The following is a 144,179-nucleotide window of genomic DNA, read 5'->3' on the forward strand; positions in this document are numbered from 1 at the left end:
CTTTGTCCAGAGATTGTGGCCACTCCGAGGTTTACCTATTTAACTAATGTATAAAGTCATTCCTTCAGCTCATTTAAGTCTGGATTGACATTTACAATGAACATTTGACTTGAACAGTTGCACCGCTGTTTTACACAACATCTCTGGTTTGTTTGTCAATGACTAAAGTGAAAAAAGTGAGGATAAACAGGAAGAGGGGAAGACGTGAGTGGTGACGGGCGACAGGTAGCCTAGTGGTTAAGTGTTGGACCAGCAACCTAAAAGTTGAGGATAAACAGGAAGAGGGGAAGACGTGAGTGGTGACGGGCAGCAGGTAGCCTAGCGGTTAAGTGTTGGACCAGCAACCTAAAAGTTGAGGATAAACAGGAAGAGGGGAAGACGTGAGTGGTGACGGGCAGCAGGTAGCCTAGTGGTTAAGTGTTGGACCAGCAACCTAAAAGTTGAGGATAAACAGGAAGAGGGGAAGACGTGAGTGGTGACGGGCAGCAGGTAGCCTAGTGGTTAAGTGTTGGACCAGCAACCTAAAAGTTGAGGATAAACAGGAAGAGGGGAAGACGTGAGTGGTGACGGGCGACAGGTAGCCTAGTGGTTAAGTGTTAGACCAGCAACCTAAAAGTTGAGGATAAACAGGAAGAGGGGAAGACGTGAGTGGTGACGGGCAGCAGGTAGCCTAGCGGTTAAGTGTTGGACCAGCAACCTAAAAGTTGAGGATAAACAGGAAGAGGGGAAGACGTGAGTGGTGACGGGCAGCAGGTAGCCTAGTGGTTAAGTGTTGGACCAGCAACCTAAAAGTTGAGGATAAACAGGAAGAGGGGAAGACGTGAGTGGTGACGGGCGACAGGTAGCCTAGTGGTTAAGTGTTGGACCAGCAACCTAAAAGTTGAGGATAAACAGGAAGAGGGGAAGACGTGAGTGGTGACGGGCAGCAGGTAGCCTAGTGGTTAAGTGTTGGACCAGCAACCTAAAAGTTGAGGATAAACAGGAAGAGGGGAAGACGTGAGTGGTGACGGGCAGCAGGTAGCCTAGTGGTTAAGTGTTGGACCAGCAACCTAAAAGTTGAGGATAAACAGGAAGAGGGGAAGACGTGAGTGGTGACGGGCGACAGGTAGCCTAGTGGTTAAGTGTTAGACCAGCAACCTAAAAGTTGAGGATAAACAGGAAGAGGGGAAGACGTGAGTGGTGACGGGCAGCAGGTAGCCTAGCGGTTAAGTGTTGGACCAGCAACCTAAAAGTTGAGGATAAACAGGAAGAGGGGAAGACGTGAGTGGTGACGGGCAGCAGGTAGCCTAGTGGTTAAGTGTTGGACCAGCAACCTAAAAGTTGAGGATAAACAGGAAGAGGGGAAGACGTGAGTGGTGACGGGCAGCAGGTAGCCTAGTGGTTAAGTGTTGGACCAGCAACCTAAAAGTTGAGGATAAACAGGAAGAGGGGAAGACGTGAGTGGTGACGGGCGACAGGTAGCCTAGCGGTTAAGTGTTGGACCAGCAACCTAAAAGTTGAGGATAAACAGGAAGAGGGGAAGACGTGAGTGGTGACGGGTGACAGGTAGCCTAGCGGTTAAGTGTTAGACCAGCAACCTAAAAGTTGAGGATAAACAGGAAGAGGGGAAGACGTGAGTGGTGACGGGCAGCAGGTAGCCTAGTGGTTAAGTGTTGGACCAGCAACCTAAAAGTTGAGGATAAACAGGAAGAGGGGAAGACGTGAGTGGTGACGGGCGACAGGTAGCCTAGTGGTTAAGTGTTAGACCAGCAACCTAAAAGTTGCTGGTTTGAGTCCCCGAGCCGACTAGGTGAAACATCTGTTGATGTGCCCTTGAGCAAGGCACTTAACCCTAATTGCTTCTGTAAGTAGCTCTGGATAAGAGCGTCTGCTAAACGATGTAAAAAACTAGACAAATGTGTGTTGATGTACAGTAAGTCTTTAGTAGGTGGATTTAATCCATGCCTGGTATACAGGGCATCTGTATATTGACCTCTGTATACAGGGCAGAGGGAATCTGGAACAGATCTTCGTGTTAACTACTGCAATAACACTAAAACGTTTCCTGTATCATTATGTAATACTGCTAATGGAAATACAGCCACTCAATGGCAGAACAAAACCCTACTGCTGGCCTAGTTAATTAGTAAACACCATAGACATGCCTAGTGGAGCAGCTGATGTAAACCACTTAATCCAACCGATTCATCAAAAAGAAGAGGAGATTAATTAGGGGGAAAGGGCAGGTGTGTAAAGAGAGAAATGTTTACTCCATAGCGGCTGCTTTCTTTTGACAATGCAATTCAACCAAACTTGGATCAGGTAATCATTCACCAACACAAAGCTATCTCTGACATTAAGTAGCAATATAAACAAAGCCATTTCAGATATCATGTCTCGAAATTGCTTGATTAAAAACATTCAGTTGGACTAATTTACTAAGTAAAGCGTTGTTTTCCGTCCGTTATTATTAATGCCCTGTCCACAGTGGCCATCTTTAAGAACGGTGGCCATCTTTAAGAACGGTGGCCATCTTTAAGAACGGTGGCCATCTTTAAGAACGGTGGCCATCTTTAAGAACGGTGGCCATCTTTAAGAACGGTGGCCATCTTTAAGAACGGTGGCCATCTAAGAACGGTGGCCATTGAAGCGTAATCAGAAACTAAAAGTTCTGGACAAGGGTCCATTAACTGTAACCTAATGATTTACTGAAAGGCGTTTTCACAGATCGGAAATAGTATCCACAGTTCAGCAATCTTACTGTATGCTGACAGGACTGGACGGCATGTCAGTGCAAACCTCCAACCGTTGAACCAGTATGCTGAGGAATGCTGGAGGAGGAATATTGTATGCTAAAAATTACACAAATGATTGTTTTGTATTTTCCCCCTGCAAAACATAGTTTAAACATTTAAACGGATGTGTGATAGATTATGTTTAGCTTTATTTATGCTATTTGTCTTGAATAAAATACAATGATTTCATGTATTAAGCTAATACTTAAATGAATGTTACACTATTCCCAAGACTGCATTGCATTCATTTAGAGACACAGCTATTTCAGTAGCAGAATCAAATCACAACATGTGCTGGCCAGCTGAGATGTATGCAGAAGATATCAGCCATGCTTTCCAGCACTCAAACCCTCCTCTGTGTGATCGATTCCATTACAGTACATTTAGTGCCCCCAAGTGGATGTATTTATATCAAAACAAGCCAGCACAAACGATGGGTCCTTCCTTAACATTAATCTATCAGTGCCCTAAAAATGACCCCAATTTCATTGGCATGTCAAGCACTTTTCTGAAAAGGAGATTTTATAGAAGAATGTGGTAGAAGCCCATTGTAACATATTGGAATGTATTGACAGAGACAGCAACCTTCCCCAGGGATTTTCCCAGAATTTATTCAATTAATTAAATTAAAAGAAAAAAAGTAAAATAAGCTTAACTTAAAAAAAAAATACATTTCCAACATGACTCAATCAATGTCCCAATGCATGTGTTATACTAACTTCATCCTACCACCATAGAAAGCCATGTTATTTCCAGTAGAAAAGCTGTCCCAGTGAACAGGAACCCTGTGTACTACTACAGTGTGTGTGGACTACTACAGTGTGTGTGTACTACTACAGTGTGTGTGAACTACTACAGTGTGTGTGGACTACTACAGTGTGTGTACTACTACAGTGTGTGTGAACTACTACAGTGTGTGTGGACTACTACAGTGTGTGTGAACTACTACAGTGTGTGTGGACTACTACAGTGTGTGTGAACTACTACAGTGTGTGTGGACTACTACAGTGTGTGTGGACTACTACAGTGTGTGTGACTACTACAGTGTGTGTGAACTACTACAGTGTGTGTGGACTACTACAGTGTGTGTGGACTACTACTACAGTGTGTGTGGACTACTACAGTGTGGACTACTACAGTGTGTGTGAACTACTACAGTGTGTGTGAACTACTACAGTGTGTGTGGACTACTACAGTGTGTGTGGACTACTACAGTGTGTGTGAACTACTACAGTGTGTGTGAACTACTACAGTGTGTGTGGACTACTACAGTGTGTGTGGACTACTACAGTGTGTGTGTGAACTACTACAGTGTGTGTGAACTACACAGTGTGTGTGGACTACTACAGTGTGTGTGGACTACTACAGTGTGTGGACTACTACAGTGTGTGTGACTACTACAGTGTGTGGACTACTACTACAGTGTGTGTGGACTACTACAGTGTGTGTGGACTACTACAGTACAGTGTGTGGACTACTACAGTGTGTGTGTGAACTACTACAGTGTGTGTGGACTACTACAGTGTGTGTGGACTACTACAGTGTGTGTGGACTACTACAGTGTGTGTGGACTACTACAGTGTGTGTGAACTACTTACTACAGTGTGTGTGGACTACTACAGTGTGTGTGGACTACTACAGTGTGTGTGAACTACTTACTACAGTGTGTGTGGACTACTACAGTGTGTGTGAACTACTACAGTGTGTGTGAACTACTACAGTGTGTGTGTGTGGACTCTGGACACACTGTAGTAGTGCTCCTGCGTGTTTTGTTGCCAACCTGACTTTGCTACCTGACATCGTTAAGGTTTTTAGTTATTAATTACCGTTTATATTTCTTGTTTTTCCCTCACTCAACTTTTTCACCCCGGACGTTTTATCTGGACATGGTTTGTCAGTACCTCCAACAGCCGAAGCTAAGTCGTAACATTAACATGATGCCTTCTAATTGCAGTCGCTGTACTCATAATATACAGGAGAACGATCACCTTACGGTGAGGATAGCTGTGCTGCAAGCCCACATTCAGACACAATCGTTAGGCAGGGGTAATTTAAGTGTAGGAAAGGATGAAACAGCGTCTGTGCCACCAATAAGTACAGATAGTAGTATAAATCCCCTCTCACAGTCCCCGCAGCCGGACAATTTTCTCATGGCTTCTGGAAGGAAATGCTGTAAGAATGCTCAACCGGTGTCGCTCATTCAGCAGACAGAAACTTTCCTGAGTCTGCACAACTCTGCCAGAACCTAGGATCAAGGGAGACACTCAAGTGTTTTAGTACTATATCTCTTGACACAATGATGAAAATAATCATGGCCTCTAAACCTTCAAGCTGCATACTGGACCCTATTCCAACTAAACTACTGAAAGAGCTGCTTTCTGTGCTTGGCCCTCCTATGTTGAACATAATAAATGTCTCTCTATCCACCAGATGTGTACCAAACTCACTAAAAGTGGCAGTAAGAAAGCCTCTCTTGAAAAAGCCAAACCTTGACCCAGAAAATATAAAAAACTATCGGCCTATATCGAATCTTCCATTCCTCTCTACAATTTTAGAAAAAGCTATTGCGCAGCAACTCACTGCCTTCCTGAAGACAAACAATGTACACAAATGCTTCAGTCTGGTTTTAGACCCCATCAGAGCACTGAGACTGCACTTGTGAAGGTGGTAAATTACCTTTTTATGGCGTCAGACCGAGGCTCTGCATCTGTCCTCGTGCTCCTAGACCTTAGTGCTGCTTTTGATACCATCGATCACCACATTCTTTTGGAGAGATTGGAAACCCAAATTGGTCTACATGAACAAGTTCTGCCCTGGTTTAGATCTTGTCTGTCGGAAAGATATCAATTTGTCTCTATGAATGATTTCTCCTCTGACAAATCAACTGTAAATTCGGTGTTCCTTAAGGTTACGTTTTAGGACCACTATTGTTTTCACTATATATTTTACCTCTTGGGGATGTCATTCGAAAACATAATGTTAACTTTCACTGCTATGCAGATGCCACACAGCTGTACATTTCAATTAAACATAGTGAAGCCCCAAAATTGCCCTCACTAGAAGCCTGTGTTTCAGACATAAGGAAGTGGATGGCTGCAAACTTTGTACTTTTAAACTCGGACAAAACAGAGATGCTTGTTCTAGGTCCCAAGAAACAAAGAGATCTTCTGTTGAATCTGACAATTAATCTTGATGGTTGTACAGTCGTCTCAAATAAAACTGTGAAGGACCTCTGTGTTACTCTGGACCCTGATCTCTCTTTTGACGAACATATCAAGACTATTTCAAGGACAGCTTTTTTCCATCTACGTAACATTGCAATAATCAGAAACTTTTCAGCCAAAAATGATGCCAAATTTTTTAGCCATGCTTTTGTTATTTCTAGGTTGGATTACTGCAATGCTCTACTTTCCAGCTACCCGGATAAAGCACTAAATAAACTTCAGTTAGTGCTAAATACAGCTGCTAGAATCCTGACTAAAACCCCCAAAATGTGTCATATTACTCCAGTGCTAGCCTCCCTACACTGGCTTCCTGTCAAGGCAAGGGCTGATTTCAAGGATTTACTGCTAACCTACAAAGCATTACATGGGCTTGCTCCTACCTATCTTTCCGATTTGGTCCTTCCGTACATACCTCCACGTACGCTACGGTCACAAGACGCAGGCCTCCTAATTGTCCCTAGAATTTCTAAGCAAACAGCTGGAGGCAGGGCTTTCTCCTATAGAGCTCCATTTTTATGGAATGGTCTGCCTACCCATGTGAGAGACGCAGACTCGGTCTCAACCGAAGACTCATCTCTTCAGTAGGTCATATGATTGAGTGTAGTCTGGCCCAGGAGTGTGAAGGTGAACTGAAAGGCTCTGGAGCAACGAACCGCCCTTGCTGTCTCTGCCTGGCCGGTTCCCCTCTTTCCACTGGGATTCTCTGCCTCTAACCCTATTACAGGGGCTGAGTCACTGGCTTACTGGTGCTCTTCCATGCCGTCCCTAGGATGGGTGCATCACTTGAGTGGGTTGAGTCGCTGACGTGGTCTACCTGTCTGGGTTGTGCCGCGGTGGAGATCTTTGTGGGCTATACTCGGCCTTGTCTCAGGATGGTAAGTTGGTGGTTGAAAATATCCCTCTAGTGGTGTGGGGGCTGTGCTTTGGAAAAGTGGGTTATATCCTGCCTGTTTGGCACTGCCCAGGGGTGTCATCGGATGGGGCCACAGTGTCTCCTGACTCCTCCTGTCTCAGCCTCCAGTATTTATGCTGCAGTAGTTTATGTGTCTAGGGGCTAAGGTCAGTCTGTTATATCTGGAGTATTTATCATATCTTATCCGGTGTCCTGTGTGAATTTAAGTATGCTCTCTCTAGTTCTCTCTCTTTCTTTCTCTCTCTCGGAGGACCTGAGCCCTAGGACCATGCCCCAGGACTACCTGGCATGATGACTCCTTGCTGTCCCCTGTCCACCTGGCAGTGCTGCTGCTCCAGTTTCAACTGATCTGCCTGCGGCTATGGAACCCTGACCTGTTCACCGGACGTGCTATCTGTCCCAGACCTGCTGTTTTCAACTCTCTAGAGACAGCAGGAGCGGTAGAGATACTCTCAATGATTGGCTATGAAAAGCCAACTGACATTTTCTCCTGAGGTGCTGACTTGTTGCACCCTCGACAACTACTGTGATTATTATTATTCGACCATGCTGGTCATTTATGAACATTTGAACATCTTGGCCATGTTCTGTTATAATCTCCACCCGGCACAGCCAGAAGAGGACTGGCCAACCCTCATAGCCTGGTTCATCTCTAGGTTTCTTCCTAGGTTTTGGCCTTTCTAGGGAGTTTTTCCTTGCCACCGTACTTCTATACCTGCATTGCTTGCTGTTTGGGGTTTTAGGCTGGGTTTCTGTACAGCACTTTGATATATCAGCTGATGTAAGAAGGGCTATATAAATACATTTGATTTGATTTGACCACATTACTCAAACAAACCTAGTGGACAGATTTCTTCATCCATGGCCTTCATTAAAAAGCAATGCCTCACTCTTGTGAGCCCCCGAATAGCAGCACTGTAGAAACTATTACACTCAACGGAACGACTTGATTAGTGTAGTGTCAACAACGCAGCCACTGCCAGCTAGCCTACAAAGTCAACAACGCAGCAACTGCCAGCTAGCCTACTTCAGCAGTACTGTATCATTTTAATCATTTTAGTCAATAAGATTCTTGCTACGTAAGCTTAACTTTCTGAACATTCTAGACATGTAGTCCACTTGTCATTCCAATCTCCTTGCATTAGCGTAGCCTCTTCTGTAGCCTGTCAACTATGTGTCTGTCTATCCCTGTTCTCTCCTCTCTGCACAGACCATACAAACGCTCCACACCGCGTGGCCGCGGCCACCCTAATCTGGTGGTCCCAGCGCGCACGACCCACGTGGAGTTCCAGGTCTCCGGTAGCCTCTGGAACTGCCGATCTGCGGCCAACAAGGCAGAGTTCATCTCAGCCTATGCCTCCCTCCAGTCCCTCGACTTCTTGGCACTGACGGAAACATGGATCACCACAGATAACACTGCTACTCCTACTGCTCTCTCTTCGTCCGCCCACGTGTTCTCGCACACCCCGAGAGCTTCTGGTCAGCGTGGTGGTGGCACCGGGATCCTCATCTCTCCCAAGTGGTCATTCTCTCTTTCTCCCCTTACCCATCTGTCTATCGCCTCCTTTGAATTCCATGCTGTCACAGTTACCAGCCCTTTCAAGCTTAACATCCTTATCATTTATCGCCCTCCAGGTTCCCTCGGAGAGTTCATCAATGAGCTTGATGCCTTGATAAGCTCCTTTCCTGAGGACGGCTCACCTCTCACAGTTCTGGGCGACTTTAACCTCCCCACGTCTACCTTTGACTCATTCCTCTCTGCCTCCTTCTTTCCACTCCTCTCCTCTTTTGACCTCACCCTCTCACCTTCCCCCTACTCACAAGGCAGGCAATACGCTCGACCTCATCTTTACTAGATGCTGTTCTTCCACTAACCTCATTGCAACTCCCCTCCAAGTCTCCGACCACTACCTTGTATCCTTTTCCCTCTCGCTCTCATCCAACACTTCCCACACTGCCCCTACTCGGATGGTATCGCGCCGTCCCAACCTTCGCTCTCTCTCCCCCGCTACTCTCTCCTCTTCCATGCTATTATCTCTTCCCTCTGCTCAAACCTTCTCCAACCTATCTCCTGATTCTGCCTCCTCAACCCTCCTCTCCTCCCTTTCTGCATCCTTTGACTCTCTATGTCCCCTATCCTCCAGGCCGGCTCGGTCCTCCCCTCCCGCTCCGTAGCTCGACGACTCATTGCGAGCTCACAGAACAGGGCTCCGGGCAGCCGAGCGGAAATGGAGGAAAACTCGCCTCCCTGCGGACCTGGCATCCTTTCACTCCCTCCTCTCTACATTTTCCTCCTCTGTCTCTGCTGCTAAAGCGACTTTCTACCACTCTAAATTCCAAGCATCTGCCTCTAACCCTAGGAAGCTCTTTGCCACCTTCTCCTCCCCCTCCCCCCCCTCCTCCCTCTCTGCAGATGACTTCGTAAACCATTTTGAAAAGAAGGTCGACGAAATCCGATCCTCGTTTGCTAAGTCAAACGACACCGCTGGTTCTGCTCACACTGCCCTACCCTGTGCTCTGACCTCTTTCTCCCCTCTCTCTCAAGATGAAATCTTGCGTCTTGTGACGGCCGGCCGCCCAACAACCTGCCCGCTTGACCCTATCCCCTCCTCTCTTCTCCAGACCATTTCCGGAGACCTTATAATATAATAATAATAATAATATAATAATATAATAATAATAATAATAATACCTTCTCCCTTACCTCACCTCGCTCATCAACTCATCCCTGACCGCTGGCTACGTCCCTTCCGTCTTCAAGAGAGCGAGAGTTGCACCCCTTCTGAAAAAACCTACACTCGATCCCTCCGATGTCAACAACTACAGACCAGTATCCCTTCTTTCTTTTCTCTCCAAAACTCTTGAACGTGCCGTCCTTGGCCATCTCTCCCGCTATCTCTCTCAGAATGACCTTCTTGATACAAATCAGTCAGGTTTCAAGACTAGTCATTCAACTGAGACTGCTCTTCTCTGTATCACGGAGGCGCTCCGCACTGCTAAAGCTAACTCTCTCTCCTCTGCTCTCATCCTTCTAGACCTATCGGCTGCCTTCGATACTGTGAACCATCAGATCCTCCTCTCCACCCTCTCCGAGTTGGGCATCTCCGGCGCGGCCCACGCTTGGATTGTGTCCTACCTGACAGGTCACTCCTACCAGGTGGCGTGGCGAGAATCTGTCTCCTCACCACGCGCTCTCACCACTGGTGTCCCCCAGGGCTCTGTTCTAGGCCCTCTCCTATTCTCGCTATACACCAAGTCACTTGGCTCTGTCATAACCTCACATGGTCTCTCCTATCATTGCAATGCAGACGACACACAATTAATCTTCTCCTTTCCCCCTTCTGATGACCAGGTGGCGAATCGCATCTCTGCATGTCTGGCAGACATATCAGTGTGGATGACGGATCACCACCTCAAGCTGAACCTCGGCAAGACGGAGCTGCTCTTCCTCCCGGGAAGGACTGCCCGTTCCATGATCTCGCCATCACGGTTGACAACTCCATTGTGTCCTCCTCCCAGAGCGCTAAGAACCTTGGCGTGATCCTGGACAACACCCTGTCGTTCTCAACTAACATCAAGGCGGTGGCCCGTTCCTGTAGGTTCATGCTCTACAACATCCGCAGAGTACGACCCTGTCTCACACAGGAAGCGGCGCAGGTCCTAATCCAGGCACTTGTCATCTCCCGTCTGGATTACTGCAACTCGCTGTTGGCTGGGCTCCCTGCCTGTGCCATTAAACCCCTACAACTCATCCAGAACGCCGCAGCCCGTCTGGTGTTCAACCTTCCCAAGTTCTCTCACGTCACCCCGCTCCTCCGCTCTCTCCACTGGCTTCCAGTTGAAGCTTGCATCCGCTACAAGACCATGGTGCTTGCCTACGGAGCTGTGAGGGGAACGGCACCTCAGTACCTCCAGGCTCTGATCAGGCCCTACACCCAAACAAGGGCACTGCGTTCATCCACCTCTGGCCTGCTCGCCTCCCTACCACTGAGGAAGTACAGTTCCCGCTCAGCCCAGTCAAAACTGTTCGCTGCTCTGGCCCCCCAATGGTGGAACAAACTCCCTCACGACGCCAGGACAGCGGAGTCAATCACCACCTTCCGGAGACACCTGAAACCCCACCTCTTTAAGGAATACCTAGGATAGGATAAGTAATCCTTATCACCCCCCTAAAAGATTTAGATGCACTATTGTAAAGTGGCTGTTCCACTGGATGTCATAAGGTGAATGCACCAATTTGTAAGTCGCTCTGGATAAGAGCGTCTGCTAAATGACTTAAATGTAATGTTAAATGTAATGTAAATCTGAGCACAAATGCACCATCACGATGAACACAAAGCCTCTGCAGTCAAGTCTGTTATATTATCTCACTGTTTAGACAAGTAAATAAGGTAGATGTTTATGGTTACAATTTTGTTTATTTATTTATTTGAGAAGCGAAGGTCGAGAGCCATGCGTCCTCCGAAACACCATCCACCGGCTTCAGGATTATTACATATTTGACTGCACTGGGCATATTTCAGCAAATTGTGGGAAAATATGACAGCTCTTTTTTTCTATGTCAGTAAATTTCTAAAATGAGGTAATGTAAATGAATACGTGAACTGTAATAGCCTACAGTAAGTTGTAAAATATTAATGACAATTGATCATCAATCGTTATTTAGGCTGAAAATCATTTTTATTCCCCCAAAAGTGTTTAGACATCCTTCTATTAAGAAGGCCAATATTCAGATTGAAGAACCACTTTGGGTGTTTCCATTATGTGTTTCATAACACGTACAATAGGGGTTCGTTCAAACACCAGTAAACAGCTTGCCTTCCTCAACCGTCTTGAGTGAGTGAGTTTAAACTACGTTCTTATTAACGCTTGTTACTCTTAGGTGTACTACTTTTCATGGTTTCATTAAATAATGTTGGTGTTTTGAATTGTTGTATTTTAACAGTGTAGGCTTCCTTTAGTGTTTCAGCAAATTCTATTTCTTTGATTAATTTTCATTGAACGAGGGGAGGGCATCGCACTGCGACAGCACAGGCAGACAGGTGAGGGCGGTACTTCGTGCTGTCAATTAAATGACAACTCTGACACAACCAGAAAGTGACACAGATGTCAATGTGCAATATAATTTTAATCAGTAGATGTCAGCATCTTCTAGATAATAGTGGTGGCCTCTGTTCACAGATTCTGAAATAGACTTGCACACAAAACAATACAACTGGTGCAGAATATGTGCATTATACTCTGGCCATGTGATTCAGTACATAAATCAAAATAAATGTATATGATCAATTTTCATGTATGAGGGCCTCTAACTAGTACAGAGGCAGGCGGGCGACCGCTGTCGTCCAGTTGAAAGAGCAGTACTTGGTATTGTCAATTAAATCAAACTATTTTTTACAATTTGACAAAACCAGTATGCGACCCAGGTTTGATTTAATCTCAGCCTATTGGTTATTTTAGACCGCCTACTTTATGAAAGAACATATTTTTTCACCAATCAGAATCCTATCCTTACTGCAAAGGGGCGTGACTTCAACGGGAAACAACGCACCAGCGCACTCTTCAGCCAACGTGAAGTCACCTCTCTCTGTATCCGCTAATCATGTTTCGCTTTGGGCGGGCTCGACACGCAACATACCATTAGAAAAATACATCCTGACTGGAAGTGTTTGACATGAGGATAGAGGCAACTGTCAGTCTGAGACGTCAATAGATTCACGAAGACGGAAACTGTACAAAAATGTCAACAAAGGACGTATTTGTCAGATGCCGAATCTGATTTTGGGTATTGTCGCGGCTGTCCATTTCCAAACGGAAACCACAGCTAGCTTCTGTACTGGACAGCAAGCACCCGCTAGCCAGTTAGCTTATTCTCGATTCCAGGACACGTCTCTTCATTTAAAATACAAAACTGAATGTTGTTTCAGTCATGAGTCCAGCCGGGTGCTCACATGTGAACGCTTATAAGGTGGACAATTGGAGGCAAAACCTACGAGTCATATATCAATGCTTTGTTTGGAGCGGGAGTGCTGAAGCGAGGAGACGAAAGGTAAAACAGGAATGCCATTGAGAAACTGAAGCACAAACGGCATATAACTACGCACAGACAGAAGGGCTAACGTTATGCATAAACGCCCCACACAGTTTCAAGCACACACATGTACACCCACGTAACGTTACACTGTTTGAGTGTGGTGGTTTAATGCAGATACATTGCGCCAGCTAACACACCACAGCTCGTTCGTTGTGACTGGAAACGCAGGGCATAAAGTTACCCCATCATGCTACCTGGGAATATTCAAGGCGCATCAATCTCATCATAGAGACGACATTGCATCAATCAGTCATTAGATCATGTCCAGCTGGCTAATTGACACAGCAGAACGAACGTTACCCTACAATAGCTAGCTAACACCAGTCTAGACTTGATCATCACTGCCAGTTAAATTAGCTTGATACGGTGTGCTACTGCAGGGAAATAAACGCCAACAATGATAACGCGAGAAACTCACTCTCCTGAGCAAAACGAATCGTGTTTAGATAACTAGTATATAGCTAGCGGAGATTGTGCGCTAGTTGACATCTAGCCTGGTGTTGCTGGTTGGTTAGCTAACGTTACCAAGAATCTAGCTCATCAGCAAATAACATTTATTGGAGGGTATCAACTGAGCTTTTACTGAAGCTTGCTATTGAATCCCTTTCTTAAAATGATGCAATATATTTGCATGCCAACGTGACTGTCATTACGTTACATAATTTATTTATGTGAATGTGGTTGGCTGTTTTGACCAGATCCACCTATTGTCACTAGCAAACACCACAGTTGTGCATTGTTCAGTGAGTCATGCTCCCTCCCACTCCTCATTCAGGCCAGCAAAGCGCAAGCCCCGCACACTGAACCATTTCGTTCGAACATCTGCTCTCAACCCCCCCACCCTCCCAAATTACTTGCCGTATTAGCATAAATTATGTCAACCTTTTGTTTTTGCTTTTTGGTCCTGTTTGTTTCTCAAAGCTTTGTTGTTAGTGTCCTGTACTGAATGAATGGTTTGATTGCTTTTGACTACAACCTATGTGTTTGTTTCTCAAAGCTTTGTTGTTAGTGTCCTGTACTGAATGAATGGTTTGATTGCTTTTGACTACAACCTATGTGTTTGTTTCTCAAAGCTTTGTTGTTAGTGTCCTGTACTGAATGAATGGTTTGATTGCTTTTGACTACAACCTATGTGTTTGTTTCTCAAAGCTTTGTTGTTAGTGTCCTGTACTGAATGAATGGTTTGATTGCTTTTGACTACAACCTATGTGTTTGTTTCTCAAAGCTTTGTTGTTAGTGTCCTGTACTGAATGAATGGTTTGATTGCTTTTGACTACAACCTATGTGTTTGTTTCTCAAAGCTTTGTTGTTAGTGTCCTGTACTGAATGAATGGTTTGATTGCTTTTGACTACAACCTATGTGTTTGTTTCTCAAAGCTTTGTTGTTAGTGTCCTGTACTGAATGAATGGTTTGATTGCTTTTGACTACAACCTATGTGTTTGTTTCTCAAAGCTTTGTTGTTAGTGTCCTGTACTGAATGAATGGTTTGATTGCTTTTGACTACAACCTATGTGTTTGTTTCTCAAAGCTTTGTTGTTAGTGTCCTGTACTGAATGAATGGTTTGATTGCTTTTGACTACAACCTATGTGTTTGTTTCTCAAAGCTTTGTTGTTAGTGTCCTGTACTGAATGAATGGTTTGATTACTGATGTGTTTGTTTCTCAAAGCTTTGTTGTTAGTGTCCTGTACTGAATGAATGGTTTGATTGCTTTTGACTACAACCTATGTGTTTGTTTCTCAAAGCTTTGTTGTTAGTGTCCTGTACTGAATGAATGGTTTGATTGCTTTTGACTACAACCTATGTGTTTGTTTCTCAAAGCTTTGTTGTTAGTGTCCTGTACTGAATGAATGGTTTGATTGCTTTTGACTACAACCTATGTGTTTGTTTTCAAAGCTTTGTTGTTAGTGTCCTGTACTGAATGAATGGTTTGATTGCTTTTGACTACAACCTATGTGTTTGTTTCTCAAAGCTTTGTTGTTAGTGTCCTGTACTGAATGAATGGTTTGATTGCTTTTGACTACAACCTATGTGTTTGTTTCTCAAAGCTTTGTTGTGTCCTGTACTGAATGAATGGTTTGTGCTTTTGACTACAACCTATGTGTTTGTTTCTCAAAGCTTTGTTGTTAGTGTCCTGTACTGAATGGCTGAATGGTTTGATTGCTTTTGACTACAACCTATGTGTTTGTTTCTCAAAGCTTTGTTGTTAGTGTCCTGTACTGAATGAATGGTTTGATTGCTTTTGACTACAACCTATGTGTTTTTGTTTCTCAAAGCTTTGTTGTTAGTGTCCTGTACTGAATGAATGGTTTGATTGCTTTTGACTACAACCTATGTGTTTGTTTCTCAAAGCTTTGTTGTTAGTGTCCTGTACTGAATGAATGGTTTGATTGCTTTTGACTACAACCTATGTGTTTGTTTCTCAAAGCTTTGTTGTTAGTGTCCTGTACTGAATGAATGGTTTGATTGCTTTTGACTACAACCTATGTGTTTGTTTCTCAAAGCTTTGTTGTTAGTGTCCTGTACTGAATGAATGGTTTGATTGCTTTTGACTACAACCTATGTGTTTGTTTCTCAAAGCTTTGTTGTTAGTGTCCTGTACTGAATGAATGGTTTGATTGCTTTTGACTACAACCTATGTGTTTGTTTCTCAAAGCTTTGTTGTTAGTGTCCTGTACTGAATGAATGGTTTGATTGCTTTTGACTACAACCTATGTGTTTGTTTCTCAAAGCTTTGTTGTTAGTGTCCTGTACTGAATGAATGGTTTGATTGCTTTTGACTACAACCTATGTGTTTGTTTCTCAAAGCTTTGTTGTTAGTGTCCTGTACTGAATGAATGGTTTGATTGCTTTTGACTACAACCTATGTGTTTGTTTCTCAAAGCTTTGTTGTTAGTGTCCTGTACTGAATGAATGGTTTGATTGCTTTTGACTACAACCTATGTGTTTGTTTTCCACTGGCAGTCACAACACACATGACATGTTTTATTCCGTTGTTGTTGAACTAGGTGCTTCAGAATGATGTGAGATGGACAGCATTGGTGAGTCGACACACTTCTCCTTCCTCCTTGCACTAACATTAGTAGAGTAGGTACTGTAAACCAAATGCTGGCTTGCTTTCTCCCCTTTTTTACTTTCCCACACACGTCCTTCATACTCGTGCTATCGCCATTCATTACCCAGGACTGAGTTAGGAAAACCCTGCTGCAGATGGATACCAGTGGAGGCTGGTGGGAAGAGCTCATTGTAATGGCTGGAATGGTACCAAACACATGGTAACATGTTTGACTCCAGTCCATTGATTCCATTCCAGCAAACACAATGAGCCCGTCCTTCTAAAGCCCCCCGCCAGCCTCCTCTGACGGAAATGCTATCTTCTATCTATCTGGATGGTTGATAGCCCAGCGCATTGTCCTGCATCAATTGATGTGTTTCTAACTGCTGAAGCTTTTGTTCAACTACTATATTTGATGAGACACGATGAGTACTGTACGATGACAGACAGGTCTGTCTCTAGAACAAACAGCTGTCGCCAGAGGGTTGATGACCCTTTGTTTGTACAGCGCTACAGCAGTTCACTAGAACTTGATGGTTGTTAACACACTCCGTTCAGGCTCTCCCTCCCTCTCTTGTCCAGGCTCTCTCTCCCCTCCCTCTTCCGTCCAGGCTCTCTCTCCCCTCCCTCTTCCGTCCAGGCTCTCTCTCCCCTCCCTCTTCCGTCCAGGCTCTCTCTCCCCTCCCTCTTCCGTCCAGGCTCTCTCTCCCCTCCCTCTTCCGTCCAGGCTCTCTCTCCCCTCCCTCTTCCGTCCAGGCTCTCTCTCCCCTCCCTCTTCCGTCCAGGCTCTCTCTCCCCTCCCTCTTCCGTCCAGGCTCTCTCTCCCCTCCCTCTTCCGTCCAGGCTCTCTCCCTCCCTCTCTTGTCCAGGCTCTCCCTCCCTCTCTTGTCCAGGCTCTCTCTCCCTCTCTCTCTTGTCCAGGCTCTCCCTCCCTCCCTCTCTTGTCCAGGCTCTCCCTCCCTTGCTCCCTCCCTCCCTCTCTTGTCCAGGCTCTCTCTCTCTCCCTCCCTCCCTCCCTCCCTCTCTTGTCCAGGCTCTCTCTCCCCTCCCTCTCTTGTCCAGGCTCTCTCTCCCCTCCCTCTCTTGTCCAGGCTCTCTCTCCCCTCCCTCTCTTGTCCAGGCTCTCTCTCCCCTCCCTCTCTTGTCCAGGCTCTCTCTCCCCTCCCTCTCTTGTCCAGGCTCTCTCTCCCCTCCCTCTCTTGTCCAGGCTCTCTCTCCCCTCCCTCTCTTGTCCAGGCTCTCTCTCCCCTCCCTCTCTTGTCCAGGCTCTCTCTCCCCTCCCTCTCTTGTCCAGGCTCTCTCTCCCCTCCCTCTCTTGTCCAGGCTCTCTCTCCCCTCCCTCTCTTGTCCAGGCTCTTTCTCTCTCCACTCACTCACTCACTCACTCACTCACTCACTCACTCACTCACTCACTCACTCACTCACTCACTCACTCTCTTGTCCAGGCCCTCCCTCCCTCTCTCTCTCTCTCTCTTGTCCAGGTTCTCCCTCCCTCCTTCCATCCCTCCTCTCCTGTATAGTAGTACATCATCATGATTAACTTTTATTTTTGCCCCTCAGTCTCAGAGCCCTCTCTTTTCAAATTAATTAACCGAGCGCATCCTCTGAAGCCTCACTGTGTGCACACTGCTCACAGCTACGATCGACACTCCCAGAGGTAACCACCAGTAACCACAACTCTGCAGCTAGCTCCCTAAAGCCCTAGGAGGAGCATGTTGAAATGGGATTGCTGCGCCTGGGCCGGATGGGTGTTTAGGGCCCCACTTGGTCTCAGATGCAGCATATTTGAATCTGTGTGTGTTCCAACCCCAAGAGCTCTGCTAAGTCAAAGCTCTCTCTATTCAAGGCAGGTAATCAGCATCATTAGATGTTTGAATGGAGACTATGGACGTTTACCTTATTTCTTTACCAGGGTCCTGTTCACTAGGGCACACCAAAGCAAAATGTTTTGGAACGGAAAATGGAAAAAAAGCTTTTCTTATTGGACAAGTTCTGATTGTACTTCTTTGTTTCACTCCGTTTTGTGCCTATTGAACACCACAGGAGGTTGGTGGCACCTTAATTGGGGAGGACAGGCTCATTGTAATGACTGGAGCAGAATAGGTGGAATGGTATCTAATACTTCAAACAGTTTTTGATGTGTTTGATGCCATTCCATTGGCTCCGTTCCAGCCATTATTATGAGCCGTCCTCCACTCAACCCTGATAGGTAGTTGTGGACTTTTTTATGTTGTCTAGATGTCCTTATTATTGAGCCCCAGTGTGGGTCTGCTGGCTTCTCTGTGGGTATGAAAGAGGCTATTAGCTTTTGGCACTCACTCCCAGTCGCTACGGAGTTTGCCCAGAGCATCAATCAGGTCAACTCAGTTATTGTGTTTTTGTGTGCAGACAGTTACAGGAATTCACATTCATTACCGGAATGAAGTCGCCTTTCTCCGCAGTCTTGGGTTCAAATACGATTTGAAATCTTTCAAATACTTTGAGCGTTTGCGCTAGCCTGCCTAGAGTGCCAAATAGACTGGGTTTAACTTGTTGGGACAATTCTATTGGTACGTTAAGCCAGACAAGCTCAATCAAATAGTATTTGAACCCAGGTTTGTTGAGTACACTGTTCCCCATTTGTCAGCACTGCTTTTCCCCAACCAAACACTAGTGACTGTTTCTGTTGTTTCATCATCATGATTCATGGAACTATGTAGCCGTCTGTTGTGCAAACAGGACAAAGCAACAAAGGTAGGCAAATGTGTCAGTGACCTGAGGGTTTAAAGGTCCCTCAGCTGCAGAGCTGGAACCTGAATGTGGGCTCTGGGTTTAAGGTCAAATCCACCACCTTTTTTACTCTTACCTCTGTCTGTAAAGGCTGAATATCTTCAAGGCAAAGTTATATTTAATGAAGTCATTCACAGGAACTTCCTTTTACCATATGGCTCGGCATACGTCATATTTTCCAGCTTTTTCGGCCTGGATAGTTGCCCAGTTATGTTCTTTCTTCTTTGTACTTTGTTGTGGATCCCTCAAGTATCTCTCTTACTCGTAGCCCAGCCCCAATCTCTTTGGTCTGCGTCCTGGTCTGTCTGCAGTAATGTTGCCTCCAGTATACAGGGAGGATATTTCCTGACCAGGTTGTAGGATAAAAACTCCTACAACGTCCCTCATACTGCGTGTAGGTAACATGCCACTCAGTCTAATGAGTAATAGGGTGGCTGTTATAACAGCGAGAAGGTCACTGACATTGTGTCCCTGGCCTTGGTATTGTGAATAGATACCTCCTGCCTTGAAACTCACATCAGCAGATGAGAAATCACACAATTGTAAACCATCTCAGTACCTACACAAACATCCATTGCTCTCCGTCTATCTGTGTAGAAGTTGAAGATGCAGTAGGCTACAGTATGTCAGGAGACGACCCTCAGTCTGTGCAACTGAAAAATAAAGCTACATTAACAAATATTAACCTCCAGTGAGAGTACTCTTATAAGCACCTCCTGCCTTAGTTCCCACCATATTTTATTTTTAAAGCACCTCCACAGTCACATCTATCTTCATAATTTATTTAATTTCTACCTCCCCAGTTCTATGGGCTGTCTCTTGTCCAAGATGGCTGTCTGTTTGGCATGGCTAGAGTTGGAGGGAATGGGTGCAGGCCTAGTTACCAGGCCTAGTTACCAGACCTAGTTACCAGACCTAGTTACCAGACCTAGTTACCAGACCTAGTTACCAGGCCTAGTTACCAGACCTAGTTACCAGGCCTAGTTACCAGGCCTAGTTACCAGGCCTAGTTACCAGACCTAGTCAATGGCTGTCATCTGTTTCTCAATGGAAGCTCTCCATCCAAGAGCCTGAAGGTAAAGTAGCGCTGCTCGTTGTGGGATCCAGAAGCTCTGTTTCTCAATGGAAGCTCTCCATCCAAGAGCCTGAAGGTAAAGTAGCGCTGCTCGTTGTGGGATCCAGAAGCTCTGTTTCTCAATGGGAGCTCTCCATCCAAGAGCCGTTGTGGGATCCAGAAGCTCTGTTTCTCAATGGAAGCTCTCCATCCAAGAGCCTGAAGGTAAAGTAGCGCTGCTCGTTGTGGGATCCAGAAGCTCTGTTTCTCAATGGAAGCTCTCCATCCAAGAGCCTGAAGGTAAAGTAGCGCTGCTCGTTGTGGGATCCAGAAGCTCTGTTTCTCAATGGAAGCTCTCCATCCAAGAGCCTGAAGGTAAAGTAGCGCTGCTCGTTGTGGGATCCAGAAGCTCTGTTTCTCAATGGAAGCTCTCCATCCAAGAGCCTGAAGGTAAAGTAGCGCTGCTCGTTGTGGGATCCAGAAGCTCTCCATCCAAGAGCCTGAAGGTAAAGTAGCGCTGCTCGTTGTGGGATCCAGAAGCTCTGTTTCTCAATGGAAGCTCTCCATCCAAGAGCCTGAAGGTAAAGTAGCGCTGCTCGTTGTGGGATCCAGAAGCTCTGTTTCTCAATGGAAGCTCTCCATCCAAGAGCCTGAAGGTAAAGTAGCGCTGCTCGTTGTGGGATCCAGAAGCTCTGTTTCTGCGTCACTGCTGTTAAAGTGTTTCCTCCACTGTGTGGATCCAGCAGCAGCAACGTTATGAGGCTGTTCATTCCTAGAACATTTCATCAATGTTTTACACTAATGGTTTTTACCAGTAATGTGGTTATCGGCAGATGGTTTGTCCTGTCACTCACTGTCCAGTCAGTCGGTGCCCTCAGCCTCTCTGCTCTGTTCACCCAGCTTCTAACAGCCTGCTGAGCACGACACCCCCCGAGGCGACAGCCTGAGGGCTGGTGGATTCTAAGCCATCTTCACTGCACACAGTCATGGGCATATGAATTGTGTAGCCTATTTCTGTAGTTTTGCTGCCCCTGTAGGAACCATGAAGCGTAGGCTACTTCCCTTGAAAAAAAGCTGTGCAGTGAACATGATTTTTCTAGGCTGAGATATTAGCCGGGCTGGCTGACAACGTCACAAAAGTGATGCATGCGCATCGATGGGTCTGAAGGCTGTGTGACGTTACGATTCTGAACGGTCACATGGCAACGATGACAAGAAGCTGCAATGTGGGGATTCATCAGTGACTCGTTTTCTCTTGTTCTTGATACCATGTCTTGTTTTGACTGTCACGTCTATGCTAGTATGGCAAAATTTGCTAGCTAGCTAACAACAATTGTGCCACAATGTATTTATGTTATCGATAAACATTGGAGACTAAATATAGTTTACACGTTGTCAACAATCTATGCCAAAGCATGTGTTCTAGTGGCCATCATCAGGGTTGGTCCCGGTCGCTCCCTGGATGGTAGTGGTGTTGGAGGGCCAGTAGGAGGCATGCTTTCCCCTGGTCTAATAATACAATTTATATTCCGATGTCCCTGGGTAGTGATTGGGGACATTGCCCTGTGTAGGGAGCTGTCTGTCGGATGGGACATTAAACAGGTGTCCTGACTCTCTGTGGTCACTAAAGATCCCATGGCACTTATTGTAAGAGTAGTGGTGTTAACCCCCGTGTCCTGGCTAAATTCACAATCTGGCCTTCATACCATCATGTCCACCTAATCATCCCCAGATTCCAATTGGCTCATTCATTCCCCCCTGTAACTATTCCCCAGGTCATTGCTGTAAATGAGAACGTGTTCTCAGTCAACTTACCTGGGAAAAACAAGAGTTATTCAGATAGTGGTATATTATATAGTGCCAATGTGTGTTATCTGATCAACCCGCCATAGCTTACAGCTATAGTTCTACAATCTCCACTGTCCAAACTCCACCATGACAAACGATAGCCCTAACAACAGGTGAAGGCTACTACTTATCTCCCCTATCTGTCTCGTGCAGCAGTTGTAGCTCGGGGGTGTGTGTCTGTCTGGGATTAGGACTGGGACAAGCCTTTTTTTCTGTTAAACAGCTGTCTAACACCTGTTTCAAGGTACATCTGGCTTGCTTGCTGAGCCTGACTGGCTGCTACACACACAAACACACACACACACACACACACACACACACACACACACACACACACACACACACACACACACACACACACACACACACACACACACACACACACAGGCTGGGATTACTGACAGAATGACAGATGGATGGAGGCAGTGAACAGATACAGATTATCTCCAGCTGCCCAGGTTAGGCTGGGATTACTGATGCAGAATGACTGGGAGATGGATGGAGGCAGTGAAGGCAGGAGAAACGATTATCTCCAGCTGCTCAGGTTAGGCTTGGGAAGTATACCGGGGTATTTTGGGCGGCAGGGTAGCCTAGCGGTTAGAGGCAGGGTAGCCTAGCGGTTAGCGCGTTGGACAAGTAACCGGAAGGTGGCTAGATCGAGTCCCCGAGCTGAAGGTAAAGGTAAAAATCTGTTCTGGCCCTGAAGCCACTTTTCCTAGGCCGCCATTGAAAATAAGAATAAGAAATAAATAAAATATTCGGAAATAGCTCAGGATGCTTTTTCATTACTGTCAATATTGTTAACTATTTCATTTGAAGTTTATTTATTACATTTGAATATGTAATAATTTTTTTAGGAATCTATGTTTCTACAGTCAATTCGTTAGGAGATAAAGATGGCCTTCATTTTACCGGTAACATTATTTTTCATTATGAAGTTTGTGTGTTTGTTTTGTGTCAATGTTAGCATAGGCAGGTGAAAGGAGAACCATCACTGAGGAAAGGAATCCGCTGTCTCTACCTCTGCACCAGAACCTTGTTTTCCTCCTTATGGTTGGCCTCGGCCGTGTTGACGCTAACACATAGTGGCCGTGTTTACTGCTTGCAGGGATGCTTAGCAGCACCAGGACATTGGGGGACGTTGTCATTCAGAGCAGGAAAGGGAACATATGTGCGCTCTTCAGTGATAGTGGCTTTGTATTCACTTGGTCTCTCTGTCGCCCTGTCTCTGTCTTGTCTGTCTGTTTCTGTCTGTGTGTCTGTCTCGTCTGTCTGTCTCTGTCTCGTCTGTCTGTTTCTGTCTCTGTGTCTTTCTCGTCTGTCTGTCTCTGTCTCGTCTGTCTGTTTCTGTCTGTGTGTCTGTCTCGTCTGTCTGTCTCTGTCTCTGTCTGTCTGTCTGTCTGTGTGTCTGTCTGCCTGTCTGTCTGTGTGTCTGTCTGTCTGTGTGTCTGTCTGCCTGTGTGTCTGTGTGTCTGTCTGCCTGTCTGTCTGTGTGTCTGTCTGTCTGTCTGTCTGTCTGTGTGTCTGTCTCGTCTGTCTGTCTGTGTGTCTGTCTGTCTGTGTGTCTGTCTGTCTGTCTGTGTGTCTGTCTGCCTGTCTGTCTGTGTGTCTGTCTGTCTGTCTGTCTGTGTGTCTGTCTCGTCTGTCTGTCTCTGTCTCGTCTGTCTGTTTCTGTCTGTGTGTCTGTCTCGTCTGTCTGTCTCTGTCTCGTCTGTCTGTTTCTGTCTGTGTGTCTTTCTCGTCTGTCTGTCTCTGTGTGTCTGTCTGCCTGTGTGTCTGTCTGCCTGTCTGTCTGTCTGTCTGTCTGTCTCTGTCTCTGTCTCTGTCTCTGTCTCTGTCTGTCTCTGTCTCTGTCTCTGTCTGTCTCTCTCTCTCTGTCTGTCTCTCTTTCTCTCTCTGTCTGTTTCTCTTTCTCTCTCTGTCTCTTTCTCTTTCTCTCTGTCTCTTTCTCTTTCTCTCTCTGTCTCTTTCTCTTTCTCTCTCTGTCTCTTTCTCTCTCTCTCTCTGTCTCTTTCTCTTCTCTCTCTTTCTCTTTCTCTCTCTGTCTCTTTCTCTCTCTTCTCTCTCTGTCTGTCTCTTTCTCTCTCTCTCTCTCTTTCTCTCTCTGTCTCTTTCTCTCTCTGTCTCTTTCTCTTTCTCTCTCTGTCTCTTTCTCTTTCTCTCTCTGTCTGTCTCTCTTTCTCTTTCTCTGTCTGTCTCTCTTTCTCTTCTCTCTGTCTGTCTCTCTTTCTCTCTCTGTCTCTTTCTCTTTCTCTGTCTGTCTCTCTTTCTCTCTCTGTCTCTTTCTCTTTCTCTCTTTCTCTCTGTCTGTCTCTCTTTCTCTCTCTGTCTCTTTCTCTCTCTGTCTCTTTCTCTCTGTCTGTCTCTTTCTCTTTCTCTGTCTGTCTGTCTTTCTCTTTCTCTCTGTCTGTCTCTTTCTCTTTCTCTCTGTCTCTCTTTCTCTCTGTCTGTCTCTTTCTCTCTGTCTGTCTTTCTCTCTGTCTGTCTCTTTCTCTCTGTCTGTCTCTTTCTCTCTGTCTGTCTCTTTCTCTCTGTCTGTCTCTTTCTCTCTGTCTGTCTCTCTTGCTCTCTTTCTGTCTCTTTCTCTCTGTCTGTCTCTCTGTCTCTCTTTCTCTGTGAGATCGGTCATCCTCAAGCTACCGCCAGCGAAAATCAATACATGACTGAATCTTTCACATAACCTCTGTCACCTGCCCTGCATACAGGCTCAACATCTGTGTCCCAAATGGCACCCTATGCCCTATGTTGGCACTGTTTTTCCAGGGATAATATGGCTCTGGTTAAACATTAGCACACTATGTAGTGTATATGGTGAATGAAACACAAATCTAACAATAGCGTATACTGGTGGTATGAATGGTGTCGTAAAAATATAATCACATCTTTTCAGGTGAATGTAAAACTTTTTAAATGAATAGATTTGGTGGACAGTTGAAGTATTTTGACCCCCACAGTTCATTGGAAGTGGAAGTGTAAACTGTACAAAGCTGTACAAGTATCTTGGTGGCATAGAGAAAATGTTGCTGTTGTAAAGCAACTTTTCTGCAATTGTACAAACTTTACCCTTGAGCTTAGAGAAAATGTCCTGCAGTTGTACAAACTTTACCCTTGAGCTTAGAGAAAATGTCCTGCAGTTGTACACACTTTACCCTTGAGCTTAGAGAAAATGTCCTGCAGTTGTACAAACTTTACCCTTGAGCTTAGAGAAAATGTCCTGCAGTTGTACAAACTTTACCCTTGAGCTTAGAGAAAATGTCCTGCAGTTGTACAAACTTTACCCTTGAGCTTAGAGAAAATGTCCTGCAGTTGTACAAACTTTACCCTTGAGCTTAGAGAAAATGTCCTGCAGTTGTACAAACTTTACCCTTGAGCTTAGAGAAAATGTCCTGCAGTTGTACACACTTTACCCTTGAGCTTAGAGAAAATGTCCTGCAGTTGTACAAACTTTACCCTTGAGCTTAGAGAAAATGTCCTGCAGTTGTACAAACTTTACCCTTGAGCTTAGAGAAAAACTCCTGCAGTTGTTCTATGCATGTTGCCATGGCTATTGTTCCTCTGCTCAAACATTATAACAACATTAATGGGCATCTGCCTTCGATTCTCCCTGACTTTCTAGCTTTTATTTGATTGTTTGTTCCCAAATATGGTGTTATTTAAAAAAAAAATATATATATAGATACGCTGAACAAAAATATAAATGCAACATGTAAAGTGTTGGACCCATGTTTCATGAGCTGAAATAAAAGATCCCAGAAATGTTCCATACAGTGGTTGCTCAACTAAAAGTTTGGAGGTTATGCTGCGAGACTTTGAGGTAATTTGTGGTTTAGTACGGTACCCTGCGTCACTGCTCCAGACCTGCGCACGGGGGAGTTAGAGCACTGATTATGCTTACTGGAAAATACTCTTTCAAAATTAATGGAAGAGGCAATGATATTTTTATTTTCTCTGTTTGGGTTTTGGTTAGACTACAAGTAGGCTGTGTTAATGTTAGGATTATTTTGTTCTTAATGCAGTACTGTAGCCTACTCCCGACCAGTCACGTTGTACAGCGCCAATATGGGCTATTAGCAGGACAATAGATACTTTGTGCAAGGCAGTTGATCAGCATTAAAAACTTTGTGGATGTGGCCTCCCGAGTGGCACAGCGATCTAAGACACTGCATCGCTATGCATACTGCATTGCTACAGATGCTGGTTCAATACCCATGCCGGCCGTGACTGGGAGACCCATGAGGTGACAGTGGGCTTTTGGTTTCTCTCCCTCTAAAAACAAAAATAAGTAATATGGCTTTAGTTATTAGTAAGAATGTCACCCCGTGTTCAAGAATAGCCTACCCGTGTGTGGTCAACCGTATCGCATTGCTCTTGAGACAAGCATGGGGACTGGTTTGGATAAATCAATGAGATTTTTTATATTCACTGGGTATTGGTTAGACTACATTTGGGGTGTGGAAATGTTATACTCTTAGTACTGTAGCCTACTCCTGACCGTCAGGTTGTACAGTGTCATATTTGCCTAACGGAAACCCAGAGTTTTTTTGGAATAGAAACACCATAATATTAATCAAATTAATTCTGCAAAATGTATTTTAAATCAATCCCATACACTATGTTCTTACACAAGAAGGTTTTAAATTCTCTAGTACAGCCAATATTGAAGACTATCAAATGCTTCTCAAAAATGCCCTCTGGTGGTCAAATTAGCACTATTTAACATTAATGGCAAGAATGGCTGACAATTAAATAGCGTGCCATATAAAATCTGCGGCAGCACACAAGGTGTGTGCAGTATGATGCAACTTTTACAGGAAGAACCACTGTACACACACACACTGCTTATTTCTCTCAAATTTGATGTACAAATTAGTTTACATCCCTGTTAGAGAGTATTTCTCCTTTGCCAAGATACTCCATCCACCTGACAGGTGTGGCATATCAAGAAGCTGATTAACTTCTTATGGCTGAAATCCCTTAACTGGAGCGATATGTCAACAGCCAGTCAAAGTGTAGGGCGCCATTTTCAAACCATCAAAAATATAATAATTAACATTCCTCAAACATACATGTATCTCATAACATTGTAAAAGCTATTCTTGTTGTTAATCTCACCACAGTGTCCGATTTTCAAATATGCTTTACAGCAAAAGCACCACAAACGATTGTTAGGTCACCACATATAGCCACAGAAAAACACAGCCATTTTTTCCCCCAGCCAAAGAGAGGAGTTTCAATAAGCTGAAATAGAGATAAAATTAATCACTAACCTTTGATGATCTTCATCAGATGGCGCAAATAGGACTTCATGTTAAACAATACATGTATGTTTTGTTTGATAAGGATCATATTTATCAAAATATGAGTTTACATTGGCGCGTTACATTCACTAGTTCCAAAAACATCTAGTGATTTTGCATAGCCACACCATTCAACAGAAATACTCATCATAAATGTAGATGATAATACAAGTTAACACATGGAATTATAGATATACCTCTCCTTAATGCAACCGCTGTGTCTGATTTCATTTTTTTTTAACGTAATAATCCAGCCATGCAATAATCTGAGATGGAGCTCAGAAACGTTTGTCACAATAGCCGCCATGTTGACGTCAACATAAACAAGAAATTACGATAAATATTCCCTTACGTTTGATGATCTACATCAGAAAGCACTCAGAAAAACTCAGTAAAGTCTTTGGAAATGGTTGCATTTATAGTGTAGTTCATTTTTTGTTGTTGCATGCTCTACCTGTTTTTTCCCCATCCCCCAAATTACCACTATACAGATAAAAACCCTGTAATTATCTCCATATTAAAGGAATAGTTCAAGATTTTGGCAATGAAGCCATTTATCTGCTTCCCCAGAGGCGGATGAACAGGAACGGCTATGGATACTGTGACCACTAGTGTCCTCTTGGTAAACAGACACTGTACCACTGTTCCCAGTCTGTTAGATCCCAGTGTCATCATATGGAGCCTCAGAAAGAATCAGGCACACTATATGGCTCGTGGACAGAACATTTTAAAGCCCGTTAACTTCTTGCGGATCAGTGGGACGCTAGCATCCCATTTCGACAACTTCCAGTGAAATTGCAGAGCGCCAAATTCAAATTAAATTACTATAAATATTAAACTTTCATGAAATCACAATTGCAATACATCAAAATAAAGCTTAACTTGTTAATCCAGCCACCGTGTCTGATTTCAAAAAGGCTTTACGGCGAAAGCAAACCATGCAATTATCTTAGGACAGCGCCCAGCACACACATGCATAAAAATCATTTTCAACCAGGGAGTTGCGACACTAAAGTCAGAAATAGCAATATAATATATGCCTTACCTTTGAAGATCTTCTGTTGGCACTCCAAAAGGTCCCAGTTACGTTAGAAATGGTCCTTTTGTTCGATAAACTCCTCCTTTATATCCATAACTCAGTTTAGCTGTTGCGCTGTTTCCTTCCCTCAAAATGCATACAAAATGAATCCCAAACGTTAATAAACTTATTCAAACAAGTCAGTCAACGTTTATAATCAAACATTAGGTACCCTAATACGCAAATAAATGATCAAATGATGTCTGTGAGTATAATGTATGTGATACTCACAGAGATTATTTTAACAGGTTTAGAAACTTTAGAGTGCTTTCTATCCAAATCTACCAATTATATGCATATCCTAGCTTCTGGGCCTGAGTAGCAGGCAGTTTACTTGGGGCGCGCTTTTCATCCGGACGTCAAAATACAGCCATCTATCCCAAAGAAGTTAAGCTATGCATAAAAGATTGGCCATTAGGGGAAGAAGAGTGGGAATAAACAAAAAGACGGAGCACTTCCATCCTTGGTTTTGCTAATGAGAGCTAAATGATAAGGCCTAGTGGTTAGAGCACTGGGCCAGTAACCGAAAGGTCTCTGGTTCCAATACCCGACCCAACAAGGTGAAACATTGTTTTGCACTTGAGCAAGACACTTAACCCTAATTGACCTACTATGGCCTACACTGTAAAATAACACTTCACTGTACCTATCCGGTGTATGTGACGATACATATATTTTTATATAAGTCTACCTGGTCGATCTTCTCTGTTTCTACCCATTCTCTCTCTGATTCTTCTGTGTCCTCTCTCGCACTCTTCTCTCTTTAGGCCTATTTCTCTCTCTACATCCCCATCTCTCTCTTGCTCATCCCCATCTCTCTTGCCCCGTCCCCATCTCTCCCCGTCTCTCCTTTCCTTCTTTAGCCGGGGCATTTGATTGGCAATTCTGTCAGTTAGTGGCCCGTTTTGGATTGGCCCATGCCATGGTGCCTTCTGGCAGAATTATACTGTGGTTGGATGGCTTTGTACCGTACTAACCCTACTGTATTTCCTTGTATTACTAAATTGTTAAAAGCTCTTCCACTTTTAGTTGGCTAAAGAAGGAACTAGGTGCTGGGTCCAGTTTTTCTAGTTTCTTCTGTCTTCTGTAGTTCCTTACTCATTCTGTTCACTCTCTGGGACTGTGTTTTTGGTTTTTAGTGTGTATACGCATCTGTGTGCCACAGTGTGTGTCTACGTGCATGTTTGTTTGCGTATATATGCCACAGCCCAAAGTGTGTGTTTTGCGTGTGTGCATCAGACTGTTAAGTAATGTTTTCTCTCTTAATTAATTGAAGGTTGTTTTCCAGAAGATTGCTGCATCTAACTGCATCAGTCTGGAAGTAATTCTACCACTTAAACAGTTACTGGTAAAGTAAATGAAGAGAGTGAAGGAGGAAAACTGTCAACTAGCATATTGTGGAAGCCTGCCCCTGCTTTCAGAGGTTGGCTGTCTGGCTCTTTGCTGTTCCTCACCCACCTATGGATGGATTTATAATTGATAGTTTATGAATGGCTAATGAAGGTCAGGAGGAGGCTGAGGTGGGACTGAATATTCACCCACCTATGGATGGATTTATAATTGATAGTTTATGAATGGCTAATGAAGGTCAGGAGGAGGCTGAGGTGGGACTGAATATTCATGAAGGTCGTGGATAGGGCTGGCACGATACTTAGGTGCCGATGCTATATGTATTGCGATTCTCACAATTGTCACGATTCTATATTTATTGATTTGATGTGCCGAAGATATTGCTCACTATGTCTGCTGCAGAGAGATGAGGCATGAGAAAATGAGTTCTGATCAGTCAGGGAAATAATAGCTCTGAAAGCATGTTGGTTTACCATTTTAAAATGAAGATGGAGAACAATCCCATAATTAAAATTCCTCAAACATACAAGTATTATCCACCATTTTAAAGAAGCTTCTTGTAAATCCAACCACAGTGTCCGATTTCAAAAAAGGCGTTACTGCGAATGCACACCATGCGATTATGTTAAGTCAGCACCTCGTCACAGAAAACCATACAGCCATTTTTCCAGCCAAAGAGAGGAGTCACAAAACACAGAAATAGAGAGAAAATGAATCACTAACCTTTGAATATGTGCCATCATCAGATGGCACTCATAGGACTTCATGTTACACAATACATGTATGTTTTGTTCGATAAAGTTCATATTTATATCCAAAAATCTCAGTTTACATTGGTGCGTTATATTCAGAAATGCATTGTCTCAAACAAACATCCGGTGAAAGTGCAGAGAGCCACATCAAATTACAGAAAAACTCATCATAAACATTGATAAACAATACAAGTGTTAAACATATGAATAAATAAACTTCTCCTTGATGCAACCGCTGTGTCAGATTTCAAAAAGGCTTTACGGAGAAAGCACACATTGCGATTGTTAGGTCTGCACCTAGCCACAGAAACCCATACAGCCATTTTCCAGCCAAGGAGAGTGTCACAAAAGTCAGAAATATAATTAAAATGAATCACTTACCTTTGATGATCTTCATCTGGTGGCACTCCCAAGTCTCCATGTTAGACAATAAATGTTCATTTTGTTCGATAATGTCCCTCTTTATGACCAAATACCTCCTTTTTGTTCACACGTTTTGTCCAGTAATCCGAATGCTTAAGGCGCATGCACTAAGTCCAAACTAAAAGTTTTTTAAAAGTACAATAAAAACATACCAGAGAAGAAGAAACATGTAGTAGAAACATGCCAAACGAAGTTTGAAATCAATCCTTTGGTTGTTTTTGTCATAAATAAGCAATATTTAAACCGGACAAAAGCTTTGTCAATAGGAAAGGAGAAACAAAGGCGCGTTCCCGATCAGGCGCATGGCTGATTAATGGAAATTTCCACTGGCCACTGATTGAAAGTGCTGTATCTCCCTCCATTTTTCAGAGTAAAAGCCTGAAACAATGCCTAAAGACTGGCCACATGTAGAGGAAGCCACAGAGCTCGTGAACTGGGTCCTAAGTCTTTGAATGTTGGATAGGCTTTCAATGGAAAAACAGCCTTTCAAAATAATAGTACTTCCTGGTTGGATTTTCCTCTGGTTTTCGCCTGCCATATCAGTTCTGTTATACTCACATACATTATTTGAACAGTTTTGGAAACTTTAGAGTGTTTTCTATCCAAATATACTAATTATATGCACATCCTATCTTCTGGGCCTGAGTAGCAGGCAGTTTAATTTTGGCACGCTTTTCATCCAAAATTCTGAATGCTACATATCAATACTTCATCAAAGTAATATAATAATATAATAATAATAATATATGCCATTTAGCAGACGCTTTTATCCAAAGCGACTTACAGTCATGTGTGCATACATTCTACGTATGGGTGGTCCCGGGAATCGAACCCACTACCCTGGCGTTACAAGCGCCATGCTCTACCAACTGAGCTACAGAAGGACCACAGTATCTGTATGATATTGTCTAAAATATATATCACAATAGTAACTTTATTGATTTGTGTTATTTCCCCATCACTGGTCATGATGATTTATGTTCCTATGTATCTTGATCTAAATAGAGTGTGAAAACAAGGCCCATTTCAATGATATTTATCGGGGGGGTCATGTTCATTGGACACCAAACGGAAGAAAACAGACAGGGCGGGACTACCTGGACGGAACCAATAAGAAATGCAAATGTTTGTTTCCTTTTGCAAAATGTTATCAAATGTTTTACGTTGTGTGCCGTAATGAACATGGCCCTGTTACAACGACTTAGCTATCAGCAGACAGGCCAGATAGGCCTAGAAACATTTCCACTTTAGGGAATCTTCCTGAAATGTTAACCCACAGCCAATAACCTGAGATGAGTGGAAATGACAGACGGCATGATGAAAGACAAGAAAGGGGGATAATGACAGTGTTTCAGTCTTTACAGCTTTCAAGAAGTCAGTGGTTCCTTTGATTTTAGGAGAAAGGGTTGCGACGACGAGCGAAAGGCGGCAGAGCCCGACTAACTGTTTTTGATTGAATAAATCCTCTTGCATGATCAGAGGAACAGTTTCCCCCCTCACCCACCCCATACTTGTCTTGCTCTTTGAAAAATAAAGTAAGAGAGGGAGAGAGAAAGCAGTTGTGGCCTGTGGAGAACAGGTTAAGGAGAACAGGATGAACAGGATGAAGGACTGAGTGAATGTATTTTTGTCAAGATGACACATTAATTTCCTCTCGTCTCCCATACTTTCTTCTCTCATTCGTTCCCTCTCTCCCTCTCAGATCCCTCCGTCTATGATGGGTCCCCACCACATCTCATTCACTCTTCTTCCACACCACCCCGCCCAAAAACGGAGTCCAGGCAGATTATCTGTGTGGGTTGTTGTGAACTGACAGGCTTAGTTTCTGGCCGCTACCCAAGCCTTCCCTCCCTCTCTCTCCCCTCACACCATACCTCCCAGACCCAGCCACCCTCCCCTCCTAGGCAAAGAGCTGTCTGATGGGGCATAGCTTTCTGTCAGCATGTCTGCGGCTGGCTGGCTGGCTGCTCTATCCAGCCCAAACAAAGGGACAACTAAGGCCATCCATCTTCACACAGATCAAGATCCCCTCCCACAGGCCCCTCTAACCATCCTCACCCAGCCTCTCTTCCAGGCTTGTCTTTAGCCTGTTCTAGATATGTACTGTCCTGTAGCCTGACATTCTGCTGCTTCTAGCTGTATCGTGCTGTCCTGTCAGATTTGTGTGCAGGACTACACCTTGCTCTGTAAATGTACTCTGTGTGAGTGTGCGTTTCTCTATCGCCTCTGGGCTGGTGCATCACCTCAGTGCTTTATAGGTGAGGGCATCACTGGTCAAGTGGATAAGACACTGCACACACACACACACACACACACACACACTAGACCCAGCTAGCAGCAGTCTCCTGTCCCGCGAACTTTGTCTTTCAAGAGGTACCAGGCTCCCTTTTGTTGATGCTCTACTGAAGCTACGTTTAAACTGTCCAATTAAACAGACTAGTTCCCCTGCCCATTCCTTTCCCTCTCACTTCGTCTGTGTCTGTCTGACTTGGAGTAGTGTGTGTCGAGGCATCCGTCTTTGCGTCTCTGTCTGGCCCATGTTCTCTCTTCTCTCTCGCTCTCTCTGCTGACCAGAGGCAGAGTCTTGAATCTGCCCACCATATCACAAAGCATCCTGGGATATTACCCAGCCAATCAGCTGGCTCTGAGCCAGCCAGTGCCTCCATCTGGCTAATGACCTGTCAAACACTGGGTGGGGACAGGCCCAAAACTCTCCCATCCATCACTTTTACTGTGGACACTTACTCCCCATTGTTCCATCACAAGACACGCAGGCAGGCAACCTTTTAGTTCCTGGTTTCATGAACTTTATTGCTTTAAAAGCAATTTGGTGTCATCATGTCACTCCTCTGATCTACTGAGCTACGGATGGTGGATTATTTTACATGTCCTCAGAGACCTCATCTGGGCTTCAGGCCTTCTGATTGGTGCCTTGGGGATTCTACGGAGGAGGTTCTGTTCTCTGATTGGCTTGGAGATTCTAATCCGAGGGACCACTCTCACACTCTGCTGGGCATCTGTTGGCTCAGAGGCATGACAGATGACCATGCAGTCCTTCCTTTGTTCGTCTAGGCAGGGCCATTCACCATCTGTAGTACACACACGCACACACAGGATTAATGTGCCCTCTGTGTTAGCTGGTAAAGAGTCGGGAATAGGCAGGGGAAAGCCCATCAAAGCAGACCAGAGCCCAAACCTACATTTATCCTGTGTGTGTGTGAGAGAGGAGAAAAACCCTCCAGTGCTCTGTGTACACGCCGAGAGAAACACGGCTGCACTAATAACAACCATCAACCATGACTAGAGACAGAGAGGCTAGATTGTGCAGGGGCAGTAGTAGACAGACCGTATAGGTGTGTGTATTATGGAGAGGCTAGTTAGCTAGACCATGGTAGACCTAATCTGTGTGTTCGCTTGTTAGGCCTATGTGTGTGGAGGGATTTAGTGCATGATCTAGGCCTATTCTAGTGAGTTTCTGCGCTCTTCTGTGTGAGAGAGAGTTAATGCCTGTACACCAGTAGTATGTGTGTCTGGGTAATCATCATGATGGTGCTGGCTGCCTCTCGGAGGCTTTGCCCTCTGATCTATGATCTGGGCTCTACACCACTGATCTGGTTCATAGAGAGCACAACATGATGTCTATCCTCCACAGCTCTCTAAGGCAGAGTTACACCAGTGTGTGAAGCATGGCAACAAAACATAAAGAACGAAGGACTGGGTTTCTAGCAACCAAACCATGAGAGAGTATACATGATACCGGTAAATGTGTGCTATCATATTGTTTTCTTTGGCAACTGTGGTATATGTGTGCTATCATATTGTTTTCTTTGGCAACTGTGGTATGTGTGCTATCATATTGTTTTCTTTGGCAACTGGTATATGTGTGCTATCATATTGTTTTCTTTGGCAACTGTGGTATATGTGTGCTATCATATTGTTTTCTTTGGCAACTGTGGTATATGTGTGCTATCATATTGTTTTCTTTGGCAACTGGTATATGTGTGCTATCATATTGTTTTCTTTGGCAACTGTGGTATATGTGCTATCATATTGTTTTCTTTGGCAACTGTGGTATATGTGTGCTATCATATTGTTTTCTTTGGCAACTGTGGTATATGTGTGCTATCATATTGTTTTCTTTGGCAACTGTGGTATGTGTGCTATCATATTGTTTTCTTTGGCAACTGTGGTATGTGTGCTATCATATTGTTTTCTTTGGCAACTGTGGTATATGTGTGCTATCATATTGTTTTCTTTGGCAACTGTGGTATGTGTGCTATCATATTGTTTTCTTTGGCAACTGTGGTATATGTGTGCTATCATATTGTTTTCTTTGGCAACTGTGGTATATGTGTGCTATCATATTGTCTTGCTATAGTATTTCAAGCAGATTGAAGTCAACTGTAAATTGGCCACTCAGGAACATTCACTGTTTTCTTGGTAATCAACTCCAGTGTATATGTGACCCTGTGTTTTAGGTTATTGCCCTGCTGAAAGGTGAATTCCTCTACCAGTGTCTAGTGTAAAGCAGACTGAGGCAGGTTTCCCTCTAGGATTTTGCTTGTGTTTATCCCTATCCCATTTCTTTTTATCCTGAAAAACGTCCCAGTATTTGTCGATGTCAAGCATACCTACAGTTGAAGTCGGAAGTTTACCTACACCTTAGCCAACTACATTTAAACTCAGTTTTTCACAATTCCTGACATTTAATCCGGGTGAAAATTTGCTGTTTTAGGTCAGTTAGGATCGCCACTTTATTTTAAGAATGTGAAATGTCAGAATAATCGTAGAGAGAATGATTTATTGCAGCTTTTATTTCTTTCATCACATTCCCAGTGGGTCAGAAGTTTACATACACTCAATTAGTATTTGGTAGCATTGCCTTTAAATTGTTTAACTTGGGTCAAACGTTTCAGGTAGCATTCCACAAGCTTCCCACAATAAGTTGGGTGAATTTCGGCCCATTCCTCCTGATAGCTGATGTAACTGAGTCAGGTTTGAAGGCCTCCTTGCTCGCACAGGCTTTTTCAGTTCTGCCCACAAATTTTCTATGGAATTGAGGTCAGGGCTTTGTGATGGCCACAGCAATACCTTGACTCTGGTGTCCTTAAGCCATTTTGCCACAACTTTGGCAGTATGCTTGGGGTCATTGTCCATTTGGAAGACCCATTTGCGACCAAGCTTTAACTTCCTGACTGATGTCTTGAGATGTTCCGTCAATATATCCACATCATTTTCCTGCCTCATGAAGCCATCTATTTTGAGAAGTGCACCAGTCCCTCCTGCAGCAAAGCACCCCCACAACATGATGCTGCCACCCCCGTGCTTCACGGTTGGAATGGTGCTCTTCGGCTTGCAAGCCTCCCCCTTCTTCCTCCAAACATAACAATGGTCATTATGGCCAAAACGTTATATTTTTGTTTCATGAGACCAGAGGACTTTTCTCCAAAAAGTACAATCGTTGTCCCCATGTGCAGTTGCAAACCATAGTCTGGCTTTTTTATGGCGGTTTTGGAGCAGTGGCTTCTTCCTTCTTCCTGCTGAGCGGCCTTTCAGGTTATGTCGATATAGGACTCGTTTTACTGTGGATATATAGATACTTTTCCACCTGTTTCCTCCAGCATCTTCACAAAGTCCTTTGCTGTTGTTCTGGGATTGATTTACACTTTTTGCACCAAATTACGTTCATCTCTAGGAGACAGAACGCGTCTCCTTCCTGAGCGGTATGACGGCTGCGTGGTCCCATGGTGTTTATACTTGCGTACTATTATTTGTACAGATGAACTTGGTAACTTCAGGTGTTTGGAAATTGCTCCCAAGGATGAACCAGACTTGTGGAGGTCTACAATTTTTTTTCTGATGTCTTTCTTTTGATTTTCCCATGATGTCAAGCAAAGAGGCACTGAGTTTGAAGGTAGGCCTTGAAATACATCCACAGGTACACCTCCAATTAACTCAAATGATGTCAATTATCCTATCAGAAGCTTCTAAAGCCATGACATCATTTTCTGGAGTTTTCCAAGCTGTTGAAAGGCACAGTCAACTTAGTGCATGTAAACTTCTGACCCACTGGAATTGTGATTAAGTGATTTAATCTGTCTGTAAACATTTGTTGGAAAAATGACTTATGTCATGCACAAAGTAGATGTCCTAACCGACTTGCCTAAACTATAGTTTGTTAACAAGACATTTGTGGAGTGTTTGAAACACTTAAGTTTGAGTCATTAAAACTTGTTTATGTAAAACCTGACTTCAACTGTATACCACGATGCAGCCACCCCCATGCTTGACAATAAGGAGGCAGATCATCTCCTCAGTGATGTCTTGTGTTGGCTTTGCATTTAGCCCAAAAATGATATTAATTTGCCATGTTTTTTGCAGTATTGCTTTATTGCATACAGTATGCATGTTTTGTTATTATTTAGTACATTTGTGTTCTTTTCGCTGTCATTTAGGTCATTATTGTGTTGTTGATCCATCCTCAGTTTTCTCCCATCACAGCCATTGAACGCTGTTTTAAAATCCCCAATGGCTTCACTTATTTCTATTTGACCTTTTAACTAGGCAAGTCAGTTAAAACTTGTTGATTTGGTTCCTCTGTCGGGACCAAATCAGCGGAAATGTCAAGAGCGCCACCTATAGTTTTTGATAAAACTCAAACTTTCATTAAAACACACATGCAAGGTACTGAATTAAAGCTACACTCGTTGTGAATCTAGCCACCGAGTCAGATTTGTAAAATGCTTTTCGGCGAAAGCATGAGAAGCTCAATCTGATAGCATGCACCCTCCAAAATACTGGAATGTCACCAAAAACAACAGATTTTGCGGTAGCCGGCGCTACCCAAAACGCAGAAATAAAATATAAAACATTCATTACCTTTGACGAGCTTCTTTCTTGGCACTCCTATATATCCCATAAACATCACAATTGGGTCTTTTTCCCGATTAAATCCGTCATTGTATAGCCAAAATGTTGTTTTCCTTAGACCGGTCTGATCCAGGAATAATCCATTTTACAAGACGCAACGTCACTTTTTAAAATTACAAAAGTTGCCTATAAACTTTTACAAATCACTTCAAACTACTTTTCTAAACCAACTTTAGGTATTACTAAACGTTAATAATCTATCAAATTGATCACGGGGCGATCTGTATTCGATAGCAGCACGTCTTGAAATCATCCTCCATTGTTTTCAATTTCACAACATCCTGTGGTGAGACTAAAACAGGAAAGGCCAAAACGTCATCCAACCAAGGATTAAGTAGACTCGAAATGCCAGCACTGGCGACATCGTGTGGAAGCTGTAGGCGTTTACAGGGCATCTTCATTTATTTGCGGTCGCCTTAGACAATACATTGACTGGCGGATTAATATATTTTTTGTGTTTTTGGAGAACAGTTTTTCGAGGGATTTTTACTCCTAAACACGTTATGTTATAGCCACAGACACGATTTAACCAGTTTTAGAGACTTCAGAGTGTTTTCTATACACACATACGTATCATTTGCATATACTATATTCCTGGCATGAGTAGCAGGACTTTGAAATGTTGCGCGATTTTTAACAAAAAGCTGCGAAAATTCGCATGAACCATAACACGTTTTAAGAGCAACATATTTTTACCCTGTCAGCTCGGGGATTTGATCTTGCAACCTTCCGGTTACTAGTCCAATGCTCTAACCACTAGGCTACCTGCCGCCCTAATGGTAACATCCCTGAGCGGTTTCATTCCTGTCCTGCAGCTCAGTTCAGAGGGACAAGTGTATCTTTGAGATGTCTGAGTGCTTTAATACATAATGTAGGGCATCATTCTTAACTAGACCAGGGATGGGACCCTTGTGTAGGAACTCAGTCAAGACCTCCAGTTACTGTTCAGAGTTAGAATAGAATCATACACAAGGTGACCTTTCTGAATGTGGTTGTGCATCAGTTTTCCTCTTGCTAAGTCGGTCACTGTCCGCTATGTTTTTCCCACTTTAACATCAGAGTATTGTGTGTGTTGTTGACAAAACATGACAAATCTATTTTAATCCCACTTTGTAACACAATAAAATGTGAAGAAATACATGGGGTCTTAATACTGAATACCCTTCATCACACACACACGTACACACATGCATACACACATCACGTCTGAACAGCAGCATAACATCACCAAACACCATTTGATCGTGGTAGCATCCAAGCAGCTTGTCTCCATGCTCAGCTCAGCTCTGTGATGCTGCTGCTGCTAAGAGAGAACACGCTGCATCGTGTGGGTACTCTCACCATTCTGTTTCATGTCTCTCCTGCTTCCACAGGGTGAGGCTGGCTGGAAGGTGTGTCTACATGGGGCCTGTTAAAGGTGTGTGGCAGGTTCAGACAGCAGAGGAACTGGACGGTAGTAGGGGTGTAGTACAGTGGAATGGTAGAGAGATGGTTAGTCTATGCCACACGTCTTCGGCGATGCTCCTCTGTCTCGTGCTGCTCAGTGAGCCTGGGGCCGACAGGCTAGGCGTTAGTCAGTCAAGGGGAAAGTAGAGCGAGGGAGGGGAGACGTCGCCTGACACAGCCCTGGCTTGAACCCTCAGGGGGTCAGTCAGAACAGCACTGGAGCATCAGCATCCACCCCCTCTTCCTCCTCAACCTCACCACTATTAAATATAGAAACCGAGAGGAGAGGACAAGAGAGTAAATGTCTGTAAGGGTGTTCGTGTCAGGGAGTCTATTTATGATGGTGTGTGTGTACGGGCACGCCCGTGTGGGTGTGTGTCCATCTCCGGCAGAGCGGCTTATTGCATGTGAAACAGTGTGTGGTGAGTCACTGCTCTCATGGTCTGCTTCTACCCCCCTGCTCACAAGCTGTGGGCCCTGCCGCTCTCCCACAGTCTCTCCCCTTGCCCCGCCTGTCTCCCCCACCCGTGCCCCGCCTGTCTCCCTCACCCTTGCCCCGCCTGTCTCCCCCACCCTTGCCCCGCCTGTCTCCCCCACCCTTGCCCCGCCTGTCTCCCCCACCCTTGCCCCGCCTGTCTCCCCCACCCTTGCCCCGCCTGTCTCCCTCACCCTTGCCCCGCCTGTCTCTCTCACCCTTGCCCCGCCTGTCTCCCTCACCCTTGCCCCGCCTGTCTCCCTCACCCTTGCCCCGCCTGTCTCCCTCACCCTTGCCCCGCCTGTCTCCCTCACCCTTGCCCCGCCTGTCTCCCTCACCCTTGCCCCGCCTGTCCCCCTTGCCCCGCCTGTCTCCCCTTGCCCCGCCTGTCTCCCTTGCCCCGCCTGTCTCCCTCACCCTTGCCCCGCCTGTCTTCCTCACCCTTGCCCCGCCTGTCTCCCTCAGCCTTGCCCCGCCTGTCTCCCTCAGCCTTGCCCCGCCTGTCTGCCTCAGCCTTGCCCCGCCTGTCTCCCTCACCCTTGCCCCGCCTGTCTCCCTCACCCTTGCCCCGCCTATCTCCCTCACCCTTGCCCCGCCTGTCTCTCTTGCCCCGCCTGTCTCTCTCACCCTTGCCCCGCCTGTCTCCCTCACCCTTGCCCCGCCTGTCTCCCTCACCCTTGCCCCGCCTGTCTCCCTCACCCTTGCCCCGCCTGTCTCTCTCACCCTTGCCCCGCCTGTCTCTCTCACCCTTGCCCCGCCTGTCTCTCTCCCTTGCCCCGCGTGTCTCTCTCACCCTTGCCCCGCCTGTCTCCCTTGCCCCGCCTGTCTCCCTCACCCTTGCCCCGCCTGTCTCCCTCACCCTTGCCCCGCCTGTCTCCCTCACCCTTGCCCCGCCTGTCTCCCTCACCCTTGCCCCGCCTGTCTCCTCAGCCTTGCCCCGCCTGTCTCCCTCAGCCTTGCCCCGCCTGTCTCCCTCAGCCTTGCCCCGCCTGTCTCCCTCAGCCTTGCCCCGCCTGTCTCCCTCACCCTTGCCCCGCCTGTCTCCCTCACCCTTGCCCCGCGTGTCTCCCTTGCCCCACGTGTCTCTCTCACCCTTGCCCCGCCTGTCTCCCTCACCCTTGCCCCGCCTGTCTCCCTCACCCTTGCCCCGCCTGTCTCCCCTTGCCCCGCCTGTCTCCCTCACCCTTGCCCCGCCTGTCTCCTCAGCCTTGCCCCGCCTGTCTCCCTCAGCCTTGCCCCGCCTGTCTCCCTCAGCCTTGCCCCGCCTGTCTCCCTCAGCCTTGCCCCGCCTGTCTCCCTCAGCCTTGCCCCGCCTGTCTCCCTCAGCCTTGCCCCGCCTGTCTCCTCAGCCTTGCCCCGCCTGTCTCCCTCAGCCTTGCCCCGCCTGTCTCTCTCACCCTTGCCCCGCGTGTCTCTCTCACCCTTGCCCCGCCTGTCTCCCTTGCCCCGCCTGTCTCCCTTGCCCCGCCTGTCTCCCTCACCCTTGCCCCGCCTGTCTCCCTCAGCCTTGCCCCGCCTGTCTCCCTCAGCCTTGCCCCGCCTGTCTCCCTCACCCTTGCCCCGCCTGTCTCCCTCACCCTTGCCCCGCCTGTCTCCTCACCCTTGCCCCCGTGTCTCCCTTGCCCCACGTGTCTCTCTCACCCTTGCCCCGCCTGTCTCCCTCACCCTTGCCCCGCTGTCTGTCTCCCTCACCCTTGCCCCGCCTGTCTCCCTCACCCTTGCCCCGCCTGTCTCCCTCACCCTTGCCCCGCCTGTCTCCCTCACCCTTGCCCCGCCTGTCTCTCTCACCCTTGCCCCGCCTGTCTCTCTCACCCTTGCCCCGCGTGTCTCTCTCACCCTTGCCCCGCCTGTCTCCCTTGCCCCGCCTGTCTCCCTTGCCCCGCCTGTCTCCCTCACCCTTGCCCCGCATGTCTCCCTCAGCCTTGCCCCGCCTGTCTCCCTCACCCTTGCCCCGCATGTCTCCCTCAGCCTTGCCCCGCCTGTCTCCCTCAGCCTTGCCCCGCCTGTCTCCCTCAGCCTTGCCCCGCCTGTCTCCCTCACCCTTGCCCCGCCTGTCTCCCTCACCCTTGCCCCGCGTGTCTCCCTTGCCCCACGTGTCTCTCTCACCCTTGCCCCGCCTGTCTCCCTCACCCTTGCCCCGCCTGTCTCCCTCACCCTTGCCCCGCCTGTCTCCCTCACCCTTGCCCCGCCTGTCTCCCTCACCCTTGCCCCGCCTGTCTCCCTCACCCTTGCCCCGCCTGTCTCCCTCACCCTTGCCCCGCCTGTCTCCTCACCCTTGCCCCGCCTGTCTCCCTCACCCTTGCCCCGCCTGTCTCCCTCACCCTTGCCCCGCCTGTCTCTCTCACCCTTGCCCCGCCTGTCTCTCTCACCCTTGCCCCGCGTGTCTCTCTCACCCTTGCCCCGCCTGTCTCTCTCACCCTTGCCCTGCCTGTCTCTCTCACCCTTGCCCCGCCTGTCTCCCTCACCCTTGCCCCGCCTGTCTCCCCCTCTCCCAACCCAACAGTCTCTCCCCCTGCCCCGCCTGTCTACCCCACTTCCAACAGTCTCTCTTCCTTTGCCGATCTAATAGGACATTAAAAGCCTCAGGAAGTTGGAGGGAGGGTTACTGCTGACACTGAGGAATAGTACAGGGTCTGGCTGGCAGGCTGCATGGGAACGAGTGTGTGTGAAATGGGGGGGTAGGAATGGATTTTTACCCAGGGAAGAGGGCCCGAGGGTTGGAGTGCAGGGGGGTGCGGTTGCAACGTTGACAGTGGTAGCTGTGTTTTGACTGGAGCTCTGGTGCAATGCAGAAAGTTAGGAGGGGTGCTGGAAGGCATCAACAGAAGCATCTCTCTTGAAGAGCTGAGGGGGAGGGTCTGGAGCAGAGAGCTAATGATAATGAGGTGTAGGAGGGACTGTCTTTAGAGCACTAGCCTGCCTTGTCTGTCTACTTATTATCACAATCACACTTCCTGCATCCTTCCTCTCTCTCTTTCTCCTTTCTTTTTCTCTCATCTTTCTGCTTCTTTCTCGCTCTCTCGTTCATATAAGCCTACATCTAACGTCTGCCTTTCAGCCTCATTCTACTCTCCATCTCTTGCTCTGAACCCTGTTCCTGGAGAGTTTACAGTCCAGTAGGTTTTAACTCCAACCCTGTTCCTGGAGAGTTACAGTCCAGTAGGTTTTAACTCCAGCCCTGTTCCTGGAGAGTTACAGTCCAGTAGGTTTTAACTCCAACCCTGTTCCTGGAGAGTTACCGTCCAGTAGGTTTTAACTCTAACCCTGTTCCTGGAGAGTTACCGTCCAGTAGGTTTTAACTCCAACCCTGTTCCTGGAGAGTTACAGTCCAGTAGGTTTTAACTCCAACCCTGTTCCTGGAGAGTTACCGTCCAGTAGGTTTTAACTCTAACCCTGTTCCTGGAGAGTTACCGTCCAGTAGGTTTTAACTCCAACCCTGTTCCTGGAGAGTTACAGTCCAGTAGGTTTTAACTCCAACCCTGTTCCTGGAGAGTTACAGTCCAGTAGGTTTTAACTCCAGCCCTGTTTCTGGAGAGTTGCAGTCCAGTAGGTTTTAACTCCAACCCTGTTCCTGGAGAGTTTACAGTCCAGTAGGTTTTAACTCCAACCCTGTTCCTGGAGAGTTTACAGTCCAGTAGGTTTTAACTCCAACCCTGTTCCTGGAGAGTTTACAGTCCAGTAGGTTTTAACTCCAACCCTGTTCCTGGAGAGTTGCAGTCCAGTAGGTTTTAACTCCAACCCTGTTCCTGGAGAGTTGCAGTCCAGTAGGTTTTAACTCCATTAACCTACAGGAGGATAGCTCTCCAGGAACAGGGTTGGCATTAACCTACAGGAGGATAGCTCTCCAGGAACAGGGTTGGCATTAACCTACAGGAGGATAGCTCTCCAGGAACAGGGTTGGAGGGCCCTGACTAGCCTGTCTGTGTTATCAGGCTCCAGTCTAAATGTGATTCTCCTTCGCCTGTCACTATTAGACCCCGCCCCCTCCAATTGATCCCATTCATCCCAGTGTGATAAGTCCCACCCACTCCAGACTGAATGAAAACAGAGCTTAGTGTATGTGGCCCTGAATGTCCAGTTTACTGCACCATCATCAATCCTCCTAAGGCCGTGCAACAACATAGATGTGTGTGTGTGTGTCCTATTTCAGTGATATGATGATAAAACTGCAATCTTATATCACCACCGTGGCAGTCATAACTGTGTAGGTGGACAATAGCCTCGTCTTCTCTCACAGTGTATCTGGTCCTTCTATGATGAATGTTTAGTGGCTGCAGCCTGCTGGCAGCATTACTCTGGGATCTGTGGAGATGACATGGTAGGAAAATCAGACATTTCCCTGACACTCCCCCTGCTGGCCAGAACTGCACGCTACAGCTCTTTCACCATGGTTAGGAGAGGGAACACAAGGAATCAGTCACTGTGAGAAACAGACTCATGACTCAGAGACAGGCCACAGTGTAATGTCAATGCATTTACTGCCTTTCTATCTGTCTGCCAATGTGGCATTGAGGAGGCAGCTTGTTTCCCTTGCTAGAACGTAGTCATTTAGCGGCTCCCCACCTCACACAAATTGGAGTAGTTGTTGGTTTTGCTTGAATGTTGTTTGCATCACTGGATCTTGCTTCACAATGCTTTGCTCCCTCACAAGTAAGAACATATATCTTTGGGAAACACTGACTCCAGTGACGGCAGATCACTGGGTGCCAGGGCTGGAGTTAAAACCTACTGGACTGTAACTCTCCAGGAACAGGGCTGGAGTTAAAACCTACTGGACTGTAACTCTCCAGGAACAGGGCTGGAGTTAAAACCTACTGGACTGTAACTCTCCAGGAACAAGGTTGGAGTTAACCTACTGGACTGTAACTCTCCAGGAACAGGGTTGGAGTTAAAACCTACTGGACTGTAACTCTCCAGGAACAGGGCTGGAGTTAAAACCTACTGGACTGTAACTCTCCAGGAACAGGGCTGGAGTTAAAACCTACTGGACTGTAACTCTCCAGGAACAGGGCTGGAGTTAAAACCTACTGGACTGTAACTCTCCAGGAACAGGGCTGGAGTTAAAACCTACTGGACTGTAACTCTCCAGGAACAGGGCTGGAGTTAAAACCTACTGGACTGTAACTCTCCAGGAACAGGGTTGGAGTTAAAACCTTCTGGACTGTAACTCTCCAGGAACAGGGTTGGAGTTAAAACCTACTGGACTGTAACTCTCCAGGAACAGGGTTGGAGATAAAACCTACAGGACTGCAACTCTCCAGGAACAGGGTTGGAGATAAAACCTACAGGACTTGTAACTCTCCAGGGACAGGGTTGGAGTTAAAACCTACTGGACTGTAACTCTCCAGGAACAGGGTTGGAGATGAAACCTACTGGACTGTAACTCTCCAGGAACAGGGTTGGAGATGAAACCTACTGGACTGTAACTCTCCAGGAACAGGGTTGGAGATAAAACCTACAGGACTGCAACTCTCCAGGAACAGGGTTGGAGATAAAACCTACAGGACTGTAACTCTCCAGGGACAGGGTTGGAGATGAAACCTACTGGACTGTAACTCTCCAGGAACAGGGTTGGAGATGAAACCTACTGGACTGTAACTCTCCAGGAACAGGGTTGGAGATAAAACCTACTGGACTGCAACTCTCCAGGAACAGGGCTGGAGTTAAAACCTACTGGACTGTAACTCTCCAGGAACAGGGTTGGAGTTAAAACCTACTGGACTGTAACTCTCCAGGAACAGGGTTGGAGTTAAAACCTACTGGACTGTAACTCTCCAGGAACAGGGTTGGAGTTAACCTACTGGACTGTAACTCTCCAGGAACAGGGTTGGAGTTAAAACCTACTGGACTGTAACTCTCCAGGAACAGGGTTGGAGTTAAAACCTACTGGACTGTAACTCTCCAGGAACAGGGTTGGAGTTAAAACCTACTGGACTGTAACTCTCCAGGAACAGGGCTGGAGTTAAAACCTACTGGACTGTAACTCTCCAGGAACAGGGTTGGAGTTAAAACCTACTGGACTGTAACTCTCCAGGAACAGGGTTGGAGTTAAAACCTACTGGACTGTAACTCTCCAGGAACAGGGCTGGAGTTAAAACCTACTGGACTGTAACTCTCCAGGAACAGGGTTGGAGTTAAAACCTACTGGACTGTAACTCTCCAGGAACAGGGTTGGAGTTAAAACCTACTGGACTGTAACTCTCCAGGAACAGGGTTGGAGTTAACCTACTGGACTGTAACTCTCCAGGAACAGGGTTGGAGTTAAAACCTACTGGACTGTAACTCTCCAGGAACAGGGTTGGAGTCTGTGTTTCATAGTGATATAATGTGGAGGAAGTGAAACTGAGAACGGGCTGGATCTTTTATGACCCCTTTACAATGGTTCTCCATGTTGTCGTAATGGTGTCGGGTTGTTTTATTGTGTTGCTGTTCGTCAGGTGACTGTAGCCTACCTTTTGTGTGGTGTTATTTGCTCTTGGCCTAATACCTTGGCGTGTGTGTGTGTGTGTGTCAGTGAGCGTCATGTCAGAGGTTACTGTGTCCTTACGATCTCTTATTCACATTTCTAGAAACATGGTTGAAATGGCCACTGAACTGCAGATTTTAGTCTTTTAATGTTTCTCCTGCTCTATTCCACCTTTCTTTCCTCCCCCTCTCCCTCCCTCTGCCCAGCAGGGGACGTAGTGACGCCTGTTTCCTGATGGCTTTTATTAGAGCTCTTTTTCTCACCTCTCCTTTCTGTCGCTCCGTCTTTGACTCTCTCCTCTCTCCTCTCTCCCCCTCATCTCGCCTCCGTCCATCTTTCCTCTCTCTCCATCTCTCCCACTCTCTCTGCTGTCTCTCTCATTTCTCCATCCCTCTCTCCTCTCTCCCCCTCATCTCGCCTCCGTCCATCTTTCCTCTCTCTCCATCTCTCCCACTCTCTCTGCTGTCTCTCATTTCTCCATCCCGCTCTCCTCTCTCCCCCTCATCTCGCCTCTGTCCATCTTTCCTCTCTCTCCATCTCTCCCACTCTCTCTGCTGTCTCTCTCATTTCTCCATCCCTCTCTCCTCTCTCCCCCTCATCTCGCCTCCGTCCATCTTTCCTCTCTCTCCATCTCTCCCACTCTCTCTGCTGTCTCTCATTTCTCCATCCCTCTCTCCTCTCTCCCCCTCATCTCGCCTCTGTCCATCTTTCCTCTCTCTCCATCTCTCCCACTCTCTCTGCTGTCTCTCTCATTTCTCCATCCCTCTCTCCCCCTCATCTCGCCTCTGTCCATCTTTCCTCTCTCTCCATCTCTGCCACTCTCTCTGCTGTCTCTCTCATTTCTCCATCCCTCTCTCCCCCTCATCTCGCCTCTGTCCATCTCTCCATCTCTCCCACTCTCTCTGCTGTCTCTCTCATTTCTCCATCCCTCTCTCCCCCTCATCTCGCCTCTGTCCATCTTTCCTCTCTCTCCATCTCTGCCACTCTCTCTGCTGTCTCTCTCATTTCTCCATCCCTCTCTCCCCCTCATCTCGCCTCTGTCCATCTTTCCTCTCTCTCCATCTCCCCCACTCTCTCTGCTGTCTCTCTCATTTCTCCATCCCTCTCTCCTCTCTCTCCCCCTCATCTCGCCTCTGTCCATCTTTCCTCTCTCTCCATCTCTCCCACTCTCTCTGCTGTCTCTCATTTCTCCATCCCTCTCTCCTCTCTCCCCCTCATCTCGCCTCTGTCCATCTTTCCTCTCTCCATCTCTGCCACTCTCTCTGCTGTCTCTCTCATTTCTCCATCCCTCTCTCCTCTCTCTCCCCCTCATCTCGCCTCTGTCCATCTTTCCTCTCTCTCCATCTCTGCCACTCTCTCTGCTGTCTCTCTCATTTCTCCATCCCTCTCTCCCCCTCATCTCGCCTCTGTCCATCTTTCCTCTCTCTCCATCTCTCCCACTCTCTCTGCTGTCTCTCTCATTTCTCCATCCCTCTCTCCTCTCTCTCCCCCTCATCTCGCCTCTGTCCATCTTTCCTCTCTCTCCATCTCTGCCACTCTCTCCGCTGTCTCTCTCATTTCTCCATCCCTCTCTCCTCTCTCCCCCTTATCTCGCCTCTGTCCATCTTTCCTCTCTCTCCATCTCTCCCACTCTCTCCGCTGTCTCTCTCATTTCTCCATCCCTCTCTCCTCTCTCCCCCTCATCTCGCCTCTGTCCATCTTTCCATCTCTGCCACTCTCTCCGCTGTCTCTCTCATTTCTCCATCCCTCTCTCCTCTCTCCCCCTCATCTCGCCTCTGTCCATCTTTCCTCTCTCTCCATCTCTGCCACTCTCTCTGCTGTCTCTCTCATTTCTCCATCCCTCTCTCCTCTCTCCCCCTCATCTCGCCTCTGTCCAGCTTTCCTCTCTCTCCATCTCTGCCACTCTCTCTGCTGTCTCTCTCTCATTTCTCTCCATCCTTCCTTTCTCTCCATCTCTCCTTTCTCTCCATCTCTCCTTTCTCTCCATCTCTCCTTTCTCTCCATCCCTCCTTTCTCTCATCCCTCCTTTCTCTCATCCCTCCTTTCTCTCATCCCTCCTTTCTCTCATCCCTCCTTTCTCTCCATCTCTCCTTTCTCCCCATCTCTCCTTTCTCTCCATCCCTCCTTTCTCTCATCCCTCCTTTCTCTCCATCTCTCCATCCCTCCTTTCTCTCCATCCCTCCTTTCTCTCCATCTCTCCCACTCTCTCTGCTGTCTCTCTCATTTCTCCATCCCTCTCTCCTCTCTCTCCCCCTCATCTCGCCTCTGTCCATCTTTCCTCTCTCTCCATCTCTGCCACTCTCTCTGCTGTCTCTCTCATTTCTCCATCCCTCTCTCCTCTCTCCCCCTCATCTCGCCTCTGTCCATCTTTCCTCTCTCTCCATCTCTCCCACTCTCTGTCATTTCTCCATCCCTCTCTCCTCTCTCCCCCTCATCTCGCCTCTGTCCATCTTTCCTCTCTCTCCATCTCTCCCACTCGCTCTGCTGTCTCTCATTTCTCCATCCCTCTCTCCTCTCTCCCCCTCATCTCGCCTCTGTCCATCTTTCCTCTCTCTCCATCTCTCCCACTCTCTCTGCTGTCTCTCTCTCATTTCTCCATCCCTCTCTCCTCTCTCTCCCCCTCATCTCGCCTCTGTCCATCTTTCCTCTCTCTCCATCTCTCCCACTCTCTCTGCTGTCTCTCTCTCATTTCTCCATCCCTCTCTCCTCTCTCCCCCTCATCTCGCCTCTGTCCATCTTTCCTCTCTCTCCATCTCTCCCACTCTCTGTCATTTCTCCATCCCTCTCTCCTCTCTCCCCCTCATCTCGCCTCTGTCCATCTTTCCTCTCTCTCCATCTCTCCCACTCTCTCTGCTGTCTCTCTCTCATTTCTCTCTATCCCTCCTTTCTCTCCATCCCTCCTTTCTCTCCATCTCTCCCACTCTCTCTGCTGTCTCTCTCATTTCTCCATCCCTCTCTCCTCTCTCCCCCTCATCTCGCCTCTGTCCATCTTTCCTCTCTCTCCATCTCTCTCTGCTGTCTCTCTCATTTCTCCATCCCTCTCTCCTCTCTCCCCCTCATCTCGCCTCTGTCCATCTTTCCTCTCTCTCCATCTCTGCCACTTTCAGTCCTATAGGACTGTCTTTGGTCATCAGAGCAGCATCAGGGCTATGGGACTGTCTTTGGTCATCAGAGCAGCATCAGGGCTATGGGACTGTCTTTGGTCATCAGAGCAGCATCAGGGCTATGGGACTGTCTTTGGTCATCAGAGCAGCATCAGGGCTATGGGACTGTCTTTGGTCATCAGAGCAGCATCAAGGATGTGTCTCGTATGTCTGGCTCCTCTCTCTGTCTTTCCTCAGTTGGTGCCTTTCTCTCCCCTTTTCTCTTTCCCTCCCATGTTTTCTCTCTCTGCTGCCAGAGAAAACTCTAGAATATGTATTCGTACATCTCTACTCTTAACACGTCTCCGTCGGTCTCTCTTGTCTCTGTCTGTGTCGCCCGTTGGCTCTCACTCACTCACTCACTCACTCACTCACTCACTCACTTCACCACGTCTCCATCCTCTCCCTGTGGCCTCAGGCCCTGCAGAGCTCAGTGTGGCAGGTCCACTAAAGACCAGGCATTCTAATGGTTCTATAAATCCCTCTCTCTGAGGCACTGCGTCACACTCACACACTCCAGCTGCTGTCAGTGTGTCAAAGATGCTTTCTCCCACCATGCATGAATCCAATCAGGAGCATGGAGCATGGTGTGCTGTGTGGACAAGCAGAATGTCTGCTTTTATATATTGGACCACATGGGGTTTCTCAAAGGGCCCAACCATCACTACTCTGTCTGCCTTCATCTTAGGGCTGTTACGGTGACTGTATTACCGTCATGACAACAGTCAAATTACACATAAACGTTTGGTACCTAGCATTCTGTTGTCCCTCTAATCAGTCTGACATAAATGTAATCCAGAATCAAATCAAACACATCATGAGAACCCATGAGCTCATGTTGCACAACGTTTCTATAGGCTATTCAAATGATGTGAGAACAGAGTTTTGATGGCCTGTTAAAAAGAGGATCCATTCAGCTTTCTAGAGGCCTACTTTTATTTATTCATCAACTGTCCTAATATGAAGCACAGTGCTTTACTACAGGAGCCACCTACCTGGCTGGCACAAAAACAACTGCTATTTAAGTGCGTACAGTGACATGTATCCCCCCTTTACAACTGGAGTAGCCTACCAGGCATATATAGGCACCACGTGAGTTTCAACTTTGGGGAAGCTAATTTTCACCATAAAAATGCACCCTTATAATAAAGCATTCCATGAATCATCACATGTGCAAATGTATGTACGATAATCTACTATTTGTAATGTGATGAGTAGATTGGATAGTAATTTAAGCTAATAAAATAACAAACTAGTGTATGCATAAAGAGTGTTCAGTGCATGACTGAGCCTGTATAGGGTAGAGTAGACCTAGACTATCAGATACGTATAGGGTAGAGTAGACCTAGACTATCAGATACGTATAGGGTAGAGTAGACCTAGACTATCAGATACGTATAGGGTAGAGTAGACCTAGACTATCAGATACGTATAGGGTAGAGTAGACCTAGACTATCAGATACGTATAGGGTAGAGTAGACCTAGACTATCAGATACGTATAGGGTAGAGTAGACCTAGACTATCAGATACGTATAGGGTAGACGTAGACTATCAGATACGTATAGGGTAGAGTAGACCTAGACTATCAGATACGTATAGGGTAGAGTAGACCTAGACTATCAGATACGTATAGGGTAGAGTAGACCTAGACTATCAGATACGTATAGGGTAGAGTAGACCTAGACTATCAGATACGTATAGGGTAGAGTAGACCTAGACTATCAGATACGTATAGGGTAGAGTAGACCTAGACTATCAGATACGTATAGGGTAGAGTAGACCTAGACTATCAGATACGACTATAGGGTAGAGTAGACCTAGACTATCAGATACGTATAGGGTAGAGTAGACCTAGACTATCAGATACGTATAGGGTAGAGTAGACCTAGACTATCAGATACGTATAGGGTAGAGTAGACCTAGACTATCAGATACGTATAGGGTAGAGTAGACCTAGACTATCAGATACGTATAGGGTAGAGTAGACCTAGACTATCAGATACGTATAGGGTAGAGTAGACCTAGACTATCAGATACGTATAGGGTAGAGTAGACCTAGACTATCAGATACGTATAGGGTAGAGTAGACCTAGACTATCAGATACGTATAGGGTAGAGTAGACCTAGACTATCAAGCCGCCAATGTTTGAATATGAAAAACCTAACCGCACGTAACATCCATTTTCTATTTGAGTGCAGGCTACGATGACAGCTTTTTTTTCAATGCTCAGATGTCAATGTATATTCCTTTTTAATTCTGACTCTCTCTCTCACCCCCTTCTCTCTCTCTCCATCCCCTCCCTTTCCTCCCCCCTCTCTCGTTCACCTTCCCTTCCATCCTTCTATCGCCCCTCTTTGTCTCTCTCGCCCCCTGCAGGCCAAATCATGTATATGTCACATGTGCGGCGCCCACCTGAACCGGCTCCACTCCTGTCTCTCCTGCGTCTTCTTCGGCTGCTTCACCAAGAAACACATCCACGAGCACGCCAAAAACAAACGACACAATCTAGGTAAAAATGTGCACGTGCTAGCTTATGTTGTCATGTCCATTATCCCCCCCACACACACACACACACAGGCAGATTCAGGCCTCTCTCTGTCCTCTTCAGAGACATTGAGCAGAGCCCGTCCTTCTCCGTAGCATTATCGTTCTACTGGGAGCCAGTACTTAGTCTCAGGCAGACAAATGTCATTCTCTAAGCCTGTCTGTTCCCCTGTCAGCTCTGTGGGAGTGCTAGACATGTTTAATCCTCAACCACATAGAGTATGAATGACCCTGTGATTCTTACATGGTAATTATCCAAGTCCAAGTCTCCTATTTAGTGCACTACATTTGACCGGGATCCACGGGGCTCTGGTAAGAAATAGTGCACTGTGAAGGGAACGGGGTGCCGTTTGGGACGCTGGCGTAGAAATATCACAGATCCAGTGGAATTTCCATTTGATTATATTTCTATGTAATTATGGGTCTATATACAGTACAGATAAGTAAAAGGATGTAATTGCTGTGGCTGTGATATTGTCTGAGGAGAATGGTGACAGATGAATGAGAGGGTGGTAATGCTCGGGTAATCTGTTAGGGTGTGATAGAGGTTAAAGGTTCTTCTGGGGGGGGATCACAGTAAGGTTTTGATCTATACACACACACACACACACACACACACACACACTGAGCCGTGTGTCGGTCGTTCAGTGGGGTGTCACAGTAAGGTTTTGATCTATACACACACACACACACTGAGCCGTGTCGGTCTTTCAGTGGGGTGTTACAGTAAGGTTTTGATCTATACACACACGCTGACACCCACCCACACACACACACAAATACACTGAGCCGTGTCGGTCGCTCCTGTCATCACGCCCTACCCCAGCCCCCCAGACTCCCACCACAGTGTTAATTAGGTCAGGGCTTTCCACAGTAGCACACTCTCACTCACTGTGCATTGTACCATTAATCAAATGAACCCCTGACTCCCAGCTGTTCCTCTGGATTCCTTCACTTCCTTCATCCTCCTCCTCCTCTGTGTCTCTGCCAGATTTATTTTTAACTTCCTCTGTGGTGTTGTACACAGAACTCTCTCTCCTTTTCTCTGGTTCCATGGTTACCACATCAGTCAAGGCCTTTCTCAGTGCATGCCTGTTGCCATTGGACACAGAGATGATGAGCTTCTTCTAGCTCGCTCCTCTCTCCTCTTATGGACACACACACACAGCGCCCCATTTACATGTTCTGTATACATGTTTAGGCCTATCCATCAATTGTCCCTTTTCCCTCTCCTGGATCCTCCTAGTTCCAAGACAAACCTTTTAGTATCCACATGTGCAGGGGTTCTATTTGGCTGTCCATGAGTTGCATGTTTCCTCACAACATGGTTTGAACGTTTGTTTTGGACTGATGCCCGGCTGAACATTCTTCTCAATGAGCCGATGAAGTGCATTACAGTGGCATGGAAATACTATGACATTTAATCTGAGGCAAATAATCAGTAAAATTACCTTTTTGTCATCATTTAGATGTTGCCAGAATGAATTTAGATGCAGTATAACGTTAGCTAGCTAAGATTGAGGGGAGGCCACCAGACTTTAGCTGGCTAATATTATCATTGCTAGTAATTTTTTACACGCTTTTCTAGCTTATTTATTTTTATTCAACCTTTATTTAACTTGGCAAGTCAGTTAAGAATATATTCTTATTTAAATGACGGCCTACCGGCGAACAGTGGGTTAACTGCCTTGTTCAGGGGCAGAACGACAGATGTTTACCTTGTCAGCTTGGGGATTCGATCCAGCAATCCAGTTACTGGCCCAACTCTCCAACCACTAGGCTACCTGCTGGTTACTGGCCCAACGCTCTAACCACTAGGCTACCTGCTGGTTACTGGCCCAATGCTCTAACCACTAGGCTACCTGCTGGTTACTGGCCCAACGCTCTAACCACTAGGCTACCTGCTGGTTACTGGCCCAACGCTCTAACCACTAGGCTACCTGCTGGTTACTGGCCCAACGCTCTAACCACTAGGCTACCTGCTGGTTACTGGCCCAACGCTCTAACCACTAGGCTACCTGCTGGTTACTGGCCCAACGCTCTAACCACTAGGCTACCTGCTGGTTACTGGCCCAACGCTCTAACCACAAGGCTACCTGCTGGTTACTGGCCCAACGCTCTAACCACTAGGCTACCTGCTGGTTACTGGCCCAACGCTCTAACCACTAGGCTACCTGCTGGTTACTGGCCCAACGCTCTAACCACTAGGCTACCTGCTGGTTACTGGCCCAACGCTCTAACCACTAGGCTACCTGCTGGTTACTGGCCCAACGCTCTAACCACTAGGCTACCTGCTGGTTACTGGCCCAACGCTCTAACCACTAGGCTACCTGCTGGTTACTGGCCCAACGCTCTAACCACTAGGCTACCTGCTGGTTACTGGCCCAACGCTCTAACCACTAGGCTACCTGTTGGTTACTGGCCCAACGCTCTAACCACTAGGCTACCTGCTGGTTACTGGCCCAACGCTCTAACCACTAGGCTACCTGCTGGTTACTGGCCCAACTCTCTAACCACTAGGCTACCTGCTGGTTACTGGCCCAACTCTCCAACCACTAGGCTACCTGCTGGTTACTGGCCCAACGCTCTAACCACTAGGCTACCTGCTGGTTACTGGCCCAACGCTCTAACCACTAGGCTACCTGCTGGTTACTGGCCCAACGCTCTAACCACTAGGCTACCTGCTGGTTACTGGCCCAACGCTCTATCCACTAGGCTACCTGCTGGTTACTGGCCCAACGCTCTAACCACTAGGCTACCTGCTGGTTACTGGCCCAACGCTCTAACCACTAGGCTACCTGCTGGTTACTGGCCCAACGCTCTAACCACTAGGCTACCTGCTGGTTACTGGCCCAACGCTCTAACCACTAGGCTACCTGCTGGTTACTGGCCCAACGCTCTAACCACTAGGCTACCTGCTGGTTACTGGCCCAACTCTCTATCCACTAGGCTACCTGCTGGTTACTGGCCCAACGCTCTATCCACTAGGCTACCTGCTGGTTACTGGCCCAACGCTCTAACCACTAGGCTACCTGCTGGTTACTGGCCCAACTCTCTAACCACTAGGCTACCTGCTGGTTACTGGCCCAACTCTCTAACCACTAGGCTACCTGCTGGTTACTGGCCCAACTCTCTAACCACTAGGCTACCTGTTGGTTACTGGCCCAACTCTCTAACCACTAGGCTACCTGCTGGTTACTGGCCCAACTCTCTATCCACTAGGCTACCTGCCGCCCCTAATGACAACGTTGCCATCTGGCTAAAGTAAATTTGACGACATGATAATGCTGGCAAAGTAGTTTCCTACTAAATATTTGACTACTTTAGCAATGTCATCGTATTTCCAGGCACTATAGTGTAATTTAGATGAAATAGTAGTTAACCCCAGTCTTTCTGAACGGATGCTATCACCACTTTATGGCACCACTATGGCGCCCGTCGGCAGAGGGCTTGAGAACGTTCATAACAGTGGCATGATGCTTAGTGACAGAGGTGCAACCTATGAATAAATAGGTTGTCACGGCAACAGAAGAACCCAGGTATTGTTACCATGGTGTTGGAGAACATAGGCTAGTGGAAGGAGCAGGGGAGATAGATGTGATGGACATGCACGCACACACAGTCTCACAAAAAAAACATACTCTGTGACACACACACACACACACACACCTTCCCTACGTGATAGTTCTCTAATTCTCCAATGCAAGCAGCAATGACATGGAACGACACAAGGCTCAAGTCAATAGAGGAGTGGAACAAACAGAAAGTGCTTGTCTTCACGCTGGCCACATCAATGATGAGGTTAGACGTGCAATCAACACAAGCTGTTGTTCTGTAGGAAATATCTAGTTGTAATGGTTTTGTAATCCTTCTTTCTCTCTCCCTTCCAGCAATAGACTTATTATATGGTGGAATATATTGTTTTGTGTGTCAAGACTACATATACGACAAAGAGATGGAACAGATTGCCAAAGAAGAACAGAGGAAAGCCTGGAAATTGCAAGGTACAGTGTTGCTGGTCTCCAGCAGCTCAGGCAACGCTACTTTTCTGTCTGTTTTATCTCCCCCCCCAGTCAATAATTGATTTATTCCTTCATGTATTTTAACCTTTATTTATTTAACCACTTTCTGATCCAGATCACAATGTGTGGAGCTATGATAAACTGCATCCAGTGATTTTAAAGTAGTGGCAGCTGCATTCACATACACTATATATACAATACAAAGTATCTGGACACCCCTTCAAATTAGTGCAATCGGCTATTTCAGCCACACCCGTTGCTGACAGGTGTTTAAAATCGAGCACACAGCCATGCAATCTCCATAGACAAACATTGGCAGTAGAATGGCCTTACTTAAGAGCTCAGTGACTTTCACCATAATAGGATGCCACCTTTCCAATAATTAGTTTGTCACATTTCTGCCCTGCTAGAGTTGCCCTGGTCAACTGTAAGTGCTGTTATTGTGAAGTGGAAACGTCTAGGAGCAACAATGGTTCAGCCGCAAAGTGGTAGGCCACACAAGCTCTCGGAACGGGACAGGCGAGTGCAAAAGCGTGTAGTGCGTAAAAATCGTCTGGTTGCAACACTCACTACCGAGTTCCAAACTGCCTCTGGAAGCAACGTTAGGACAACTGTCCGTCGGGAGTTTCATGAAATGGGTTTCCATGGCTGAGCAGCCTCACACAAGCCTAAGATCACCATACGCAATGCCAATCAATCAATCAAATTTTATTTATATAGCCCTTCGTACATCAGCTGATATCTCAAAGTGCTGTACAGAAACCCAGCCTAAAACCCCAAACAGCAAGCAATACAGGTGTAGAAGCACGGTTGCTAGGAAAAACTCCCTAGAAAGGCCAAAACCTAGGAGGAAACCTAGAGAGGAACCAGGCTATGTGGGGTGGCCAGTCCTCTTCTGGCTGTGCCGGGTGGAGATTATAACAGAACATGGCCAAGATGTTCAAATGTTCATAAATGACCAGCATGGTCAAATAATAGTAAGGCAGAACAGTTGAAACTGGAGCAGCAGCATGGCCAGGTGGACTGGGGACAGCAAGGAGCCATCATGTCAGGTAGTCCTGGGGCATGGTCCTAGGGCTCAGGTCCTCCGAGAGAGAGAAAGAAAGAAGGAGAGAATTAGAGAACGCACACTTAGATTCACACAGGACACCGAATAGGACAGGAGAATTACTCCAGATATAACAAACTGACCCTAGCCCCCCGACACAAACTACTGCAGCATAAATACTGGAGGCTGAGACAGGAGGGGTCAGGAGACACTGTGGCCCCATCCGAGGACACCCCCGGACAGGGCCAAACAGGAAGGATATAACCCCACCCACTTTGCCAAAGCACAGCCCCCACACCACAAGCATTGGCTTCACCATCTGGAAGTCTGACGGACAAATCTGGGTTTGGTGGATGCAAGGAGAATGCTGCCTACCCAAATGCGTAATGCCAACTATAACGTTTGGTGGAGGAGAAATGATGGTCTGGGGCTGTTTTTCCTGGTTCGGGCTAGGCCCCTTAGTTCCAGTGAAGGGAAATCTTAATGCTACGGCATTCTTGACTATTCTGTGCTTCCAACTTTATGTCAACAGTTTGGGGAAGTCCTTTTCCTGATTTAGCATGACAGTGCCCCCGTGCACAAAGCGAAGTCCATACAGAAATGGTTTGTTGAGATCAGTGTGGAAGAACTTGACTGGCCTGCACAGAGCCCTGACCTCAAGGCCATCGAACACCTTTGGGATAAATTGAAACGGCGACTGCGAGCCAAGCCTTAATCGCCCAACATCAGTACGTGACCTCACTAATGCTCTTGTGGCTGAATGGAAGCAAGTCCCAGCAGAAAGCCTTCCCAGAATAGTGGAGGCTGTTATAGCAGCAAAAGGGTGACCAACTCCATATTAATGCCCATGATTTTGGAATGAGATGTTCAAGGTGTCCGTATACTTTTGGTCATGTATTGGTACAATTATTTGTTTAAATGATTTTAACATATTGGACCATGGCAGGCATATAGCCTTTACATGGTCCATATTAACAGGTATGCTATCAGCGATCAGCATTATCACCTGTAGCCCAACTGATGCAGCGTAGTGACTATAAATACATAGGCTGAAGCATGGGGTTGGCCATCTGCGTTTACCCTATTGGGCTAATCGTTAGCTAGGTTCCAAATGTAATCAGCGTAGTGACTATAAATACATAGGCTGAAGCATGGGGTTGGCCATCTGCGTTTACCCTATTGGGCTAATCGTTAGCTAGATCCCAAATGTAATCAGCGTAGTGACTATAAATACATAGGCTGAAGCATGGGGTTGGCCATCTGCGTTTACCCTATTGGGCTGATCGTTAGCTAGATCCCAAATGTAATCAGCGTAGTGACTATAAATACATAGGCTGAAGCATGGGGTTGGCCATCTGCGTTTACCCTATTGGGCTGATCGTTAGCTAGATCCCAAATGTAATCAGCGTAGTGACTATAAATACATAGGCTGAAGCATGGGGTTGGCGATCTGCGTTTACCCTATTGGGCTGATCGTTAGCTAGATCCCAAATGTAATCAGCGTAGTGACTATAAATACATAGGCTGAAGCATGGGGTTGGCCATCTGCGTTTATAGCCTACCTGTTAGGGTAACTTGGGGTGTTTTACCCCAAGTGAGATGATCCGTGTTACATTTAACCCCACTCTCCTCTATGCACTCACAGCAAATTGCGGAGCGTTAACATTCTTATTCATGGTATTGCTAAAAACTCTGGGTTTAAAAAGATAAATTTCGCACATTTAAGAGTTGAGAAATAAATAAAGTTAGGAATGGAAAGCTGGGATCCTCTGGGGCGGCAGGTAGTGGTTAGGCCGTTGACTAGTAACCGAAAAGTTGCTGGATCAAATCCCGAGCTGACAATGTAAAAGTCTGTCGTTCTGCCCCTGAACAGGCAGTTAACCCACTGTTCCTAGGCCGTCATTGAAAATAATAATTTGTTCTTAACTGACTTGCCTATTTAAATAAATAAAATAAACAAAGCCATCAACTGCTGTTTTCCCTGCGAATGCAAGACTTGTGCATTGACTGCATGTCAGACGGCAGGTTTCCCTCAATGTCACTCAACTTGAATGTGCCTCGAGAGTAATATTTCTCTGGCATAGAGCATGCAACAACAAGCCGACTAGGTAACTAGATAAATCTGACTATCCCAGAGTAGAATATGTTTTCTATTCATTACTAGTTTTATTTGCAGAGGAAAAGTCAAAGTAGGCTGTTCTAGCATCTTCAAGGTCTCCCTTAGCAGAAATATTGTTTTTTCATGATCCATATTTTTGGGCCGTGGCATCAATGATTTTGTCGTGGCACAGCAACCACCTATAAATGACTGCAGTGGAAATACTGGCACAGTGTCATCAGCATAAAAGTGTAACTTCCAGTTGTTCACTCAGGAATCATTATGGTTAATATACAATGTGAGTAGTACTTCTGGACCTGGAATGAAGCCCTGAGGTACAGCTGAGGCCACTGGACTTCGGTTCAGGTTGGAAAAGAACTCTTCGTGCTCCACAGATTTAATTTATCTTTGTACCAATGTTTTGGTCTCAATAGACCATTGTTTCCCCACTGGTGGCCCTTGGGTAGTAAAAACAATTACTGTAAAAACACCAGCAAATCAGCTTCATCTGATTTTAATTTTTTAAAATCTGTTTCCAAATATTCCAACTCATAATAGACACATGATCGTATACAAATGTTCAAGGTTTGAAATGATTGTTTTAGTCAAATATTCTATCTGTTTGGGCGGTTTGGGGGGTCAGTCTGCAGTCTCCATTATTTTTGTCATTATGTTCTGGCCCCAACCATTCGCTCAAGAAAAAATCTAGTCAATAATCCCTGCAATAGATCTCCATCATAGCCTGGTCCCAGATCTATTTGCCAACTCTTATGGTCACCGGTGTGACAATTACCATAGAAGTTGGCAGGACAGCACAAACAGATCTGAGACCAGGCTACCTTTATCAAGGGTCAGGATGAAAATATGGATGGTTTCGTCAATGTCTCAACGATGTCTCTGTCTTTGTGACCAGGTGTAGGGGAGAAATACTCGACGTGGGAGCCTACGAAGCGAGAGTTGGAGTTATTACGGCACAATCCAAAGCGAAGGAAAATCACTACAAACTGCACCATCGGTGAGATATAGGCTGGTCCGCTCTCCGCACAACCTTATGAAGTGCTAGTAGCAGGGTCTATTTCATCACCCAGGCGTGTGTGTGTCTGTGGTGTTGTCTGTGGAGTCCAGGTGTCTGTGGTGTCTGTGGTGTTGTCTGTATAGTCCAGGTGTCTGTGGCGTTGTCTGTATAGTCCATGTGTCTGGCGTTGTCTGTATAGTCCAGGTGTCTGTGGTGTTGTCTGTATAGTCCAGGTGTCTGTGGTGTTGTCTGTATAGTCCAGGTGTCTGTGGCGTTGTCTGTATAGTCCAGGTGTCTGTGGCGTTGTCTGTATAGTCCAGGTGTCTGTGGTGTTGTCTGTATAGTCCAGGTGTCTGTGGTGTTGTCTGTATAGTCCAGGTGTCTGTGGTGTTGTCTGTATAGTCCAGGTGTCTGTGGTGTTGTCTGTATAGTCCAGGTGTCTGTGGTGTTGTCTGTATAGTCCAGGTGTCTGTGGTGTTGTCTGTATAGTCCAGGTGTCTGTGGTGTTGTCTGTATAGTCCAGGTGTTGTCTGTGTAGTCCAGGTGTGTGTGTCGTCCAGGTGTCTGTGGTGTTGTCTGTATAGTCCAGGTGTCTGTGGTGTTGTCTGTATAGTCCAGGTGTCTGTGGTGTTGTCTGTATAGTCCAGGTATCTCTGGTGGTGTCTGTATAGTCCAGGGTTACTTATGTGTTTATGTTGGGCTAGAGAGGAGTAATGAACACCACAGGGCAGCAGGCAGAAGCCCAGAGAGGGAGAGAGAGAGAGAGAATGCACTGTTCCTTCTTCAATGACAAGTTCACACAACAAGGATGGTCTCTTCTGTCTTTCTCTCAGACGCTCTCTGTTTCTCAAACTCTTTGTAGATTCAAATTTACTCACGCCTCTCTGTTTCATTCTTCCTCTTCTCTCTCAATCTCTTTTCCTCTCTGCAGTTATCTCGCTTGATTGTGTAGAGTTCATTCAGTCTTCCTACTTTTGTTCTCTTCCTCCCTCTCACTGTAATGAAAAACTCGTAGAGAGGCCAGCCCAGCTGTCTCTGGGTGTGTGGAGTGGGTCGAGTCTGGAGAGTTTAACCCCCAGCCAAGAGCTCTATTCCTGGGCCGGCTGGACCAGTCCCAGGCTCCACACTACTCCACCTGATCTGTTCACACAGGCCTTTGTGGTGGACCACAGCTTTTATCTGCACTAGCCCAAACCATGGCTGATTACGCTAGCCCAAACCATGGCTGATTACGCTAGCCCAAACCATGGCTGATTACGCTAGCCCAAACCATGGCTGATTACGCTAGCCCAAACCATGGCTGATTACGCTAGCCCAAACCATGGCTGATTACGCTAGCCCAAACCATGGCTGATTACGCCAGCCCAAACCATGGCTGGATTACGCCAGCCCAAACCATGGCTGGATTACGCTAGCCCAAACCATGGCTGGATTACGCTAGCCCAAACCATGGCTGGATTATGCTAGCCCAAACCATGGCTGGATTGCGCCAGCCCAAACCATGGCTGGATTACGCTAGCCCAAACCATGGCTGGATTACGCTAGCCCAAACCATGGCTGGATTACGCTAGCCCAAACCATGGCCAAATTTAGCACATTTACAGAACTGTTTATTACTTGTCTTTATCCCTGTCAAATAAAGTAAATGAAAGCTTCCTGTAACAGAGAGATGTGAATGTCAGAGCGCAATGTCCTCCTCTCTGGTACAGGAGATGTGAATGTCAGAGCGCAATGTCCTCCTCTCTGTTACAGGAGATGTGAATGTCAGAGCGTAATGTCCTCCTCTCTGTTACAGGAGATGTGAATGTCAGAGCGTAATGTCCTCCTCTCTGTTACAGGAGATGTGAATGTCAGAGCGTAATGTCCTCCTCTGTTACAGGAGATGTGAATGTCAGAGCGCAATGTCCTCCTCTCTGTTACAGGAGATGTGAATGTTAGAGCTGTTCTTCTCTTGATTATTTGTCCTGAAGATGGGCCTACTTTTTCACATTCCCCCTCTCTCTCTAACCCCCCCCGTCTCCCGTCAGGTTTACGAGGGTTGATCAACCTGGGCAACACGTGCTTCATGAACTGCATCGTCCAGGCCCTCACCCACACCCCGCTGCTGCGTGACTTCTTCCTGTCCGACAGGCACAAGTGTGAGATGCAGTCCAACTCCTGTCTGGTGTGTGAGATGTCACAGCTCTTTCAGGAGGTAACCAGAATGCCCTGCCGTATTATACAGCTACAGTATTTGGCATTTTGTTTAAACTCAACTCACCAGTCTGTGTGAAGGTGGGGGGATTGTCTGTCTCCATACTTATCTCTAAATGCTAGGCTCCTTACCAATCGTTCACAGTTCTAAATGTCTTTAGTACAGTCAGTTGGTTAGATTACATCTACTAAACTCAATGCTCCCTGATCATTATAGAACTGGTGCTCAGGTGTCTCCTCACACCCCCCACTCTCTGATGTGTATATACACTGAGTGTACAGAATGTTAGACCTGCTCTTTCCATGACATAGTCAAGGCTTAAACATCCTTCTTTACACTGTCTCCTCCCCTTCAGCTACATTGATTGAAGTGGATTTAACAAGTGACATCAGTAAGGGCTCATAGACTGACCAGGTGAATCCAGGGTAAAGCTATGTCAGTGGTTCCCAACTCCAGTCCTCCACCACCCCGACAGCACACACTTCTGGTGTAGCCCCAGATAAACAAACACCTGATTCAACTCATTGAGGGCCTGATGATGAGTTGACAAGTTGAATCAGGTGTTCAGATGTGACAGTGAATGGTGAATGAACTGGTGTCTAGAGTAGACCAAGGAGAAAAGTGAAAAGCATACCCTTGGAGAGTATTTGTCATGTTACAATGGGAACTAGAATAAAAGTTTCAGAACAAACTTTGTGCTTGCTGAGAACTATTCAGCTAGAGAGCATATCTCTGTTCTTGTCCCTAAGAGCCAGACGCTCACACACACACTTCTCTTCCCTCTCTCCCAATCACATTGCTCATTCCTGCTCCACGCGTTCCTCTTTCCCTTTGAACCTGGAGCATGCAGCACCATCATCAGTACCAGGAAAGAGGGGCTGTTCCTCTGACTTTGTACCCACACATAGCTCCTCTCAGCCAGGGAGGAGTTGGTATTTGATCAGCCCCTCCCTGTCTTTCTTTTTATAGACTCTTTGGTTTGTCAGCCTGCTTCAAGCTGCAGCGGAGGACCAAAGAGCCTGTAAGATACAAGATATAAGCTTGTTAGTGCGTGCGTTTCCTCAACTCTCAATCAGGCCTCAGAGGGAGAGTCAGGAGATGGTGTGTGTGTGTGTGTGTGTGTGTGTGTGTGTGTGTGTGTGTGTGTGTGTGTGTGTGTGTGTGTGTGTGTGTGTGTGTGTGTGTGTGTGTGTGTGTGTGTGTGTGTGTGTGTGTGTGTGTGTGTGTGTGTGTGTACCGTAATAGGCAGGGCTTGGTTGTGCATTCAAGCAGAGCACTCCTTTCATTATGGTGTTCTCTCCATCTCACACCCTGACCTAGACTGTCAGTCATCCCACCCTCTCTGCAAGTTCAGTAACTAGCATTCACTAACAAATAATAGCATTTGATGTTCTTTTCTACATAGAAGATCAAACAAAATGATTGCCTGAGCATCTTCTGAACTTCCCAATACCTTTCTGATGCATTTCAGTCACTTCAAACCATACTTCCTTCAGATAGAAATACTGTCATAGTACTGTAAACTGATTTGTAATAGACTCTCATAGTACTGTAAACTGATTTGTAATAGACTCATAGTACTGTAAACAGATTTGTAATAGACTGTCATAGTACTGTAAACTGATTTGTAATAGACTGTCATAGTACTTACTGTAAACTGATTTGTAATAGACTCATAGTACTGTAAACGGATTTGTAATAGACTGTCATAGTACTTACTGTAAACTGATTTGTAATAGACTGTCATAGTACTGTAAACGGATTTGTAATACTGTCATAGTACTGTAAACTGATTTGTAATAGACTGTCATAGTACTGTAAACTGATTTGTAATAGACTGTCATAGTACTTACTGTAAACTAATTTGTAATAGACTGTCATAGTACTTACTGTAAACTGATTTGTAATAGACTGTCATAGTACTGTAAACGGATTTGTAATAGACTGTCATAGTACTTACTGTAAACTGATTTGTAATAGACTGTCATAGTACTGTAAACGGATTTGTAATAGACTGTCATAGTACTGTAAACTGATTTGTAATAGACTGTCATAGTACTGTAAACTGATTTGTAATAGACTGTCATAGTACTTACTGTAAACTGATTTGTAATAGACTGTCATAGTACTGTAAACGGATTTGTAATAGACTGTCATAGTACTGTAAACTGATTTGTAATAGACTGTCATAGTACTGTAAACTGATTTGTAATAGACTGTCATAGTACTTACTGTAAACTGATTTGTAAACTGATTTGTAATAGACTGTCATAGTACTGTAAACGGATTTGTAATAGACTGTCATAGTACTGTAAACTGATTTGTAATAGACTGTCATAGTACTGTAAACTGATTTGTAATAGACTGTCATAGTACTGTAAACTGATTTGTAATAGACTGTAAACTGATTTGTAATAGACTGTCATAGTACTGTAAACGGATTTGTAATAGACTGTCAAAACTCCAAATAAAAAAGTAAACATTGTCCATTGACTACAACACTTGAAATGTTTTAATTATCAAAATGGGGTCACGGGCCCAGAAAGGTTTGGAACCCTGTGCTATAAGGTCTCAGCTGTACAAAGAAGATACAAGTTGAGTCTAGGTACATTTAACAACATGGCTGCCAGATGTTAAATCCCTGTCCTCCCCATTTCCTACTTTCTCTCCACAGTTCTACTCGGGCCACCGTTGGCCCCACATTCCCTTCCGGCTGCTGCACCTGGTGTGGACTCACGCACGTCACTTAGCGGGCTACGAGCAACAGGATGCCCACGAGTTCCTCATCGCAGCGCTGGACGTGCTGCACCGCCACTGTAAAGGAGACACCGCCCGTAAGTATCGTTGTCCTGACTTATTACTTAAATACTGTGGGAAAGTTTCACTTAACTTACTGATAAATACACTATAGTACTGTGTTATGGTTAAAGGGAAGTGACACTGAGGTTGAGCTATATTCTATTTCTTCAGTGTAACTGAACAGATGTTCTGATTCTTCTAGCGGAATAGAGACCAAAGTGGGTTTCATCAAGACAAAATGGATGATAAATGTATGAGTCTACACTGTAATCGTCTGGTTAAAAAGGGAATCATCTGTTCTCCTACAGTTCAAATAGGTTAGAAGAGAGAACCGATTTGTCACGTCTGTCTGCCTGCATAAATTCTGCATGCGCTGAATCCTCAGTCGTTTCAATTGAAACTCCACTTTAGCCGAGGAGACACGTCTGTGTCAAATCTACCCATAATGCAGTGTGTTGTCCGCACTCAGCACCAGTGGAAATGTACTGAAGGGGAAGATTGAAGGGAAGTGACAATGCCACGCACCGAAGGGACCGAGAGGATTGTGGGGTGGAATGATAATGTGCCCCACTGCACCGCCATGACACAGGGGAGGGACCTGGGAGTAAGGAGGCCTCTGATTCGCCAGAATTGTAGAGGGAGTTCAGAGGTGCTAGACAGGCTTCACTGCAGTGGGGAGAGAGCGAGGGGTGGGGGGTGTGACAGAGAGTGGGGGGACAAGGGGGGTTGCGACGGAGGGGGTGACAGACAGTGAGGGGGGCGAGAGAGAGTGAAAGAGTCCTTTAAAAGTGCAAAGGTGTCCACTGTGTTGATGTGTGCTCGCTCTCCATCTGTCTCTGTGTTCTGTTACCTAGGAGACGACAACGGGAAGAAGGCCAACAATCCAAACCACTGTAGCTGCATCATTGACCAAATTTTCACTGGCGGCCTCCAATCAGACGTCACCTGTCAAGTCTGCCAGTAAGTGTGTGCCTCATTCCGTGTTCTTTCCACTAGCCAACATCCCCCATGTTTAAAATCTGGGTGTGGGGGGGGGGAGAGTGTGGAAGAAAGTGAAGGTTGTATGTGTCAAGACTGCTAAAATACTCACGTTTGACATTTTGACATCCTCTCAAAGGACTTCCTACATTGCCAAGAGGCAAGAACTCCCTTCCTCTGCTTTCACCTCCCATCCTCCTTCTCCCTCTTCTCCTCTGCATCCTCCTCTATCTTACCCCCTCCTCCCTCACCCTTCTTCCTCTGATCTCAGCTACCTCCCTCCATCCTTTTCCCCCTGATCTCAGCTACCTCCCTCCATCCTTTTTCCCCAACACTATCCTGATGTATTAGTCTGGAGTGACCCTTTTCTAACCTGCTCTCATCTTTACCAGTCTCCCAACACTGCCCCTTTACTGCACTCCTCTCATATTTAAGTCATGTCCTCCCCTCCTGGTGAAGCTGCTGTTGGGAGGAGGTTCTCTAGATGCTGGGCTGTCCTGTCACATTTACACAGAGCTCACTGTACTCTAGGGCACTCAACTGCACTCTACACAGTGCAACACAGCGAGCCGGGCTCAGCCACACCTGGCCACACACAACACAGAAGCTAGCTCCAGAATACCTGGCTGTAGGGCTAGCTCCAGAATACCTGGCTGTAGGGCTAGCTCCAGAATACCTGGCCGTAGGGCTAGCTCCAGAATACCTGGCCGTAGGGCTAGCTCCAGAATACCTGGCCGTAGGGCTAGCTCCAGAATACCTGGCCGTAGGGTAATATCCCCCTAACTGGAAGGAGACGGTGGTAATATCCCCCTAACTGGAAGGAGACGGTGGTAGTAGCCCCCTACTGGAAGGAGACGGTGGTAGTAGCCCCCTAACTGGAAGGAGACGGTGGTAATATCCCCTAACTGGAAGGAGACGGTGGTAATATCCCCTAGCTGGAAGGAGACGGTGGTAATATCCCTCTAACTGGAAGGAGACGGTGGTAATATCCCCCTAACTGGAAGGAGACGGTGGTAATAATAGCCCCCTAACTGGAAGGAGACGGTGGTAATAATAGCCCCCTAACTGGAAGGAGACGGTGGTAATATCACCCTAACTGGAAGGAGACGGTGGTAGTAGCCCCCTACTGGAAGGAGACGGTGGTAGTAGCCCCCTAACTGGAAGGAGACGGTGGTAATATCCCCCTAACTGGAAGGAGACGGTGGTAATATCCCCCTAACTGGAAGGAGACGGTGGTAATATCCCCTAACTGGAAGGAGACGGTGGTAATATCCCCTAACTGGAAGGAGACGGTGGTAATATCCCCCTAACTGGAAGGAGACGGTGGTAATATCCCCCTAACTGGAAGGAGACGGTGGTAATAGCCCCCTAACTGGAAGGAGACGGTGGTAATATCCCCCTAACTGGAAGGAGACGGTGGTAATATCCCCCTAGCTGGAAGGAGACGGTGGTAATATCCCCCTAGCTGGAAGGAGACGGTGGTAATATCCCCTAACTGGAAGGAGACGGTGGTAATATCCCCCTAACTGGAAGGAGACGGTGGTAATATCCCCTAACTGGAAGGAGACGGTGGTAATATCCCCCTAACTGGAAGGAGACGGTGGTAATAGCCCCTACTGGATGGAGACGGTGGTAATAGCCCCTAACTGGAAGGAGACGGTGGTAATATCCCCTAACTGGAAGGAGACGGTGGTAGTGGCCCCTAACTGGAAGGAGACGGTGGTAATGGCCCCTAACTGGAAGGAGACGGTGGTAATATCCCCCTAACTGGAAGGAGACGGTGGTAATATCCCCCTAACTGGAAGGAGACGGTGGTAATATCCCCCTAACTGGAAGGAGACGGTGGTAATATCCCCCTAACTGGAAGGAGACGGTGGTAATATCCCCTAACTGGAAGGAGACGGTGGTAATATCCCCTAACTGGAAGGAGACGGTGGTAATATCCCCCTAACTGGAAGGAGACGGTGGTAATATCCCCCTAGCTGGAAGGAGACGGTGGTAATATCCCCCTAACTGGAAGGAGACGGTGGTAATATCCCCCTAACTGGAAGGAGACGGTGGTAATATCCCCCTAACTGGAAGGAGACGGTGGTAATATCCCCCTAACTGGAAGGAGACGGTGGTAATATCCCCCTAGCTGGAAGGAGACGGTGGTAATATCCCCCTAGCTGGAAGGAGACGGTGGTAATATCCCCCTAACTGGAAGGAGACGGTGGTAATATCCCCCTAACTGGAAGGAGACGGTGGTAATATCCCCCTAGCTGGAAGGAGACGGTGGTAATAGCCCCCTAACTGGAAGGAGACGGTGGTAATATCCCCCTAGCTGGAAGGAGACGGTGGTAATATCCCCCTAGCTGGAAGGAGACGGTGGTAATAGCCCCCTAACTGGAAGGAGACGGTGGTAATAATAGCCCCCTAACTGGAAGGAGACGGTGGTAATAATAGCCCCCTAACTGGAAGGAGACGGTGGTAATAGCCCCTAACTGGAAGGAGACGGTGGTAATATCCCCTAACTGGAAGGAGACGGTGGTAATATCCCCTAACTGGAAGGAGACGGTGGTAATATCCCCTAACTGGAAGGAGACGGTGGTAATAATAGCCCCCTAACTGGAAGGAGACGGTGGTAATATCCCCCTAACTGGAAGGAGACGGTGGTAATATCCCCCCGGTGGTAACTGGAAGGAGACGGTGGTAATATCCCCTGGAAGCTGGAAGGAGGAGACGGTGGTAATATCCCCTAACTGGAAGGAGACGGTGGTAATATCCCCTAACTGGAAGGAGACGGTGGTAATAGCCCCTAACTGGAAGGAGACGGTGGTAATATCCCCTAACTGGAAGGAGACGGTGGTAATATCCCCTAACTGGAAGGAGACGGTGGTAATAGCCCCTAACTGGAAGGAGACGGTGGTAATATCCCCTAACTGGAAGGAGACGGTGGTAATATCCCCTAACTGGAAGGAGACGGTGGTAATAGCCCCTACTGGAAGGAGACGGTGGTAATATCCCCTAACTGGAAGGAGACGGTGGTAATATCCCCTAACTGGAAGGAGACGGTGGTAATAGCCCCTAACTGGAAGGAGACGGTGGTAATATCCCCTAGCTGGAAGGAGACGGTGGTAATATCCCCTAACTGGAAGGAGACGGTGGTAATATCCCCTAACTGGAAGGAGACGGTGGTAATAATAGCCTCCTAACTGGAAGGAGACGGTGGTAATATCCCCTACTGGAAGGAGACGGTGGTAATATCCCCTAACTGGAAGGAGACGGTGGTAATATCCCCTAACTGGAAGGAGACGGTGGTAATATCCCCTAACTGGAAGGAGACGGTGGTAATATCCCCTAACTGGAAGGAGACGGTGGTAATAGCCCCTAACTGGAAGGAGACGGTGGTAATATCCCCTGGAAGGAGACTGGAAGGAAGGAGACGGTGGTAATATCCCCTAACTGGAAGGAGACGGTGGTAATAGCCCCTAACTGGAAGGAGACGGTGGTAATATCCCCTAACTGGAAGGAGACGGTGGTAATATCCCTAACTGGAAGGAGACGGTGGTAATATCCCCTAACTGGAAGGAGACGGTGGTAATATCCCCTAACTGGAAGGAGACGGTGGTAATATCCCCTAACTGGAAGGAGACGGTGGTAATATCCCCTAACTGGAAGGAGACGGTGGTAATAGCCCCTACTGGAAGGAGACGGTGGTAATATCCCCTACTGGAAGGAGACGGTGGTAATAGCCCCTAACTGGAAGGAGACGGTGGTAATATCCCCTAACTGGAAGGAGACGGTGGTAATATCCCCTAACTGGAACTGGAAGGAGACGGTGGTAATATCCCCCTAACTGGAAGGAGACGGTGGTAATATCCCCCTAACTGGAAGGAGACGGTGGTAATATCCCCCTAACTGGAAGGAGACGGTGGTAATAATAGTCCCCTAACTGGAAGGAGACGGTGGTAATATCCCCCTAACTGGAAGGAGACGGTGGTAATATCCCCTACTGGAAGGAGACGGTGGTAATATCCCCCTACTGGAAGGAGACGGTGGTAATAGCCCCAGAATAACTAATCAACACTGGTACTTTGTGAGCCCTAATCTTTTTTTGCCCTTTCTTCTCTCTCTGTGTGTGTGTGTGTGTGTGTGTGCGCGCCACCTCTATATTCTCTGAACTTCAGCTAAAACTACATTCATTCTCAAAGCATAGCGTTACAAATACCTAATATGTAAAACCACCTGTCTTTGTATCACTCGATTGAATTGCAAACTGGTGCGCTTGGCTGAACCGAATGTGTGCACACACACACACACACACACACACACACACACACACACACACACACACACACACACACACACACACACACACACACACACACACACACACACACACACACACACACACACACACACACACACACACACACACAGTGGATAAAAGCTTATGCACCATGACCATCTATCACCCTTCCCCATGACTACTAACAACACACACCAGTCTTTATTACCTCCATAACTCACCCATACACACATGATGTATCTCCCCTCTAGCGGTGTGTCCACCACGATAGACCCATTCTGGGACATCAGTCTGGACCTGCCGGGCTCGTCCACTCCCTTCTGGCCCCTTAGCCCCGGGGGAGACGGCTCAACAGTCAACGGAGAGAGCCACCTTTCAGGGGCCACCACGCTCACAGACTGTCTACGCAGGTAGAGCACACGAAACGACTGTCCGTCCCAAGGTCTTTCAGCAAATCATTTACTGTAAACATTACACTTACAAAAGTTTCAAAAGATTTAAGACATTTCAAATGATGTCTGTATACAATGGTGTTTGTTTGTCACTGGTTTTCCTTTTCTTGTGGCAACAGGTCACACATCTTGCTGCTGTGATGCACACTGGTATTTCACCCAGTAGATATGAGAGTTTATCAAAATTGGATTTGTTTTTTGAATTGTCTCTGTAATTTAATGAATGTCAATTTGCTCTTTATCTTCCATCTTCTCTGTTACCTGTCCTCACTTCCTCTCTCTCTCTTTCCCTCTTCCTCCCTCTTCCTCTTTCTCTTGTACTTCATCACCAGTCACAGCCTGGTTGCTGCAGCATGACTCTTAAAGGCACAGACAGGGCTGATTCTGAGGGGTGAACACATTGTTACAGTATACACACTTAGCATAGCACTGGGAATGAAGCAATGTGTTGGGTACGCATTCTTAGTGGTGTGCTAGTGTGGAGGTTGGATTGTTTTTGTTTATTCAGGTCCCCGTTTAGCGTTTGCCAAGTAGCAGCTCTTCTTCCTGGGGTCCTTGTCTTGTGCTGCAGTGTGTGAAGTCTTTCTCTCTGGCTGATGACCAGTATCAGTCCTCAGTCACATCGTTGACCATCAGTGTTGGCCTCCCACCTACAGAAAACGGTTGGCTTCACTGTTCCATCCAGGCGTGGTGGTCTGGTCGCTGCTTAGCATTATAGTGCAGCCTCTGGCAGTGTAACCATGGAAACTGACATGTTATGTATCACTACAAACACATTCTGTTGTCTTTATATCTGTCTTTTTATACGCTCTGAGTGGACAAAACATTAGGAACACCTGCTCTCTCCATGACTTAGACTGACCAGGTGAATCCGGGGTAGTAGGTTGTAGGTGCCAGGCGTACCGGTTTGTGTCAAGAACTGCAACGCTGCTGGGTTTTTCACTTTCAACAGTTTCCTGTGTGGATGAAGAATGGTCCTCCACCCAAAGGACATCTAGCCAACTTGACACAACTATGGGAAGCATTGGAGTCAGCATCCCTTTTGACACCTTGTAGTCCATGCCCTGCGGAATTGAGGCTGTTCTGTGGGGGTGCAGCTTAATATTAGGAAGGTGTTCCTAACGTTATGTACACTCAGTGTGTTTCTACTTCATCTGTCTCTCTACCCTCTGTATGTATTATCTTCCCTCTTTCTCTCTTCCTCCACCCCTTTCTCACCCTTCCTTCACTCTCTCCTCATACTCTCTCCTCATATTCTCTCTCTCTCCTCATATTCTCTCTCTCTCCTCATATTCTCTCTCTCTCCTCATATTCTCTCTCTCTCCTCATATTCTCTCTCTCTCCTCATATTCTCTCTCTCTCCTCATATTCTCTCTCTCTCCTCATATTCTCTCTCTCTCCTCATGCTCTCTCTCTCTCTCCTCATGCTCTCTCTCTGCTCATACTCTCTTCTCATATTCTCTCTCTCCTCATATTCTCTCTCTCCTCATTCTCTCTCTCTCCTCATATTCTCTCTCTCTCCTCATATTCTCTCTCTCTCCTCATATTCTCTCTCTCTCCTCATATTCTCTCTCTCTCCTCATGCTCTCTCTCTCTCCTCATGCTCTCTCTCTCTCTCCTCATGCTCTCTCTCTGCTCATACTCTCTTCTCATATTCTCTCTCTCCTCATATTCTCTCTCTCTCCTCGTGCTCTCTCTCTCTCCTCGTGCTCTCTCTCCTCGTGCTCTCTCTCCTCGTGCTCTCTCTCCTCGTGCTCTCTCTCCTCGTGCTCTCTCTCCTCGTGCTCTCTCTCCTCGTGCTCTCTCTCCTCGCGCTCTCTCTCCTCGCGCTCTCTCTCCTCGCGCTCTCTCTCCTCGCGCTCTCTCTCCCCATGCTCTCTCTCCCCATGCTCTCCTCATGCTCTCTCGCTCTCATGCTCTCTCGCTCTCATGCTCTCTCGCTCGCTCTCCTCATGCTCTCTCGCTCGCTCTCCTCATGCTCTCGCGCTCGCTCTCCTCATGCACTCGCGCTCGCTCTCCTCATGCACTCGCGCTCGCTCTCCTCATGCTCTCGCGCTCGCTCTCCTCATGCTCTCGCGCTCGCTCTCCTCATGCTCTCGCGCTCGCTCTCCTCATGCTCTCGCGCTCGCTCTCCTCATGCTCTCGCGCTCGCTCTCCTCATGCTCTCGCGCTCGCTCTCCTCATGCTCTCGCGCTCGCTCTCCTCATGCGCTCGCTCTCCTCAAGCTCTCTCGTTCGCTCGCTCTCATCAAGCTCTCTCGTTCTCTCTCTCTCATCAAGCTCTCTCGTTCTCTCTCTCCTAAAGCTCTCTCGTTCTCTCTCTCCTAAAGCTCTCTCGTTCTCTCTCTCCTCAAGCTCTCTCGTTCTCTCTCTCTCCTCAAGCTCTCTCGTTCTCTCTCTCCTCAAGCTCTCTCGTTCTCTCTCTCCTCAAGCTCTCTCGTTCTCTCTCTCTCTCTCTCTCAAGCTCTCTCAAGCTCTCTCGTTCTCTCTCTCTCCTCAAGCTCTCTCGTTCTCAAGCTCTCTCGTTCTCCTCAAGTTCTCGCTCTCAAGCTTCTCGCTCTCTCCTCAAGCTCTCTCGTTCTCTCTCTCTCCTCAAGCTCTCTCGTTCTCTCTCTCTCCTCAAGCTCTCTCGTTCTCTCTCTCTCCTCAAGCTCTCTCGTTCTCTCTCTCCTCAAGCTCTCTCGTTCTCTCTCTCTCCTCAAGCTCTCTCGTTCTCTCTCTCTCTCAAGCTCTCTCGTTCTCTCTCTCTCCTCAAGCTCTCTCGTTCTCTCTCTCTCCTCAAGCTCTCTCGTTCTCTCTCTCTCTCCTCAAGCTCTCTCGTTCTCTCTCTCTCTCCAAGCTCTCTCGTTTCTCTCTCTCTCTCCAAGCTCTCTCGTTCTCTCTCTCTCTCTCCAAGCTCTCTCTCTCTCTCTCCAAGCTCTCTCGTTCTCTCTCTCTCTCAAGCTCTCTCGTTCTCTCTCTCTCTCCAAGCTCTCTCGTTCTCTCTCTCTCTCTCCAAGCTCTCTCGTTCTCTCTCTCTCTCTCCAAGCTCTCTCGTTCTCTCTCTCTCTCCAAGCTCTCTCGTTCTCTCTCTCTCTCCAAGCTCTCTCGTTCTCTCTCTCTCTCCTCAAGCTCTCTCGTTCTCTCTCTCTCTCCTCAAGCTCTCTCGTTCTCTCTCCCCTCAGTCTTTCTCTTAATATTCCACTCCCTCTTTCTGCAGGTTCACTCGGCCTGAGCATCTAGGAAGCAGTGCCAAAATCAAATGTGGCGGTTGCCATAGTTACCAGGAGTCCACCAAACAGCTGACGATGAAGAAGCTCCCCATCGTGGCGTGTTTCCACCTCAAAGTGAGTCTCTCTCTGCTCCTCTCTGCTCCTAGCCAATCACAAGAGGACCACTAAGGACCAGCCATGACCACTAAGGACAATCTATTGAAATACAATATAAGAACTTATCATATTATAATGAAGTATAATAATATATAATACATATATTGAAATATACGAATATAAGAAAATATCATGTTACACAATGCATTCTCACTGTATACTTCCCTATTATAACTACTGGTAGAAGGATTTGTGTGTGGAAAGATTTGCCTTCCATTACTGTCACTACACACACACACACACACACACACACACACAGAGTCACACACACACAGTCTTCTACACGTTTTATTTATGGAGTATGGGGAGCCACACACAAGCTTTTTAAAATATTCCTAGGACTATGCTGAACGTGGGAATCTCTCTTCTCTTCAGACTGATCCATCTATTACCATCAGGGCTCTAGTCTGACAGAGCTCTCTACTTCTCACATGTAATCCCTCCCTTCAGAATGACAAGAAGATCAGGGAGGAGTCTAAATAATGTCTCTCTCTTCCCTCCCCCTCTGCTCTCCTTCTACCCCACCCCCTCTCCCTTTTCCCCCTCTCTCCTATCTGCCCCCTCTTCTCTCTCTTTTCCCCCTTGTCTCTCTTTTCCCCCTTCTCTCTCCTTTCTGCCCCCTTGTCTCTCTTTTCCCCCTTGTCTCTCTTTTCCCCCTTGTCTCTCCCTCCCCCCTTCTCTCCTTTCTGCCCCCTCTTCTCTCTCCCCCTTCTCTCCTTTCTGCCCCCTCTTCTCCCTCCCCCTTCTCTCCTTTCTGCCCCCTCTTCTCCCTCCCCCTTCTCTCCTTTCTGCCCCCTCTTCTCCCTCCCCCTTCTCTCCTTTCTGCCCCCTCTTCTCCTCCCCCTTCTCTCCTTTCTGCCCCCTCTCTCTCCCTCCCCTTCTCTCCTTTCTGCCCCCTCTTCTCTCTCCCCTTCTCTCCTTTCTGCCCCCTCTCTCTCTCCCCTTCTCTCCTTTCTGCCCCCTCTTCTTTCTCCCCTTCTCTCCTTTCTGCCCCCTCTTCTCTCTCCCCCTTCTCTCCTTTCTGCCCCCTCTTCTCTCTCTTTTCTCTTTCCCTCCTCCCCTCTCCCTCTCTCTTTCCTCTCTTCTCTTCTTTCTCTCCTCCTCTCCCCCTTGTCTTTCCTCTCTTCTCTTCTTTCTCTCCTCCTCTCCCCCTTGTCTTTCCTCTCTTCTCTTCTTTCTCTCCTCCTCTCCCCCTTGTCTTTCCTCTCTTCTCTTCTTTCTCTCCCTCTTCTTTCTCTCCCTCCTCTCCCCCTCTTCTCTCCCTTCTCTCCCCCTCTTCTCTCCCTCCTCTCTTCTCTCCCTTCTCTCCCCCTCTTCTCTCCCTCCTCTCCCCTTCTCTTCTCTCCCCCTCTCTTCTCTCCCTTCTCTCCCCCTCTTCTCTCCCTCCTCTCCCCTTCTCTTATCTCCCCCTCTCTTCTCTTCTCTCCCCCATACCTCCTGGGGTGTAGCGGTTTGAACACTCTGCCAAACTGAGGAGGAAGATCACCACCTACGTCTCCTTCCCTCTAGAGCTGGACATGACACCTTTCATAGCTTCCAGGTGAGATCTCTCCACATACACACACACACACACACACACACACACACACACACACACTGTAGATCTAAGCTCTGGTTTGGAAATAGAAAGCCCTCACTCCTCGTGCTCCCGCACTATAAAATAATGATGAGTGTATGAACGCTGTGTGTTCTCCATCCTCCACCTTCCTACTGTCTATCGTATACCCTGCCTTCCTACTGTCTATCGTATACCCTGCCTTCCTACTGTCTATCGTATACCCTGCCTTCCTACTGTCTATCGTATACCCTGCCTTCCTACTGTCTATCGTATACCCTGCCTTCCTACTGTCTATCGTATACCCTGCCTTCCTACTGTCTATCGTATACCCTGCCTTCCTACTGTCTATCGTATACCCTGCCTTCCTACTGTCTATCGTATACCCTGCCTTCCTACTGTCTATCGTATACCCTGCCTTCCTACTGTCTATCGTATACCCTGCCTTCCTACTGTCTATCGTATACCCTGCCTTCCTACTGTCTATCGTATACCCTGCCTTCCTACTGTCTATCGTATACCCTGCCTTCCTACTGTCTATCGTATACCCTGCCTTCCTACTGTCTATCGTATACCCTGCCTTCCTACTGTCTATCTATCTATACCCTGCCTTCCTACTGTCTATCGTATACCCTGCCTTCCTACTGTCTTCCTACTGTCTATACCCTGCCTTCCTACTGTCCTTCCTTCCTACTGTCTATCGTATACCCTGCCTTCCTACTGTCTATCGTATACCCTGCCTTCCTACTGTCTATCGTATACCCTGCCTTCCTACTGTCTATCGTATACCCTGCCTTCCTACTGTCTATCGTATACCCTGCCTTCCTACTGTCTATCGTATACCCTGCCTTCCTACTGTCTATCGTATACCCTGCCTTCCTACTGTCTATCGTATACCCTGCCTTCCTACTGTCTATCCTATACCCTGCCTTCCTACTGTCTATCGTATACCCTGCCTTCCTACTGTCTATCGTATACCCTGCCTTCCTACTGTCTATCGTATACCCCGCCTTCCTACTGTCTATCGTATACCCTACCTTCCTACTGTCTATCGTATACCCTGCCTTCCTACTGTCTATCGTATACCCTGCCTTCCTACTGTCTATCGTATACCCTGCCTTCCTACTGTCTATCGTATACCCTACCTTCCTACTGTCTATCGTATACCCTACCTTCCCTGTCCTATCTATACCCTGCCTTCCTACTGTCTATCGTATACCCTGCCTTCCTACTGTCTATCGTATACCCTGCCTTCCTACTGTCTATCGTATACCCTGCCTTCCTACTGTCTATCGTATACCCTGCCTTCCTACTGTCTATCGTCTATCGTATACCCTGCCTTCCTACTGTCTATCGTATACCCTACCTGTCTATCTACCCTACCTGTCTATCGTATACCCTGCCTTCCTACTGTCTATCGTATACCCTGCCTTCCTACTGTCTATCGTATACCCTGCCTTCCTACTGTCTATCGTATACCCTGCCTTCCTACTGTCTATCGTATACCCTGCCTTCCTACTGTCTATCGTATACCCTGCCTTCCTACTGTCTATCGTATACCCTACCTTCCTACTGTCTATCGTATACCCTGCCTTCCTACTGTCTATCGTATACCCTGCCTTCCTACTGTCTATCGTATACCCTGCCTTCCTACTGTCTATCGTATACCCTACCTTCCTACTGTCTATCGTATACCCTGCCTTCCTACTGTCTATCGTATACCCTGCCTTCCTACTGTCTATCGTATACTGTCTATCTACCTGTCCTTCCTACTGTCTATCGTATACCCTGCCTTCCTACTGTCTATCGTATACCCTGCCTTCCTTCCTATCGTATACCCTGCCTTCCTACTGTCTATCGTATACCCTGCCTTCCTACTGTCTATCGTATACCCTCTTCCTACTGTCTATCGTATACCCTGCCTTCCTACTGTCTATCGTATACCCTGCCTTCCTACTGTCTATCGTATACCCTGCCTTCCTACTGTCTATCGTATACCCTGCCTTCCTACTGTCTATCGTATACCCTGCCTTCCTACTGTCTATCGTATACCCTGCCTTCCTACTGTCTATCGTATACCCTGCCTTCCTACTGTCTATCGTATACCCTGCCTTCCTACTGTCTATCGTATACCCTGCCTTCCTACTGTCTATCGTATACCCTGCCTTCCTACTGTCTATCGTATACCCTGCCTTCCTACTGTCTATCGTATACCCTGCCTTCCTACTGTCTATCGTATACCCTGCCTTCCTACTGTCTATCGTATACCCTGCCTTCCTACTGTCTATCGTATACCCTGCCTTCCTACTGTCTATCGTATACCCTGCCTTCCTACTGTCTATCGTATACCCTGCCTTCCTACTGTCTATCGTATACCCTGCCTTCCTACTGTCTATCGTATACCCTACCTTCCTACTGTCTATCGTATACCCTGCCTTCCTACTGCCTATCGTATACCCTGCCTTCCTACTGTCTATCGTATACCCTGCCTTCCTACTGTCTATCGTATACCCTGCCTTCCTACTGTCTATCGTATACCCTGCCTTCCTACTGTCTATCGTATACCCTGCCTTCCTACTGTCTATCGTATACCCTGCCTTCCTACTGTCTATCGTATACCCTACCTGTCTATCGTATACCCTGCCTTCCTACTGTCTATCGTATACCCTGCCTTCCTACTGTCTATCGTATACCCTGCCTTCCTACTGTCTATCGTATACCCTGCCTTCCTACTGTCTATCGTATACCCTGCCTTCCTACTGTCTATCGTATACCCTGCCTTCCTACTGTCTATCGTATACCCTGCCTTCCTACTGTCTATCGTATACCCTGCCTTCCTACTGTCTATCGTATACCCTGCCTTCCTACTGTCTATCGTATACCCTGCCTTCCTACTGTCTATCGTATACCCTGCCTTCCTACTGCCTGTCGTATACCCTGCCTTCCTACTGCCTGTCGTATACCCTGCCTTCCTACTGTCTATCGTATACCCTGCCTTCCTACTGTCTATCGTATACCCTGCCTTCCTACTGTCTATCGTATACCCTGCCTTCCTACTGTCTATCGTATACCCTGCCTTCCTACTGCCTATCGTACCCTGCCTTCCCTGCCTATCGTATACCCTGCCTTCCTACTGTCTATCGTATACCCTGCCTTCCTACTGTCTATCGTATACCCTGCCTTCCTACTGTCTATCGTATACCCTGCCTTGCCTTCCTACTGTCTATCGTATACCCTGCCTTCCTACTGTCTATCGTATACCCTGCCTTCCTACTGTCTATCGTATACCCTGCCTTCCTACTGTCTATCGTATACCCTGCCTTCCTACTGTCTATCGTATACCCTGCCTTCCTACCGTCTATCGTATACCCTGCCTTCCTACTGTCTATCGTATACCCTGCATTCTACTGTCTATCGTATACCCTGCCTTCCTACTGTCTATCGTATACCCTGCCTTCCTACTGTCTATCGTATACCCTGCCTTCCTACTGTCTATCGTATACCCTGCCTTCCTACTGTCTATCGTATACCCTGCCTTCCTACTGTCTATCGTATACCCTGCCTTCCTACTGTCTATCGTATACCCTTCCTTCCTACTGTCTATCGTATACCCTGCCTTCCTACTGTCTATCGTATACCCTGCCTTCCTACTGTCTATCGTATACCCTGCCTTCCTACTGTCTATCGTATACCCTGCCTTCCTACTGTCTATCGTATACCCTGCCTTCCTACTGTCTATCGTATACCCTGCCTTCCTACTGTCTATCGTATACCCTGCCTTCCTACTGTCTATCGTATACCCTGCCTTCCTACTGCCTATCGTATACCCTGCCTTCCTACTGTCTATCGTATACCCTGCCTTCCTACTGTCTATCGTATACCCTGCCTTCCTACTGTCTATCGTATACCCTGCCTTCCTACTGTCTATCGTATACCCTGCCTTCCTACTGTCTATCTATACCCGCCTTCCTACCTATCGTATACCCTGCCTTCCTACTGTCTATCGTATACCCTGCCTTCCTACTGTCTATCGTATACCCTGCCTTCCTATATCGTATACCCTGCCTTCCTACTGTCTATCGTATACCCTGCCTTCCTACTGTCTATCGTATACCCTGCCTTCCTACTGTCTATCGTATACCCTGCCTTCCTACTGTCTATCGCGCCTGCCTTCCTACTGTCTATCGTATACCCTGCCTTCCTACTGTCTATCGTATACCCTATACCCTGCCTCCCTGTCTATCGTATACCCTGCCTTCCTACTGTCTATCGTATACCCTGCCTTCCTACTGTCTATCGTATACCCTGCCTTCCTACTGTCTATCGTATACCCTACCTTCCTACTGTCTATCGTATACCCTGCCTTCCAACTGCCTGTCGTATACCCTGCCTTCCTACTGTCTATCGTATACCCTGCCTTCCTACTGTCTATCGTATACCCTGCCTTCCTACTGTCTATCGTATACCCTGCATCCTACTGTCTATCGTATACCCTGCCTTCCTACTGCCTATCGTATACCCTGCCTTCCTACTGCCTATCGTATACCCCTGCCTTCCTACTGCCTATCGTATACCCCGCCTTCCTACTGCCTATCGTATACCCCGCCTTCCTACTGTCTACCGTATACCCCGCCTTCCTACTGCCTATCGTATACCCCGCCTTCCTACTGTCTATCGTATACCCTGCCTTCCTACTGTCTATCGTATACCCTACCTTCCTACTGTCTATCGTATACCCTGCCTTCCTACTGTCTATCCAATACCCTGCCTTCCTACTGTCTATCGTATACCCTGCATCCTACTGTCTATCGTATACCCTACCTTCCTACTGTCTATCGTATACCCTACCTTCCAACTGCCTGTCGTATACCCTGCCTTCCTACTGCCTGTCGTATACCCTGCCTTCCTACTGTCTATCGTATACCCTGCCTTCCTACTGCCTGTCGTATACCCTACCTTCCTACTGTCTATCGTATACCCTGCCTTCCTACTGCCTGTCGTATACCCCGCCTTCCTACTGCCTGTCGTATACCCCGCCTTCCTACTGCCTGTCGTATACCCTGCCTTCCTACTGCCTGTCGTATACCCTGCCTTCCTACTGCCTATCGTATACCTGCCTTCCTACTGCCTGTCGTATACTCTGCCTTCCTACTGCCTGTCTGTTCGGCATTGAACCATGCTTTGATCATGCGGCTCTGGCTGTAGTGTTCGGGAGTCATGCGGCTCTGGCTGTAGTGTTCGGGAGTCATGCGGCTCTGGCTGTAGTGTTCGGGAGTCATGCGGCTCTGGCTGTAGTGTTCGGGAGTCATGAGGCTCTGGCTGTAGTGAACGGGAGTCATGAGGCTCTGGCTGTAGTGTTCGGGAGTCATGCGGCTCTGGCTGTAGTGTTCGGGAGTCATGCGGCTCTGGCTGTAGTGTTCGGGAGTCATGCGGCTCTGGCTGTAGTGTTCGGGAGTCATGCGGCTCTGGCTGTAGTGTTCGGGAGTCATGCGGCTCTGGCTGTAGTGTTCGGGAGTCATGCGGCTCTGGCTGTAGTGTTCGGGAGTCATGCGGCTCTGGCTGTAGTGTTCGGGAGTCATGCGGCTCTGGCTGTAGTGAGCGGGAGTCATGCGGCTCTGGCTGTAGTGAGCGGGAGTCATGCGGCTCTGGCTGTAGTGAGCGGGAGTCATGCGGCTCTGGCTGTAGTGAGCGGGAGTCATGCGGCTCTGGCTGGAGTGAGCGGGAGTCATGCGGCTCTGGCTGTAGTGAGCGGGAGTCATGCGGCTCTGGCTGTAGTGTTCGGGAGTCATGCGGCTCTGGCTGTAGTGTTCGGGAGTCATGCGGCTCTGGCTGTAGTGTTCGGGAGTCATGCGGCTCTGGCTGTAGTGTTCGGGAGTCATGCGGCTCTGGCTGTAGTGTTCGGGAGTCATGCGGCTCTGGCTGTAGTGAGCGGGAGTCATGCGGCTCTGGCTGTAGTGAGTCATGCGGCTCTGGCTGCGGGAGTCATGCGGCTCTGGCTGTAGTGAGCGGGAGTCATGCGGCTCTGGCTGTAGTGTTCGGGAGTCATGCGGCTCTGGCTGTAGTGTTCGGGAGTCATGCGGCTCTGGCTGTAGTGAGCGGGAGTCATGCGGCTCTGGCTGTAGTGTTCGGGAGTCATGCGGCTCTGGCTGTAGTGAGCGGGAGTCATGCGGCTCTGGCTGTAGTGTTCGGGAGTCATGCGGCTCTGGCTGTAGTGTTCGGGAGTCATGCGGCTCTGGCTGTAGTGTTCGGGAGTCATGCGGCTCTGGCTGTAGTGTTCGGGAGTCATGCGGCTCTGGCTGTAGTGTTCGGGAGTCATGCGGCTCTGGCTGTAGTGTGAGCGGGAGTCATGCGGCTCTGGCTGTAGTGTTCGGGAGTCATGCGGCTCTGGCTGTAGTGTTCGGGAGTCATGCGGCTCTGGCTGTAGTGAACGGGAGTCATGCGGCTCTGGCTGTAGTGAGCGGCAGAGAAATAGGAGAGTGTAGGAGGCTCTCCTGTCTGTCTGCTTATTATGCAGGACACCCCTGCCACCTAGTGGATGTTTGGGACACTTTCATGTCATCCTCTGGGGTTCTTTGTACTTTAGATAGTTTATAACTGGAGAAATGTATTGACCCCAAATCAATCAATCCAAGACACAGTATTATGTCTGAATACTCATGACAGAATTCTAGTATGTGGTAACACTTTCCTTCATAACACTGTCAAACGTGACATAACAGATTGTAGTAACAGTCACTCTTGAACTAACACTCCTACTACCACTGACTATGTTGAGGAAACAGGAGCTCACTATGACTGACTGATAGGTGGGTTTCTCACCCAGCTACCTGAAGATGAACACACTTCACGTCACAGGGGATAAGAGCATCAGCTTCATGACTAATATAGACATGTAGCCTTCACTGTGAGACTGTCATTTGAATGACTGTTATGTAACCTGGATGTTTCAAGTCAACTGTAACCATGTATGTTGGATGATGTCCTTCTCACTGTCCCGTGTCAATATAGTGGGTGTCATTTGATATGAGCATGTGACGGTGTCTCTGTCCTCTACAGTAAGGAGAGCAGGATGAATGGCCAGTATCAACAGACAGTAGAAGTATTAAACAACGACAATAAGTAAGTATGTTGATGTTTATTCTGTTATGGTAAACAACGTATCACCAGTAAACAGCACCAGATCTGGCTTCAAGTAAGGTTGAAATGCTGTTTAAACCTTTGATCTGTCTGGGCTTGATTGAGCTTTGCCTTGCACAATGGAACCAAGAAAATAGTTGAAAAGTGCAAACATGTCCCACCTAGCACTCCAGACGAGCTAAAACAAACGCTGAAACATGGCCCACCTAGCACTCCAGACGAGCTAAAACAAACGCTGAAACATGTCCCACCTAGCACTCCAGACGAGCTAAAACAAACGCTGAAACATGGCCCACCTAGCACTCCAGACGAGCTAAAACAAACGCTGAAACATGGCCCACCTAGCACTCCAGACGAGCTAAAACAAACGCTGAAACATGTCCCACCTAGCACTCCAGACGAGCTAAAACAAACGCTGAAACATGGCCCACCTAGCACTCCAGACGAGCTAAAACAAACGCTGAAACATGGCCCACCTAGCACTCCAGACGAGCTAAAACAAACGCTGAAACATGGCCCACCTAGCACTCCAGACGAGCTAAAACAAACGCTGAAACATGTCCCACCTAGCACTCCAGACGAGCTAAAACAACCGCTGAAACACGGCCCACCTAGCACTCCAGACGAGCTAAAACAACCGCTGAAACATGGCCCACCTAGCACTCCAGACGAGCTAAAACAACCGCTGAAACATGGCCCACCTAGCACTCCAGACGAGCTAAAACAAACGCTGAAACATGGCCCACCTAGCACTCCAGACGAGCTAAAACAAACGCTGAAACATGGCCCACCTAGCACTCCAGACGAGCTAAAACAAACGCTGAAACATGGCCCACCTAGCACTCCAGACGAGCTAAAACAAACACTGAAACATGTCCCACCTAGCACTCCAGACGAGCTAAAACAACCGCTGAAACATGTCCCACCTAGCACTCCAGACGAGCTAAAACAACCGCTGAAAGGATTTCACATTTCCACTAGTATTTGAAGCCTGGTCTGAATAACACCTTATTCTAATGTTGATGGGTTTCCATGTCTGCCGTTTGTCATTTATTTGAGAACGAAAGCACAGAAAAAATGCTAGATTCATCTCATTGTTTCCATTCTAGCGCAACAGCGAATGCTAACGGCGTGGAGCTTCCTAGTCCGACTCCCAAATGAAATCAATTTAAACACTATTAAATGTAGCTCCATTATTCTCCTCCATGGCGGTTACACTGGCATTCATTATCCCAGACATTTACCAGGGTTAAATGGATCCGTGTTATACAGGACCATGTCTAGTTGGTACTTTGACTGGAGTACTAAGGACAAGAGTGTTCATCACCATGGTCCCTGTGACTGTTTTGATGGATTGGATATAGGCCATTGACTGTCCCTCTGACTCGTTGACATGGTCAGAGAAATGGATGTGTAAACTAAGAGGAATAGGTGAAGCCAGAATAATCAGGTGAAGTTAATATATACCACCAGCTGTGATATAAAGTACTTTAAGTCAGCCTCACTTCCTTCTCCACTGTCTCTCTGTGTGTGTGTTGTGGTGGACCAGGTATTCTCTGTGTGTGTGTTGTGGTGGACCAGGTATTCTCTGTGTGTGTGTTGTGGTGGACCAGGTATTCTCTGTGTGTGTGTTGTGGTGGACCAGGTATTCTCTGTTTAACTGTCCACTGTCGCTGTGTGTATGTGTTGTGGTGGACCAGGTATTCTCTGTTTAACTGTCCACTGTCTCTGTGTGTGTGTTGTGGTGGACCAGGTATTCTCTGTATAACTGTCCACTGTGTGTGTGTGTTGTAGAGGTCGACCCATTATGATTTTTCAACGCCGATGCCGATTATTGGAGGACCAAAAAAAGCTGATGCCGATTAATCGGCCAATTTAAATAATTAATTAAAAAAATATATATATATATATATATATATATAAGAATTTTTTTATTTGTAATAATGACAATTACAACAATACTGAATGAACACTTATTTTAACTTAATACAATACATCAATAAAATCAATTTAGCCTCAAATAAATAATGAAACATGTTCAATTTGGTTTAAATAATGTAAAAACACAGTGTTGTAAGTAAAAGTGCAATATGTTCCTTGCTCAGAACATGAGAACATATGAAAGCTGGTCGTTCCTTTTAACATGAGTCTGAAATATTCCCAGGTAAGAAGGTTTAGGTTGTAGTTATTATAGGAATTATAGGACTATTTCTCTTTATACGATTTGTATTTCATATACCTTTGACTATTGGATGTTCTTATAGGCACTTTAGTATTGCCAGTGTAACAGTATAGATTCTGTCCCTCTCCTCGCTCCTCCCTGGGCTCGAACCAGGAACACATCGACAACAGCCACCCTCGAAGCAGCGTTACCCATGCAGAGCAAGGGGAACAACTACTCCAAGTCTCAGAGCGAGTGAAGTTTGAAACGCTATTAGCGCACATCGGTTACACCAGCCTAATCTCGGTAGTTGATAGGCTTGAAGTCATCAACAGTGCTTGAAGTACAGCGACGATCTGCTGGTAAAACGCTCAAAAGTGCCGTTTGAATTAATGTTTACGAGCCTGCTGCTTTCTACCACCGCTCAGTCAGACTGCTCTATCAAATCATAGACTTAATTATAACATAATAACACACACAAATACGAGCCTTGGGTCATTAACATGGTCGAATCCGGAAACTATCATCATACAGAACCGTTCTGTATTTTATCTAATGGGTGGCATCCCTAAGTCTAAATATTGCTGTTACATTGCACAACCTTCAATGTTATGTCATAATTACGTAACATTCTGGCAAATTAGTTCGCAACGAGCCAGGCGGCCCAAACTGTTGCATATACCCTGACTCTGTTGCAAGAGAAGTGACAACATTTTTCCAAGGTAAATTAAATTAATGTTAGCAGGCAATATTAACTAAATATGCAGGTTTAAAAATATATACTTGTGTATTGATTTTAAGAAAGGCATTGATGTTTATGGTTAGGTACACGTTGGAACAACAACAGTCCTTTTTGTGAATGCCACCGCATCAATTATATGCAACGCAGGACGCAGGACACACTAGATAAACTAGTAATATCAACCATGTGTAGTTATAACTAGTGATTAGTATTGATTGATTCATTGTTTTTTATAAGATAAGTTTAATGCTAGCTCGCAACTTACCTTGGTTTGCTGCATTCGCGTAACAGGCAGGTTCCTCGTGGAGTGCAATGTAATCAGGTTAGAGCGTCAGGTTGCAAGATTGAATCCCCGGGCTGACAAGGTAAAAATCTGTTGTTCTGCCCCTGAACAAGGCAGTTAACCCACTGTTCCTAGGCCGTCATTGAAAATAAGAATGTGTTCTTAACTGACTTGCCTAGTTAAATAAAGATTCAATAAAGGTGTAAATAAAAAGGAAAATCGGTGTCCAAAAATACAGATTTCCGAATGTTAATTAATCGGTCGACCTCTAGTGTGTTGTGGTGGAGCAGGTATTCTCTGTTCAACTGTCTGTGTGTTGTGGTGGACCAGGTATTCTCTGTTTAACTGTCTGTGTTGTGGTGGAGCAGGTATTCTCTGTTTAACTGTCTGTGTGTTGTGGTGGAGCAGGTATTCTCTGTTTAACTGTCTGTGTGTTGTGGTGGAGCAGGTATTCTCTGTTTAACTGTCTGTGTGTTGTGGTGGAGCAGGTATTCTCTGTTCAACTGTCTGTGTGTTGTGGTGGAGCAGGTATTCTCTGTTTAACTGTCTGTGTGTTGTGGTGGAGCAGGTATTCTCTGTTTAACTGTCTGTGTGTTGTGGTGGAGCAGGTATTCTCTGTTTAACTGTCTGTGTGTTGTGGTGGAGCAGGTATTCTCTGTTTAACTGTCTGTGTGTTGTGGTGGAGCAGGCATTCTCTGTTTAACTGTCTGTGTGTTGTGGTGGACCAGGCATTCTCTGTTTAACTGTCTGTGTGTTGTGGTGGACCAGGTATTCTCTGTTTAACTGTCTGTGTGTTGTGGTGGACCAGGTATTCTCTGTTTAACTGTCTGTGTGTTGTGGTGGACCAGGTATTCTCTGTTTAACTGTCTGTGTGTTGTGGTGGACCAGGTATTCTCTGTTTAACTGTCTGTGTGTTGTGGTGGACCAGGTATTCTCTGTTTAACTGTCTGTGTGTTGTGGTGGAGCAGGTATTCTCTGTTTAACTGTCTGTGTGTTGTGGTGGAGCAGGTATTCTCTGTTTGCGGTGGTGAACCACCAGGGCACCCTGGAGAGTGGTCACTACACCAGCTTCATCCGCCAACACAAGGACCAGTGGTTCAAGTGTGACGACGCCATCATCACAAAGGCCAGCATCAAGGACGTGTTGGACAGTGAAGGGTGGGTCGTCAGACTCCACGGTCATTTCCTTTACAAAACAGACTGAAAGGAACGACTGGAGCAGGGAGGGACTACCAATAGAAAAACACTACTATTTGTTTTCTGTTGTAAAATATTTTGACTGTGTTCAGTGGGGTACACTGTAGCAAAACGTTTTTTCAGAGGAAAACAAAAGGTTGTGTTATTGAACAAGTTCAGGTAGTACCTCCAGGTTTCAATCCATTTCCAAATGTTTTCTCCCCACTGAACATAACCCTGAGGATCCATTTCAGTCAAGTTACTCTCAGTTGATTTAGATGTGGAATTTCTGTGTGATTGCAGTTCAACACCCGCATCATATTCAGAACTACCTGTACAACTACTGCTACTACCTGAACGTGTCCAATATGAACACAGATGTCCATTTGTTGTTGCAAAATGTTTTGGGTGCCCGACTGAACACAATGTTAGATTGCAGTCAATTTAGATTTAATTGACCCCAACTCTAGAGGTCGATTCCATCCATACACATTCTTAGTGTTAACAACCCTGAACAACCCCACACAAACTAACCACATTTAAGTTAACTATTTTCCTGTACCATTACTACTAATCACATTTATATCAAATAGTGCTTTCCCTATTCTGCTACTAATACTGCTAATGCTACTAATACTACTACTGCTAATGCTACTAATACTGCTACTAATACTACTGCTACTAATACTGATACTACTGCTTCTAATACTACTGCTGCTGCTATTGCTACTACTACTGCTGCTACTTCTATTACTGCTACTGCTGCTACTACTAACTAATACTGCTATTAATACTACTGCTACTATTACTAAAACTGCTGCTGCTAGTACTACTTACTACTACTACAGCTGTTACTACTACAGCTACTACTACTACTAATCTAATTTAATCGAACTATTTCCCTTTACTACTAATACTATTACTACTACTGCTGCTGCTAGTACTACTTACTAATACTGCTACTACTAGTACTACTTACTAATACTGCTACTACTACTACTACTCCTACTAATCACATTTAAGTCTAATAGCACTTTCCCTGTACTACTACTGCTAATAATCACGTTTAATCTAACTATTTCCCTTTACTACTGCTACTACTAATACTACTAGTACTGCTTGCTAATACTACTCCTGCTACTAATACTACTACTACTGCTGCTACTACTAATCACATTTAAGTCTAATAGCTATTTCCCTCTACTACTACTAATAATAATAATAATCACATTTAATCAAACTATTTCCCTTTACTGCTGCTGCTACTACTACTACTAATAATAATAATAATCACATTTAATCTAACTATTTCCCTTTACTGCTGCTGCTACTACTACTACTAATAATAATCACATTTAATCGAACTATTTCCCTTTACTGCTGCTGCTACTACTACTAATAATAATAATAATAATAATATTCACATTTAATCTAACTATTTCCCTTTACTACTGCTGCTGCTGCTACTACTACTAATAATAATATTCACATTTAATCTAACTATTTCCCTTTACTACTGCTGCTGCTACTACTACTACTAATAATAATAATAATAATAATATTCACATTTAATCTAACTATTTCCCTTTACTACTGCTGCTGCTACTACTACTACTACTACTACTACTACTAATAATAATAATAATAATAATATTCACATTTAATCTAACTATTTCCCTTTACTACTGCTGCTACTACTACTACTAATAATAATAATAATCACATTTAATCTAACTATTTCCCTTTACTACTGCTGCTGCTACTACTACTACTAATAATAATCACATTTAATCGAACTATTTCCCTTTACTGCTGCTGCTACTACTACTACTAATAATAATCACATTTAATCAAACTATTTCCCTTTACTGCTGCTGCTACTACTACTACTACTACTACTACTAATAATAATAATAATAATAATAATAATAATATTCACATTTAATCTAACTATTTCCCTTACTACTGCTGCTGCTACTACTACTAATAATAATATTACATTTAACTAACTATTTCCCTTTACTAACTAATACTAATAATAATAATATTCACATTTAATCTAACTATTTCCCTTTACTACTGCTGCTACTACTACTACTACTACTACTAATAATAATAATAATAATATTCACATTTAATCTAACTATTTCCCTTTACTACTGCTGCTGCTACTACTACTACTACTACTAATAATAATAATAATAATATTCACATTTAATCTAACTATTTCCCTTTACTACTGCTGCTACTACTACTAATAATAATAATAATAATATTCACATTTAATCTAACTATTTCCCTTTACTACTGCTGCTACTACTAATTAAAATAATAATAATAATAATATTCACATTTAATCTAACTATTTCCTTTTACTACTACTACTAATAATAATAATAATAATAATAATAATAATAATATTCACATTTAATCTAACTATTTCCCTTTACTACTGCTGCTGCTACTACTACCTACTACTACTACTACGTCTACTACTAATCACATGTAAGTCTAATAGCTCTTTTCCTTTCCCCTCAGGTATCTGCTGTTCTATCACAAGCAGTTCCTGGAGTATGAGTAGCCTTACCTTGTAGACCGCTGACTCTGTGGAGAACCAACCAACCCAACGCTCAAAGAGATGAGGAACCAACCAATGACTGTGGAACAGAGGACGATAAAACACGAACACACAAACCTACCTGAAACTCTGACTATACCAGTTACTACTACCCCCCCCTGACAGGGGTGACAGTCTAACATAAACAATGACTAATAGTGAAAAATCATGCAAAACTTGTTCAAAAACAGCACTGAGCTCCCGGCATCTACTTGACACAACTGAATGGAGAAAGAGAATGAGGAAAAATGGAGTGGAGTGGGTGGGAAGGAGCCCTCCCTCTCTCTCCCTCACTCCGCCCCTTTTCTGACGTTGGGGCGGAGCCTTGTCGAGAGTGATTGACAGTTCTGTGGAGAGGAAGTAGGAGGGAAGAGGGCACAGTGGGACTCAAACCCCCAAAACTACAGTATTGATTTGTGAATTCTTGTTTCTTTCCTCATGGTGCTCTCGTTTCCACTGAAAAGCATTTACCATACAGAGACGATGGGAGGAGACTGTCCAACGTCTTCATATGCATACACAACTGAATGCAAAAAAGATATATACTTCAACAACAGAACAAAGTATGGTATTATTTAAAATAAAATAGCAAACAAGATTTAGTTATGATTCTTATCATTTGAATTTAGTTTTGGAATATGCTGTATGATCCTCTAGTACATCTATTTTTTTAAAGAGGAAAAGTGAGAGAACTGAGAGCACGAGACGCCATCCTTGCTAGTTTCCTGGTAAGCGTAGCCAAACATGAAAAATGGACTTGGAGCAAACTGAACGTACCCATGTTCAAACTATTTTTTTTGTTGATTATTTTCTTGTTTCATTTTGGTTGAGGGAATATCTATTTTTTTATTTAGCGACTCGTTCATTGAAATTCTTTGTACCATTTCTTTCCAGTGTCCACGTTAATCTCATCGTTCTGTTTTGTTGCGGTGCAGTAATGTCCCTTCCTTGCTGTCATGGTACCTTCAGAAGACATTATTTCGATGTAGTATTCTTGATCGTGGAAAGTGTTGTTGGGTATATAATGATGGTGGTGATTTAAATTGGCTCACTTTTGGCTGTTGACATTTTTCAGCTACAGGTTTCTTGTGGCATTATGAAGTAGAGGCAATGTATTCTCTGTAGCTTGGTCCCAGATCTGTTTGTGCTGTCTTGCTAAAACTCTTATAGTAGCTGGCAAGCCATCACAAACAGATCTGGGACCAGGCCATGGCTATCAGACTGCTGTGGGTCTTTTTAAAAGACCTCTGCAACACAGTAGGGTGGATACCTGGGGCAAATCGCTTGCTATTCCCCATATACTGCAGGGACAAATGTAGTTCTCTAGGGAATAGTGGGCCATTTCACACATACCTCTAGAGTCTGTCAACTAAAGCGATGTGCTAACGTAAGCCTACTGCAACACAGCTGTGCAGGTCTAGGGCAAAACTGAAATGGCTCACTATTCCCTATATAGTGCACTACTTTTTAATTCTGTCCAATAGTTGTGCACTACATAGGGAATAGTGTGCCATTTTGGACGTCTCTGTCTTAATGTCGCCTTGGGCAATAATACCTCGACGCCTACACCTCTTCTGTTACAAGACTCTGTTGACTGATTTGTGTACTGTTGTTGGGGGGGATAAATGGCGATGATGAAGGATTGCACGTACATGGTGGCGCTGTCTGTTTGCTGCACACTCTCCAGCTTTGAATCCATCAGTGTTCTCTTAATATCCACAACAACAACCACATGTGGCTTGTTTAGACCAAGGTTGTGTTCATTAGGCAACAAATAGAGAACTCTCAAACGGGGAGGGACTGCTTGGGCTTGTCCAATGAGAAACGCTCATTTAAATGTTCCGTGGCAAAACGTTTTAAAACGTTATCCATTGCGTTTCCTGATGTGCACGACCCAATGTGTCTTGTGGTAGGTTGCCTCTGCAGTGCAGTAACACAGTGCTCTATCCTATCAGTATGCTGTCTGAATTCTGAGTCTAAAAAGAAAGAACATAAATGTGTTGTTGGGTATTTTATGTTTGAATATCACTGTGTATGTAAAGTTTTAAAAAAGAAATGTGGGAACATGTATACCACATTGATACCGCAACACTTTGGGTCTGGTCCAGCTGCTCGGGAAACAAACAAACAATACAAATAAATAAAACATATCTATCCTCTGGTCTGGAACAGATAGTCCATTATTGAACCCTGAGCCAGAACAGAGAAATCACACGTTTAAATGGTTGCACCACCAAGGCTTCCGATGAGAAGAGCGCCACCCAGAGGTCATTCAGGAACGCAGCCCTAAAGTGTAAGAAGGTGAGAGGAGAGACATTGTCCGTTTCAGTGATTAAACTCAACAAAACTCATGCGGTCCTTTTTTTCTCTTTAATTAGAACATACTCTGTCTCCATTGTCTGATTTCTACTGTTTCAAATCTATTCCATCTGTTCTCTAGTGTAGTGTGCAGTTTCGTGGTGTTGAATGACAACGTTTGGATAGAAATGCATTTAGTAGAAATGAATGTCCGATAGAATAGGAAATGATATCTGCTATTCATTCTATCTTTAAAGCTCAGTGTTTCCTGTCACTGAATACATCCCTGTAGGTAAACCACCAACACAGAGACAGAAGATGGAGAACTGCCTGCCTCAGATGTGGATACTAGTTTCCCTGAAGCCCTCTGTAGTGTAGTTTGGGGAGGCAGGGAGCCCAGTGGTTTGAGATCCTCCGTGAGCACAGTTGTGTACGTCATCCATTTCGTATGTTACGTTACGAATGTGTATATGCTTAAGATCCCGTTCAAGCTCTTTTGATGCATGATGCTTACTAATTTGTTTCTCTTGCTGTGTCATTCTGTTTCCCTGAAGCCCTCCATAGTAGTTAGACTCGTTCCAATAGATCCTAGTGGAGTCCATAACCTCATGGTAGTTTTAGGAAATGTCAGTTTAGATGGCATATTATGCCTTACCTCATTCTCAGGTCCTGCAGCCTAAGAATTGACCACTCCCGCTGTTTGGGTCTACAGTCGTAGCCCAAGGTTTTGAGAATAACACGTATTAATTTTCACAAAGTCTGCTGCCTCAGTGTCTTTGGATATGTTTGTCAGATGTTACATTTCATAAGTGTCAAAGGCATATATTGACAATTACATGAAGTTGTCATTATTTTTCAAGACCTCTGCAATCCGCCCTGGCATGCTGTCAATTGACTTCTGGGCCACATCCTGACTGATGGCAGCCCATTCTTGCATAATCAATGCTTGGAGTATGTCAGCATTTGTGGGTTTTTGTTTGTCCACCCACCTCTTTGAGGATTGACCACAAATTCTCAATGAGATTAAGGTCTGGGGAGTTTCCTGGCTATGGACCCAAAATATTGATGTTTTGTTCCCCGAGCCACTTAGTTATAACTTTTGCCTTATGGCAAGATACTGGAAAAGGAATTGTTCGTCACCAAACTGTTCCTGGATGGTTGGGAGAAGTTGCTCTCGGAGGATGTGTTGGTACCATTCTTTATTCATGGCTGTGTTCTTAGGCAAAATTGTGAGTGAGCCCACTCCCTTGGCTGAGAAGCAACCCTACACATGAATGGTCTGAATGGTTTATTGTTGGCATGACACAGGACTGATGGTAGCGCTCACCTTGTCTTCTCCGGACAAGCTTTTTTCCGGATGCCCCAAACAACCAGAAAGGGGATTCATCAGAGAAAATGACTTTACCCCAGTCCTCAGCAGTCCAATCCCTGTACCTTTTGCAGAATATCAGTTTGTCCCTGATGTTTTTCCTGGAGAGAAGTGGCTTCTTTGCTGCCCTTCTTGACACCAAGCCATCCTCCAAAAGTCTTTGCCTCACTGTGCGTGCAGATGCACTCACACCTGCCTGCTGCCACTCCTGAGCAAGCTCTGTACTGGTGGTGCCCCGATCCCGCAGCTGAATCAACTTTAGGAGACGCTCCTGACATTTGCTGGACTTTCTTGGGCACCCTGAAGCCTTCGTCACAACAATTGAACCGCTCTCCTTGAAGTTCTTGATGATCCGATAAATGGTTGATTTAGGTGCAATCTTACTGGCAGCAATATCGGCAATATCCTTGCCTGTGAAGCCCTTTTTGTGCAAAGCAATGACGACGGCACGTGTTTCCTTGCAGGAAACCATGGTTGACAGAGGAAGAACAATGATTCCAAGCACCACCCTCCTTTTGAAGCTTCCATTCTGTTATTTGAACTCAATCAGCAGAGTGATCTCCAGCCTTGTCCTCATCAATTCTCACACCTGTGTTAACAAGAGAATCACTGACATGATGTCAGCTGGTCCTTTTGTGGCAGGGCTGAAATGCAGTGGAAATGTTTTTGGGGGATTCAGTTAATTTGCACGGCAAAGAGGGACTTTGCAATTCATCTGATCACTCTTCATAACATTCTGGAGTATATGCAAATTGCCATCATACAAGCTGAGGCAGCAGACTTTGTGAAAATTAATATTTGTGTCATTCTCAAACTTTTGGCCATGACTGTATGTTTCCACTGTTAAGGTGAGGTTTTCACTGTTTGGGTGGTGATTGGCTGAGTCTGCTCTGTGGTCTCACAGGTATAGTACAACATGACTACAATAGTTCTATATTAATAAATGGGACACCATTCACCTTTCCCGGAAATCCTTTTAATGTATGTCTATAGACTGCATATTGCAAGAGTAGAGATTTGACTGCACTTCTACTGCAGTAGCTAGCTATACTGTCAGTGCTACTGGGGCAATTTTAGTTTGGAGGAAGGCTGTTGCTAACCTACAATCTTTGGTTCAGGACTTCAGGATGCCATGTGGTGATGAGAGAGATGGTTGTTTACTGTGCTCCTGCATGGATACTGGATGGACTGGTGTGGAACTAAAGTCACTTGATGGAATACTTTTGTGTACATTGAGTTGTTTTTTTAGTCCAAGACAAGTGTGTGAAGGAAACCGCCCCTAGACTTTCCAGTAGTTACTGTTTCCCTATCATTATTAGATGATGGAAGACAGGAGTACAGGCCTTGGTAAGGTATGGAATTATCTGGTTATGTCTGCTGGGGGGAGGACCGGCTGGTGGTAATGACGGGCGGAATCAGTGGAATGGTGTCACATCAAACACATGTTTTCAATATGTATGATGCCATTCCATTTGCTCCGTTCCGGCCATTTATTATGAGCCGTCCTCCCCTCAGCAGCCTCCACTGTGGATTCAGAAATCACAGGCTTGAGTAGGAAAAGACACCATGGAGAATCTAGTCACTGTTTCATGTAGTAGTGTATTTTCACCACAGAGGGGCAGTGTTTCACTGAATGCTCCTGGGCCCTGATAGGGACGTGACGTGACTAAATGTATTCTGTTATTGGATTTTGGGATTATTAATCAATTCTCGAATCTCTTACACTTATTAAAGTCAGGATTTAGGCTTACTGTGTACATCATTATGATGGACAATGTGGTCAGGAGATCAACTCTCGAGCTTTTCATGAAGAAGCACACGCACACATGCAACTGCAATATTTTTATGAGCAAACAAAGGAACAATATTTCTAAGGAACAGCAATAATATTAACAATGCTAAATATAGATTTTGTACAAAAACATGACATAATGGCAGAATGGAATTGGAGAGAGTGAATGCCCCTAAGCAATACTAATTCCTTGTACAGAGGCAAACAAATGAAACCATTCAGCAACAGACTCTAGTTGAGAAGAGTGGAGTGGGTAGAAGTTGTCCCTAACCACTGATACAGGGTCAGATCTTGTCTCCCTTGGTGATAATGCTTGAGGGTAGGTGATACATTGTCCTATTAGGAAGCTGTCCAAGTATGGACAGGAGCGTGTCCTAGTGTGGACAGGAGCATGTCCTAGTGTGGACAGGAGCATGTCCTAGTGTGGACAGGAGCATGTCCTAGTGTGGACAGGAGCATGTCCTAGTGTGGACAGGAGCGTGTCCTAGTGTGGACAGGAGCGTGTCCTAGTGTGGACAGGAGCGTGTCCTAGTGTGGACAGGAGCGTGTCCTAGTGTGGACAGGAGCGTGTCCTAGTATGGACAGGAGCGTGTCCTAGTATGGACAGGAGCGTGTCCTAGTATGGACAGGAGCGTGTCCTAGTGTGGACAGGAGCGTGTCCTAGTGTGGACAGGAGCGTGTCCTCGTGTGGACAGGAGCGTGTGGACAGGAGCGTGTCCTAGTAGTGTGGACAGGAGCAGCGTGTCCTAGTAGCGTGGACAGGAGCGTGTCCAGTGTGGACAGGAGCGTGTCCTAGTGTGGACAGGAGCGTGTCCCTAGTGTGGACAGGAGAAGCGTGTCCTAGTGTGGACAGGAGAATGTCCTAGTGTGGACAGGAGAATGTCCTAGTGTGGACAGGAGAATGTCCTAGTGTGGACAGGAGACAGGAGCGTGTCCTAGTGTGGACAGGAGCGTGTCCTAGTGTGGACAGGAGCGTGTCCTAGTGTGGACAGGAGTGTCCTAGTGTGGACAGGAGCGTGTCCTAGTGTGGACAGGAGCGTGTCCTAGTGTGGACGTGTCCTAGTGTGGACAGGAGCGTGTCCTAGTGGTGGACAGGAGCGTGTCCTGGACAGGAGAATGTGTGGACAGGAGCGTGTCCTAGTGTGGACAGGAGCGTGTCCTAGTGTGGACAGGAGCGTGTCCTAGTGTGGACAGGAGCGTGTCCTAGTGTGGACAGGAGCGTGTCCTAGTGTGGACAGGAGCGTGTCCTAGTGTGGACAGGAGCGTGTCCTAGTGTGGACAGGAGCGTGTCCTAGTGTGGACAGGAGCGTGTCCTAGTGTGGACAGGAGCGTGTCCTAGTGTGGACAGGAGCGTGTCCTAGTGTGGACAGGAGCGTGTCCTAGTGTGGACAGGAGCGTGTCCTAGTGTGGACAGGAGCGTGTCCTCGTGTGGACAGGAGCGTGTCCTCGTGTGGACAGGAGCGTGTCCTCGTGTGGACAGGAGCGTGTCCTAGCGTGGACAGGAGCGTGTCTACTGAGAATAATAGTAGTAATGGACACATGTTAAATGGAGGCTATAGAGTTGCCCTTTTATATCACAATAACCATGTTGGCTAGCTATTTGCAACGGTTCTACAGCAGCCTGAAACTTTGTATAGCTAATAACATATCAATTTACGTCAGCACTTGTAGGATGTGTTGTCATGGTCCCCATTCTGTAATGTCTACAGACAATGTAGCCAAGCCAGGGTGCCATGGTTGGATGAAAATGTGCTGCTATGCTAACATATTACCCACTGTAGGTTGTAAACGAACAACAGCATGTAATATTGTAATCTCAAATGAAGTCTAATAAGCATGAGAAATGTAAAGGGAAAAAAGGCCATGGTCAGATTTTTTATTAGTCAAAAAAGCTCAGAAAAAGTTTTTCACGAAGCAAAGATACAGCGGCCACTCATAATGGAGGTTGAAGCCAGATTGTGGAGCCTGAGCTCTCCTTCACACGTAACAGTATTGGGAACCACTGCTCTGTCAATTGCAAATAAAATGTGATGGTATTCAAAATGTAAAGACAATCCAATACAATAGTTTATATCATAGGAGGCTGCTGAGGAGAGAATGGCTCATAATCATGGTTGGAACGGAACAAATGGAATGGCGTCAATGGCACCTGGAGACAATGGCACTTTGAGTCAGGTGAACCTTTATGTAAGAGGCTTTGTACTGACTGTTCTAGCCTGATCTACAGTATAGTACACACTACCATATAGGCATAGATCCATCCACAGGTTATACCTGTGAGATTTAGGGAGTAATGATGATGGGGAGTAGAATGAACACTGCTGCACCCCTGTAGGGTTACAATGTTTTCTAGCCCTTCTCAAATTCACATCGCTCAGACTGGAGACCTCAGCGTGACCTCTGACCTCCCAAAGCGAGGGCACACTGGGAACGGAGGTCAATTCAATGTCTATTCCACGTTGAAATGACGTGGAAACAATGTTGATTGAACTAGTGTGTGCCCAGTGGTAATGCTCCATGTGCCAGTGTGGGACAGGTTGGTGATTGTCCTGCCCTGGGCCTGCATGGGTGGCCTGGGATGAGTAGACTTGACCTCTCAGAAATAGTAGGGGTATGTGGGTGATTGTCCCGCCCTAGGCCTGGGTAGCCTGTGATGAGCTCAGCATCTCAAACACAACATGACTCGGCAAGCCTGAAGACCAGCTATGAAATGTGGGTCAGATGCAGGTCAAACAGCTGCCAAACTAAGGGTAACTATTTCAAATAATGAATCCACGATGCGGTGGAGATTTATCGGTGTTTGTAGCATGACCTGTAGTGTTTCTGACGACTGCCATTTTGAATTGTAACTGATCAGACTGTGGATTTGTTCTTTGGGCTTTGAAGAAATTATGCTTGATGGAGAAACAGATTAACGCTGCTTAATTTACAGCAAAGAAGACCACTACAGTATTCAATACCTGCTGAAGCAAAGACGGGTCTTTCTTGGACATTATTTTCTGTAACTGCAACATAACAGCAATAGCAACAATTTATGAATGAGGTGAAACGTGACCAGGGATGGTTTCAAATAGGACTGGACAATAGGATTGAAAAATGCATTGTCTTTGCTATCTAAACTATCAAACAGCGGCCACTCAGCTTGGAGGAAAAATGAATTAAATGATTCTCAACCACGACATGACAATGTTGACTTGACAATTACAGCACACATTGGAGTCTATACAGTCTAGCAGCAGTTTGGTTAGTGATTAGCCTTGGTCGATGCCATGCTAATACCGTCAATATAACAAAATGTCAACATTCATCTCTGTAGTAGGACTCTGCACCCTTACTGGTCATGTTACCTGACCAAGAAACACTCTGGGCTAGAATTATAATAACCCGACCAAGAAACACTCTGGGCTAGAATTATAATTTGGGCCCTGAGTTTTTCCTGGTGAGGTCACCTGGTACACATATTGGGGACAATATCTACTCATTCTACACTTCTACTAATCATGGCCTTGGACTGAATGTTGTATCAAATAAAACACTGTGTACAGTACACACACACACACACACGTGTACACACACACACACACACACACACACACACACACACACACACACACACACACAGAGAAACTGTTCAATTACATAGTAAGGGTGCATTCATAGTTATCAGGGGACTTCATACAGTCATCATTAGGTCATGTGATTCCAACTCTGTCACTCTGTTCAGCTGTATGCTGTAGGTCCATGACTCACTGATGAATATTTGTCCACAGCATATATGTGTCTTTCTGAGGTTAAAAACCCCACTAAGGTCAACCATAATGTTAAACCGACTTTACGGAGTCCATATTTGGACAGTATAAGTCTCAGCAGGACTTGTGCCAGCAAATTACCCATGTGGGATATCATGTGTTTTTATGTCATTTCAGACCTTACTCCTCTTTCTGTAGTAAGTCATTAGATAACCAAACTACACCTTGGTGTAGTGATCCAGATGTGATGTGGCCTGCTGCTCACTGTTGTGTTAAGTAATACAGTATCTAAGAATAGAGGCATGTTACTAATTCCACATTCTGCCCAACATTTTGGACACAATCTTTGTAAACAGACAATGTGCACACAGTGAGTCTGCTGTAGTCCTAGTCTCACTTTGGCATACTTCCTACGTCCTAGTCTGCTATTTATCTTGGCTACGGGACAATGTGACAAAGACTGATTGAGGTGGTGGTTCACCCTGCTAGTGTAAACATATGTGCAGAGAATCCTTGTTCTCCATGGTTAAGTCTCGTCTGCTGTCAATCAGTAACCGTAGGTAACAGTCTGGGACATGTCAAAATGCTCTGCAGCGGAAAACGCATGTTTCTTATTAGACAATTTCAGGTAGCACTTCCTGGTTTCAGTCCCTTTTCTTCCGTTTGGGGCCTAATGAACACAACCCTGTTCTGGTCCTCACATGATCCTGTCACTGTCCACCAGTGTCAATACACTCAGGACACATCTTCAGCTATCCACCCAAACACCAGAGAGCAGTCACAACTACAGTTTGTATTCTCTCCTTTATGAACATATCCCAATGTATGGGTTTTACGACCAGGAAAACCCAATGTCATGTCATGTCATTGTATGTCTTTTGAGAACATAAAGCGAGAGTTGGTAAACAGAGATATGAGACATAAAGAACATGATAACAGCCGTTGAGGAGCAGACACCATGAGGGTTTAGTTCCTTTGGCATTTTTTTCATCTCGTCCACAGGGAGAAGAAAATGCTTACAAAATATCACACCATGAGATCAACTACAATCACTCTCCCTATGTGAGCTGTTCATAGGGTATGATAACAGGTCAGGATGACCGATTCCACCTGCAGAAACACCTGCGTGTTTGTTTCTCTCTGTGTGTGTGTGTGTGTGTGTGTGTGTGTGTGTGTGTGTGTGTGTGTGTGTGTGCGTGTGCGTTTTGTTAGTTTATTTGTTTGTGTGTGATGAGCTTGTGAGGTTGAGGGAGAGTTGATGTGAAATCAAAGATGTCTGTATAGATCACACATAAGGGATGCAATTAGAATTAACAAGCTTCAAATGCTGGTCTGCAGGTCTCCATTGAGTAGCGTGCTTTGAGTCTCCGTGGGGTCATTCATCATGCGCGACTTGTCCTGCTTGCTGTCGCTGCGCTCAATCACATCCAGCCCACCCACCTTCTTCCGACACAGAACGTTCTGGAAGCTCTTCTTGAAGTTCTCCGACAGGAACGCGTAAAGGATGGGGTTGGCACACGAGTTAGCGTAACCCAGGACCACCACGAAGGCAAAGGTGCTCCTCAGGAAGGGCGTGGTGGAGATGGTTCCTGTCACCGATGTCACATTGAAGACATAGAAGGGCAGCCAGCAGAAGACGAACACGGCAACCACGATGGACACCATGCGGGTTACCTTCCTCTCCGAGCGCTTCCTCTTAGTGGATCCGACACGGATCCCTGACGACTTCACCTAAAAAATGAAAGATTTTATTTGTATAGCAATCTTTAAAAAAAAACATAAATATTAAGAGACCCGACACGGATCCCTGAGGACTTCACTTTCATAGTAGTAATAATTATAGATTTTATCTGTATAGCCCACTTTAAAATATAGGTAAATATAGCTACATTTCAAGGCACTTCACCGCACAGGCAAAAACAAAATAAGAAAATGATAGATTAAAGTAGACATACTGTGCTACTGTTACAACATACGATAGGTCACAACAATTTAGTCAGGTTGAAATGAAAATAGAAGTATAGAAAGACTGCAGTAGTCATGGCAGTAGTCAGTCTCATCTATGTCGGTCCGCCTTGGTCTCAGGAGGTGACACTGATTATGTCCTAATATGGACACCGTAGTGGTGGCAGAACGATGTAAAACAAGTACGACCTTAATGATGATGGTGAGGTAACACAGGCAGGTGACCATGAGACTGACCTTGATGATGATGAGAAGGTAACACAGGCAGATGACCATGAGACTGACCTTGATGATGATGGTGAGGTAACACAGGCAGATGACCATGAGACTGACCTTGATGATGATGAGAAGGTAACACAGGCAGATGACCATGAGACTGACCTTGATGATGATGAGAAGGTAACACAGGCAGATGACCATGAGACTGACCTTGATGATGATGAGAAGGTAACACAGGCAGATGACCATGAGACTGACCTTGATGATGATGAGAAGGTAACACAGGCAGATGACCATGAGACTGACCTTGATGATGATGAGAAGGTAACACAGGCAGATGACCATGAGCGGGAGGAAGAAACCCAGGACGAAGGTGTAGAACATGAAGGCGGTGTAGTAGGCCTCCTCAGGCTCCGGCCACACGATGGTACAGAAGCAACTGTTGTGCTTGGTGATTAAACCGCTGTAGATTATGATAGGCAGGTTGACCAGGAGTGACACCCCCCACACCGCCAGGTTGATGCTCTTGGCCATACGTGGCTTGCGCCACTTGGTGGACCGGATGGGGTGCACAACGGCCAGGTAGCGGTCGATGCTCATGACCATAAGGCAGAAGATGGAGGTGAACTGGTTGAGTGAGTCCACGGTCATGACCACGCGGCACAGCACCGCACCGAACGGCCAGTGGACCAGCGCCAGCTGAATGGCGATGAACGGTAAGCCCAACATGAACAGAACATCTGCGACTGCCAAATTCATTATGTAAATATTGGTGACCGTCTTCATCTTGGCGTAGCGCAGGATGACGTAGATCACAAGGGCGTTGCCACAGAGACCGATACCACACACCAGGAAGTAGAGGAAGGTGATGACCATGGTGCTGGTCTGGTTGAACGTGTTGTCGCCCGTATAGGTACCATTGGGTTCCGTTGACTCGTTGCCCAGAATAAAGCTGTCGTACATCAGGGGTTCTTCGGTTAGGTTGGGGAGCGAGGAGGGGAACACCCAGGAGTCCATGGTGGCACTGGTTCCTCAATGTCTCTCAGATATCCAAGGAACTCGGACTATAACATCCCACCTGCATGGATGGAAGAAAATAACAGAATCAATGTGGTGCCTCTCAGAATCAATGTGGCCTCTCGCTCTCTCTGTCTCCGTCTCTTTTTCTAGGGAACAAACATTTTTGAAAGGCCTCACAAAATATAATAGCACACAGTTACGAAATATAAATGTACATTTACTCTCTGTTCCCCTCCCCCCTCAGATTTTCATTGTTTCTAATCTTACTTTCTTTTGTCCCTAATGAACCTCGAAGAACATTGCAGTTGTTGTTTTTCTAAGTTGAGGTTACTTGTGGTAAATTGTTTTGGATTTCCAAGTCCTTCTGTTTAGCACCATTTTTGTCCAAGCTCGGCTTAAACACGTTTCATAATATTAGCTTATTATATTAGCAATAACTAGAGGTGGGAAAAGTATCCAATTGTCATACTTGAGTAAAAGTAAAGATACCTTAATAGAAAATGACTCAAGTGAAAGTCACCTAATGAAATATTACTTGAGTTAAAGTCTAAACGTATTTGGTTATAAATATACTTACGTAGGAAGAGTAAATGTAATTGCTCAAATATACTTAAAAGTATAAGTTATTTCAAATTCCTTATATTATTAAACAGGCATCATTTTCTTTTTTTTCTGGATAACCAGGGTCACACTCCAAGACAGACATCATTTACAAACAAAGCATGTGTGTTTAGTGAGTCTGCCAGATTAGGGGCAGTAGGGATGACCAGGGATGTTCTTTTGATGAGTGTGGGAATTGTTCTGTCCTGCTAAGCATTCAAAATGCAATGAGTACTTTTGGGTTTCATGGAGTAAAAAGTACATTATTTTCTTTAGGAATGTAGTTAAGTAAAAGTAGTCAAAAATATAAATAGTCAAGTACAGATACCTTAAAGAACTACTTAAGTAGTACTTTAAAGTAGTTTTACTTGAGTACTTTACACCACTGACTATAACAATATGAAGACTAATGTGATTGTCTACAAATGCTTAAGTGTAGACTGTAGCATAACTAAAAGTGATTGTCTTTCCAGACAATGCAGGTAATTCTGCCCCCCTCAGCTCCGAGGATGGCACATGCTGTTGACTTAATTGATTAGGATGTTAATGAGTGTGCCACGCTTGTGCTGTTGCAATAAAACTATGCTCATCACAGACTACTGTAATAATAACCTGTCTCAAACCAGGAAGAGATGGGATGAAACCACACAGACAGGCTGACCTGGTTTAAATACTATTTGAAATACTTTACCTGGGCTTGATTGAGCTTGCCTGGCGTAATGCAACCAATGAAATAGTCCCAGAACTGTAAACCCCACACCTCTGGCACTCCAGACAGACTCAATCAAACACTCAAAGAACACATACTATTTGAACCCAGGTCTGGCACACAGGGCAGCTTGCTCTCCCCTACCTCCAATGCATTGTGTATATATTTACTAATGTCCTTATGTAACTTGGTAACCACTGTGTAACCTGTGTTGCAATCCCACTTCAGACCATTGGTTCCTGGGGCCTCATTTGTAAGCCCTGCATACAGAGATAATCGTTGCCGGTATGGGCAGGCTACAGTATTGATGTGCAATAGGAGCGCGACATCATTACCTATTTCATCTCAGAGCCTATACCAAGGCTGGACATACAGTATAAACCCAATAATCTGTTGATAAACTAAATATTGAACAACAATGTAGTTTGCATGCAGTGGCCAAATGGCAATAGTTCCACATTATACAGGAAATAAGGGACGTTATTGTCACTATAAAAGGTGAATGTCTTCCAGGCAGAGTTTTAATGCTCGTTCAGGCGCACACAGTTTTATGACAGGCCTGATATATAACGGGAAACATGCAATGTATGGCTTGTGCCACGTTCATACATCTCAATATTATTGTAAGTGCACAGACTTTTCAGAAATGGCATATGCAGAAATTGAGTGTGAAATGTGCATAACATTATAAATGAGGACCCTGGCCCTGGAGGTGTCTGTTGAGAGAGAGACTCTTGGTTGGCTGGTTCAGCTGCAGCCTCTGTCTACAGTCAGCCTGTGGTAATCAGTACTGGGTAAGCCCCATGATCTTCGAAAATTGATGGGGATGGACCTATATCCTGTCCACGAATGCATAGGCATCATGCTCCATTAAAGCCCATTAACCGAGGGCACATGTCCCCTGATTTGGATCCCATTTGGGATAAAATATACAGAGCCTTCAGAAAGTATTCAAACCCTTAGACTTTATCCACATTTTGTTGTGTTACAGCCTGAATATAAAAATGATTAAATGTAGGTTTCTTTTTACAAATGAAAGCTCAAATGTCTTGAGTCAATAAGTATTCAACCCGTTTGTTATGGCAAAAAAGCAGGCATTGAATATCCCTTTGAGCATGGTGACGTCATTAATTACATGTATCTATACACCCAGTCACTACAAAGATACAGGCGTCCATCCTAACTCTGTTGCCAGAGAGGAAGAAACCGCTCAGGGATTTCACCGTGAGGCCAATCGTGACTTTAAAACAGTTACAGAGTTTAATGGCTGTAATAGGAGAAAACTGAAGATGGATCAACAACATTGTAGTTACCAACATAACACATCACTGAGTATCACTTCATATTTTCAAGCATGGTGGTGGCTGCATCATGTAATGGGTATGCTTGTCATTGGCAAGGACTAGGGAGTTTTTTTAGGATAAAAATAAACAGAATAGAGCTAAGCACAGGCAAAAGTCTAGTGGAAAACCTACAGGCCAAATATACACTGCCGTTGCCTATCAAAATGACATTGAATGTTCCTGAGTGGTCTAGTTACAGTTTAGACTTAAATTGGCTTGAAAATCTATGGCAAGACTTGGAAATGGCTGTCTAGCAAGGATCAACTACCAACTTCACAGAACTTAAAAAAGAATAATGTGCAAATGTTGAACAATCCAGGTGTGCAAAGCTCTAAGAGACTCACCCAGAAAGACTCACAGCTGTAATCGCTCTTAGAGACTTACCCAGAAAGACTCACAGCTGTAATCGCTCTTAGAGACTTACCCAGAAAGACTCACAGCTGTAATCGCTCTTAGAGACTTACCCAGAAAGACTCACAGCTGTAATCGCTCTTAAGAGACTTACCCAGAAAGACTCACTGCTGTAATCGCTCTTAGAGACTTACCCAGAAAGACTCACAGCTGTAATCGCTCTTAAGAGACTTACAGAAAGACTCACAGCTGTAATCGCTCTTAGAGACTTACCCAGAAAGACTCACAGCTGTAATCGCTCTTAAGAGACTTACAGAAAGACTCACAGCTGTAATCGCTCTTAAGAGACTCATACCCAGAAAGACTCACAGCTGTAATCGCTCTAAGAGACTCACCCAGAAAGACTCACAGCTGTAATCGCTCTTAGAGACTTACCCAGAAAGACTCACAGCTGTAATCGCTCTTAGAGACTTACCCAGAAAGACTCACAGCTGTAATCGCTCTTAGAGACTTACCCAGAAAGACTCACAGCTGTAATCGCTCTTAGACTTACCCAGAAAGACTCACTGCTGTAATCGCTCTTAGAGACTTACCCAGAAAGACTCACAGCTGTAATCGCTCTTAGAGACTTACCCAGAAAGACTCACAGCTGTAATCGCTCTTAGACTTTCCCAGAAAGACTCACTGCTGTAATCGCTCTTAGAGACTTACCCAGAAAGACTCACTGCTGTAATCGCTCTTAGAGACTTACCCAGAAAGACTCACAGCTGTAATCGCGCTTAGAGACTCACCCAGAAAGACTCACAGCTGTAATCGCTCTTAGAGACTTACCCAGAAAGACTCACAGCTCTAATCGATCTTAAAGACTTACCCAGAAAGACTCACAGCTGTAATCGCTCTTAGAGACTTACCCAGAAAGTGTATAGTGTATATATATATATATTTATATATATATTTTTTTTACAAATGTTGGAATTGTTCTTCCACTTTGACATTACAGAGTATCTTTTGTAGATCATTGACAATAAATGACAATTTATTCCATTTGAATCCCACTTTGTAACAATAAAAGTCAAGGGGTTTGAATACTTTCCCGAAGGCACTGTACAATTCATTGTTTCACAGAGAATACGTTGAAATATGTTGAATTGGGCCATCACTGCCCACACAAAAACATTAGTGAGGGACTTGAGTCATGACATCTCTGTAGGAGGGCCCAGCTGTTTATGCACTCAGTCATTGGTTTCACAGCATTCAGCCTTAAAGGCCCTTATCAAGTGTAATCACACAACAGATTAAAAGCTGCAACAGTAGGACCCTGGTGTGTGTATGGAGAGCTTCCCGTGGAATTCTCTCTCCTTTTAAATACAAAATGGAACAGCTTCAGTTCTGCCTTTTATCACAAGTCTGAGTACAGGTTTCCAGCTAATTTATGTTGTCATGTCTGCTAGTCTAGCACACTGAAACACACACACACACACATACATGAGCTATGTGCAGTGATCTGTGAGCTGCTCTGACAGCTGGTTCTTAAAGCTAGTGAGGGAGGTAAGAGTCTCCAGCTTTAGAGATTCTTGCAGTTCTTTCCAGTCATTGGCACACACACACGTATGCATGGACACACACACACACACACACACACACACACACACACACACACACACACACACACACACACACACACACACACACACACACACACACACACACACACACACACACACACACACACACACACATACCATAGGGAAGGCATTCAGTCAACTCCCCAGTCACAGCCCCCTTCCTGAGAAGTGCTTGTCCTTCACTTGATACTAGACTATAGTCTTCCCTCAGTAAATAACAACCCAAAGGTTACTCCTCTACACTGTTATAGAAAACGTGTATTTATTAGGGGGTGGGAATGAATGCAAATTAGTATGTAAATGATTCCCGCCTATGTAATTGAAAGAAAGGAAGGACTGCGGCACCAAAATCAGTGAGCCGTGACAGAGCCAAATTAGAGTGCAGTTCAGTGTCAGCACATAGTGGGAGGGATGCCCCCTGTCAACCTGAGATAATATCAACATCATAACATGTTTCATTATGCCAGTTTGTCATTGCACCTCCTGCACAGTGAAAGCTGCCTCGGAGGCGTCTGAGATATGGCTATTGTTGTGCTAAATAAGCAACACCAGATACGAGGGAGGAGGGAGGGGTATTTGGGATGTTGAAAACAAAACAGTAAAACAGATGATGACATTCCCTGGGCCACGTGTCCATGTGTTAGTCCCAAATAGAACCCCATTCCCTCCCTTTGTGCTGCACTACTTTGACCAGGGCCCATAGTGTCCACTGGCCATAGGGTGTCCACAGCCCATAGGGTGTCCACAGCCCATAGGGTGTCCACAGCCCATAGGGTGTCCACTGCCCATAGGGTGTCCACAGCCCATAGGGTGTCCACAGCCCATAGGGTGTCCACAGCCCATAGGGTGTCCACTGCCCATAGGGTGTCCACAGCCCATAGGGTGTCCACAGCCCATAGGGTGTCCACAGCCCATAGTGGCATTTGGGGCGCAGACCGTGGGATCACGTCCACGCTAGCTGACACCCACATAGCGGTTGTTTGGCAGTGTCAGAGGTGGAATTGCATTAGAGCTGTTAAATCCACAAGCAGCTCCTGGCATTATCCCTAAAGCATTATCCCTAAAGCATCATACCTAAAACATTATACCTAAAGCATTATACCTAAAACATTATACCTAAAGCATTATCCCTAAAGCATTATCCCTAAAGCATTATACATAAAGCATTATACCTAAAGCATTATACATAAAGCATTATACATAAAGCATTATCCCTAAAGCATTATACCTAAAGCATTATACCTAAAGCATTATCCCTAAAGCATTATCCCTAAAGCATTATACATAAAGCATTATACATAAAGCATTATCCCTCAAGCATTATACCTAAAGCATTATACATAAAGCATTATCCCTAAAGCATTATACCTAAAGCATTATACATAAAGCATTATACATAAAGCATTATCCCTAAAGCATTATACCTAAAGCATTATACATAAAGCATTATCCCTAAAGCATTATACCTAAAGCATTATACATAAACCATTATCCCTAAAGCGTTATACATAAAGCATTATACTAAAGCATTATCCCCAGCGTGTTATCCCCAAAGCATTATCCCTGATGCATTATCCATAAAACATTATCACTAAAGCATTATCCCCGAAGCATTATCCCTGAAGCATTATACATAAAGCGACAGTCGCATTAGAAGAAATCCAGCCTTGTAAGAAAACCTTGATTCGGCTGATAGAAATCCTCATTATTTTGTTTAATGAAAAGCTAGCTCGTCACTTACCGTGCCAGAGACAAAGAGAGTAGCCTAACAACTGAAACGGTTGCTATCATTGCACTAAATTCACAACACTACTATACACTGAAGCATTTCGCTACACTGGCAATAACATCTGCTAGATATTTGTATGTGACAAATAAACATTTTATTTGATGTGTACAAAACATTAGGAACAGCTGCTCTTTCCATGACATCGACTGACCAGGTGAAGCTAGGTAAAAGCTATGATCCATTATTGATGTCACTTCTTAAATCCACTTCAATCAGTGTCAATGAAGGGGAGGGACAGGTTAAAGAAGGATTTTTAAGCCTGTGTCAAGAACTGCAATACTGCTCGTTTTTTCACACTCAACTGACACAACTGTGGGAAGCATTGGAGTCAGCATGGGCCAGCATCCGGGTGGAATGCTTTCAACACCTCGAAGAGTGCCCCACCAAATTGAGGCTGTTCTGAGGGCAAAGGGACTGCACTCAATATTAGCACGGTGTTCCTAATGTTTTGTACACTCAGTGTAATTACCTATTATATCCTGCATCCCGAATGGGACCCTATTACCTACATAGTGCACCACTTTTGACCAGGACCAATAGGAAATAGGGTGCCATTTCAGATGCATGATGCAACATGTTTGCTCCATGTTTAGATGTACATTTTGGACTTGTTGAAATGAAGTTGGTGGGTTGACGTTGGCTCCTGAACTATGAATAGATGCACTGTACAGTATGTATTGAATGCAACATTGAGCAATTTGTCAACAAGTGGTTCAGTCTCAGTAGTCTGGATCTAAGCCTAGTGGTAGAATTTAAATATATAATGTAATATAATTAAATGAAATAGAATATAATATAGAGGAGAATAGACTAGAAGAGCTCCTGTGGGTTGTTTAGAAACCTGATTCATTGTTCTGCCAGATTACTTCCCTCTGTCTTCTCAGGCACTGCCTCAATAGAATAGACAGCATGTGGGCTGATTGGCACCTGATAGAAAAAGGCTGAAATACGGGATGCAAATACAGCTGTCTGTGTCGGTCCCGAGCTCATTGGTGTGGAAGACTGTGAGGGGCCCAGTTGAAACAATGTTGATAGTTCACTAGTGGACTGGACCCATAAATTAGAGTCCCCCCCCCCCTGTAATTCACACACTGCCAAGGACTGTAAAACTGCGACCTGATACGTCTCTGCTTGGCACTCAGCATTAAGGAGATACGGAGGTATGAGATTTCGGGTAAGGCCCAGCCATAGACTAGCATCCTGTCCATGAGGTTACTCAAGCTGCCTCACGCTACAGAAGCGGGAGATAGGCTCTTGCTCCAAGGCGTTCTGGGTCAGTTCGCATAAACCAAGGCTGTCTTAATGCTTTACAGTGTATTGATTTAGAATATAATAAAATAGAATGTGTGGGCTGAACCTGCACCTGATAGATTGAAATCTTGTTCCGAAACATTACTCCTGTATCTCTTCAGGCTCAATGCTTTATATTGCTTTGGTTTAGAATATAATATAATAGATCCCTGTTCAGGCACCTGATAGATTGTCTGCCAGTTTACACCACTTTCTCTTCACTGGCTGGGTCAACGCTTTACATTGCTTTGGTTTAGAATAGACCACATGAGTGCTGTTCAGGCACTACCTGACAGATTTCTGCCTTGTTCTGACAGTTTACTCTGCTCTGGTTTAGAATAGACCACATGAGTGCTGTTCAGGCACTACCTGACAGATTTCTGCCTTGTTCTGACAGTTTACTCTGCTCTGGTTTAGAATAGACCACATGAGTGCTGTTCAGGCACTACCTGACAGATTTATGCCTTGTTCTGACAGTTTACTCTGCTCTGGTTTAGAATAGACCACATGAGTGCTGTTCAGGCACTACCTGACAGATTTATGCCTTGTTCTGACAGTTTACTCTGCTCTGGTTTAGAATAGACCAAATGAGTGCTGTTCAGGCACTTCCTGACAGATTTATGCCTTGTTCTGACAGTTTACTCTGCTCTGGTTTAGAATAGACCACATGAGTGCTGTTCAGGCACTACCTGACAGATTTATGCCTTGTTCTGACAGTTTACTCTGCTCTGGTTTAGAATAGACCACATGAGTGCTGTTCAGGCACTACCTGACAGATTTATGCCTTGTTCTGACAGTTTACTCTGCTCTGGTTTAGAATAGACCACATGAGTGCTGTTCAGGCACTAACTGACAGATTTATGCCTTGTTCTGACAGTTTACTCTGCTCTGTCTTTTTATTCTTATTTTTTAAATTTAATTTGACCTTTATTTAACTTGGAAAATCAGTTAAGAACAAATTCTTATTTACAACGACGGCCTAGGAACAGTGGGTTAACTGCCTTGTTTATGGTCAGAATGACAGATCTTTACCCTGTCAGCTCAGGGGATTTGATCGAGCAACCTTTCAGTTACTGGCCCAAACCTTTAACCACTAGGCTACCTGCCGCCCCTTATGTCGTGTTCTAACTCGACGCACCGTAGAGCACTGGCACGATGCACCTGATAGCTTGCCGTCTTGTTCTGCCAGCTTACTCCGCTCTGTCTTTTCAGGCACACAGTGACTCTGTCACCAACGTTTAGCGCAGTGATTTAAAGGGCTGTGTGGGAAATCTGGGGTAGACGATAAGGAGCTACTCATCTGTTTGTTCTTGCAGCAACAGACCCTGTTGAGCCGATGATCAGAACATTCAAATCCACGTTTCCGATGTGATCACAGAGAGTGGTCGGGGATTGGAACCATCCAAATTGAAATACGCGCAACATGAAATAGTTAATCCAATGACAGTTATCTGATAAAATAGTGTCATAAATCAGTCAGTCTATGAATGTGACAATACATTTGAAAAACTAAATAGAGTAAAGCAATAGTAGGATTTGAAGCTTAAATATTTAATCAACATTTCAAAAACATCAACACACATGATTTCCCTTGTCTTTCCCTTTTCTTTACCATGATGACTGAATAAGAATTATCGACTAGATCATTTTTTCATACACCTAAATTGACAGAAAATGTCAGTTGGAAAATTGTAAGACCCGATATAACATTGCATTTAAACAATGACACATTTCTATATTTTCCTTACCTTTAAAATCGATTAAATATAATCCAATGTAAAACTTTATTCCGTTTATCTGAGTTCAATGGGTCTTCATTTCCCACCATGAAACATTCTCAAACACCTCTCCAATACGTTCAGCCGAAACGAGGTTTGACAGCTCTGCCATTTGAATTCACCTTTCAAAATAAACAACCTTTGATAATTTACCATCATGCTGAAATAAGTTATAAAAAAGATCGAGATCATTGAAAATATGTCTACGCAAGAAAAGTAATAAATGTATGTGGCACGACTCTGTGCGTCTGGCTACATGTTAAGGTGCGCACAGAGAATGCCTTGAATGAAAAGGGCCGGATAGAGTGGAGATGCGGAGCGCGCGCAGCTTGTATTAGCTACTCACAGCTTGTAATGACAGACACCGGCTAGAGACCTCGTACAGGGCTGTTGCTGCTGCTTGCTACTGTTCTCCAGCCCGAAACGCAGAGTTACTGGTCCATTATTTCCCCATTCCTTCTCCGTTTCCTCCCATTTAATAAAATAAAAGCATGCAGTAAACTCTTTGTCACCAGGCTCTTACGTTAGGACTGAGCCAGCACACTACGAAAAGATGAAGGTGGTTAGTGAGCTGAAGCCTTGTTTACCTCCGGTCTTCATTTGAGTTGTGAGATTAAACATAATTATTGTAAATTATTTATTGATTATAGGTGTATATATCATCAAGTAAATCTATTGACCAAATGTATTGAAAATGATAGTCGTTATGTTAGCATAATTATTAGAGCTAAATTATGCCAGATACCTCTTGTATTTTTGCTGTGCAGCCTATGACAAACATACTGTTCATTCGAACTGGATTGTGAAAGTAGCCAACCAGTAGCCAACCAGTGGGGTAGAGGAGGGGACATTAGACACAATACCAGCGTCACACATAGCTTTGAGTGGACGAGAACCAAGTTATTCACACAGTTGCGTTTACCCTTCGGTTCATCGACAGCTTCCAATCGCAAAGACGGACAAAACAACATGCAGCAGACAGACAACCGTTATCTTTGACATAAAAATAACTGCAAACACTGTTCTGCCTGCCGTCATGCTGACCTGTTGCACTCCCATGAGCATAGATTGTTATGCAGACCTGGGTTCAAATACTATTCGAAATCATTTAAATACTCCAGGGCTTGATTAAGCTTGTCTGACACAATGGAACAAATAGAAAGTCCCCCAAAATTCAAAACTCTTGGAAGGCAGAAAAAAAGCAAAAAAAAAGGTAAAGTGTTAAAAATATTTGTAATAGTATTTGAACCCTGGTATGAAACTGTGTGGAACAAGAATGATTGTGTAACAGATTAAACTACCATGTCCTTTCCTCTAATGTTTTGTGACCAGGGGGAAGAGTCAAAGTGAGTCCCAAATAGCACCCTATTCACATAGCCACGGGAAGTAGGGTGCTGCGGGTGCTGCGGGTGCTGCGGGACCCCTGAAAAATCGGAATATATAAATATATATATTATGATAATTTTTTTCTCTCACCAAAGTAGTGCACTGCGCCTTTACTAGTCCTGTATTAGAGGATCAATATAGCTGTCTGTAGCGTTCTGACTTGCTGTAGCGTTCTGACTTGCTGTAGCGTTCTGACTTGCTGTAGCGTTCTTACTTGCTGTAGCGTTCTGACTTGCTGTAGCGTTCTTACTTGCTGTAGCGTTCTGACTTGCTGTAGCGTTCTGACTTGCTGTAGCGTTCTTACTTGCTGTAGCGTTCTGACTTGCTGTAGCGTTCTGACTTAGTGGTTGAGAGTTCTTAACCGGAAGGTTGCGAGTTCAAATCCCGAGCTGACAAGGTTCACATCTGTCGTTCTGCCCGTTCTGAACAGGCAGTTAACCCACTGTTCCTAGGCCGTTCACTTTGACAATAAGAATGTGTTCTTAACTGACTTGCCTGGTTAAATAAAGGTAAAATAAATAAAAAAATAAAGTTCTGACTTACGTCATTGGTGCTACTGGCACTCTTTGGACATGATCCTTGCCATCCTACAGAGTGTAAGCCAGTCAGCGGACATTCGGGGGGGGTTGTATCTGTGACACTGCAGATAAAAGCCATGGCTGTGTGTGTCAAACCGAATCCTGCCTCTTCTCCCCTCACCATTCACATTAGATAACCACAGACTTCTAAATGGCTGTTTTCCCTGAAATCCCCACCAGTGTAGGGTGGAAAAAGTATGTGAGCCCTTGCATTCACCCTCCTTTGGCAGCAATAAACTCAACCAAATGTTTTCTGTAGTTGCGGATCAGACCTGAAAAACGGTCAGGAGGAATTTTGGACCATTCATCTTTACAAAACTGTTTCAGTTAAACATTATTCCTAACATGTCTGGTGAAAACCGCTCTCGAGGTCATGCCACAGCATCTTAAATCGGGTTGAGGTCAATACTCTGTCTGGGCCACTAGAAGATGTATTTTCTTCTGTTGAAGCCATTCTATTGTTGATTTACTTCTGTGTTTTGGGTTGTTTTCCTGTTGCATCACCCAACTTCTGTTGAGCTTCAATTGGCAGACAGATAGCCTTAAATTCTCCTGTAAAATGTTCTTCCATCAATGATAGCAGCTGTCCAGGCCCTGAGGCAGCAAAGCAGCCCCGAACCATGATGCTCTCCCTCCACCATACTTAAAATCAAATGGAATCTAATTGTCGTACATCAGCTGATATCTCAAAGTGCTGTACAGAAACCCAGCCTAAAACCCCAAACAGCAAGCAATGCAGGTGTAGAAGCACGGTGGCTAGGAAAAATCCCCTAGAAAGGCCAAAACCTAGGAAGAAACCTAGAGAGGAACCAGGCTATGAGGGGTGGCCAGTCCTCTTCTGGCTGTGCCGGATAGAAATTATAACAGAACATGGCCAAGATGTTCAAATGTTCATAAATGACCAGCATGGTCAAATAATAATAATCACAGTAGTTGTCGAGGGTGCAGCAAGTCAGCACCTCAGGAGTAAATGTCAGTTGGCTTTTCATAGCTGATCATTAAGAGTATCTCTACCGCTCCTGCTGTCTCTAAAGAGTTGAACAGGTCAGGATTCCATAGCCACAGGCAGAACAGTTGAAACTGGAGCAGCAGCACGGCCAGGTGGACTGGGGACATCAAGGAGCCATCATGCCAGGTAGTCCTGAGGCATGGTCCTAGGGCTCAGGTCCTCCGAGAGAAAGAAAGAAAGAGAATTAGAGAGAGCATACCTAAACTTTACAGTTGGGATGAGGTTTTGATGTTGGTGTGCTGTGCCTTTTTTTCTCCACACATAGAGTCGTGTGTTCCTTCCAAACAACTCAACTTAGTTTAATCTGTCCACAGAATATTTTGCCAGAAGTGCTGTGGAACATCCAGGTGCTCTTTTGCGAACTTCAGATGTGCAACAATGTTTTTTTTGGACAGCAGTGTTTAGTGTTTTACGTATCGTAGACTGGTCAACAGAGATGTTAGCATGTTCCAGAGATTTCTATAAGTCTTTAGCTGACACTCAAGGATTCTTCTTAACCTCATTGAGCATTCTGTGCTCTTGCAGTCATCTTTGCAGGATGGCCACTCCTAGGGAGAGTGGCAACAGTGCTGAACTTTCTCCATTTTATAGACAATTTGTCTTACTGTGGACTGATGGACATCAAGACTTTTAGAGATACTTTTGTAACCCTTTCCAGCTTTATGCAAGTCAACAATTCTTAATCTTAGGTCTTCTGAGATCTCTTTCGTTCGAGGCATGGTTCACATCAGGCAATGCTTCTTGTGAATAGCAAATTCACATTTTGTGAGTGTTTTGTATAGGGCAAGGCAGCTCTAACCAACATCTCCAATCTCGTCTCATTGATTGGACTCCAGGTTAGTTGACTGCTGACTCCAATTAGCTTTTGGAAAAGTCATTAACCAAGGGGTTCACACACTTTATCCAACCTACTGTTTAAACGATGTATTCAATACAGACAAGAAAAATACAATAATGTTTTTATTAGTTTAAGCAGACTGTGTTCGTCTATTGTTGTGACTAAGATGAAGATCAGTTCAAATTTTCTGACTAATTTATGCAGAAATCCAGGTAATTACAAAGGGTTCACATACTTTTTCTTGCCACTTATTGAACCAACGTGGTTCTGAAATGTGAAAATTGACGTCTGTGCCCAGAATCACTTGTATCACTTGGAGAATTGTCTAATTGCCTTTTAAAATAAATAGCTTATACCTGAAATGAAATCCAATTGTCTGTCTGTTTCACATTTGGAGATAGTGTTTCCTGTTGTGATTGATATTCAGTGGGGTTGAAGTCAGCCAGGACAAGGGCATCATCTGCTGAATGACTTGGCAACAAGCTGACTCTCTTTGCATCCCAAATGGCACTTTATTACCTATTTAGTGCACTCCTTTTGGCCAGGGCCTACAAGGAATAGGGTGGCATTCAGGATGCAGACTCTGTCTCTCTCTGACCATGTTGATCTGATTGATTTCACTTTTGCCATCTGGCCCTACAGCAGAGCTCTTTGTATTCACTGGATCACAAGATGAGGAGTGTCTGAGTGGGAATTTTCTGCTGTTCCCTTACTTCTTACAAAAGACCGGGATGAGATGGACGAGAGTATGAGTGATAATGGTTTCTCTGTGTGTGTGTGTGTGTGTGTGTGTGTGTGTGTGTGTGTGTGTGTGTGTGTGTGTGTGTGTGTGTGTGTGTGTGTGTGTGTGTGTGTGTGTGTGTGTGTGTGTGTGTGTGTGTGTGTGTGTGTGTGTGTGTGTGTGTGTGTGTGTGTGTGTGTGTGTGTGTGTGTGTGTGTGTGTGTAATAGTGAATATGATGTTATTCTGCTGTTCTTTTGAGAGAGACATGAGTCGGGGTAGTAATAACGCTTCCTCAGGGCTTCAACAAAAGGCTCTGTGGGTGAGGAGGAAGTGGAACTAATCTCAGTGTCTAAAACGTTTATCTTCCACTGTTGCTTGTAGCCACAGAGTATCCACTTAACAGTGTGGTTTCTGGGAGCACTGTTGAACCAAAAATGAGAAGAAAGTGCTTTCATATCCAGAAATATACAAACTGTTCTAAAGAAGAGGAAAGTGGAGGTGAGGAGAGAGGAGTGTGCTGGTTTGTCACGAGCATTGTGTTCAGTATGAAATAGTGCTGTTCTTAATAGAAGATATGGAAAAACCCATAACACACACTAATACACACAGACACACTGGTCAGCATTGTCTCATCTCCCATGGAGCTGCTTAATAAATGCGGTATGGTTTGATGTTCCTAATGACACACTCCACTCAGCATATGAAAGGTTGAGGTCCACGCCCAGTGTGGTATTGAACTATTTGAGTCTCTTCCAGGTATTGTATAACACACCCTACACTCACACTAAGGGCCTTCCAGTACTGGGTCATGTTCATTATGCACCAAAGGGAAGAGAATGGACTGAAACAGGGAGGGGACGACCTGGACTTGTCCAATAAAAAAATAATAATTTAAATGTTCCATTGCAAGCAACAACAACAAAAAAATCAGTTGTGTGCCCTATCTATCCAGGCACAGATTCTGTCTCACAGGTACACACTGACTGACTGCATCTCTGGAGGAACAGAGGCTCTCTCACTGGTCCACACTGACTGACTGCATCTCTGGAGGAACAGAGGCTCTCTCACTGGTCCACACTGACTGACTGCATCTCTGTAGGAACAGAGGCTCTCTCACTGGTACACACTGACTGACTGCATCTCTGTAGGAACAGAGGCTCTCTCACTGGTACACACTGACTGACTGCATCTCTGTAGGAACAGAGGCTCTCTCACAGGTACACACTGAATGACTGCATCTCTGTAGGAACAGAGGCTCTCTCACTGGTCCACACTGACTGACTGCATCTCTGTAGGAACAGAGGCTCTCTCACAGGTACACACTGAATGACTGCATCTCAATAGGAACAGAGGCTCTCTCACAGGTACACACTGACTGACTGCATCTCTGTAGGAACAGAGGCTCTCTCACTGGTACACACTGACTGACTGCATCTCTGTAGGAACAGAGGCTCTCTCACTGGTACACACTGACTGACTGCATCTCTGCTCTCTCACAGGAACAGAATGACTGCATCTCAATAGGAACAGGCTCTCTCACAGGTACACACTGAATGACTGCATCTGTAGGAACAGATAGGTAACACTGACTGACTGCATCTCTGTAGGAACACTGGTACACACTGAATGACTGACTGAACATCTCACTGGTAGGAACAGAGGCTCTCTCACAGGTACACACTGAATGACTGCATCTCAATAGGAACAGAGGCTCTCTCACAGGTACACACTGAATGACTGCATCTCTGTAGGAACAGAGGCTCTCTCACTGGTCCACACTGACTGACTGCATCTCTGTAGGAACAGAGTCTCTCTCACAGGTACACACTGAATGACTGCATCTCAATAGGAACAGAGGCTCTCTCACAGGTACACACTGAATGACTGCATCTCAATAGGAACAGAGGCTCTCTCACAGATACACACTGAATGACTGCATCCCTGTAGGAACAGAGGCTCTCTCACAGATACACACTGAATGACTGCATCCCTGTAGGAACAGAGGCTCTCTTACAGGTACACACTGACTGACTGCATCTCTGTAGGAACAGAGGCTCTCTCACAGGTACACACTGAATGACTGCATCTCAATAGGAACAGAGGCTCTCTCACTGGTCCACACTGAATGACTGCATCTCAATAGGAACAGAGGCTCTCTCACTGGTCCACACTGACTGACTGCATCTCAATAGGAACAGAGGCTCTCTCACTGGTCCACACTGAATGACTGCATCTCAATAGGAACAGAGGCTCTCTCACTGGTCCACACTGACTGACTGCATCTCAATAGGAACAGAGGCTCTCTCACAGGTACACACTGACTGACTGCATCCCTGTAGGAACAGAGGCTCTCTCACTGGTACACACTGACTGACTGCATCTCAATAGGAACAGAGGCTCTCTCACTGGTCCACACTGACTGACTGCATCTCAATAGGAACAGAGGCTCTCTCACTGGTCCACACTGAATGACTGCATCTCAATAGGAACAGAGGCTCTCTCACTGGTCCACACTGACTGACTGCATCTCAATAGGAACAGAGGCTCTCTCACTGGTACACACTGACTGACTGCATCTCAGTAGTCTAAAATGTCTTCCTCTGCTCATCTCTTCTCCCTTTTTGTACTTTGCCTTGAAGGAAAAGGGGGTAAATCCCCTGTCAGCCCTGATATTGTCTTCCTCAGGCACAGATAGTTCTACGGGTACCCAGCACCTGCCCTTCCGCCCTCCTATGAGAAAAGTGCCCTTTCAGATTGGTGGTGTTTTTTTATTATTACATTTTTATTTCCCTTTAAGTCTATTCTCTCTCTCTCTTCTTACTGAAATGAGTCTGCCATCAAACTAGCTCAATTCTAATTTGTCTAACTTGGAAAATTCCCACTCCCCTCTTCCTCTTCTCTGCCACCACAGGAGAGCATGCGAGGCACTCCGCCTGCAGGCAGAAGCTACCGACATACAACGGAATTGTAGAAGTGGCTCCCTTTGTGAGTTACATGTGTCATCTCACTGTCAGGGACAGGGAAGGCTTCAATTCTACTGTTTGTTAGGAGGCATAAGAGAAGATGTCAACAGCGGAATAAACTCCAATCACAGTTAAAGACTAGTTGTATTTTTAAACAGCAGAGATAGCTAGCTAACTGATTTCCAGCCTTTAGATTCACTACGATCAGATGATAGCCTACCTCTGAGCCGTTGGCTATAAGCTCACTTACAGTGGTATGAGTGTGATTTTGCAGAAAATAAAGGCCTATGTTTAAAAACAAATACATGTTTATATTTGGCATCAGATAATTAGCTATGAATGTAATACATTTAAGTCAACTTATTTTTTTGACATGCCCTGCCCCCATTATTTCAGATCAGTACAGATGAGAGGAGACAAGTAGAGGTAGCTATTCTAGTATATTAAGATGCACCTAGGTTCTTCTAGATGATGTTTGAAAGAAATAGGGCTATATTCATTAGCCAACGTGTTTTAAAGAAAATGAGAGTTGCAGATTTGGACATTTAGAAGCAACTGATGTGGTATGCTAAATAGTGTTTACTGAACCAAATGTTAATATATGTGCCTCATGTGCATTGCTTTGAAGAAGTCTCTGTGGTACTAGAGTGCTGTAGTCTGTACATTTCTGCTTTCATGCAGCATTCACAGCTGCAGCCCAATGGGGACCATAGAGTCGATACTAAACTCTGAGCCTGACCTAGTGTATCAGAATAAAGTGCTATGGAGATGAGAGGTACGGAGATATGGGGGAAAGGAATGAAGAGACAGGGAGATGGGGAAGAGAAAGAGGGGAGAGGTAGGTAAGAGTGAGAGAACATACTCTTTTCCGTCCAGCTGCTACCTCCAGCATTCCTGTATCCAACCTTTAATTGCCCAGGGGGAGACCCTCTCCCCCGTGCTCTGGGCCTGAGTGCTTTATTACAGTCTTGGTAGAATCCATGACAACACAACAGTCTTTGGGACATAAAAACAAATCAAATGTTATTTGTCACATGCTAGTGAAGTTATAACGGTTGTCTTGAGTGGAAGAAGGAGAGGACCAAAGCGCAGCGTGGTTAGTGTTCATCTTTTTAATAAGAAACTGAACACTTCAAAATTACAAAACAACAATCGAAACAGTTCTATATGGTGCAGACACACAACGACTGAAAATAACCACCCACAAAACACAAAGGAAAACAGGCTACCTAAATATGGTTCTCAATCAGGGACAACGATAGACAGCTGCCTCTGATTGAGAACCATACCAGGCCAAACACAGAAATAGAAAATATAGAAAAACTAACATAGACTGCCCACCCCAACTCACACCCTGACCATACTAAATACAGACAAAACCAAGGAATAAAGGTCAGAACGTGATAGAAGTGCTTACTTACGGGCCCTTCCCAACAATGCAGAGTACATTTACATGATACTGTATCTTTAGCATCCAAGCCTAGTGTTAGTGCCCTTAGCGGTAGCACATAAACAACATACAGTACATTTACATGATACTGTATCTTTAGCATCCAAGCCTAGTGTTAGTGCCCTTAGCGGTAGCGCATAAACAACATACAGTATATTTACATGATACTGTATCTTTAGCATCCAAGCCCAGTGTTAGTGCCCTAGCGGTAGCACATAAACAACATACAGTACATTTACATGATACTGTATCTTTAGCATCCAAGCCTAGTGTTAGTGCCCTTAGCGGTAGCATAAACAACATACAGTATATTTACATGATACTGTATCTTTAGCATCCAAGCCCAGTGTTAGTGCCCTAGCGGTAGCATAAACAACATACAGTATATTTACATGATAGTGTATCTTTAGCACCAGTCTCTAACCTATTGACTGCTGAACAATTACTCAAATGACCCCTGGACTAATTACATTGACCCCCCCTCCATTTGTTTTGTACACTGCTGCTACTCGCTGTTTATTATCTATGCATAGTCACTTCACCCCCACCTACATACTCAAAAATCTAACCTGTACCCCCGCACACTGACTCGATACCGGTACCCCCTGTATATATCATCGTTATTGTCATGTTATTGTGTTAATTTTTCTTCTTTTTTACATTAGTTTATTTGGTAAAGGTTTTCTTAACTCTTCTTAAACTGCACTGTTGGTTAAGGGCTTGTAAGCAAGCACGGTAAGGTCTACACTTGTTTTGGTATTTGGTGAATGTGACAAATAGATTTTATTGATTAGATTTTTTTATTTAATTGTATTATTCCCCCTTCTGTTAGCATCCTAGCATTAGTATCCTAGCATTAGCTCGACTAGGATTCGATGGCCACCCCATGCCAGTATAATAGATGGTGTCTGGGTGGCACACTGCCACGAGTCGGCCCTTTGTTATGTCTTATTAGTGTTCGGCCAATTAGACAATCTGCTGGCAGTGGGGGGAGGGTATAGGCCTTTGCAGTAAGTGTAGACCACCCAGTGTTAGGCATGCAACAGACTCCAGTAAATGGTATAGAGTGGAGGAATTCGCTGCTGAAAAGCTAACCCTGTTTACCTGGCATGGTGAGAGAGAGAGATATTGAGTGGAAGATGTTTGGTATTGTGGTGAACGGATCAGTTTCAATGGATTATTTTATGATTTATTTTTATTTTGACTGGATGAGTAATTTTTGCCCCGGTGTAGATCCTGTGTCTCTTTGGACAGATCAGTCTCATCAGTACGTCATTGTAAATAAGAGTTTGTTCTTAACTGACTTGCCTAGTTAAATAAACGTTAACATTTCTTCCTCAGGAGCAAATGGGATGGCATCAAATGCATGGGAAACATGTGTTTGATGTATTTGATACCATTCCACTCATTCCACTCCATCCATCACTTTGAGCCTGTCCTTTCCAATTAAGGTGCCACCAACTCCTGTGGTCTCAATGGAACTTTATTTCTCACTTATGTCAATCTTCCTCAGAATATCCCAAATAAATTGGCTGAATTGAAAATGAAACATCTGCGCTAAACATTTGTGCTGATAGTTTTTAGAACACCAACAGCCACATCTGAAACCAATCAATACAGGGAGGGGGTTGTTGATCAGCCAATCAGCAAACAGGCTGGGTTTAGAGCCCAAATGGGGGTGTTTGCAGAAAAGAGGCGCTGGCTGTGAAGTGTTAGGCGATGGCTTTGATTTAATTACAAGGCTCATATATCACAGAGCCTCAAACCTCTCCCCATTATGCCATCTCTCTCTCTCTCACTTTCTCCCTAGCCCAGCAGATTCAAAGAGCTTCAAAACCAAGCATACTCAGCATGCGAAAATACTGAAAATCTGCAAAAATCATGTATGAATACTGTATCAACATTCATGTCAAAGTGAAACACGATAGTACATTCTTAGAAAAAAAGTGCTATCTAGAACCTAAAACAGTTTTTCGTCTGTCCCCATAGGAGAACCCTTTGAAGAACCATTTTTGATTCCAGGTATAATCCTTTTTGGGTTCCATGTAGAACCCTTTCCACAGAGGGTTCTACATGGAACCCAAAGGGGTTCTACCTGGAACCAAAAAGGGTTCTCCTATGATGACAGCCGAATAACCTTTTTGGAACCCTTTATTCTAAGACTGACAACCATTAAATAATCCTTTCAAAACCATGGCAACTAGTGACAATGTTTTGATAATCTCAGGTGGCGTGAGAAGGGCGAGAGATGAGGGAACAGGGCTGATTTTCTCAGGCAGTGTGAGATGTGACAGATGAGGGAACAGGGTTGACATTCTCAGGTGGTGTGAGAAGTGAGAGACGAGGCAACAGGGTCCGGATATTGTAGCCCAGAATTGGGCTTTCCGAGCTAAAGGTTAGCTGATGACCGCTAGCAATGGTGTCACGACTTCCGCCGAAGTTGGCCCTTCTCCTTGTTCGGGTGGTGTTCGGCGGTCGACGTCACCGGCTGTCTAGTCACTACCGATCCATTTTTCTGTTTTGTTTTGTTTTGTTTTGTCTGATTACATACACACCTGTTTTACATTTCCTCATTACATTCCCTATTTAACCATCTGACATACATTTCTGTTCTGTCCGTGGTTGTTTATGTCGTTAGTGGTTGTGTTTGTGTTAGAGTTTTGTTGTATGTTCCATTTTGGAATTTTGCTTTATTCTTTGAGTAAACTCAGTAGGATTACTCCATACCTGGGGCGGCAGCGTAGCCTAGTGGTTAGAGCGTTGGACTAGTAACCGGAAGGTTGCGAGTTCAAACCCCCGAGCTGACAAGGTACAAATCTGTCGTTCTGCCCCTGAACAGGCAGTTAACCCACTGTTCCCAGGCCGTCATTGAAAATAAGAATGTGTTCTTAACTGACTTGCCTGGTTAAATAAAGGTAAAATAAAAAAATAAAAAAATAAATAAAATAAATACCTGTGAGGACGCCTGACTCCGCTTTCACTCTGCATCCAATCGCTGACAAATGGTTTGCTGACTGATAGCTGATAGGTAGTTAGCTGGCTTGCTTCAGTTGAGGGATTCCAGATCCGAAGTAAATAGAAATACTTCAGAAAAAAGCAGATCCACATCACATTGGGTGAGGCGGGTTGCAGGAGAGTATTTAGAAGTTGAGGTTTAGGAAAATATTTTTAAAAGATATGCGAAGAAAAAGATGTAAAACGATATATACAAGGGACACGACAGGACAAAATACAAAGACTGCGCCATCCTGGAAGAACTATTTCCACAGTATTAAAAAGAAAATGCATGTCAGCTATAGGTCTTTTCTTTTTACAGTATTGAGGGGAAAGTGTTTGCCAGTTAGAAGCTATTAGTCCTTTCCTTTCCACAGTATTATGAAGAAGATAAAGTCAGATAAAGGCTTCAGGCCTATAAAGTCAGATAAAGGCTTCAGGCCTACTCCAAATCAGCTAATCCAAAGATTATCTTCACTGTTTCATTTCTGTTATCTGCTTTTGTATCTATTGTATTACCCTGGGAGAGAAATATCTGACACACTCTCATAGAAAGAGTCACAAAGTCAGTGTTTAATCTTCAGCCCTCATTCCAGCCATCACTCAAACTGTATAAACGTCCATTTCATGCCTGGCTATCCATGCCTGGTTTATAGGAGGGCTGCTCTGACTCCATCCAAATTTCAACACCCTTTGAACTCCTAACAGAGAAACTCATAAATGGGATAAGAGAATACAATTGGTTCAATTGATGTTAGATCCTGCTTGAGCGTTTTGATGTAATGTCACGTGTCAGGCACTTTATAACTCAAATGCCACTATGAGCACAGTGTAATAGCTGGTCTTTACAGGCCCACACCATGATAGGACTTAAAGGTCAGTCTCTGATAGTCTGTCACTACGAGTCAACAAATAGCCTTCTTCAGGCAAGCCATCGTGGAACCACAATTGTGTACTGTAAGTTGAGGTGAAACTTAAGATCTGAAAACGTGTTGCTTTATACACCTTTAAAAATACAATTATTACAATTCAATTGAAATGACAAAAGTCAAAGATATTGACATTTCAGCTGTTTTTCTTCATAAACAAAATGACTCTAGGGATGTTAAACGTGCAGCGTGAGAAATCTTGAATGTTTGGGACAAACAATCTCACTTTGACATCTATTCATTACAGGGCCCTTTTCAGATGCAGAAATGTCTCTAATGGATGACGATTAGTCTTTGCCCGTCCTTGTCCTCTATGTTTGATCTACACTGTGGATTTGATTTATTTATTTTATGTCACCTTTATTTAAGGTAGGTAGGCCAGTTGAGAACACCTTTATTTAACCAGGTAGGCCAGTTGAGAACACCTTTATTTAAGGTAGGTAGGCCAGTTGAGAACAAGTTCTCATTTATAACTCCGACCTGGCCAAGATAAAGCAAAGCAGTGCGACAAAAACAACAACACAGAGTTACACATAAACAAACGTACAGTGAATAACACAATAGAAAAATCTATGTACAGTGTGTGCAAATGTAGAAGAGTAGGTAGGTAGGCAATAAATAGGCAATAGAGGAGAAATAATTACATTTTAGCATTAACACTGGAGTGATAGATGTGCAGATGATGATGTAAGTTATAATATGCGGATGAGGTAGTTGGGTGTGCTATTTAAAGATTGGCTGTGTACAGGTACAGTGATCGGTAAGCTGCTCTGACAGCTGATGCTTAAAGTTAGAGAGGGAGATATAAGACTCCAGCTTTAGTGATTTTTGAAGTTCTTTCCAGTCATTGGCAGCAGAGAAATGGAAGGAAAGGCGGCCAAAGGAAGTGTTGCTATGGTGACCAGTGAGCTGAGATAAGGTGGGGCTTTCCCTAGCAAAGACTTAAAGATGACCTGGAGCCAGTGGGTTTGGCGACAAATATGTAGTGAGGGCCAGCCAACGAGAGCATACAGGTCGAAGTGGTGGGTAGTATTGGCTTTGGTGACAAAATGGATGGCACTGTGATAGACTACACCCAGTTTGCTGAGTAGAGTATTGGAAGATATTTTGTAAATGACATCACCGAAGTCGAGGATCGGCAGGATGGACAGTTTTACGAGGGTACGTTTGGCAGCATGAGTGAAGGATGCTTTGTTGCGAAATAGGAAGCCGATTCTAGATTTAATGTGATGTGATGGTCAAACTCAGATTTGGCTACTTTTTGAATCAGTATATTTTAACTTCAGCATTTGCTTTGGAGAGGAATTGCATTTAATTTAATTATTTCATAACAGTCCTGTTGTAAGGGTTTTCCTGTGGTGAAGGAGAAGCGGACCAAAATGCAGCGTGGTGGTTATTCATGTTCTTTAATAAAGGAACTAGACATGAAATAACTAACAAAAACCTACACTGCGAAAACCTACACAGTCCTATCTGGTACAAACACAGAGACAGGAACAATCACCCACAAAACCCAACACCAAACAGGCTACCTAAATATGGTTACCAATCAGAGACAATGACTAACACCTGCCTCTGATTGAGAACCATATCAGGCCAAACATAGAACTAGACAAACTAGACATGTAACATAGAATGCCCACTCAGCTCACACCCTGACCAACCAAAACATAGAAACATACAAAGCAAACTATGGTCAGAGTGTGACACCTGTTTTTACAATACACAATTCATACCCACTTTATTCCATATCCCCCAAAAAGTGACACTTATTTTCAGAGTGGGAGAGAGTGAAGGTGGTTTGCCAAGAGAGAGAGACCGAGGGAGAGGAGACTAGACCACAGTATATATTTCACTTTTGTTTATTATTTATCTCATTTGCTTTGCCATATAAACATATGTTTCCCATGACAATAAAGCCCTTTGAATTAGGGGGATAGAGCGAGAGAGAGAGAGAGAGAGAGAGAGAGAGAGAGAGAGAGAGAGAGAGAGAGAGAGAGAGAGAGAGAGAGAGAGAAAGAGTTTGGTTTAAAGTAACTCTCCAGAGTTTCCAGATTTCTTTGAAATATTACAATATGAATAAAATAGTGTTCCTTCCAATTTTTTTCATTAATTAAGTATGTTAAAAATAGCTTTTCTATGTTGAAATGGTCTGGGTGTTCCCCAATGTTGTTGTCTTAGGTCTGTCTTTATTTGTGTTGTTTCTCTTGTTGTGTTGTGTGTTTTGTTGTATATTTATATATCCCAGCCCCCGTCCCCACAGGAGGTCTTTTGCCTTTTGGTAGGCCGTCATTGTAAATACGATTTTGATCTTAACTGACATGCCTAGTTAAATAAAGGTTAAATTTAATAAAATAAAATAAATAACAGAACAGCGTGGGCGTATACCAGTCATTAACAATATTAACGCAAGTAGACCCCTGATTGGCCAGCTGATCCTCCTCTACACTGCTAATTGGCCAGCTCATCCTCCTCAGCATATGACATCATACCCAATGAGAAAATAGCAATTATTTTTGAAACGGTCTGTTTGAGATACAATTTTGAGGTGGGGTTTTTAAAGTGTTTATTTCTCTCATTTATGCTTTGTACACAAATACAAGTATAGCATGATTCAACAACATTATTTGGGTATGAGTTAACAGAACACAAAATAAAAACTTTATTTAACTAGGCAAGTCAGTTAAGAACAAATTATTATTTACAATGACGCCCTACCCTGGCCAAACCCTAACCCGGACGATGCTGGGCCAATTGTGCGCTGCTCTATGAGACTCCCAATCACAGCCTGGAATCAAACCAGGATCTGTAGTGACGCCTCTAGCACTGAGATGCAGTGCCTTAGACCACTGCGCCACTTGGTATACACATGATTGCAGTACAATGAATCCCAATCAAAAAACAAGAGAAAAATGTGGACCTGAAATTAAAGGAGGATATCGGAGAAAGAGAGGTCCAAAGAGCTGGGTGTATGAATGTCCTGGTGCTGGTTTTCTCTGTGAACTTTTAAAAGTGCAATTTTTACTGGACAGTTACTTAAAAGAATAACTTGTCTTTTGGGTCAGATGACATGGCTCCTTGGCCCTCTCTCATATCTCTGGAGGGAGAATGTGAACTTTTGTTCTCTGACACTCCTTTCCATCATTGTCTCTTCTGGTCTGACGACACCTGCACCTGCACCAATTATTTGGGTAGGATATTCATTTGATCCAGTTTGCTGCAGCAGGAAAATAATCCTGCATCAACAGGAAAAGTGAATTGTTATGTGGATTATAATGAATGGACATTTTTGTGGGGTTGATCCATTTTCCGTAAATTTCAAAGTAAAAATGACAAACTTCAGAAGCCGTTTTAAACCTCAAATACAGTTTTTTTTTATCCTGGAAGGTTCTCCTTCAACAGGGTGATCAAGTTAACCCTCCCGTCGTCCTCGTATTGTGTCTAGTCTCCGCGTCCTCCGGGTCACCCTGTCCCATCCTGGCTAAAGGCCCAATGTGCGCAAGTGTGACAGTATGCGTGTGAACAGCCTTTGTAGATCTATTTCTTACACCTACGGCACACCGTGTGTGTCTTGGAGTCCTTCTTGGGTGAGCAGAGCTGACACCTCTTCCTCTTACTTGCCCCGGTGGCCGGGGCAGCGAGCGGGGCAGCGGTGGTGCCAGCGGCGGCCTCCTCGCGCTGTTGATCACGAGCCGCCGTAGCACTCTGTAGGACTTTGACAAGTGCTGATGCCACTTCGGTGCGGGGGAGATGCTGCCTTCTTTGGATCAGCGGCATCACAAGTGCCTTTCCCAGCTGCCCGAGGAACACCCTGCGCTTGTTCCGCATGCGAGGCATCCAGTCAGGCTTGATCTCTCGCCATATGACAAAGGCGTTGTAGGAGGACGGCCGGCTTCCTGACGCGGTCATCGCTAATGTCGCCCTCTGTGTGCAGCGTCATCAAAAGAAGCACGTTCTTGTTTTGCTTTGCGAGGTAGGACACTAGAGTGGCGGTGGGCATGAAGGCAAACCTGGAGGACGGGACCTGTCTGCCCTTGGACTCGAGCAGCGCGGGAGGTAGCTCGGCCTTGTTCTTTCTCACCGTGCCCACCATGGTGAGGTTCCTCTCGAGGAGCCGCTGGCCCAGTTCGTAGGAGGTGAAGAAGTTGTCACAGGTGAAGTTGCGACCGCTCAGCCCTGTTGTCAGATCGAGGACGACGCGCATCCCCTGGTTCTTCTCGGGGCCTCCGCTGGCCGCCTTGCCGGTGTACACTTGCATCTTCCAAGCGTAGCTGGACTTGGCGTCGCAAGGCCACCCACAACTTGATGCCGTATTTCGCCGGCTTGCTGGGGATGTACTGACGGAAAGGACAGCGGCCTTTTGGAAAGGGGAGAAGAGATTAGCCTCGTTACTGTCTCATTGGGGCCAACAGCCTTTTGTGTTACACACGCTGCTAGTGCTGATAGTGATGCCACAGCGGCTGGTACCACTGCTACAGATGCTACAGCTACTACCGCTCTATAGAAATATACACGTGCACACACACACACACACACACACACACACAGTACCTCTGAATGGGACCAGTTGCTCGTCCACCGTCACGTCAGGCCCCGGGTTGTAGAGGACCGGCAGACGCGCCTCCCACAGGTCCCAGACCTCCCGTATGGCTGCGAGTTTGTCCGTGGCGAGCCTGGCGGGTCTCGACTGGCGGTCATCGAATCGCAGCAGCCTCGAGTACCTGTGAAAGACCTTGAGCGGCATGGTGGCTCGGAACACGGTCCTGCCGCTCTCGGTGTCCCACAGGCTTGCCGCGGCCTCGCCTCGGGACCTGTAGACGCCCACTAGGATCAGCAGCCCTACGTAGGCGCGCAGGTCCATGGGTCGCCAGCCGTCGCCGTATTTTCTGGCCTCATGCAGGTTCGTCATTTTCACAATGATCCTTTCTATCGCCGGTGTGAAAAACAGATGGAAGGTGGGCTCGATGTCAAGATCTGTTCTAGAACCTGCGTGGCTGTAAAACGCACAGCCATGGCCGCTCGGGTCCACTGATCGGGTCCATTGAGTGGCGGAGAAGAGCGCACTTGGCACGGGTCGGGCGCCGGTCACTTTGTGTGTGTGTGTGTGTGTGTGTGTGGAGGGGGTGTGTGTGCCGCTGACAATATTAGTACCCTCTCTACGTAAGGCCGGGTGGCCGACCGGCTTACACGAGACCAAGAGCTGAAAATGCACGAGGCTCGCTGCGCGCGTGTGTCTAGCCGTGTGCAGTTGACCCACCCCACCCGAGCCACTATAACACTTGGCTGCTCTCTAGCACACAGCGGGGCATGTCTAGGCACAGAGCACAGAGCGGGAGCCCTGGAATCGCAGGTAGTGGCTGGCTCTGACCCGTGAGCACAGAGCACAGAGCACAGAGCACAACTATAACACTTGGCTGCTCTCTAGCACACAGTGGGGCAGGTCTGGACCTGTGTAGTGGCTGGCTGGGTCGCTCTGACCCACGAGCTCAGAGCACAGAGCACAGAGCGGGGAGCCCTCCACACACAGGACCTGGGTCACCCTGACCCCAGGAACACGGGAGGGTTAAGATCCTACATCTGTATTGAGGTAGTGTTTTGGTAGCAGGGTAAGGAGTGAGTGGCAAAAAACAAGTATTTTAGGAGGTTGTTACTTGGCAGGTCTCAGGAGGGAAGAATCAGTGACTGAATAATTAGTCTGAATATTGGCTAGTCAAATAATCCATAATGATAACCAAGGGCCAGATTGTAACTGTATGCGTAACTCAAATTGTTCATTGACATTCACTGTGTTGAAACCTTGGCTGCATCTGAAATGGCACCCTATTTTAGCCAATCAGAATGGGTTCATACTTACGAACTAACTCTGAGTTAACGCTCTAGTTGTTCCAAAAGCTTACCCTAGTAAAACTGACTATCCTACCGATCCTCGACTTCGGCGATGTCATCTACAAAATGGGTTCCAACACTCTACTCAGCAAACTGGATGCAGTCTATCACAGTGCCATCCGTTTTGTCACTAAAGCACCTTATACCACCCACCACTGCGACTTGTATGCTCTAGTCGGCTGGCCCTCACTACATATTCGTCGCCAGACCCACTGGCTCCAGGTCATCTACAAGTCCATGCTAGGTAAAGCTCCGCCTTATCTCAGTTCACTGGTCACGATGGCAACACCCATCCGTAGCACGCGCTCCAGCAGGTGTATCTCACTGATCATCCCTAAAGCCAACACCTCATTTGGCCGCCTTTCGTTCCAGTACTCTGCTGCCTGTGACTGGAACGAATTGCAAAAATCGCTGAAGTTGGAGACTTTTATCTCCCTCACCAACTTCAAACATCAGCTATCCGAGCAGCTAACCGATCGCTGCAGCTGTACATAGTCTATAGGTAAATAGCTCACCCATTTTCACCTACCTCATTCCCATACTGTTTTTATACTGTTTTTATTTATTTACTTTCCTGCTCTTTTGCACACCAATATCTCTCTCTACCTGTACATGACCATCTGATCATTTATCACTCCAGTGTTAATCTGCAAAATTGTATTATTCGCCTACCTCCTCATGCCTTTTGCACACATTGTATATAGACTGCCCATTTTTCTACTGTGTTATTGACTTGCTAATTGTTTACTCCATGTGTAACTCTGTGTTGTCTGTTCACACTGCTATGCTTTATCTTGGCCAGGTCGCAGTTGCAAATGAGAACTTGTTCTCAACTAGCCTACCTGGTTAAATAAAGGTGAAATAAAAAATAAATAAATAAAACAGGTTTAAGAATAGTAGCTTGTAGCTTTTCCCATAGGAAAACATGTCACACTTAGCTTAGCCACTTTGCTAACACAACCTGCTGACCAGCATGACACACAGAGTTCTATTTTCACTAATAGTAGGAGCGCACCTACCAATCAAAGTTCTTAAAATATGTCAACTTGCCCAAAAGAAAGAGAATGCTTCTCTGTCACTAAAACTTCCGTATTCAAGGTGTAGTTGACGAATATATTTGAATGCACACCTGAGTAAATGTCAAGTTTTTGCTGATTAGTAACATGCATATTGGTTTTCCTTTATGGATTATACAGAATGTACTTACTTTTTTGCTTGTCTTTCACTGTGCACTGTAAAAAATGATCTAAAAGGGACATTGTCTTGTCAAAAAGAAGTAAACCTGAAGAAGGCACTGCATTACTGAAACATTAGTTAGGTTTACCCATTCAATTGTTGGGAGCATATACTGTATAGAAGGTCATCTCCAACAGGTGGATTGTGAGCTACTAGTAACTCACAGAACACCTTTGAGTAGCTCACCACACACTTCTGAAAGTACATACAATTTTCCATCGGTAACTGTCATAAACAATTCTCACAAGTATCAGACACTGCAAGCTCCCAGCTACTGTCTAACATTGGCAACATTCATATTATCCCATCCCTGGTTAGCCACTATTGTCTTAAAAAGGCAAACCTAACACAACATCTGCCAATTCATGTCCAGCAAAATGTCCCCTTTCTGTCTGTGTGGTGCGGGGCTTTATCACTCCATGTGTACCCAGTAGAGATGTGTTGATTGTGAATGAACAGCTCTTTTAGGTGAACGGAGCAAAATGTCCCCTTTCTGTCTGTGTGGTGCGGGGCTTTATCCCTCCATGTGTACCCAGTAGAGATGTGTTGATTGTGAATGAACAGCTCTTTTAGGTGAACGGAGCAAAATGTCCCCTTTCTGTCTGTGTGGTGCGGGGCTTTATCCCTCCATGTGTACCCAGTAGAGATGTGTTGATTGTGAATGAACAGCTCTTTTAGGTGAACGGAGCAAAATGTCCCCTTTCTGTCTGTGTGGTGCGGGGCTTTATCACTCCATGTGTACCCAGTAGAGATGTGTTGATTGTGAATGAACAGCTCTTTTAGGTGAACGGAGCAAAATGTCCCCTTTCTGTCTGTGTGGTGCGGGGCTTTATCCCTCCATGTGTACCCAGTAGAGATGTGTTGATTGTGAATGAACAGCTCTTTTAGGTGAACGGAGCAAAATGTCCCCTTTCTGTCTGTGTGGTGCGGGGCTTTATCCCTCCATGTGTACCCAGTAGAGATGTGTTGATTGTGAATGAACAGCTCTTTTAGGTGAACGGAGCAAAATGTCCCCTTTCTGTCTGTGTGGTGCGGGGCTTTATCACTCCATGTGTACCCAGTAGAGATGTGTTGATTGTGAATGAACAGCTCTTTTAGGTGAACGGAGCAAAATGTCCCCTTTCTGTCTGTGTGGTGCGGGGCTTTATCCCTCCATGTGTACCCAGTAGAGATGTGTTGATTGTGAATGAACAGCTCTTTTTGAACAGGTCTTTTGGTAATTGTCTGGAAGCGAGTCCATATGTGAAAGAGCCGTTCATTTGGCGCCCTGATTTACATGATTTTTCTATAGCTTTTTGAGCTCCAGACATCGATTATCTGCAGATAAATTCTGAAAACATTCTCTGAAGATGAAGAATTCCTCAGTGCAGGAGCAATATAGGGAGTAGAGAGCCTCTTGCTGGTCCAGCTAATTTTTTCAGTGTGATTTGATAGAATATTTTATTTTGCAGCCATCTAATAATTTGGTTAAGTAAAACAGTATTTGGACTCACATTTCACGATCTGACATAATGGTAGGCAAAGTGTTAAGCTTTAAATTAGGGAAGTACCCATATTATAAGGTTTTAGGTCCACTTCTAAGCATTAATGAAGGAAGAGCTGTTTGAGGGCCAAATGGACAGTTCTTTTAGGTGAACGGAGCCAAATGAACAGCTCTTTTAGGTGAACGGAGCCAAATGAACAGCTCTTTTAGGTGAACGGAGCCAAATGAACAGCTCTTTTAGGTGAACGGAGCCAAATGAACAGCTCTTTTAGGTGAACGGAGCCAAATGAACAGCTCTTTTAGGTGAACGGAGCCAAATGAACAGCTCTTTTAGGTGAACGGAGCCAAATGAACAGCTCTTTTAGGTGAACGGAGCCAAATGAACAGCTCTTTTAGGTGAACGGAGCCAAATGAACAGCTCTTTTAGGTGAACGGAGCCAAATGAACAGCTCTTTTAGGTGAACGGAGCCAAATGAACAGCTCTTTTAGGTGAACGGAGCCAAATGAACAGCTCTTTTAGGTGAACAGAGCCAAATGAACAGCTCTTTTAGGTGAACGGAGCCAAATGAACAGCTCTTTTAGGTGAACGGAGCCAAATGAACAGCTCTTTTAAGGTGAACGGAGCCAAATGAACAGCTCTTTTTAGGTGGAGCTCGGAATGGAACCAAATGGACAGCTCTTTTAGGTGAATGGAGCCAAATTAACAAAAGCTCTTTTATGAACGGAGCCAAATGAACAGCTCTTTTAGGTGAACGGAGCCAAATTAACAGCTCTTTTAGGTGAACGAAGCCAAATGAACAGCTCTTTTAGGTGAACGGAGCCAAATTAACAGCTCTTTTAGGTGAACGGAGCCAAATGAACAGCTCTTTTAGGTGAACGGAGCCAAATGAACAGCTCTTTTAGGTGAACGGAGCCAAATGAACGGCTCTTTTAGGTGAACGGAGCCAAATGAACAGCTCTTTTAGGTGAACGGAGCAAAATGATCCGGCTCACAGAAAAGACTCGGAATTCCCAACACTAGTAGCCAGTTCATTTGATAATTGTCTTTGACAGAAACACTTTCTCCAAAACCTTCTAAATTAAATGTTAATAAAGTAGGCTTACCTGGCAGAAGTATATCATGAGTAAGTATATCATTTGTATCTATTATTTGTTATTTGACAACTTTGCCTTAAAATGAGCAACAGCAGTACAGAATCATCACTAGATGGCACATTAGACAGCACATTCCTCACTCGCTACATGGCACATTAGACAGCACATTCCTCACTTGCTACATGGCACATTAGACAGCACATTCCTCACACGCTAGATGGCACATTAGACAGCACATTCCTCACTCGCTACATGGCACATTAGACAGCACATTCCTCACACGCTAGATGGCACATTAGACAGCACATTCCTCACTCGCTACATGGCACATTAGACAGCACATTCCTCACTTGCTAGATGTGCAATTAAAGCGCAGTTAAAGGGGAATTACACAACAAAAATCTGAATGTTTTAGTTTTCTTCGAGACCAACAAAAAATTGTCTTCTGATGTGATTTAATCATTGATATCGACATCCAATGTTGTTGTTTCTCTATGAACAATTGTACTTTTGGGGGGGAATATAAAACATAACAAAAAAATAAAAATACCCCTTAAAGTTGTTTATTCACCAATATTTTACCAGGTACAATACCGTTCAAAAGTTTGGGGTCACTTAGAAATGTCCTTGTTTTCCATGAAAACACATTAAATGAGTTGCAAAATTAATAGGATATATTGTCAAGGTTATACATACATATTTTTAATGGAAATGATAATTATGTCCTTCAAACTTTGCTTTCGTCAAAGAATCCTCCATTTGCAGCAATTACAGAATTGCAGACCGTTGGCATTCTAGTTGTCAATATATTGAGGTAATCTGAAGAGATTTCACCACATGCTTCCTGAAGCACCTCCCACAAATTGGATTGGCTTGATGGGCACTTCTTACCTACCATAGGGTCAAACTGCTCCCACAGCAGCTCAAAAGGATTGAGATCTGGTGACTGTGCTGGCCACTCCATTATAGACAGAATACCAGCTGACTGCTTCTTCTCTAAATAGTTATTGCATTGTTTGGAGCTGTGCTTTGGGTCATTGTCCTGTTGTAGGAGGAAATCTTCTCCAATTAAGCGCCGTCCACAGGTTATGGCATGGCGTTGCAAAATGGAGTGATAGCCTTCCTCCTTCAAGATCCCTTTAACCCTGTACAAATATCCCACTTTACCATCAACAAAGCACCCCCAGACCATCACATTGCCTCCACCATGCTTGACAGATGGCATCAAGCACTCCTCCATCGTCTTTTCATTTCTTCTGGGTCTCACAAATGTTCTTATTTGTGATCCGAACACCTCAAACTTAGATTTGTGTGTCGATAATCCTTCCAATCTTCCTCTGTCCAGTGTCTGTGTTCTTTTGCCCATCTTAATCTTTTCTATGTATTGGCCAGTCGGAGATATGGCTTTTCTTTGCAACTCTGCCTAGAAGGCCAGCATCTTGGATTCGCCTCTTCACTGTTGACATTGAGACTGGTGTTTTACGGGTACTATTTAATGAAGCTGCCAATTGAGGACTTGTGAGGCATCTGTTTCTCAAACTAGACACTCTAATGTACTTGTCCTCTTGCTCAGTTGTGCACCGGGGCCTCCCACTCCTCTTTCGAGTCAGTTTGCGCTGTTCTGTGAAGGGAGTAGTACACAGCGTTGTACGAGATCTTCAGTTTCTTGCCAGTTTCTCGCATGGAGTTGCAGGGGAGAGGAGAAGAGAAAAATGTGGCTATTTGAAAGCTAGAAAAAAATGAGTAGCTTGTGATATGTTTAATTTTTAAAAAAAGTAGCTCTCATGCTAGAAAAGATTGGAGATGCCCGGGGGGTTCTACTAAGCTAACATATGGAATTGTTTTAAGATGGTCATACCAAGAATCATTTAGCTATTTGATTTTGAATTTTAGGACCCCTTCAGGTATTAACAAAATATTAGATGAAACATTGAACTTGGGCTTACTGCTATTAGCCCATAGAAACACATTGAACAACAGCTTTATACATGGATAAACAGACAGAAGTTGTCAGATCACCTGTACCGACTTCAGACGCTTGTAGGGGTCATAGAGCAAAACAAAGAAGACCATTATGTTCGTGAGAGTCTGGTCTTTCCATAGAGGGGTCATAATAGTTTGTTCAGACACTACATACGTTTTCATGAGAAGACAGATTTTTGGGATGTCTCATGGTCTGACAAACACAGCTCTAGCTCTGCAACCTTTAACCGCGGACGCCGAAGGGCAATATTGGCAGATGCGGTGGATTGAGACTCATTCCAAGCAAAAACAGATATCTCTGGCATAAACCTACAGATTTTAATGGGGATTTTTATTATTGTTCAAATTTCCACTGAGGTGCGGATATCAAGTCTATTTTTTTAATGGAAGTAATTGACCTTGAAAAGCTCCTATAGATCGTTATTTAACTGGGGGCTGGAATAGAGAACATAGATACAGCTGTCCGGCATTAGCACGTTAACAACAAGAATTCACCCAATCTACTCATACCTTTGTTTTTTTATTTAAATTATTTTAGCACGCAGGTGCGTATAATCTCCTGTTAGTATTGTTTTAAAACCAGCGCTAATACACTGCAGTGTGCCAAGTTCATCTTTGATTTTTATTTACTTTGATTATTTACTGTCGGCTGTATTGATATCCTGTTTTAGCCAATCAGGACAAGTTTCTGCGTTGATCATTTCTATCCAGCTGTTCTGATATCCTGTTTTAGCCAATCAGGACAAGTTTCTGCGTTGATCATTTCTATCCAGCTGTTCTGATATCCTGTTTTAGCCAATCAGGACAAGTTTCTGCGTTGATCATTTCTATCCAGCTGTTCTGATATCCTGTTTTAGCCAATCAGGACAAGTTTCTGCGTTGATCATTTCTATCCAGCTGTTCTGATATCCTGTTTTAGCCAATCAGGACAAGTTTCTGCGTTGATCATTTCTATCCAGCTGTTCTGATATCCTGTTTTAGCCAATCAGGACAAGTTTCTGCGTTGATCATTTCTATCCAGCTGTTCTGATATCCTGTTTTAGCCAATCAAGACAAGTTTCTGCGTTGATCATTTCTATCCAGCTGTTCTGATATCCTGTTTTAGCCAATCAAGACAAGTTTCTGCGTTGATCATTTCTATCCAGCTGTTCTGATATCCTGTTTTAGCCAATCAGGACAAGTTTCTGCGTTGATCATTTCTATCCAGCTGTTCTGATATCCTGTTTTAGCCAATTAAGACGACCCGTCTCTGTGTTGATATTTTCTTTCCAGCTGTCATTGATTAGAGTGGGATAGGACAATAAAGGGGAGGTTTAGAGGACAGGCATCCAATAACAGCCTGATTGCAGAGGTGTGATAATCAACTACCCTCTCATCCTGCTCCTAATTAAAATCAATAATGGTATTGATTATATCCACCCCTTGATAAATTGACAATCACATAGTCAACAGCACCGAAACGGCAGAGTAAGATTCTCATGTCAGCTATCCGCTCGCTGCTAGCGGAAACCATGCACATGGATTCTGTTGATGCTAACAATGTTCCTTAATGGTGTTCCTCAGTGCAGCTATAATAAAACATGATTTGGTGCGACATGGGTTTCCTCCATGCACCTGTAATACGTAATGTTACATTGTGGGTTGTGGTGAAATACCCTATTTTAAATTTGCCTTATAAATCAGTCATGTTTTTACTACTGAATGGTGCTACCCTGTAGCACTATGTGCCTGGCACCGTGGGTTGTGGTTTAGGGGAAATCTCATTCCCATACTGCAAGTTGTTATTACCTGCCTGCCTCTCTCTGTACCAGTGCTCTTGCCCTCTCCCGTCTTCTGTTGTCTTGAATCTGGTGTAGTGTAGTCAAGCAGAACTCCGGGTCTGCACTCCAAAAAGTCCCAAAAGCCCTCTTCAGGTGTCACTTCATGTGTCATAATTGTTTGCTGTGAAAACAGCCTGTTAAAATCCACCGCCACAACGGCCAAAAGGTGCTGACATTTCTATTGTGTTTTTGTGACTATAGGTTTCTTCAATATGACAGTATTATACATTTGACCGTTGAAAACTCAAACCTCTCTACACGGTGCTCTACTTGGCTTTTCAGGGCACAAGCAGACAGACAGACTGATTAAGATGCTGGTCAATGGCAACCTTAAGAAGAAATAGTCATTTTCCTCCAACAGTAAACCCTTATTTCCTCTTTAACAGAGTGCAGAGTCCTTATCCTGAGCTCCAGGGATTTTCAGCCACAGAGGTTATTTAGGATTCAGTCCACTGGAGAAGAGGAAGAAGAGAAACTCAAAGTACTTTCACGGTCTAAATGTTTTCTGTATCCGCTATTCTATCCTGTCAAATCGCAGTGTGATAAAGTTGATGGAATGGACGCTGTCTGACAATGCAGTTATTAATGATAACAAGTTAAAGTTGTCTGTTCCAACCTTTCATAGTTTCACAGTTCACCACACCCCTGTAATTTGAAACAATTTAAGTCCATTGGAGCTTTGAGAGGTAAAACAGTGTCTGATTGGCTGACAATAGCAATGATTGGGTATCTGTAAAGCACTTGTCACACTGCTAATGTAAAAAGGGCTTGATTGCTATAGCATTTAGTGTTAAAGATATTGTTGCGTGAGAGACATGACAAATTGTGGATTATGCCTGTGGGCACTGACTGAAACTTGTAGGAAGTAGAATGACAACACTTTGTCTGCATATCTGTGTGTCTATCTCTCTGTCTGCCTGTCTGCTTGTCTGCCTGTCTGTCTCCCTGTCTGTCTGTCAGCCTGACCACTGTGTCACATCAGGTCTCCACAGACCCATGAGAGACAGAGCAACACCTCTCTGACACAAAGAGTTATGACAGCAGCTCACACATGTCATCAGTGAAGTGGCATTGACATTTAAGTGACTTTGAGTGGCATTAAGTGTCTATGGTCCCATTATACTCTCATATACCATTTTCTTTATACATGTTGTGACTTTACTATCATTTAATATGATGACTGTTATTTATCCAAACAACTAACTATGTTTAATTGTTACCCGATTATATTAATCAGGTAACAATTAACACATTAGGATTTGGGGCACCACGAGAGCGGTTGTTTAAAGAGTTACCATCTCCCGAATTAAACTCTAAAGGTCTTTACCTATCACATCCATAAAACAGTCAACATATTAATCATAACCTCTTATCATATCATCATTCTGAACAGTTGTACCCTCCTGCTTCTGGTGGCTTTTTACACTATGACATGGAGAGGGAGTCAGAGAGAAAGAGACACTTATCGTTGACACATTTTATAAACTATTCCCACAGTAATCATATACTTTGCACACGAACAGCCGCCCGTTTGGAGTAAGAAATCATGAATGTATTTATGTGTCAATGCCTTGGTTCGCTGTTGGCCCTTTTCGCGGGCGAGCTTGTAAGGCTCTTATTGTCCAAAAGGGGTTGTTCACCTGTCTTTTCTATTGTTTCTCTCCTCTGCCTGTTGACTTGTCCAGTAGTCCTGAACAGAACTACAGAGTTTTTTCTACTTTCCATTCACTCCTGAAGCTTACTTGAAGATATGCTAGCCAGCTGTGTAGATGGTTCTCAGTGGTAATGAGAGTAGTAGAATATGTTGGTTTGAAGAGTAGAGAATGGTCCCACTTAAATGCACTTTTCTAGATACTTTTCTTAGGACAGCTAATCAGCTGTACCAGTGATTGTCCGAGAGGTGAGCTGTCTTCTACACCTCGTGTTGGTATTTAGGGTTCAAACCACTTTACATGCGCTGCTGCTAATCCTTATATGCACTCTGGTTCGAAATGGACGGTTCCGTCAGTCTGACACTCTCAGACCTCACTCGGGGAGTTGCTACTTACTATGCAAAGTTTACAGGAGACAAATTCTATTGTGGCTCCTAAAATCACATTCCTATCTTATCAAAAATATGTTTATTGTTTTTTCATATTTCATATACAACGTTAAGGACGGAGACTTCGTACATGTAGTGTATATACACTTTTCAAGTTACAGTATTTCCTTTTTAACAATTTTAAAGACATCACAAAATAAAAACCAATATGACATTAGTTTTCTTTAGCTCACCACTGACTATTCCCCACATTCTTATGTTAGAAATATTACTCCAGTATTCACTTTTTGAAAGTGTTAGAGTTTCGGCAGGAAAAGTCTGCCAACAAAGTACATTCCTTTGGATAATACTGGAGGGGGAGAGAAAGTGTTCTTCTCCTTTAATTTACAGCAGGGCATGAGCTGTCAACCCGGCAGCAGCTCCCTCCTCCCCTCTTCTGTGGGTGACAGAGGGTCTGGTTACTGTATTGGATTGCCGAGCTAATCTGACCCATTCCGATCCTCATAGGACAGTCATGACATATAGAATATCACTGACGGACTCTCTGACTGACTATTTGACTATCTATCTGACTGCCTATCTGACTTACTGACAGACTCTCTGACTGACTGACTATCTGACTGACTGACTATCTGACTTACTGACAGACTCTCTGACTGACTGACTATCTGACTGACTATCTGACTGACTCTCTGACTGACTATTTGACTATCTATCTGACTGCCTATCTGACTTACTGACAGACTCTCTGACTGACTGACTATCTGACTGACTATCTGACTGTGTCACGCCCTGGTCTTAGTATTTTGTGTTTTCTTTATTATTTTGGTCAGGCCAGGGTGTGACATGGGTTTATTATGTGGTGTGTTTTGTCTTGGGGTTTTAGTAGGTATTGGGATTGTGGCTTAGTAGGGTTATCTAGAAAAGTCTATGGTTGCCTGAAGTGGTTCTCAATCAGAGGCAGGTGATTATCGTTGTCTCTGATTGGGAACCATATTTAGGCAGCCATATTCTTTGAGTGTTTTGTGGGTGATTGTTCCTGTCTCTGTGTTAGTTGTCACCAGATAGGCTGTATAGGTGTTCACGTTACGTTTGTTGTTTTTGTATTGTTCGTTTTTCGTCGTCATTAAACATGTATGAAAATTACCACGCTGCATTTTGGTCCAACTCTCCTTCACCGCAAGAAAACCGTAACAGACTGACTGGCCGTTAGTTAGTCAATCTGACATACCAATTTAATATTTAACTCACCGACTTTCTGACTCACTGACCGACTATTTAACATACTGACTATTTGACTGACTATCTGAGTGACTGAGAGACTAACTGACTTACCAACTTAATATTTAACTGACTGACTTTCTGACTTACTATCTGACCGACTATTTAACATACTGACTTTAAACATTTTTTTTTTTACCTTTATTTAACTAGGCAAGTCAGTGTCACATTCGTCGTAAGGATGAGGAACTGATTGGGAACCATATCAGGCCAACATAGAAATACAAATTCACCTAGATAACACACCATCACAGAATACAGTCTGGGCATGACAGTCAGTTAAGAACAAATTCTTATTTTCAATGAGAGCCTAGGAACAGTGGGTTAACTGCCTTGTTCAGGGGCAGAACGGCAGATGTTTTACCTAGTCAGCTCAGGGATTTGATCTTGCAACCTTCCGATTACTAGTCCAACGCTCTAACCACTAGGCGACCTGCCGTCCCACAAGTTGACTGACTGGCTATTTGACTGACTGACTATCTGCCTGACAGACTAGTCATGACATAGAATATCACTGACTGACCTACTGACTGACTGACTGAATGACTGACTATCTGACTGACTGACTATCTGACTGACTGATTATCTGACTGACTATCTGACTGACTGACTATCTGACTGACTGACTATCTGACTGACTGACTATCTGACTGACTATCTGACTGAATGACTGACTATCTGACTGACTGACTATCTGACTGAATGACTGACTATTTGACTGACTGACTGAATGACTGACTATCTGACTGACTGACTCTCTGACTGACTATTTGACTGTCTGACTATCTGACTGACTGACTGACTATCTGACTGATTATCTGACTGACATTCTGACTGACTGACTGTATAACTGACTGACTATCTGACTGACTGACTCTCTGACTGACTGACTGACTGACTGAATGGCTGACTATTTGACTGGCTGACTATTTGACTGACTAACTGACTGACTGACTATTTGACTGACTGACTATCTGACTGAGTATTTGACTGGCTGACTATTTGACTGACTGCCTATCTATATGACTATATGATTGACTGACTATGTGACTGACTGACTATATGACTGACTATTTGACTGTGACTGACTGACTATCTGACTGACTGACTACTGTCTCTGACTGATTATGACTGACTATATGACTGACTATATGACTGTCTGACTGACTGACTGTATCTGACTATATGACTGACTATATGACTGATATATGACTGACTGACTATCTATCTGACTATATGATTGACTATATGACTGACTATATGACTGACTATCTGACTATATGACTGACTATTTGACTGACTGACTATCTGACTGAGTATTTGACTGGCTGACTATTTGACTGACTGCCTATCTATATGACTATATGATTGACTGACTATGTGACTGACTGACTGACTATATGACTGACTGACTGACTGACTGGCTGACTATATGGCTGACTATCTGACTGACTGACTATCTGACTGACTACTTAAATGACTGACATTCTGCCTGACTATCTGACTGACTGACTGAATTTCTGATTGACTGACTGACTATCTGAGTGACTGACTGACTATCTGAGGACTGAGAGACTTTCTGACTTACCAACTTACTATTTAACTGACTGACTATGTGATATGCCTATCTGACTGACTATCTGACTGACTATCTGACTATTTGACTGACAAACTTACTGTCTAGCTGATTGACTGACTGTTTGACTGACTGTTTGACTGAATATGAATGCTAACTAGCTTTAGCTAATTCCATGTACCCCAGAATCACCATGCCTGTGGCAACCAATTAAATAATCTTGCTAATTCCCAATTAATTACACATTGATACGGGTATAGAGTGTGCTAATTGTTTGACAACTAGATCAAAAGATGATATGCTCCTGAAATCGGCAAGTGAGGGGGCTGGGTATGTAGTTCTGAGGATGAGGAGCAGATGACAAAGAAAGGTTGAAGTTCATTATGAAGGAAGGTCTAAAGCATACACCGAGGCTGCCCTAATATGGACACTGTACACTACTGTCATTTATTAATAGGGAGTAAAGATAATCATGCCCAGGCTGTTCAATATTGGTCCTGGAGGGCCGAAACACTTCTGTTTTTTATCCTCTCCTTCTAAGGGACTAATTCACACCTGGGACACCAGGTGAGTGCAATTAATAACTACCAGGTAGAAAGAAAAAACAGAAGTGTTAATACTTCTCTCTCTCTGGTGTTTGAATTATGGATTATTATAGTTTTATGTGCAATGGGGATATCATGATGTACTGGTTTTACCTAAATGGTAAAAGAAGATGGAAAGAAGTTAGCATGACCAAGCCTTCATGTTAAGCACATTCTGATGGACTGTATATGTTCATCACAACATCATACTGACCTCTATCATAGACTTAACCCAGGATAGATTACAGTCATATCATCTAACCAAAATCATCTCTGTTTCCTACAAGTTTCCTGTGCTACTGTAATGCCTTGTGAGAACACTGCTTCTCAAACGACACTATCTGACCATGAGGCAATAGGGTGTCTTTTCCGATGCAGCCAATCACAGTCAAGTGATTGGCTGCATCGAGCACCACTGTTCCAATTCCTCCTGTCACCTCACTTGTTAATGTAGAATTGGTGCCAGCCTGCCCATGGCCACAGTGGCACACAGTGGAACACTGACAAGCCTAATAGGGCCTCAGTGGACGTCGGCTTGTCTCAACAAATGTACTGTCCCCAAAACAGCTGCTCATTTCTCTACTGCACTGAAGGCAAAGTAGCCAGGTCCCAGATCCTTTTTTTCTGACTCACAAATTCCTCTTGTTAGGGAGTGCAGAGATTGCTCCAGGGCTGTTGGCTTATGTTCTTTAAACAGTGCCAATCCATAACAGCTCCCTCACAATGTTTACTCTCCTGAGTCCATTATACACAAACACACTTCTCTATTCCTTTGTGTTACAGTGACTGTAGCAATACGTAATTTTGTCCCTCCTGAAGGTACAATAGGTATCAAATCAATGATGTCTTTTTTAAC

General features: G+C 45.1%; 2 protein-coding genes and 3 long non-coding RNA genes across 60 annotated transcripts; 2 read left to right on the forward strand and 3 right to left on the reverse strand.

Moving 5' to 3' along the window:
- Positions 1-12,495: 12,495 nt before the first annotated feature.
- On the forward strand, positions 12,496-91,922 carry LOC118380564 (ubiquitin carboxyl-terminal hydrolase 22-like). 50 transcript variants are annotated; one of them, XR_008127107.1, is made up of 16 exons: positions 12,496-12,960; positions 16,013-16,045; positions 51,469-51,601; positions 55,527-55,640; positions 59,718-59,819; positions 61,847-62,013; positions 64,688-64,847; positions 65,667-65,772; positions 70,333-70,491; positions 73,732-73,858; positions 75,349-75,440; positions 82,512-86,108; positions 86,147-86,426; positions 86,547-86,626; positions 86,747-86,936; positions 89,493-91,922. XR_008127107.1 is itself a non-coding variant. In XM_052513640.1 (13 exons), the coding sequence occupies exons 1-13, from the start codon at positions 12,841-12,843 to the stop codon at positions 89,533-89,535; spliced, it is 1,536 nt and encodes a 511-aa protein (XP_052369600.1). In that variant the 5' UTR covers positions 12,496-12,840; the 3' UTR covers positions 89,536-91,922. The 50 variants fall into 50 exon arrangements, 1 of the variants encoding a protein (XP_052369600.1); XR_008127106.1 differs by having other exon boundaries at positions 86,587-86,666; XR_008127108.1 differs by lacking the exon at positions 86,547-86,626 and adding an exon at positions 86,627-86,706.
- Positions 14,665-15,988, reverse strand: LOC127927357 (uncharacterized). Of its 4 annotated transcripts, XR_008127148.1 has the most exons (4): positions 15,336-15,988; positions 15,182-15,257; positions 14,956-15,031; positions 14,665-14,880 (listed from the first exon to the last, which is right to left on the reverse strand). It is a non-coding gene; the product is annotated as an uncharacterized LOC127927357 (long non-coding RNA). The 4 variants fall into 4 exon arrangements; XR_008127150.1 differs by lacking the exon at positions 15,182-15,257; XR_008127149.1 differs by lacking the exon at positions 14,956-15,031.
- Positions 19,868-20,601, forward strand: LOC127927358 (uncharacterized). Its single transcript, XR_008127152.1, has 3 exons — positions 19,868-19,979; positions 20,108-20,332; positions 20,389-20,601. It is a non-coding gene; the product is annotated as an uncharacterized LOC127927358 (long non-coding RNA).
- LOC127927356 (uncharacterized) lies at positions 50,152-51,455 on the reverse strand. The gene is made up of 3 exons (XR_008127147.1): positions 50,909-51,455; positions 50,669-50,872; positions 50,152-50,605 (listed from the first exon to the last, which is right to left on the reverse strand). It is a non-coding gene; the product is annotated as an uncharacterized LOC127927356 (long non-coding RNA).
- Positions 91,923-96,892: 4,970 nt separating the features above from the next.
- LOC118376397 (somatostatin receptor type 2-like) lies at positions 96,893-112,260 on the reverse strand. Of its 4 annotated transcripts, XM_052513631.1 has the most exons (4): positions 111,815-112,257; positions 111,439-111,590; positions 101,222-102,041; positions 96,893-100,510 (listed from the first exon to the last, which is right to left on the reverse strand). In XM_052513631.1, exons 3-4 carry the CDS (start codon positions 101,978-101,980, stop codon positions 100,100-100,102), a joined length of 1,170 nt encoding a protein of 389 aa, XP_052369591.1. In that variant the 5' UTR covers positions 101,981-102,041; positions 111,439-111,590; positions 111,815-112,257; the 3' UTR covers positions 96,893-100,099. The 4 variants fall into 4 exon arrangements, with proteins under 4 accessions (XP_052369591.1, XP_052369592.1, XP_052369593.1 ...); XM_052513632.1 differs by lacking the exon at positions 111,439-111,590 and having other exon boundaries at positions 111,815-112,260; XM_052513633.1 differs by lacking the exon at positions 111,815-112,257 and having other exon boundaries at positions 101,270-102,041; positions 111,439-111,806.
- Between the last annotated feature and the right edge of the window lie 31,919 nt (positions 112,261-144,179).

The sequence above is a fragment of the Oncorhynchus keta genome, unplaced genomic scaffold (genome assembly GCF_023373465.1).
Source record: "Oncorhynchus keta strain PuntledgeMale-10-30-2019 unplaced genomic scaffold, Oket_V2 Un_scaffold_13320_pilon_pilon, whole genome shotgun sequence".
NCBI classification, from domain to species: Eukaryota; Metazoa; Chordata; class Actinopteri; order Salmoniformes; family Salmonidae; genus Oncorhynchus; species Oncorhynchus keta.

Bases quoted from the DNA above. Each gene is read 5' to 3' on its own strand.
- LOC118376397 (XM_052513632.1), bottom strand. From the start codon at position 101,980: ATGGACTCCTGGGTGTTCCCCTCCTCGCTCCCCAACCTAACCGAAGAA. The intron at 100,511-101,221 runs GTCAGTCTCATG...TTCATTTTTTAG, and splicing joins ACCTTCTCATCATCATCAAG to GTGAAGTCGTCAGGGATCCG.
- LOC118380564 (XM_052513640.1), top strand. From the start codon at position 12,841: ATGAGTCCAGCCGGGTGCTCACATGTGAACGCTTATAAGGTGGACAAT. The intron at 62,014-64,687 runs GTAACCAGAATG...TTCTCTCCACAG, and splicing joins TGTCACAGCTCTTTCAGGAG to TTCTACTCGGGCCACCGTTG. The intron at 70,492-73,731 runs GTAGAGCACACG...CTCTTTCTGCAG, and splicing joins CTCACAGACTGTCTACGCAG to GTTCACTCGGCCTGAGCATC.